At 46.7% G+C, this 144179-nt stretch overlaps 1 protein-coding gene across 1 annotated transcript; it reads right to left on the bottom strand.

Moving 5' to 3' along the window:
* Positions 1 to 208: 208 nt before the first annotated feature.
* On the bottom strand, positions 209 to 92464 carry LOC147709200 (uncharacterized). Its single transcript, XM_086925896.1, has 4 exons — positions 92388 to 92464; positions 29526 to 30001; positions 26487 to 26728; positions 209 to 604 (listed from the first exon to the last, which is right to left on the bottom strand). Exons 1-4 carry the CDS (start codon positions 92462 to 92464, stop codon positions 209 to 211), a joined length of 1191 nt encoding a protein of 396 aa, XP_086782022.1.
* Positions 92465 to 144179: the final 51715 nt, after the last annotated feature.

Consider the following 144179-nt stretch of genomic DNA (forward strand, 5'->3'; position numbering starts at 1 on the left):
TAAACATACATGTTTTAGGAAATTTGTTTATTAAAATACTTCTAACACCTAAAAGAGAAATAGCAAATCAACAAGCTGTACAAAATGCATTCATTATCATTCGAAGGAAAGTGTTTATATCATGTTAACTGGAGCTGATGAATTGATTAGAAAAATGTTATTGGTAAACTCTAACCATCTGTGTAAGGTTGGGCTGACGAATTCGTTTTTAGTTCCAGTGAACTGAGGGATCCAAAGCTGAAATGGATGTTAGGGATAGCATTGAAGGAGGCATACTGGCACCTGAAGAGTTAATTGACCTCAGCGGACTGTACCAATCGTCATGCGGGTGAGAAGGTGGTGGAGCAGTAGACAAGTGTGGATGATTGCTTGAACATGGAAACTGACCAACAGTAGGATGCGGAGAGTAGCTGGTACTAGCTAAAGAGGAGAAGCGTGGCATGTGGTTGAGGGAATGTGGATACTGAAACTGGCGGGATGGAGTGGATCCTGAGCACATTCCCGGCATTAGATTACTGCAGGATGGAATCACAGAGGACGTCAGTGATTTTTGGATCACCCTTTCATGCTTGCGATGCTTCGCTCTTCGATTTTGGAACCACACCTTTAGAAGATATGAAACATAACTTTTATCACTAAAGTATAGCTAGCAGTGACCACAATTCGTTGATTGTAATAACTCAATATATGTAAAAGAATGACAAGAGATAGTTAAAATGTTCTGAATATTATTATACTTCTTTAAATAAACTTAACTCTTAACAAGTCATGTCTTGCACATGCACAAGACAGTATATACATTACATAAACAACTATTTGTGTGTCTCAGCTAAAATTGCAATATTCATCTTTACTAGACATTATGTCAATTATCTGTAGCATCAACATTTTGTATACAACTAATTCCAATACAGTTCCAGTATTGTTTCAGACTTCTAATTTGCCTCCTTTTTGTTTTCAGAACTTGACCGGCGGGAGCAGAGCACCAAAACTATAGACCAAACAGCTGCCATAATATTGTTTTGTTAGTTTCATCGCTTTGGAAGCTCATGGGTGATAGCTCAGTGTGGTTCTACTGGGGGTATGAGGACTGGGGACATAGAATTGGATTAAGGGGTTACTGGGAGGGCAGGTTCAGGGCATTGTAATTTACTGAAGGCTGAAGGGCAATCCAAATAGCTCGCTTAACTGCTCAGGGAAATGTTGGTCTTTGCTCCATACAATTCAGTCTTGGCCAAAATCTCTGTAATTTCTTGTTGGAAATTGGGTTACTGATTGAGGGGTTGAACCCCTACTCAAGGAGCTACCATTATCTCTATCAGGGTGAACAAGAGAACCCCAGATTAGCGTGTGCTTGACCCTCTGGTTGCTTGGTACAAAGCAGTCAGCTTAACTTAGAGGCAATGTGTAAAGTATGTATGCAGCACCTCAAACAGTATTAACATAAAAACACTGCACAAGAAAAATCCCACAACAATTTAGAAAAACAAAGTAAAATTTACGAAATTATTTGAGATTAAAACAACAAAAATCCAATCCGTAGAAACAGCTATGCAATTTTAAAGTTTTAGGTGGAAACAGCGCAAAGAAGCACAAAGCGCCAACTGTGGTTACCTGGTCAAGCCGGACTCAGACAAAGTCACAAATTCAGGCTGACTGCGAAGGAGTGCGGACCGGATACAGGCACCAAGTTTGGCCTGCTTAACAAACTACCTTAAATCCTAGTTTGCGGAGCATTGTGAGATCCCGCATCAAGAATACATTGCTCAGCAGTGGTTCAGAGGAAGTTGCGGGCTGCATTGTGGAGTCCTGCGTCTTCGTCGACGAGGGGCTTGCAATGTGAAGTCCAGCAGTAAGGATGTGTAGCACAGCAGCAGATCAGAAGAAGCTGTGGGAATGCGATGACAAGACCTGCATTGTCGTCGAAGATGCCGTCCACAATGGGCTTGCGATGCAAAGGCCTACATCGAAAATGCGTTGCACAGCAGCAGTTCTGAAGAGACTGTGGGCTATGATGCGAGGTCCAGTGTCGGGAATGTGTCACGAAGCTGAGACCCATCATGCTGTACCAGCTCTACCCACAGGACAACAGTTGGCCTGGCAGATCACCTTCAGGCCCACTTCGAAGGGTCCTGGCCTGGGGTGGCACCGCTTGAGGGTAGGGCTCGCAGCGAATAGAGTTCAGGTGCTGGATGCAAAGTGGTTGGAACCTTTGCTGTCTCTGAGTCTCAAACCAAGAGGCCAGTCAATTAGCCCTTGGAGTCACACTGGTGGTCCTGGGTACAAGATGCAGGTCCAGGCCTCTTCACTCAAGCTGCAGGGCATCAGAATAGCAATCCAACTTGTGGGGTAGCACAGATTTCCTTCTGAGTCTTCCACAGGTCCAGAGTTGTATTTAAAAGTTGGGCCTGAAGGTCCAATATTTATTTCTGGTGCCTACTTTAAAATAGGAGACGTTTCTAGAGGTTTGCCCCCCAGAGGTGTCTCGAATTTCCCGCTTCCCTGCCCCAACCCCAGCTTGACAGAGGTCATAAAAGACTAGTGTCAACCCCTTGGTGAGTGTGCTCAGTCAGAGCCTTTGTGATGTGCAAGTGTGGTAGATGACAGCTCCTCCCCCTCATCAAGTCAGAGATGGCCCATCCTGCCAACATCGATTCCCCCTTTGTCTTTCTGTCTCGGAGCAATACACAAAGACCTACTGCCAGCTACACCTAATCATGTGAACTAGGATGAAGGATACAGAAACCAAATTTTTAGGACAAGAAAATTACATCTTTCTAAAAGTGGTAGTATCAGAATTTTGACTTCAAATCTGACTTTACTATTAAAGAGGAATTTGAATTTCAATTCCTTAGTCACCAAACTCGACATTCATACCTGCTCCCAATTGAAAGTTGTCACTTATTAAATGTAATAAGTTAACCCAATGTTATCCTACGGGGGAAGCAGACCTTTCAGAAGTGAAAAACAAATGTAGGGTTTTTTCACTACCAGTACATGTACAAATTAACAGTACATTACCAACCTTTAAATACATTGCACCCTGCACTCTGGGCTGTGTGGGGCCTAGCCTAGGGGAGATCTATGTATTAAAAAGGAAGATTTAGCCTTGGCAAAAGGTTTATTCTGACAGGTCGAAATGGCAGTATAAACTGCGCACACAGGCTATAATGGCAGGCCTGAGACATGTTTACCGGGCTACTTAATTGGATGGCACAATCAGTGCTGCAGGACCACTAGTACCATTTAATTCACAGGCCCTGGATATATGTAGTACCACTTTACTAGAGATTACAAGTAAATTAAATGTGCCAGTTGGATGTAAGCCAACTTTACCATGTTTAGAGGAGAGAGCATAAGCACTTTAGCACTAGTTAGCAGCAGGACCCTGCAGAGAGGAGTATGTCCAACAATTCTGTACTGCCTTTTATTATGTATCATAGCCTTTGTATTCCTTTTAAAGAAAGCTCATTCTGTACAGGTTAATTTTTTTTCTCTGTACCAGCAAATATGCTTAGATTTTCTTTTCTTGCCTTCGTTTTTGTTCGGTCATTTTTTTTACGCAGGGTTTTAAGACCGTCCATTAGAATGTTGTGTATTCTTATCCCTTTGTGGTTCCTCTGTGTATACTTTTCTAAGATGGCATCCGCGTTAAATGTATATGTGTATGACTTTACCGAGCCTAATATTTCTCGTTTTTAACTTTATTCCATATTTAACGTTTTATTAGGTATGATAAAAAAGGTGGGCATTCCTGGTTGTGCTCCCCCCACCCCCCCCAACTTTCCCTTCTAGGTTTTCGTAACTACGACTGAGCAAGTGATTATAGAATTGCCAAAGTGGCGAAGTATGACACACTTGAGTTTTTTATACCGTGATAGGGCAATTCGAAAAGGGTAGCTAGCCCATTGGGCGCCTTTATTTACTTCAGATGTAGACTACTAAGTAACAGGACCCTTCCTTTCCAGATGAACCCCTTGATCTCATACTCTGCACCAGCGTATTACAATTGAAAGACACTAGTGGTTAGGTAGCTATTTAATACCACTGGACAGTACAGAAATTCTGGCTACAGACACTGGGAGTCAGTTATGGGGGAGCAGTGTTGGGCTGAACAATGGGACATATTAGTGCTTCCAAACTCCCACCACTTCTAAAAGTTACAGACACACATTTTTGCCCTTTAAATTCTTAAATAGATTTTATTTTACATTGGCTTTGCACCATAAAATTGATCTCGGGCTGATCATGCCTTTCCCAAATGCGAAGTTCAACGTGCCTTAGCTCTGGCCAGATGTTCAGTTCTTTGGGAGAGAATCTATTTGAATGATATTGAAAATCATAAACTTTGAAGTTCAAAAATCCACATTAGTGACCCTGCCGGGATATGTAGCAGTTATCTTCACACCAGTGAAGAGTAGTGATGAGATGGATCAACGGCCCTGTCCCACTCTCTAAAGGTTGGCTGCATAGCGGTTGACAGGGTAAGATAAAAACTTCAAAACATATGCCCCTCTATAGTGCATGAAGCAGCCAGGTCCCTGTTATATATGAGCCATAGTTGAAGCATATCTGCATTACAAGGAGGAATTGATAATATATCAACATATTTACTAAATTGGAGTGCTTGTTCACAGAAGCTGGTGTAGCTATTTCGAGGGAGACATGAAGTAGATCGAATTACAATGGCTTTTCTGTGTATCCAGTAGCAGTCTAGTCGTTGAACTGGAGACTACAAAACAGGACGCTGCATGAGCGTGCAATGGACTGGGGCAGCAGGCGCCCCGACGGCTTGCCTAAGGCAAGCCCGTATGCGCCCGTCAGCGTCCCGGAGGTGACCGTCGCTGGGAACCCTACTGGTTGCACATCAGGTGATCAGTACGCACACGATTACCGATTGAGTTATAGCAGAGAAAGTCTACTAGCGTTTGAAAAGTGTGTGAGCTGCCGCTCCCACTTTACTCACAGTAGACACAAACCACCTCACCTGCAAACACTGTAATTGGTCTGCCTACCCCCCCTGGTGCAGGTGTGTAGCAAGAGGGGGTAACTGTCATGCGCGCTTCCCCTCCTCTGAATCCTGGGATCGGGAACAATCTGAAAGCAGTCCCTATGAACACCAGATCTATAAAAAACAAAGTGAGTTTCAGCTTTGTGACCTCCTCACTGATCTTATGCCTGACATTATGTTTATAACTGAAACCTGACTTCATGCTGGCTCCAACCCTACCATCGCTAATGCGATCCCCATGGCTATCTGATAATATGAAAGGATAGGCCAGGTGGCAGAGGTGGGGGCGTGGCCATTCATAAAAACACTTTCCCCTGCTCATCACTACGTATTGCAGAGTTATAAGGAGCCGAGGGCCTCGGTTTCCTTTTGACTGTGTCAGCTCACCAGTCCATCGCTGGCATAGTAATCTATAGACCACCGGGATGGCAGGTCTGTTCTTGGAGTCCCTTGGTCATGCCATCTCTCCTATTGTGGCCAAACACAGGCACTGCTTGGTACTTGGGGATTTTAATATCCAAAAGGACCAATCAACTGAACCGGAGTCCTTGAAGCTGTGTGAATCCCTAAGTATCCTCAACCTGACCCCATATCCTGCTCCCTACTCACGAAAAGGGCCACATCCTGGACCAGATCTTCTCTATAATCAGGATTGAAATAGACGAAACACTCCCTATTATCTGGTCCGATAATTTCTTACTTACCTTTAGAGTTTGTAAGGAATCAGGAAGGTCTCCATCATACTGCAAACCGCGGGCCTGCAGCTTTAGGCCTTTTGATCAGCTTACTTCAGAGGCCTTAGCTAGTTTACTTAGGTTACATCCTATTCCTTTCAGCGGAAACTTAGAGAGTGATGCGCTCTCTTTAGAAAGCTGACTCCAGGATCGTGCTATGGAACTACCCCCCCCCCTAAACTCGAGTAGCAAAATCCTGTGGAGCTTCTGCCCCGTGGTTTATGGGGGCCTAAGAAAGAGCAAAAGCGCTTGCAAGTGCCTTGAGAGAATATGGAGGAAGGACCTTGTTGGTCTTGGCCCTTTTCCCAATTTTTTTTCGCTTTTCACACCCTTATTTTAGGACGTCTCCCCCATGGTGAAGAAAGGTGTAGGCCATGTGTGGAGTGGGATGTCCAGTGTAATGTAATGCAATGGTGTGTGCACTTATTAACCCCCATAGTAGAAATGTACCCTGGTAGCGTGCTGCATTTAAAATGGACGCCATGGCTGTGTTTTGTGCCACCTGACTGCAGTAGGTTAGCGGTCTAGTTGTTTGGTACCCAGCCATCCCAGCATTTGGAGGTAAAGCCTGGCACCCAGGGTGCTCTACTCCTCCCCCTCAGCCAGTAAGAATCAGTTCCCCAGAGGATTCCAGAAGCTTCTGGCACTGACTGGTAGGTGGGGTGAGGAGCATATAAATAAGGGGGCTGTGCCACCATGTGCTCAGTCAGAGCAGGGACAGGAACGTGAGGGGACCTACTGCCAGGAGGAACCGCCACTTGGGCCTGTGTGCTGGACCCTGCACTCAACTAAAACCCCTCTGCTGTCCACGGGGCTAGTGGAAGCCCCACTGCAGGAGTACAGGCTGCTGTACAGGAGGAATACCACGCTACAGTGGAGAATGGTGAAAGCCTACCGCCCTGTCCTGATGAGTACCCACTGACTGCTGACCTTGCCCAGTAGTGCTTGCTGCTATGCCCCCTGGCCCTGGAAGAAGAAGAACTCTATATTGGGCTGGACTGGATCCCCCCCAGGAGGTGAGGAGCATTACCCTGGGGCCCCTGAGGCTGCTGGTGGGACCAAGCGCCTCATGGGCGCTGCATCAGAAGTGCCCGGGGAAGAGGAGTGTCTGCCCTCCACAGCGCTGGGCTAAGAAAGCGCTGTAGTTCTGTGGACCGAGCCTAAATAATAGGCGCAGGACCCCCGTCAAGCGCTATACAGAAGGACCCTGCTACCAGCCCTGTCCCTTCCAGGTGCTGTTGCCTCGTGAAGCGCTGTGCCCCCTGGGTGCTGTGGAGTCCCGAGTGTTCACCTGTTTTTGCCCCTCTCGGACTGTGGCTTCGAAGAGCTACTGGCTCACCTCACCGCCGCGGCCTTGCTGCCAAATCCCGACGTCGAGGGAACCAAGTTGGTGGGAAATGACCGGAGCGGGAGCCCACCCCGCTGGTCCTTGCCCCTGCAGACAAGAACAGGCCGGGTGAGGTCGGCCGTAGTGCTGCTGCAGCGGGGGCTCTCGTGTAGGGCAGAGAGCCCCGCATATTGCCGTACCTGCAGCCCGGGAAGCAGGACGAAGCAGTCTGGAGCCCAGGCAGCCCCCGCAAGAGCTTGGTGAGTGCAGCGGAAGTGGGAGACTGCCGGAGGCCCCCAGAGGCACGGGGAGAGGCCTTTTGAGGAGCTGGGGGTGGGAAGTGTCGGGGCACGTGTCGGCGCCCACCCTCCTGGATCAATACTTCGGGAAGGCACTCGGCGGCACCACAGTTGCGGGCGCTGTACTGTTGGGGCCATAATTATTTTGATGCCCCCGTAGGGCTCCCACGTAAACTGTGACGCCAGAGACCAATCTGCAGCCGTGGGCAGGCTTATGTTGAATGCCAGGTTGTGCCTCTGCCCCATGGGGAGGGCATTGTTCAGGGGGGCCCGGCTAAGGTTGATGCCAATCGAATGCTGATGCTCTGCCCCCTGTTTTTTTGCGCCCTAGGAGGTGCTGTGGTCCTGCCTGATGTCAGAGTATAGGCCTACGGTAGACCAATGCCTAATGTATTCATGCCAGGGAAGGTTTTTAGGCCCAGTGACTGTGGGAGGACATCTACCCATGCCCTAGGACTTTCTGCTAAGAGGGTGATGTGTAGCCTAATGCCATGCATGATGCCTGTTGTGTTTAACAGTGTTGACCATGCTTTTGGTCTCAGGAAGCTACCCTAGGTTCACCTGTTATGCCCCTGAGTTAGGTCTAATGTCTGCATGCCTTCCTGTTCATCTGCCTTGCACGCCTATTGTCCTTTTTGCAGGAGATGCTAATGCAAGCCAAACTGTGCTTTAACTCCTAATGTTTTATTTTATGCTGGAAGCCTGCTGTTATTCGCCTACTGCTAAAGTTAGGCCTCTATGTTCTCATGCTTGTGCTGGTGAGGTATAGTGAGATGATATGCCTACGGGATTGCTCATTCTTGGATTGATGCTGTTGATATAAGTACCTGCATAAGGTTATGCTAAAGGTTAATGCTAATGTTTTAATTGCACTATTGACCCTAATGGACTTACCTTTTTCTTCTTTTTCCTTTGCACCTGTACATAATCCCCCCTGTATATATTGCCCTGGCGCCAGTTGGCGCAGTATTGTGACTACTGTGATTTCTGTTGCAGATTTGAGACAATATAAAAGTTATTCTTTTTCAACAAAACTGGTGTTGTGTATCTTTTTGTGGTGTGTTGTCTGTGTGTACTGCGTGGATGCTTCACACATGTCCTCAGGAGTTTGGCCTGCCCGCTCTGCACCATGCTACCCCCGTAGAATTGGCTACCCCATTTCTAACAGACCTCAACCCCGTGAATAAAATTGCTTCAAATTGGCCCTGAAAGCCCAGTACGTCAAAGTTTGTGAGAAAAAAAGAGTTTCCTGTCTATGAAAATGGAACAAGCTGGGAATAGCAGTAAAAAACTCTTTAAAATTGTACAAGATTTCTCCTCCCCTAACGCAATCAGTAGCCCATTCGCCCCCACTAATGAATGGACAAATCACATTGCACAATACTTGTACAATAAAATTAAAACCATCCAAGATTCATTTAGAGAGCCACCTCAAGCAAAGGATGGCAACACAGGTTTGTCCCCCCCCCTGTTATTGTCAACTCAAGTGGGGCCCTTTTGCACTTCTCCCCAATTTCACCACCCAAAACACTTACAATAATGAGAGCGTTGAAATCTGTCTCACCCTCAGACCTGTGCCATGTGAAAGTATTGGCATCTATAGCTGAGGTGATCAATCCTGCTGGTAATTCGGTTTAGAACCTCTCCCTGTCCGAGGGGTTGATGCCGGATAGCTGGAAACTCTGAAAAAGCGTATCAGCTTTTAAAGAAACCGTTAGCGGATCCCTCTGTAGCCAGTAGCCACAGGCCAATATCGCTGTTACCTTTTCTCTCTCAAACTCAGGAGAAATATGTAAATGCTGTTATTACAGGTTTTGTAGAGGCCAATCATGTATTACACCTGAGCCAGTCAGGTTTTAGACCCAATTTTAGTACAGAGACGGCCTTACTGGAAGTTTCAGAAACTATCAAAATGACTCTTGACAGAGGAGGCAAAGCAGTTTTGATTCTATGGGGCCTCTCCACGGCTTTTGATACCGTGCCCCATGATTTACTCCTGCAGACTTCAGGACTGCAGCATTGGTGGCATGGTCCTTAGGTGGTTCCCTTTCCTTTTGGAAAGCCGGCAGCAAACAGTATTGTCCCCAGGACCGGACTGGCTATAGCGGGCACCGGGCAATCCCCCAGTGCGCCGCACGGGTGGGGGGACGGTTTGGGGCCCCTGAGGGCCGTTTTTGTTACAGGGCCGTTTTTGCAGTAACACAATCGGCCAAAAACCGGCCCTGGCAAAGAGCTCGGCAGTACCCACAACCCCCTGGGGGAGGGGGGCCAGCCGAGCACTTTGCCAGGGCCGGTTTTGGTTCCCAGTCCGGCCCTGATTGTCCCCTCTTTCTCGCCCCCCATCCCCCTTTGAAAGTTGGAGTCCCACATGTCTCCGTTTTGAACCCAACTCTGTTTAATGTATACATGTCTCCCCTGGCGCGTCTGTCAGAGGCATACGATGCTAAAGTTATATTTTACACCGATGACACGCAGCTGTTTTTCACCTGCGAGAAGGTTGATGTACTGAGGGGTAGCAAGATAAATGCTTGCCTGGCGAAGGTGTTCGCCGGGTTCAGACAAAATCAACTGCTATGCAATACCAAAAAGTAAGAATTCTTTTTTTTGGGCCATAACCCAGGCGAGAAATGGCACCAATGGTGGCCTCAGAACATTTTCCCCCCAGCTAGTCCATTAACCACCGGGAAACACCTTGGGGTGAAACTGGACTCTGACATGTCTATGAAGTCCCAGGTTCAAACAGTGGCCGGCATGTGCTTTGGGTTACTGGAAATGTTGAGAAACTTCCTCCGGACACTTCCAGTTTCACATAGGAAAACAGTGGTCCATGCCCTGATTACATCTAGGCTGGATTATGTCTATGTTCTGTACTTGAGCCTCCCAGACTACCTTTTGGGCCACCTGCAGGTGGTACAAAATGTAGCGGCTATAGCAATACTTATGGTAGGCCCCAGGACACACATAAGCCCCCACCTGAGGTCCCTGCACTGGCTCCCGGTGCAAGAGAGGATAAACTTCAAAGCCCTAGTACAGGCCATTAAGGCCTTCCATAACATAGGGGATCCTTATATTAGGAATAGAATTCAGCACTATGCCCCACTCAGAACTTTGAGGTCCTCGACCCAGTGGCTGATGACTGTTCCAAAATTCTCTCGCACTTGCATGGGGGGCTGCTCCTTTCAGGTGATGGCCTCTCAGCTATGGAACAGCCTGCTGCCCTACCTAAGAGAGGAGCAGGTTCTCCTTAGTTTCAGGAGAAATCTAAAAACCTGGCTTTTCCAAAATTAGAATGAGGTCTACCAGCTGTTGTGCTCACTGGTCTGTTACGGGGTGTTTCTAGCGCCAAGACACTCTTGGGAGTAGCCGTGCGCTTTATAAATACCCAGTAACATAACATAACATAACAATTCAATGTGCAAGTCTTGCTTAAATGAACTCTGGTGGAACAGTGGGGCTACGGTAGGGCTTCTGCATATATGGCGAAGCTGCCCTGGGTCTAGTCTTATAATGGCAGGTGAATGGGGAGGCCTTGGGCTCCTCTTGAAGATGGATCCAATTTAATTCAGCTCGTGGGCATGCGGGAAGAATCACAAGACATTGGCAATGGAGCATGTACTGGATAGCATAAGATTTACTGCGAGTAAGATCGATACCTGAGATATGTCAGCAGGCAATTGTGATATTTTGTGGCCACTCTATACAAGGAAAATTGGGAGTTTGGTCCCATCTTGGAATACAAGTGCTGGGCCTCCCTATGATTTACAACGAACTGGACAATTTGTTCATGCTTTTGACTAGATCTTTCACTGATACTGTTGCTGTCGCAATGGTTGCGGGGGAAGTCCAATTGATGATTAAATGTATAATGCTGGCCTTATTACTAAAGAGTGCTGTTTCTGAAATGATATAAAAGGATGCACAGTAAATGATTTAAAAAAGAATATAGCTAATAATAAGGATCTGTGTGTTCAATATATTTTGTATAATGTTCAGATATTTGATAAGGAAGGCACTTGGATATAGTGTGCTCGCACAAAGTCTAAAGATACTTTGAATTTTGGGCTTTCTGGCAGACGCAGAATTACATTACTGAATTATTAGCAACCTGTCCACAAATGCATGGGCAGGAATAGAATCAAGCTGTTCCATGCGAATATCAGTCAATTTCCCTCGGGCATAACAATGCGTTGACCATTAGAATGTGTTGTGATACCATGGAGGGCCTTACCACGCATTATATATTTATTGTATTCGTTTGGGATAATCCCTCAAACCCCACTTTGAAAAAAAGATATATAAAGTTCCCCAAAACTCTTTAAAAAAATATAGATAAACATATATTTCAAACATATAGATTGTTTTTTCTCTCTCCGATAAACTTTTGAATTGACCCCTTCCCACCCTGTGCCTTACCCATCCCTAAAAGAAACTTATGACCATTACTACCTCGTACCATAAAAAACCTTTAGGGACAGATCTACAAGACCCGTACGGCACATTTGCACCGCCGTTGTGTCACTTTTGCTACACAGCGGCGGTGGAAAAAAGCTAGCGCCATGCTGCGGGGTATCTACAACGTGATGCATCTGGGAGTTGCATCACGTTGTAAAGCCCTGCACCACATGTGGGCGTTCTGGCACAGAGGGGTGGTGTTCCAGCCCAGGAAGCCTCTGAAAAGTGGCTGAGTGAAATCTAAAAGATTTCACTCAGTCACTTTTATGGCCATGCTGCGTCAAAACCCTGTGCCTGCTTGAAGCAGGTGTAAGGATTGACCCAGCATGTTAGGCATAGGGGCACCCGAGCCTTGCTGGAGCCGCGTTGCGCTTGCGACACAACTCCAGCAATGCGTCGCCTTTCCGCCGGGGGATGCGACAAGCATCTGCCCATCCGTGCACCACAGTGCGCCGCATTTTAGATGCGGCGCATCAGTAGTGACGCACGGGTGGTTTGGTGTGTCGCAACTGTTCCGGCGCATCCCTGCTGATTAGCAGAGATGCGGCAGCAGTTGTAAATCGGCCCCTGAGTATCCTGTACCCTTACCAATCCCTGACACTAAAAACCCCAGTAAATCCCATACTACTTCATGCCTTTACCCACTCCTAAACCCATATAAAACCGTTACCCATCCCATAACTCTTAAATCTATATATTTTTTTAGATGGCATAATAATTATGTCATTTAGAAAAATACCTGCATGGTGAAATGAAATAGTTGTGTGATAACGTCTTGTAGTGTAATCGCCGCAGGGCAAAAGCAGTATACCGTTCCAGACAAGAATCATGTCTCATTTTCACGAAACATGCAGAGCTTTTTCACAACTATTCCTGTTGAAAATCCCAAGATGTGGCCATGATACACTAGTATTGTGCAAAGTCTCTATTATGCAATTGGAATTCCCAACCATTGGCCTGATGAAGTTTGCTGTTTTCCTGCTTTCCGTAAATCTATGCTCCAGTGTGTATTTCCCCTTTATCTAAACGTATAGTATGTAAACTCACAACCGTTTTGTAAGTAAAATGCATAACTGGCCGAGCTTTTCCTCTGCAATTCGGGACTAATGAAAAAAAGATAAGCCTAATTACATTTCGTTACAAAATGGTTTAAAGATGGAGTATATAATATTAAAAGCATTGTGAAAGTCCTATTTTATAAGTTAAAACTCATTAAACTTTGTGGCCTCTTATTTTTGGTGGATTTGTAAGAAATATGTGAAGGTGTTGGAAAATTTCTTTTCAGACACTAAAATACACCCAGGGGCCGTATTACAGATGGTGCCTTGGGGGCGCAATGGGAGTTTGGGCCCGCTTTGCGCGCCCCCGGGGAACTTTGGTATTAGAAGGGGGCGCAGATGCTTGTGTGTCCCCTTCTATAATACCAATAGCGCTGGCACACTTAAAGTGCCACCAATATCAACAGAGGGTGTTCCCTCATTTCCATAGGGGCGTGCCCTATGAAAATGAGGGTATTCATTTGACTCTGCGCCCACGCTATATTATAGACGCAGGCGCAGAGTCAAAGAAGCCCTCAGGAGGTGCACTGACAGTGCGCCACTTAAGAGCAGCCTTCTGCAGGGAGTAAAGGGGTCCCATGGACCGCCCAACATCCCCTTGCAGCGGGTGCAGTCATTGACTGCACCCGCCTGCAAGGGGATCTCTAATCCACTTTGAAAGTACAGGCGGGTGCCGCCTGCACTATGAAAACACAGAGCAGCTGCTCTGCGTTTTCACATGAATGCACTGCCCCCAGGGCAAGTTTGCAGCTGCCCTGGGGACAGTGCATACACCATAATGGGGCACATTATCACTGTTTGCAGCCGACGCATCTTTTGAAAGGTGCGTCGGGCAAAAACAGTGATAATGTGTAATACGGCCCCAGGTAGATTAGTATTTATTGCAGTGCTTCCCAATCAGTGTTCTGCTGAATCCTTAGGTTTAGCGGATCGTCATCGGAGATTCCTAAATAATCAGGACATGATAAACAAACCAGGAAAAAAATATTGAACCATGAACTATTCCAAGCATCCATCAAAAAAAGTTTGCAGGAAATTTCGTCCAGCAATTGGCTGTACTGGAGTAAACCTCGAGCAATACCAACCGCCCATAAGGGCTGATTTATGGGATTTTGGTATAGGGCAGAGCAGCAAGGCACTTTGCTGCGTTGCCCTATGCCAAAGTGAAAGAGCGGGAATGCTCTGTATTTAAGCAGTACGGTGCATTCCTGTCCTCTCTCCCTGCCTGGCACTGTTTCGGCAGCCCTGCTCCAGCAAAGGCACAAGTGCACCATGGTGCAAGGGTGCATCCGTTGCATGCAGGATTGTTTTTGTGCAGTAAGGGGCACTTTGCTGCACAAAAACTATCCTAAGAGGCTTATTGCAACACACAAGGCAAAAGGTAAAAATAAGGAGTGATAAGCATATTTCTCCTCGTTTTGCTTCCCCTCAGAAGGCGCACAGATTCAGCGCTTCCCAAGTTTACATCACTTAGTAAATCTGGAGCAGCGTCAAATTCCGTGGGTGTTTTGCTTGGGAAAACACACTGCAGCGCCCCAGGCGCAGAGTAAGGCGACGCAGTGATTTGCGCTGTGTCTCCTTACTTATAATTTATGAGGCCACACAAAGCCACGCAGGGTGGCTGTGCATGGCTTCACGCATGTACCACTTTGCGTGGTGCAAAAGTGGCGCAGGGCTCTCATAAATAAGCCCCTTAGTTTAATATCAATTTGCAAATGGCTATATTTAATTTGTTATTGTTATATAGCGGCTTCACCAGTTATAATGAAATGGTAAGCCCTCTGCTGCCGAGAGGAATAAGAGCAGTAGTGCCTGGAAGCGGTGTCTGTATCTGTAAGTCAAGTTCCAAGAACCCCTATTATCTGCAGAGTGCTTCCTAAAACTGAGATTCTTGTCTTGTTTTCGATTTCTAACTCCCAGGTTGTTTGAATATTTCATTACTTAAGACTCATGATCCAGCAACCAAATCAGTCTTGAGTAGACAGTGGGGGCCTCATTTAGGAGGAACTGGTGTAGGGCAGCACCGTAAGACTTCTTGCTGCGCTGCCCTACGCCAATGTGAAAGGGCATGAATGCACCATATAAAATAAGGTGCATTCTGCCCCTCCTGCACTGGCGCCCAATTTGTTGCCTTGTGCCAATGTAGGCACCCTTGCAACAAGCTGCAAATGTGCCTCCATTGCAGGCCGGGTTGTTTTTGTGCAGGAAGGTGCTCCTTCCTGCACAAAAACAATCCTGAGAGGCGTTTTCCTCTTTACAGAATGCAGCACACATGGAAAGAGGAAAAACCGAGGAGAAATAAAAGTATTTCTCCTTATTACGCCTGCTCTGGGGAGGCGTAAGGTTTCGGCGCTGCCCCAGGTTTAGATGATTAACTTAATCTGGGGCAGCGTCAAAATGGGGGCTGCGTGGGAAAACTCACTGCAACGACCATGGAATGCCTCTGACGCAGAGTAAGGCAAGGCAGCAGCTTACGCTGCTTTGCCTTACTCCTTATCTATAAGGCCAAGCAAAGCTATGCAGAGTGGCCTTGTGTTGCCCCATAGATATGATGAGAGGCCATACTGCGGAGCATCAGAAGAAGTGACGCGCCGGTAGCGCTGGCCTCTCATAAATAAGTCCCTAGGTTCCTTGGTTCTCAATGACAGTGATACTCAGACTGAGCTATTTTCAGCGATGGGTTCCTGAGTGGTGATTGGCACGTGTTCCGGTTTGTTGCTCTTTTGTAGATTTTTAGGTTCACATAATTTTGTAACTTGCTTTTTTACTGAAATCGGGATTATTTTTGCCAGTCTAAAATCTGTCTAATTTCTCTCCCACAGCTGTGGAAGATTGAAAATGTTACGGTAAAGGTTAGGACGGGACAATGAATCAAAGTTATGGGACTCACATACTAGTCTATCAGAAAAAAAAGTAACAGTTATTTGCCGACATGTATTTTTGACAATACATTTTCAACCATTGTAAATTCTGCCCCACTTTAGCAACCTTTCCTTTTCTGTAAGCATTTTCCAACAAAGGGGTTGCATGGGGTATGATAATGTATTTTAGAGGTTCTCCATGGGAAACATGTTGGTGTGACTACTGTGAGACCAGGCACTAGAAAGAATATATCTCATGATAATTACACATGGGTTGGCAGATTTACTAGGAAGTGCCGCAGCGTGGTAACGCAAGCCCTTTAGCTGCGCCATGCTGCAGCACTTCCAAAGCACAGGAATGCAACATATTTACAATAATATGTTGCATTCCTGTGCTCTCCTCTGCGCTGGCGCACAAACAGCTGCCATGCACAGGCACCCTTCCACCATGGTGCAACGATTCCTGCGTCATGGGGAGATTGTTTTTGTGCAGTAAGGGGCACCTTCCGGCACTAAAACAATCTGTACAGGCATTCTCCTCTTCAATGTGTGCTGTAGAATGCAGCACACATTGAAAGAGGAAAAAAGAGGAGAAATGAAAACATTTCTCCTTCTTGCGCCTCGCTACGCCACCCCTGGGGAGGCGTAGCACTCAGACACATTTAGGAAAGGCGGGGCCGAGTATGGCGGGGCGCACCGGCCCCCACACACAACCCGCTATAGCTGTTGGGGCGCGCCCCCCCATCGCGTCACCATGATGCGGCGGTCGCGCCTCAAACGTAGATTGGATCCTAGGTCCTGGAGTGACCCGGAAGTGATTGAATCACTTCCGGGTCACTATGGGACAAAGGCCAGGCCGGTTAGATCCGGCCTGGCCAAAGAGGGGTTAAAAGGCCGTGGAGCTCGGGAGTCTGCCTCTTTGACACCGCGTGCCACGGCCTGCCCCTCCAGCCTCTAGGAGGCTGTAATTCTTTTTCTGCAGCCCGCTAGATTGAATAATACTTATATAGCGCATTCTGTCACCCTGCGGGTATCCTGGCGCTTGGGGGCTGTAATTTTTAATTGCCTCTCTTATTTCCTTCCAGGTCAATCGGTGGAACTGGGTGGAAGGATCGGCGCGGTGAACACGGCGGCAGGGCCCGGGGCAAAGCAGCAGTCGGAGCATGTTTGGGAGAGCGGTGGCAGTGGGACTCGGGCAGCCTTGCTTTGATGTGGGGCAACTCCTCTTGTTTGTATCTTTCAGGTTGCTCCGTGGGACTGGATCGGCAAGGAGCTGCAGAGCAACATGGGCAGTTCACATTAGTCACAATGCTCCGGGCAGCAACAGTTTATTGGCCGAGGTCGTGCGAGCCTAGAATCCTGCTGTCTTTATTCAGACCGACCGGGGGGGTATTTGGATCTGGACAAATGCCGAATGCTGCAGTCTCTCGTGCTCGGCACCGGAATGGTGAGTGTACTGAATGCCCCTAAAAGCATTGTGGAAAGCAAATACATGGTTCGGCGGCGCGCGCAGATTACTCAGTGTGTGGTGGCTTAGTGCACTACTGCCATCCTCCGTGGGGGACTGTGTATAAACTCATGGTTGTGGGTTCGAACCTTGAGGGTCAACTCGGCCTTTGAAGCCAGCGTTTTTTTAGCTCAGTGGTAGAGCGCATGATGTGCATGGTGTGCATGTATGAGTCCCCGGGTTCAATCCCCGGCATCTCTGGTGCACTGTTTGTTTTATGACTCAAAAAATGAGGACGATACATGTAGCTTGGGGCAATGTGTACGGTGGATATACAAGATATAAGCCCAAAATTTTGAACGGAGGGTGCCATTTCTCCGTGACCGAGTATGTCTCATTGCTAACAACGCAGTGCTAACTAGACATGACTGGTGCAGCCTACTGCCCTGTCTAGGGGTAGACGGTCTGCCCTATTTTGATGGCGCTTTATAACAAATCGGGGTGTAAAGTGATGCATGTATCAAGTTACTTGGAGCATTATCATTTGGGACGCAAGTTCTTATCTCGGTGCTATTTACAACACTTGTGTCAATATATGTCTTAGAAGGGCCTACAACTAAACATAGTTTGAGTGTCAACATTCGTTCAGTTAGCATCCAGGGATATCATCATTTACCATGGGTTTCAATGGGGGGCTCTTCTAACCAGGGGAGAGACCGGGCCACCATACTTACCGTCCAGTTATCGCAGGCTGCCTTTCCTGCCGTTTTGTATAGCGCAAGCTTGGCCCAAAGGTAGTTGGGACGAGTTACTTGAGGCCCGTGTACATTTCCAAACGGAAAAGCTAATACTACTACATACGAGACGGGGATGGTGTACGGGGGAAGATTATCTCTGGACAGTATTTCCTTTGGTAGTATTCCTACGGGCAGTTCCCACCATGACAAGACAACTAGTTGATTAGGTAATTGCAGAGGTACCTATATTGGTAGAATCTAAGTTAACATGTGGATTGGAATAAACTGCAAGGCCTTGGTGCCCATATCACACCCACCTCCCCCCACCCCCGGCTCAGCTCGCTGGTCCTTAGCCGCAATTGTTAGCTCTGCAGCTCTTGTCTTACTAGCAGTCCTGTTTGGAAACGACTGGCTAATGTAGTAAGGGTGTGACCGTGTAGGGTGTTACCGCACAGGTGTTTACTGTTTGTTATGTTTGCCGCATTGGTGTTTTAGTGTGGGGGGGTTAGTAAGGGGGTGTTACCACGTGTACGTTACAGCATGACTGTCACCTGGCATTACTACGTAGGTGTTAACAAGTGGTGGTTACCATGTACAGTCTAACCCTAAGGTCTTAACAAGTGGTTGTTACCGTGTAGGGTTTACCACTTAGGTATTAACAAATGGTTGTTACCAGGTAAGGGTTACCACTTACCCTTAGCAAGTGGTTGTTACCGTTTAGGGTTTGCCACCTAGGTCTGAACAAATGGTTGTTACAATGTAAGGTTTACCACTTAGGTCTTAACTAACGGCTATTACCATGTAGGGCTTACCACTTAGGTCTTATGTTACCTTGAGAGGTTTACCACTTAGGTCTTAACAAGTGGTTGGTAACGTGGGGGGTTTAACACTTAAGTACTTAAGTTTTACCAAGTGGTGGTTATTGTGGGGGTATTACAGTGTGTTATCACTGGGACTGCGTTATGTCACCTAAGTTCGAAAGATACCCAATTTAAGTAACGACAGGTGACGCTAACGGAAAAAATCATGTGATTCCCTGCCGAACTTTATATGAATAAAATATGCAGTCATGGGAACAGGGTATTATGAGTCAGTTTTGCTCCATGGTTTTCAGCAACAGCATTCACAGCGGAGCAACATGGCCTAAATGACCCTAGGTTGGGGAAATTTAAGGCCTAGCATAACATGAAAGTAAAAAAAACAAATTTAAAAAAATGACCGGAAATCTGAGCAGTGTAACCTTGGCTAGACCGATTGTTCCATTCGCTCGTGACCTACATTTAACCTCTGTTCCCATTCTGAAATGGGACACACTTAGGTATATTGAATATAAGTTGTGATGTGCGTTATAGGGCACATCAGTGAAAATGTTTCAGCTGTGTTAGGCTATGGATACCTGACCACAAATCCTGGTGTGCTGTGAATTGTAACCAACAGATAGGATGCAGCCATTTTCATTGCTGGCTTGGTTGCATGTCAAAGGTGCTATGCACGTTGCTCATACCTTTTGGCCTTTGTGCTGTGAATTGTAATCAACAGATAGGATGCAGCAATTGTCAGGGTTGGCTTGGTTTGCAGGTTAATGGTGCTATGCACCGAGTGCGGTGCGACTGCTATACTGCATGGAGGTGGCTGTAGTGATCATACCACATGGCCTTTAGGGGGTAATACCAGGTAGGTGTAACGCATGGGTGTTAGTTAACACGTGGTACAGCATGTGTGTTGCCACGGGGGGGGTTTAACACAATTGATCAGGTCCGTCTTGGCATGACTACATCGCATGATACGCGGGAGTAAGGCAGGAGACCTCTTAATCTCCCCGTGCTTAAACACAATGTGTCCTCATGTTATGCAATTGGGCTATGTTATGGGCTCTCAACGTATTTCAACCATGCTGGATTTACAATGCTCCGAGTTCCTTAGCTTCAGGTCAGCCAGCCCTGAAAAGACCCAACGCATTATTACACTAATTGCAAGCGCTCTCATTTGAAAGTAAGACGTCAATGTTACTCATGTAAGGAAAATGGTACTGGGCTTAGAGTGGGGAATCTTTAATAAGGGCACTGAAAGAGCTCCCGTTTATACTCCATACCTTCCTTAAGTACCATGTAGGGCTCCTCCTTAAGCCCCCTTCTCTTTAATGTTTATTTTTCCCCGCTCGCAGAGATGATCGCTCAGTCCGGAATTAAAGCCACCTCATACGTGGACGATTTCCAACTCCTGTTCTCCTATGACAAACTCTCCCAATCCCCCTTTGATCCTTTAAAAAAATGTTTACGTAAAATTGGATCCTGGATGGACTATAACTGCCTCCAACTTAACGCCGGAAAAACCGAGGTCCTTTTTTTCCATCAGCCTTCGCCCTTGGACCCCAACCTTTGGTGCCCACTCGATCTGAGCCCTCCTCCTTCACCTAAGGATTCCGTAAAGAACCTTGGAGTCAGATGGGACTCCAACCTTTCCTTTCATAACCAAGTACAGACAGTATCAGCGGCTTGCTTCTCCAAAATTAGGGTGGTAAAAAAATGTATCAACTTCCTCCCTAATAACACCAGGAGAGCTATAGTCCAAGCGTTGATTACCTCTCACTGGGACTACGCCAATGGTCTGTACATTGGTTTGGCCGCAGGGCTCTGCCAGCGTCTACAGACAGTTCAAAACGCAGCGGTCCGATTAGTATGTGGCATTTCCCTCAGAGAGCGCATTTCCCCCCATCGGCGCTCGCTCCACTGGTTGCCAATCCAGAAGAGAGCTGAATTCAAAGCCCTTACACTGGCTCACAGGGCAATTAAAGGACAATGCTCTGCTTACCTGTCCTTCTGTCTACACCCCTACCAGAATGTGAGATCTCTTCACTCCAACTCCAAAAATCTTCTCACCACCCCTATATTTAATAAAACTCGTTCTGGAGGGAAAACCTTCCAGGTTTGCGCCGCCTCCCACTGGAACAAACTCCCTCTTTTCATCCGGATGATTCCGGACGAGCTCCCCTTTCGTAAGGCACTAAAAACTTTTCTCTTCTGCTGATTCCCTCAGGAGCAAGACTCATTTACACTTTCAGGAGCGCCGGGACACCCCGTTGGGGTAGCCGCGCACTATACAAAACACACTAAATAAAGAAAATAAATAAATAAGGCGCTATTGACTCGTTAGAGATACAGGCATATGCCCTCGGTGGAAATTGTAACAGTAACTAGGTTTACGTTTTTTTAGGGTGCTATAAGGGTGGGTGCCATGGCCTGTAAGCCAAATGCTGCTAGTGGGCTTGCACCACCGGTGGTGCCACCCGCAGGGGTATCCTGTAAAAATGTGTCTTCAGACCTATCACTATAGGGTCAGCTCGCGAAATTAGTGAATTGCCAAAAAATGGGCCAAATCTCCTATACTTTACATATAGATTACCTCTGGGGTGGGCTCAAGGTTTGTAGGAGGGGGTCGTTACTTACTGTAGGAGATATGCTTAGCATATTACAGCGATTTCTTTACATGGTGGGGAGGTCAGGCCTACTTGGCAACGGTCTCTGGGAGGGTCACTCAGGTACACTCTCAGCACTGATGACGTCTAAACAGTACACCCCAGGCCCTGTTGTCAGACCTTCAAGGGTATCCCTGCACGCAGTCGCAGCGGTACATAGGAATTTGGGGCCTGGGTCTAAAGCCCTAGGCACCATGTGCTGGTACACGTAAGCTTTTGGGGGGGTGTCATGTCACGCAGACACGCTCATACACATATGATTTGACGGACTTCGGGAATACCAATAGTATCGGCCTGGCAAGAAATGTGCTATGCTGCAGCATACCTTTTAGTAACCATGAACACGCTATTTCACTGCACTTCACACTTTGTACTATCCTTAAGTAATCATGAAGGTGCTATTGCATTCACTGTAGACTCCAGGTCTATTATTTAATGAAGGTCATACTACCAGGCCCCCTTACTGTAACCCTAATTTAAAGGCTCCGCAGGTGACACAAACTGATGCTATGCTTAACACTCGCAGTTGCAAGTTTGATGGGAATGCATCTGGTGCTAATCGTAGCTAAGGCTTAGCATGTGACAGCAATGTAATACTATCACAAAAGACAAGGGAAACCCTACTCACAAGGAACCAGGGCAGAAAGTTATATCAAGAACAATGGTTCCAGTGGTGAAATCAAAACTAATAACACTTAATTTATATGGCTCAATGGCGATAAAAATTACTACTGAGGATTGAGGATGGCTGAAAGAAGAGGCATACACACAATTCTCTATAATCCTCTCTCGTTTTTACTTTGTAGTCATATTCAATTATGTCATACAGAGTAGTTCATACAAAAAAGACATCAACAATACATAGAATAAAAAAGTTCAAACACTTACAAGTGACCCAGCCGGGCACACTTGCAGTGGTCGGGGAAGGCGCAATATGTAGCACAAGGTAATTGTATAATTTTATTCTTTATACCACGCATGGGTGATCATAGAAGCAGAAATAAGATGTCCTTCATTTTCCTGTCCTGACGAGACCCTCACCCTTAAGGGTCGAAACGCCGTCGACGCTACGTGGAATAGAACCCCTAAACAGAGTGCCTTCGATTGTGTAGACTCACTCAGAAAAATTAAATTATATATCTAATTTGGGTCATTTTCCAGTATATGTATTCATTTAAGAAACCACTGTGCCTTTAGAGTACTTATGTGTTTTGTATTGTTTAGTTTGGTTGTTTTTGACACACTTGGGACACATTGCACTTCTATGTATTGTTGATGTCTTTTTTGTATGAACTACTCTGTATGACATAATCCTCAGTAGTAATTTTTATCGCCATTGAGCCATATAAATTAAGTGTTATTAGTTTTGATTTCACCACTGGAACCATTGTTCTTGATATAGCAATGTAATACTGGCATGTGTACTGCATCTTTCGTCAGGAAGCCAGAAACATTAATGATTTGTGTTTCTTTTTCATTTATGTATGACCGGATCCATGGCGGATACCTGGCAAGTGCTCCAGACCGCAACAACTGCAAGAGGTGGACAGCCAAGGGGGGACCAGTTCATCCGGAACGGGAGTGGCAAGCAACGGCATCAAGTGTGATGGGCAATCGATCAAGGGCTCAAGAGGTGCCAACATTGGGTTGATTGTTTAGCAGTGTGTTAACCGTAGGTTGTGCTAGCCGCAGTAATGTAGCAGTATGTTGCTTCACATAATATGGCAGTATGTTCCTTATCGGGAAACAGTATTTCTACCGTAATGGCGCCTGTGCTTGCAGGTGCCACCGTGGTCATGGGAGTATATCGGTAGATTACCAAATGGTGGTGCCAACCGTAGTAATGTGGCAGTACACAGGGGTGTGCCTTGCCAGCTTGGCCAAACCCAGGAGTAATAGGCGTATGCAACACCTCATCACCCCTTGTCGGGAAGCAGTATTCTGCCTTAACGGCGCCCAAGCTCCCAGTTGCCATTGTAGCAGATACAGCGTGGTGGGGATATCCCATAGTAAGGAGGTAGGCAGACACAGAACATTACCCAGAGTATAGTGGTCAGGTGTAGGTGGTTCACGGACTTCACGATATGCCAGTGGGAGATTTTCGGGGCCTGTGGTTCCCCGGGTAGCCTTTCAATTGCACCAACAGTGGGTGTCAGCGTCGGGAGTGCTGTGTCTTATCGGGCGCAGCGTGATGCCATCAATTAGGCCCATCTGGTGGCCCCATGGCGGCAGGTCTAATTTCCCTGGATCAGTCAGCCCTAGCATATTTATCACGCACTTGGGAGGGGGCATGAATGGACCAGTTACACCGGGACGCCTGGGTAGAAGTGGGGGTCGACATGTCTGTGCCCGAGGTACATCCTGGCGCAGACATTCCAGATCGCTTCTGATAGAGGAAGCAAGTCTGTGCGGCCATTGTGCCACTGGAAGCAAATACTAAGTAACAAAAATAGTGAGGCTGGCCAGGACTTGCTACTTACAGACCATAGTCCAGGTGTTCATCTGGGAGGAGTCGTGCTTCTTAAAAGACGGCGTCCATTTGTCCACAACGGGGGATGAAACCATTGCAGAGAATCTTCTTGCCTAGTTAGTGGCCTATAGGGACAGGGCATGACCTTGCAGTGAGTGGGTAGGGCCTTTTAGTCAGACTACAAAATATAACGGCTAGGTTTGTGAATTTAAGGTTAGGGCATGACCTTTCAGTGTAGGAGGGTAGGGGGGGCCAGATAGTCGGTCAACTACCCTGGCCTGTGGCGGTAAGGTCATGATTGGTGAGCAGTTAATTTAGGGTCCTTAGGGGGCGGCGCCATTCTTGAATGGGGTCACCCAAACGGAGGGACAAGTGGTCTCTCCTAGAAATCCAGGGGCAGTTACAGCCTGTTGGCTACAGGGGTGCGGGGAGGGGAGAGTCACGTTTTCTCTAGGCTGGTTGGCCACCCCGCACGTGCACAATGATGCCAGTAAAAAGGCATCAAAATGCAAGGGCACCCTTTAATGGAGTTAATAGGGCGTACGGGGGTAACAGGGGGGTGGAAGTTCCCTCACTGTAAGAGGGTCCTCTTCGCATGCGCACTTCGACAGAAGGGTGTGGTTAATAGGCGTACAGGGGTAACCGGGGGGAGAAGTACCCTCACGGTAAACGGGCACTCTGCGCATGCGCACTCCGACAGGAAGGCGTGGTTTAGTTATAAGGATCTGACACCAGTGACCTTGCCGTAGGCCCAAATGGGATACGCAGAAAAATTATTGTATAATGTGATTGATATGTTAGTTTCGGATAGGAAATACCTTGTACTAGAAGTATGTTAAGGTTAGCCATCTGATATCTGTATATATCAATTGTAACGTTTTCTGCGTAATTGTGTAAATATTGTTTATTTCAAGTTTTTGATTTATTTGTATGTTTTAATAAATAGGGCCAGGGGGTTGTAAGACCCCCCCGCCTCCAAAGAAATCCCTCTCATGTCCTGGTTAATAATGTTTGTTAACGGAAGGGGGGGTCCTCCGGCAGTCCCTGGCCATAAGGAAAGGCGGGCCGACATCGGCCCTGCCGCAGGTATTGCGTGGCGCACCGGCCCCCACTCGCTACCCGCTATAGCTGTTGGGGCGCGCCCCCCATCGCGTCACCATGACGCGGCAGGCGCGCCTCAAACGTAGATTGGACCCCAGGTCCCGGAGAGACACTGAAGTGATTGAATCACTTCTGGATCACTATGGGACAAAGGCAAGGCCGGTTAGATCTGGCCTGGCTGAAGAGGGGTTTAAAGGCCGTTGAGAGCGTGAGTCTGCCTCTTTGACTCCGCGCGCCATGGCCTGCCCCTCCAGCCTCTAGGAGGCTGTAATTCTTTTTCCCCACCCACCATCCCCTGAAGCAGATGATTGGTATTGTGTGTTATGAAGGTTTTTACAGTTTTGTTACATGGGGTTATAAATGACAAGAGTGTCTGACTAATACGTTTTTGTTCCTTAGAACTTAATCCCGTTTACAGGTCATCAATTGTCGTATTTATTGCTATTCCTTGGTCAGGCAGTAAGGTCATGCTTGGTGAGCAGTTAATTTAAGGTCCTTAGGGGGCGGCGCCATTCTTGAATGGGGTCGCCCAAACGGAGGGACAAGTGATCACTCCTAGAACTCCAGGGGCAGTTACTGCCTGTTGGCTACATGGGTGCAGGGGAAGGGTGAGTCACGCTTTCTCTAGGCTGGTTGGCCACCCCTCACGTGCACAATGACGCCAGTAAACGGCGCAGAAATGCAAGGGCCCTCTTTAATGGAGTTAATAGGGCTTACGGGGGTAACCGGGGGCGGAAGTACCCTCATGGTAAGCAGGCCCTCTGCGCATGCGCACTTTGACAGAAGGAAGTGGTTAATCGGGCGAACGGGGGTAACCGGGGGGAGAAGTACTCTCACGGTAAACGGGCCCTCTGCGCATGCGCACTCCGACAGGAAGGCATGGTTTAGTGATAAGGATCTGACACCAGTGACCTTGCCGTAGGCCCAAATAGGATGTGCAGAAAAATTATTGTATAATGTGATTGATATGTTAGTTTTAGATAGTAAATACCTTGTACTAGAAGTATGTTACGGTTAGCCATCTGATATCTGTATATATAAATTGTAACGTTTTCTGCGTAATTGTGTAAATATCGTTTATTTCAATTTTTTTATTTATTTCTATGTTTTAATAAATACGGCCGGGGGGTTGTAAGACCCCCGCCTCCAAAGAAATCCCTCTCATGTCCTGGGTAATAATGTTTGTTAATGGAAGGGGGGGATGGTCCTCCCGCAGTCCCTGGCCAAACCAGATTTACAATCCCTCGTAAATCTGGAAATGTGTCGTGTTCTATGGATGCTGTGTGGGAACACCCACAGTAACACCCATGGAACACCCCTTTAACGCAAAGTGCTGCGTGTGAAGGGGCCATATTTACAGGGACAGGAAAACCTGTCCTTGTAAATATGGAGCAGTAAATTAGCCACCAGTACCTCACAAAACGTGACGTACTGGTGGCGCAGCAGGCTTGTAAATCTGCCCCGGGAGTTGTAAGGGTTTGTTCATATAATTCCCCCTAAGCATGCTGGGATACCTGTATCCGTGCTTCGTTCAGTTTGGTGATCCTGGCGAGGTCTTCTCTGCAGTAGATGTCAGGGTAGTGGTTCTTCCCAAACGCTGCTTCCAGGTGCTCCAGTTGTTCTTGGCTGAAGGTAGTTCGATGGCGTCTGCGTGTAGGTGTGGCGTAATGCGGCGAAACATGACCACTGCTGGAAATTAAGGAGTTGTCTCCTAGGCCAGAAGTGTCTTCAAACTTCTTATACACGTTATCAATTCCTAAAAGGAGAAATATTGTTTTCTGTTATATAGCGGCATAACTAAAATCATGAAAATTAAGGCCATGGCGATATTGCTTTTGTTGGCGATTTCAGTAAACATGTCAGTATAAACATGCAGATTTGGCTGCAAGAAAATCAAGACTGAAGCATCAACCAGTGACGGTATGTCATTGTTTATGCAGACAGGATTACTATGTTTTTTCAGACATCAACAGCCGTGAAGAAAAGTGCAAAAAAATACAGATATTCTTTCACTCAAAAAATGACTTTAAAAAAATGTCCATTCTCTCATGATTCTAGAAATAATGTTTTCACTAGCATGTGCTAATATTACTTGTAGGACTCCCAGTTTTATGGTATTTATTTTTTGCCCATTTCCGTCCGTATTTATCCATATTTATTTTTTGGCCATTTTATCTGTATTTACCCATATTTATTTTGTGTTTGTGTTTAAATGAAGCTGTAAAACTGTACATTTCCATAGTTATGTAACTGACAGACACGCACTCATACTTTGATGTCTGTCGTGTTTTAGCTATTTAAACTGCCAAATATTACACAATACATACACAGGTAGAGATATTAGCACTATACCATAAATATATGTTAACATATTCCGTTATTTAAAGACATTTCATCCTGTTTTTTAATTTCCCATGCTGTCCATCTGCTCAGATTCTGGCCTATAATTCATGAAAGAAAGCACAGAGGGTCACTTAATAGAAGCACACTTTTGTGTATTTATCCACTTTTAAAGATAAATGCAGACAGAAAACACATCGTTTTCTGTCTGTATTTATGTTATGTTATGTTATTTGCATTTTAATGCGCACAGCTGCTCCAGCGAAGGAGCGTCCTGGCGCAGGGAAAGGTAAACACAACACAACACTAAGTCCAGTAACAAAAAAGCAGAACATTAAAAGCAAGGAACATTTAAAACAGGAAGGTTTTCAGAGCCCTACGAAAAGATATTAAGTCATTCGAGAGGCGGATTTCCAAGGGGAGCGCATTCCAGAGGGTTGCAGCTTTCACGCGGAAGGAGCGACCCCCCATCCGACTAAGTCTAAAACGGGGGACGACCACCAAGGACTGTCCAAGGGATCGTAGTGAGCGGGTAGGAACGTAGGGAGAGATCAGTGTATTGAGTATCCCGGGTGCCAACTCTCTCAGAATTTTAAAAACCAGGCAAAGAGCCTTGAATTGGATACGCTTGCTTATCGGGAGCCAGTGCAGGGACCGCAGAGTGTTAGAGGTAGGGCAGGTTCGAGGCAGACCAACCACCGCCCTAGCCGCCGCGTTCTGGACTCGCTGTAAACGAAGAATCTCGGCTTGGTTCGCTCCTAAAAGGAGTGAGCTGGCGTAGTCCAGCCGCGAGATGATCATTGCTTGAATGACCAGCTGTCTTGTAGGAGCATCAAAGAATCGCAGCAGGGGTCTTAGCCCGCGTAATACTCCAAAACAGCAGGCCGCCACTCTCTTCGTGTGAGTCACAAAGCTTAGCGTGTGGTCAAGCCATACTCCCAGATTCCTGAGTTCCAGGACAGGGGCCGGCGCTGATCCCAGCTCCGGAGGCCACCATTCGTCCCCCCAGTGGTCCGCTTCCCTTCCAACGATCATCACCTCAGTTTTTGTCGCGTTCAGCTGGAGACAGTTGTTATTCATCCAGCTGGCTACCTCTCTCAGTCCACTTCGGAACCTGAGGGCATCCTGCTTGGCATCCCCGCTGATCGTAACCGCCAACTGAGTGTCATCAGCATAGGAGACCATGGTTAGGCCCCATTGCCTGACGACCTCAGCCAGCGGCTGCACGTACAGATTAAAAAGCGTGGGACTCAGCGAGGAGCCCTGAGGGACTCCCAGGTCCAAAGGATGGTACTTGGACTGAAATGGAGGGGTGGCAACGCAGAAGGAGCGATCACTGAGGAAGGAGCGGAACCACTGCAGAGCTGAACCACAAATGCCAATGTCCTGCAGACGGTGTAGCAAGATGCGGTGGGAAACCGTGTCAAAGGCAGCGCTCAGGTCTAGTAAAATAAGCGCTGCCGTTTGACCTGCATCGAGCACACTCCGCAAATGCTCAACCATTGCCAGAAGGGCCGTCTCAGTGCTGTGGCCAGCACGAAACCCATTCTGCGTGGGATCCAGGACATTCACTAGGGTCATATGCTCCGTGAGGGCCAGATTTACATGGGCCTCCATAACCTTGGCCGGCCAAGGGAGCAAAGATATTGGGCGGTAGTTTTCTGGTCTCGACGGATCCAAAGATGGTTTTTTTAGGATCGGGGAAACCACCGCTTGCTTCCATTTGGCAGGGACCAGGCCAGAGGTCAGGGAGAGGTTAATCAGAGAGCACACTGCTGTGCGTCCCTGAAAAGCAACGTCCCTGAAAAGAGCAGATCTTACCGGGTCTGCCGGCGATCCAGACTTGACTCGCAGGGCCCACTTAGCAAACTCCTCATTAGAGATGGTAGGAAGGGAGTGCAGCGATGGACAGCTGCTAGAGCCGCTCCAGGGAATCACTGGTGACAGTGTGCTCGGAAACGCCTGGTAGATTTTCCTGACTTTGTCCAGAAAGAAGGTGGCTAGGGCTTCACAGTGGGCGGTGGAACTGTCCGACTGTGGGGGAACTCTCTTTGCCATCAGATCTTTTATGGTTTTGAAGATGGTTTTGGTCGGGTTGGGGCTATTTCTGAATTCGGCTGTGTAAAACGCCGCCCGGGCCCTACATATAGCTCGATGGTAAAGCTTAACTAAGGCCAGGTAGATGGATTTCTTGTCGGCATCGTACGACTTACGGCACTCCCTTTCTGCCCGTCTGCAAGAGGACTTCATTGCACGCAGCGCGCTGTCATACCAAGGGCTAGCCTGCCGGGGACTGGACTTGCTGGAGATGATAGGTACCAGGACGTCCAGCGCCCTGGTAATCCAGTTACAGAACCGGTCATAGCCCGAGGTGGCATTCAGCAGGGGACCTAGAGGCTCAGCACTCATAATGCGGTGAAGATCCTCTAACCTGAGTTTGTTCCAGTGGCGTCGGGGTATCCGCAAAGGAGGTGGTATAGTGGGATTGGCAGGGAGGGGAAGCCAAGCAGACACCAGATAGTGGTCAGACCATATCACAGGATCAACCACCACAATCCGGACATCCGAGAGAGTCGTAAAAAACGGATCAAGAGTGTGGCCGGCCACGTGTGTAGGCTGAGAAACAAGCTGGGTCAACTGCAAGGCCTCTAAGTCGGCCAAAAAACCACTGATGGCCAGAGACTCTAACCTATCAAAGTGGAGATTTAGGTCGCCCAAGATAGAAAAATTTGCACAACCACTAGCCAATAGGCTCACAGCCTCCGGAAAGGCACCTCTAAAAGCTACGTCGCTGCCTGGGGGGCGATAAACAACCATACCTGACAGCGAGAACTGAGGGCTGATAGAAACCTTAAACAGCGCACTCTCACATCCAGCAATCTGCAAGACCGTCCAGGTGCATGTGAAGGCGGATTTGATAAATAGGGCGATCCCTCCACCTCTAGAATGGCGGTTAGATCTGAAGCATAGATAGCCCGGAGGACAGGCAAGATTGACTATAGCGTCATCAGTGTCTTGTAGCCAGGTTTCAGTTACAGCCAGCAGATCTGGTGTCTTATCCAAAATAAGATCAGCCACAGACAGATGGTGTTTCACTAGAGATCTGGTGTTCAGATTTAAAAATCGTAGACCAGATCCCAGGCTACCAGGCAACGGAGGGAGACCGGGAGGAGCTCGTGGGGCGGGGGAAGTGGCGAGCTCGCGAATACCCACAGGCTGGTCCAATGACCATCTGTTGCAAGCACACTGACACGGGCCACACAGCGGATGGTAGGGTGTGGCAGAGCAGCGTGGGAGAGTATCTCTGATGGCAAGAAGCGAGGCACCGGAATAAGCAAACATCCTGACAAGCCGACAGATAAGGACACACGGAAATACACAAAGTAGAGATAAAAGATAAAATCCCCCGGTGTACCGCGCGTACTTAGCGCGGACGGGCGCAGACGGGCAGACTCTGGCTCGACTCCGGCGCGAGTCAGGCGCTACCGCTGCGCGTCACCGCTGCGCGAGCAGAGTGAGCTTTAAGTAGCAGCTCACCTGGGCTACAGAAAGCGCTAGAGCGCTCGAGCAAATGGCACAGGAGGCAGAGACCACCCCAAGATGGCGGCCAAGCGCCACGAGGAAGCTACCAAAAACGGTGAAATTCCGCGAAAAAACGCGGTGGGGGCACAATTTAAAATGCAAGTATGTGGCCAAATAAAATAAACTAATAAAACGAGTCACATATGCAAAATTAATACAAAAGTCAAAACGAGCTTTTTAAAACAAGTAAATAAGCGGAGCACGCTTAAATGCTAGCCAGTACAGCGCGCATGCAGGCACCTTTCCCAAGAGTGAATAGAGGGAGAGCTCGCCTTAAGTAGCAGCTCACCTGGGCTACAGAAAGCGCTAGAGCGCTCGAGCAAATGGCACAGGAGGCAGAGACCACCCCAAGATGGCGGCCAAGCGCCACGAGGAAGCTACCAAAAACGGTGAAATTCCGCGAAAAAACGCGGTGGGGGCACAATTTAAAATGCAAGTATTTGGCCAAATAAAATAAACTAATAAAACGAGTCACATATGCAAAATTAATACAAAAGTCAAAACGAGCTTTTTAAAACAAGTAAATAAGCGGAGCACGCTTAAATGCTAGCCAGTACAGCGCGCATGCAGGCACCTTTCCCAAGAGTGAATAGAGGGAGAGCTCGCCTTAAGTAGCAGCTCACCTGGGCTACAGAAAGCGCTAGAGCGCTCGAGCAAATGGCACAGGAGGCAGAGACCACCCCAAGATGGCGGCCAAGCGCCACGAGGAAGCTACCAAAAACGGTGAAATTCCGCGAAAAAACGCTGTGGGGGCACAAAACACATCGTTTTCTGTCTGTATTTATCTGTAAAAATCCATAAAAACGGAAAACTGGGAGCCTTAATTACTTGTAACTTGAGTCCACGTAGAATTGAAAGATGGTATTTGGGCCAAAAAAACACTGATTATTGCTTTAACTAACCTAAAAACGTCATGTCTAATTTGTGAAGCAAATTTATTTTTGTTATGCAGTGTTTTTGTAAAACACTACTAACTACCCTCCAGTAGTCTTATCGCGCTTTGTGGTGTGGGTACTTAAAAGGAGCGAGTTATTAGGGTAGTGCTATGCCGAACCTGGTGATGGGTGAGGGTTGTTGTGTGTAGCACAGAAGCTCGCCATCAAATGAGTCCCAAAAGAGGAGACAGTCTTCAAAATCATTGTCCTAATGCTACAGTCTGAGGAGGAATAACTTGAAGAAGATGGTCTCATCTATATGCCAAGGAGAAATGTTTTAAAACATTTGTTCACTTTTCTGCTGTATGGCAAGATGGTGAACAGGGGCCAGGCCAGCAAGCAGTGCCCTGCTTGAAGCTCTTGTGAGACCCACTACTGCCGCACCTCCTGCTCTCTGTCGTCTGGAATCCTCTTCTGTCCAGCTCATCTTCTTCAGCCTCTTATCCCCTGTGCCTTCTGATCTGGTACTCGTTTTGTTCTCTTCCATTCGTTGTTGTGCTCCCTCACTAATTTTTGTACTCTTTCACTTGTTTTGTGCTCTCTCTCCTTTTTTGTACTCTGTAATTAGTTGTGTGCTCTCTCACTCCCTTTTAGTGCTCTTCCACCATTGTTTGTGCTTTCCGACTCCTCTTACTGCTCTTTCAATATTGTTGTGCTTTCCAACTCCTCCTAGTGCTCTTTAATCGTTTGTGTGCTTTCTCACCCCTGCTTGGACTCTTTCTTTAGCCTTCTACATACTCTGTTGCATTCCCCGCAGCCCCCACTCAGCTCCCGTGCATTCTTCTTGCCTCCCCCTTAACTGTTCTTCCTGCCTTGTCTCCTACCCCTTCTTTCCTTCTCCGTTCAGCCTTACCCACCGCCCCCGCCCTGCCCCCCTTCCAAGGACCTACTTAATGAAAGTTGCTGCACAGTTGTGCAGCTGGCATGCCGCCGGCATGCCAAAGGCTAGCCTGTCTGCACCCATTTGTGCCTGTATTGCGCCCAATGGTTAAACAAAGAGTGGCTCTATCGGGTGACAAAAACAAATGATTTACGAATGCTATTCAATGCAATCTACAAAAAGGAAAGAAAGTAACCACCCTCTGACAAAAGCAAAGTAAAATCAGGTTCTTACAATGAATGAAAAGAGGACCTGTACTTAACTTGTAGTATTTTTTATATTTATCTGAATTAAATTCATTCAAATTGATTTTCTATACAATCAATACAGTGACTGTCAATATATTAATTGAAGTGCAAACAAGTGACAATAGTGAATAGTGATCACTTTATTTATTTATTTATTTATTTGTTTATTTATTTATTCCATTTGTATGGCGCAACAGCTACCCTGAGGGTTTCCCGGCGTCTTGGATCATAACTGTTCCATAGGGTCATAGGTTCAGGTGTCATTCTTGGTTAAAAAGCCATGCTTTAACTCCTTTCCTAAATTTCATGTAGTTTGTTTCCAGGCGAAGAGTGAGCGGGATTGAGTTCCATAGTACTGGTGCCATATATCCAAAGGAGCGTCCTCCTAGTCTTGCCCGCCTGAATAAAGGGACCTCAAATCTCTCCTGATGGACAGACCGGAGGTTCCGGGTCGGGATGTACTTATGGACCAGTTTATACCGATAAGTTGGTGCTTCTCCTGTATTTATTTTGTACATGAAGCATAGCGCTTTAAATTTTACTCTGTTGCCTATCTTGAGCCAATGTAGTTTTTGTAGATGTTCCGATACATGTGCTCGCCTAGGTATATAGAGAAGTATCCTCGCTGCCGCATTTTGTACGACCTGAAGTCGACGTATAATTTCCTTGTTGGCCCCTAGGAACAAGATGTTCCCGTAGTCCAGCCTTGACCCAATCAATGCTTGCACTACAGTTCTCTGTGCCCCTTCCGGGAGTTGCGACAAAATTTTCCTCAACCATTTGAGAATGGCAAAGCAGACTGATGCCGTTTTCGTGACCTGGGTATGCATTGTCAGTTTGTCATCTATTATTACTCCTAAATTACGAGCTGACGCAACGGCTTTCGGGAGAGGCCCCATTTCCGCCGGCCAATGCGCTGGACCCCACAGATCTTTCTGGTTGCCGAATAAGAGTAATTCGGTTTTATCTCCATTTAGTTTTAATTTCTTGGATTACATCTATTGCGCCATACTTTGTAATCCGGAGTGAAGGGAGGAGGGATTCTTTTTATCAGTTGATGACAAGGAGAATACCAGTTGGGTATCGCCTGCGTACGAAAAGATTGTCAGACCAAATCTGTCCGCAATACACGCAAGAGGGGCAATATAAATATTAAATAACAGCAGACTCAGGATTGACCCTTGAGGAACTCCATGTGGGGAAGTTAAAATCTCTGAGGTGTTGTTTTTAGAAAATACCTGGTAAGACCTGTCAGTTAAAAAAAATTCAAGCCATCTCAGTGCTGTACCCTTTATACCTATTCCCTCCAGGGTTTCTAATAGTGTTTCATGGGATATCGTGTCAAATGCGGCACTCAAATCAAGAAGAATGAGTGCCGCCATGCCCCCCTGATCTAATGTTTGACGGATAGCCTCTGTAACTCCTAGCAGGGTAGATTCTGTCGAATGCCCTGCTCGGAATCCTGACTGTGAAGGGTGTAATATCTTGTTGGTGGTTGTGAATTCCCCTAATTGCTTGTTTACATGTTTCTCTAAGATTTTAGAAAACAAAGGAAGCAGTGATACCGGTCTAAAATTTGATAATGTCTCGGGGTCACTTTTGCTTTTTTCAACAATGGTACTACCATCGCATGTTCCCATGTTGCCGGTAGTATCGCTTCCTCTAGGGATGCATTGAGCAGTACTCTAGTAATGTTAAGTATGTCGGGGTCAAGTTGTTTAAAAATTTCAGCTGGAATGGGATCATTTGGGGAAACAGATTTAATGCTGTTAAGTGTTTCTGCAAATGACTGTAGGTCTAGGGGTTTCCAGTTTGACAAATGGTTCCCGGGAGGGTCTATCCTCACCATGGAACTCAGGGTTCTCTTTGGGGAAAGAAGTTGGGCCTCCTCATTTCCAAGGGATAGATGAATATTAGCAATTTTGTCACTAAAAAAGTTCGCAAGGCCATTACATTGTAATGTAGATAGTGTTGGCGGTTCTGGTTGATGTCTGGTTGTTCTGCTTGATAAAAACAATATGTACAATAATGATGTATTCCAATACGGCACCCGTGTTTAAGGTCGCGGTGGGTCAACCTGACTGTTTGCAGCCGTCGTATGAGCAGCCGTACCGTATAGCCATAGCACGTTTTTTACACAGCTCCTGATTAAAGGACTCTGTGCCATTCCGGTCCAGGCGATTCACACTTACTTGGATCTTAGGACTGTCGTGCCTTGTACATTTGTCTTGAGAAAGACCCGCCGCGACCTAAAACATGGGCGTCGAAGGGTCGAAACGTCGACATTTCTTCACAGGCCCAACAATTCTAGAATTCTAGCGAACTGAAAGAAATAAATAGGATTCTGGAAAATCGCATTAGCAGATGGCCATCAGGAAATAAAAACTAGTATATATTTGTATATATTGATTGTATTGGAATACATCATTATTGTACATATCGTTTTTATCACGTGATCACTCTTCACTATTGTCACTTGTTTGCACTTCAATTATTATATTGACAGTCACTGTATTGATTGTATAGAAAATCAATTTGAATGAATTTAATTCAGATAAATATAAAAAATATAACAAGTCAAGTACAGGTCCTCTTTTCATTCATTTGTATGAACCTGATTTTACTTTGCTTTTGTCAGAGGGTGGTTACTTTCTTTCCTTTTTGTAGATTGCATTGAATAGCATTCGTAAATCATTTGTGTTGTCACCCGACAGAACCACTCTTTATTTAACCATTGATTACCCAGGTTCTGAGGGACACATGGTCACCCCCGTTTTTCTTAATAATTGTATTGCGTCCAATGGCAGGAACCCTGGTCCAAACACCCCCAAGGAATACTCTACAGCACTCCTCCGGTTGCTCAACCTGGGATGCCACTTTCCCACTGCTGCCACACTGGGCCCCTCAGCACTACAGGAGCCTTTATCTGCACCCACTGCTAGTTCATCTGCAGCAGCAATACCAACACAACCCACCCAAGCACAAATCACACCAACAGCAACACCTCCACCCAACACCACCCGCTTCAGCAAACTCACACCCCAAAGTTTGATTACATGAATGCTGCTCAACACAGGATCTCTCAGAAAACACACAATAAAAATCTGGGACGTGCTGAGCAGTGAAGTACCCGACCGCCTCTTTCTTACGGAAACCTGGCTCAACTCTATCTCGGCAGCAGACATAGCCATGGCAATCCCAGAGGGCTACAAAATGGCATGACAGGATGCCCTTCACAAGCCAGGAGGGGGACTCGCAGCCATCTACAAAGACTCCATTAAGTGCTCAATGTCTATCTAAAGCACCACCTCGTTCATGGAATACTTGCACTTCAAGAGGCAAATCTACGAAAACATCACCCTAAATGGAACCCTTGCCTACCAACCACCCGGACCATGAGCCACCAACCATAAACCTCATCACTGACTTCATCACCCCTCTTAGACTTGGCATCTTTTGGTGTGTTTCCCCTGAGTTTTTGCTTTCTGCCCTCCCGGGTTTGACTCTGTTTTTGCTGGTGTATTGTATTGTATTGTATTGTAATTGCATTTATATAGCGCTTACTACCCCTGACGAGGCGTCGAAGCGCTTTTTCGGCGGGTAGCACGCTACTCCGGGACCCACAGAGGATTAGTTTTGAATTAGTATAGTGAAACATGCAAGTACATTTTAAGTGGTGGATATGTTAGTCAGTTATTTGGATTTGGAATGATAGCAGAAGGATAGAGTAGGACAAAGGTTAGTATTTATTTATCGCTCGCTTGTTGACGCATTCTATTCAGGGAGCCTATAAAGGCTTAGTGGTGAATTAATATGGTGAAGTATGAGGTAATTTCAGTGGTGGATATTAGTGTGTTACTTGGTGTGAGAAGGATAGAGGATGGATAAAAAGGAAGAAAGATTTGCATTCATATAGCACTTGTTACCCCTGATGGGTGTTGAAGCGCTTTTTTGGCGAGTAGCACGCCACTCCGGAACCCATAAAGGATTAGTGTTGAAAATTAGTATAGTATGAATATGAAGTAATTTGAGTAGTAGATATGTTATTCAGTTATTTGCGCAGTATATTAGTATAGTTGAATATGGAACATGGAATTTGAGAAGTGAACATGTTAGTCTGTTAATTTTGATAGAAAAAGGATAGTGGAGGGATAAAAGAGTGAAGGATTTTTTTTTTTAAGAGAAAAAGGGCAGCATTTTAGGCCCTAGTCCCGACCAGTCTCGAACAGGCCCAAACAGGCAACTACCCTTGTCCTCTCCACCCTTAGCCTTGACGCCCGGGCTGAGACGCCCTAAGCCTGGCCCTTTTTGTAGCCCTAATAATCAGGTGACCCCTTCAGCCAATGGGAACCCTAGCCCTAACACTATCCAATCACAACACTAGCCCTAACAGCCAATGGTACAAGTAGCCCTAGTCCCTACTTCCAATAGAAAGCCTAACCCTACTCTTAGTCCCACAACTGGTCCAAAAACCAATCACATCAGAAGCACTAAATCGCTACTTCCAATTAAAGGTCTAACCGTAGCCCTAGTCCCACCCTACTCCCAACAACCAATAACATAGGAAGCCCTAGTCCCTACTTCCTATAGAAATCCGAACCCTAGTCCTAGTCCCAACCCTGCAATGATTGAATCACAGACCGAGAAACCAATCAGAACCCTCAAATACCCAGCCAATGAGGACATTAACCCTAACCCAATAGAAACACCAGATACAACCACCAATCAGTGTACACATGTGCAAACCATCAGCACACTATATAAGGTCCCAGCAACCTCAGACAAGGTTTGCTGGTCAGGGAGTTGGAAGCTGCTTGCTCCTGTTCAGAATCTCCTAGGAGACAGACAGGCTCAATCCACAACTTTGGACTTCAGCAGGTAAAGGCTTCACTAACTCGAAATCTAACAATACTGTTTGAATAAAGCTTTACTCCCCCTGCTGGCCAAAGAACGAAGTGCACAGGCCCCAGTAAATACAGTTTCAACAGCTCACAGAAGCACCCTCTGATGTAGAAAATCCCTGTTGCTGGGGGTGGGGGGGGGGCAGGGGGGCTGGCCTCACTGGCTTGTGAACACAAAATGGTGGCTGGGGCTGCACTGTTTCAGCACACAGGCCTAAGCACAGAGCAAAGGAGAAATTTGGAGGGAAAACAGATTTGTCACCAAGGAATGAGAGGGACAAACTACAGAAATTTGGACTGCAAATCCCACAATTCAACACACTAAATGAAGGCAATCATGGGCAGGGAAAACCACACATTTAAAACACAACACAGGTGATAAAATATGCTATTACAGGCAGGCTAAAACTACAATTTTTAACTGTAACAACCACAGGCATAGACAGTAAACACAGAAAGTGAAAATCGTTTTTTAAATAACTTTTTGTCTTGGGAAGAGACAGCACTAGTCTGTCTCCTTACCACTTCCTGGACTCTGCTCAAAGCAATCTGGGGCACATGTGGGCTGCAACTCACAAGATGGAGGAGACTGATTTGGGGTTCACCCAGCAAGGCCTTCAGGGGCCTAGGCAGGTGTGAGAGGAGGGCTCAGGCTTGCCTGGTAGCTGAATAGCCAATGGTCTGCTGGCCTGGGGGCGGAGTCTGGGCAGCTGCTTGCTCCTGTTCAGAATCTCCTAGGAGACAGACAGGCTCAATCCACAACTTTGGACTTCAGCAGGTAAAGGCTTCACTAACTCGAAATCTAACAATACTGTTTGAATAAAGCTTTACTCCCCCTGCTGGCCAAAGAACGAAGTGCACAGGCCCCAGTAAATACAGTTTCAACAGCTCACAGAAGCACCCTCTGATGTAGAAAATCCCTGTTGCTGGGGGCGGGGGGGGGGGGGCAGGGGGGCTGGCCTCACTGGCTTGTGAACACAAAATGGTGGCTGGGGCTGCACTGTTTCAGCACACAGGCCTAAGCACAGAGCAAAGGAGAAATTTGGAGGGAAAACAGATTTGTCACCAAGGAATGAGAGGGACAAACTACAGAAATTTGGACTGCAAATCCCACAATTCAACACACTGTTTCTGCGCACTTTTCTCACTGCTGATCAGTGGTAAACTGCAAGTGCTCCTGTGGTAAATTGTGTTATGGATTGGTGTGTCCAGGATTGGGTATTTGGTTTACTTGTTAGTCCCTAGTAAAGTGCACTGAGTGTGCCAGAGCCTGTAAATCAAATGCTACTAGTGGGCCTGCAGCACTGATTGTGCCACCCATGTGAGTATCCCTAAAAAGGTAACTCAGACGTGCCATTGCAGAGTCTGCTCGCAGTTTGTAACTGCTATGTCAACTTGGCGAGTGCACCCATTTGCCATGCCCTAAACCTTTCCTTGTCTACATGTCAGTTACCCCTAAGGTAGGCCCACGGTACGCCTCTGGGCAGGGTGCAGTGTATGTGAAAGGTAGGACATGCTCTGTTGTGTGTGGCATGTCCTGATAGTGAATTACAGCCCGTTTTGTTTTTCACTATTGCAAGGCTAGGACAGAATGGGAAGTTTGTTTATAATGTCTTATAAACATAACTAGCCCTGGGAACTAGGTGGAAAAATAATGTTTAGTATGCCTGAACTCAGAATCTAAAGATGCATTTTTTAGTGAAGGTGATTTCTACATTCTGTGTTTGAAAATACCACTTTTAGAAAGTAGTTTTTTTTTGCTCAGTTATCCCATGCGCCTCTGCTGGAATGTGGATTGCCTGTCTGGGTTTTGAATGACAGAAGGCTGGGGAGCATGAGTGGCTCTACATACTCTAGGTAGGGTCAGGAAAAGGATGAATATACCTGGGCTGCAATGGGGAAGGATATTTCCTTGCACCTCAAGGGGCCTGGTCTGCCTCTGAAAATGCTGTCTCCACCTTCTGCCAAGAAATCACACCAGAGAAGGCAGAACTGGTTCTGGCTGGGCACAGACACTCTCTGCCTAGGAGATCAAAAAATTTGGGGATATAAATATTCGGGCCCAGACCCCTGAACTTTAGAACTCTTTTGGATCAAGAAGACTGCCAAGAAGAAGAGCTGGAGAAACTGTGAGGAGGGACTACCACTTTGCTGTGTGCTTTGCTGTGTTGACCTGCAGTGGCTGCTTCTGTCTTGGACAGTGAAAGGGCTGGACTGAACTTTCTGCAATCTACTTCTGTGAGTTTCTCCAAGGGCTTGAGGTAGAGCTTCCCCCCTGTTAAAGAAGTCTCAGGAACAGCAAAGACGTCAAGCTCTTCTGCCCTCAGCACTGGGGACTGTGTGTTTTGTGCTGCAACAGAACAAAAGCAACTCGACAACGTCTACGACGCCGCTGCCAACTCCGTGTCCTGAAGGCACCACAGAGGGCACAGCCGCAACGGTAGGCCAAGGCTGCGGTGCTGGATGAGGGCGATACGTTGTGTAACTTTACGAGCAGTGCCCTTGTACCACAGTGCAAGCAGCGGCATCATTGTTGGCGTGGAGCGGCGTTATCGGGGATACCATGGCGTCGTCGTGAAGCGAGGCAGTGCAGAGAGTGGGGCCCACAGGTCGCGGTGAGAGCAACGGCTCAGTGGCATCATCAACAGGCATCATCAGTGAGACCAAAGTCGCGGTGCGGCATTGCGGCGGTGCCCTCTGCGGTCTCTCCGACAACCCCTGACTGCTGCTCACTGAGAGGTCGCTCCCCTAGTCTCTCCTGAGAGACCTTGTATCGTTTGCTGCCTGCATTTAATATTGCTTTCTTCGTGTGTTGCCTGCACTTATTGTTTATATTGTAGCGCTTCGCCTCGCTTCCACGTGTTGCCTGCTTCTGTTGCTGCTAGCGCTTTGCACCGCCTCCACTGCCTTGACTTTTAATTTACTTTCAGAGCGAGTTTACCCCCGGCGCTGTGCTCTGCCCTCCCCTCCGCTGCCATTTTGTTGATGTTGTTGTCCTCGTCAGCCCGCCCCGCCTCCCAGCTGAGACGCCCTCGCCCCTCCCCCTCCTCCATCCATATATGACAGGTGTTTTAGCGCGCAGCTTTTACGCGCAGCGTTCGCGCCCAATCCGCGCCGAAGGTGCGCCAAAGGTAAGCCCGTCTACGCCCGTCCGCGCCTGGACCACGCCCAGCGCCATACCCCCTGGCCCCCGTCCCTCCCAGCCCTCCCGCATTACCTACGATGCCGCCACCCTCCTAGCCCTTAACCCCGGTCGCGCCCCCAACTGCGTCCAAGCCGCCCCTGGACACACCCATGGACCTTTCTCTTGCTACTCCTGCAAATTCATCGGCACCAACAACATCTCCGCTACGACCACAACACAGATTCCCGACCCCAACCACCTACAGTGCATCCTTCTCAACACTCGATCGGTCCACAGACACGCCATTGAACTATGGAATCTACTAGACACCATCTCTCCGGACGTCGCCTTCCTAACAGAAACTTGGATGAACGCTTCCTCCGCCCCAGACATCACCATTGCCATCCCTGAAGACTATAAGATCACACGCAAGGACCGCACCGACCACACAGGAGGAGGAATCGCTATCGTCCATAAGAAATCAATCCGCATCTCAACCAGTTCTGACGCCAACCTCGCTAACTCCGAACACCTTCACTTCCAGATCCACATCGACCCCAAGACCACACTCAGAGGCACCCTCCTCTACAGACCACCAGGACCCCGCGCAAAATTCAGTGAAGACATCACGGACTTCATCACTCCTCACGCGCTCCCCTCCAAAGACTACATCCTTCTGGGAGACCTCAACTTTCACCTTGAAAAGATCAACGACCGCAACACCACCACCCTCTTGGACAACCTCGCCAACCTCGGACTTAAACAACTGGTCACTTCCCCCACCCACATCGCAGGTCACACACTCGACCCCATCTTCACCTCCAGCAATCATGTCTCCTTCAGCCACACTACGGATCTCCTCTGGACTGACCACAGCTGCGTTCACTTCACCTACAACAAACCAAAACCCACCAACCACCTCCAGCCAACTCTGCAAAGAAACTGGAACAAAATCACCACGGACCAGATCTCCGCATCGCTCCTTCTAAATACCCCAGCCCACTCTTCTAACGCAAACGAAGCCGCCGCCAACCTGACCCTATGGTTATCCAACTCCGCCGACACCTTAGCACCACTGAAGAAACGTCAAAGCAAACCTGGCAGCAAAAAGGCCTCATGGTTCAACGATGATCTCAAGAAGTCCAAGAAACTCTGCCGCTCCCTTGAAAAGGCCTGGAAAAAAGACCCAACCACTAGCACCAAGGACGCCTTCAAAAACGCCACCCGCACTCACCACCAACTAATCCGAAAGGCCAAGAAAACAGCATTCAAGGATCGACTTGACAACAACGCCCACAACAGCAAGGAACTTTTCAACATCGTCAAGGAATTTTCCAATCCCTCGGCCAACTCCAACGACATCACCCCCTCTCAAGCCCTCTGCGACTCCCTGGCCCTATTCTTCCACAACAAGATTGCAGAAATCCACAACAGCTTCGACAACCAACCCGGAAACCAACCCACCCTACCATTTGCTGAACATTCTCCCCCCGTGAACACCCTTAACGACTGGAACCCAATCTCCACTGAGGACACAATCCGCCTGATGAATTCCATCCACTCAGGATCCCCCACAGACCCATGTCCTCACCACATCTTCAACAAAGCAGACTCCGTCATAGCACCGCACCTCCGAGACGTCATCACCTGCTCCTTCAACTCCGCCACCTTCCCGGAAGACTGGAAACACGCTGAACTCACCGCCCTTCTGAAAAAACCCACAGCGGACCCCACCGAACTCAAAAATTACCGCCCCATCTCGCTCCTTCCATTCCCGGCCAAAGTCATCGAGAAAGCTGTCAACAACCAGCTCGCCGCCTTCCTCGAAGCCAACAAATCCCTCGACTCCTCACAATCTGGCTTCCGAGCAAAACACAGCACTGAGACCGCCCTCATCGCAGCAACAGACGACATTCGAACTCTACTGGACAATGGAGACACAGTCGCCCTCATCCTCCTCGACCTCTCTGCAGCATTCGACACAGTCTGCCACAGCACCCTTTTACAACGCCTCAACAACATCGGAATCCAAGGAAAAGCACTTGAATGGATCACCTCGTTCCTCACCGGAAGAACCCAGAGAGTCCGCCTCCCACCATTCAAGTCCGAGGCCACTGAAGTCATCTGTGGCGTACCACAAGGATCCTCACTCAGCCCCACCCTCTTCAACGTATACATGAGCCCCCTCGCGGCCATCGCCCGCCAACACAACCTCAACATCATCTCTTACGCGGATGACACTCAACTGATCCTTTCTCTCACCAATGACCCCAGCACCGCCAAAACTAACCTACACGAAGGAATGAAAGAAGTTGCCGAATGGATGAAACAAAGCCGTCTGAAACTGAACTCAGACAAAACAGAAGTCCTCATCTTAGGTACATCCCCCTCTGCATGGGACGACTCCTGGTGGCCGGAAGCCCTCGGAAAAGCACCCATCCCGACAGACCACGCACGGAACCTAGGCGTCATCCTTGATTCTTCACTCTCAATGAACAGACAAGTCAGCGCCGTATCCTCTTCCTGCTTCAACATTCTTCGCATGCTCAGAAAAACATTTCGCTGGATCCCCACCGAAACAAGGAAAACAGTCACCCATGCTCTGGTCACGAGCCGACTGGACTACGGAAACACCCTCTACGCAGGCACTACCGCTAAACTCCAGAAGAAACTCCAACGAATCCAAAACGCCTCAGCCAGGATCATATTAGACATCCCACGCAACGAACACATCTCTGGTCACCTTAAAGACCTCCACTGGCTACCCGTCAATAAGAGGATCACTTTCCGACTGCTAACCCACGCACACAAATCACTCTACGACATCGGACCAGAATGCCTCAACTCACGACTGTCCTTCTACACCCCCTCCCGCCAACTACGTTCTTCCAGCCAAGCCCTCGCCACTGTACCTCGCATCAACAAGACCACCATGGGAGGCAGATCCTTCTCATACCTGGCTGCTAAAACATGGAACTCACTCCCCGCTTACCTTCGCCTTACCCAGAACCACCTAGCATTCAGAAAGCAACTTAAAACGTGGATATTTGACAAATAATCCTCCTCCCCTTTCTAAGTGCCTTGAGACCCTCTGGGTATGTAGTGCGCTATATAAATTCTCTGACTTGACTTGACTTGACCTGCTGATGCCGCCGCCGAGCCGCTGCTCGCACCGCGACCTGTGAGCACTGCACTCCGCACCGGTTCGCTTCACAATGATGCCTTGGCACTGCAGAGGGCCCCACCGCAATGCAGCACAGCGACTTTGGTCTCACTGTTGATGCCTGTTGAGGCTGCCACTGAGCCATTGCTCTCACCGCGACCTGTGGGCACCGCTCTCCGCACTGCCTTGCTTCACGACAACGCCCTTGTATCCCCGATAATGCCACTACACGCCAAAATTGACGCCGCTGATTGCACTGTGGTACAAGGGCACCGCTCGTAAAGTTACACAATGTATCGTCCTCATCCCGCACCGCAGCCTTGGCCTACCGACGCCGGCGCCATCGACTCTAGTTCATCAACCGACGATAACGCTTCAGCAACGACGACGCCACTGCTTGCACCGTGACCTGCCAGTACCGTGATGAGCACCGCCTTCATCTTGCACCCCAACCCTGATCTCACCGATGACGGCATCTGACACCGCCACCGAGCTGCTGTCTGCACCGCGACCTGAAGGCACTGCACGCCGGACCGCTGCACTTCGCACTGCAGCACATGAGGCCTGCCGATGCCTGAGCTCCTGACTCCTTTAGAGAGGAGATCGAACTGCAATGCCTTCGAAGGCCCGACGACTCCTGCTCCGACCTCCGGAACCAACGCCTGTGGACGCCGTGTTTTCGGAAGCTCAACAAGAGGTCATGGACGCCCTGCATTTCTGAAAGGTACTGTTTGCGGGACTTCCCGACACCGTAGTTGGCCCACGACGCCTCGGTCAGCCAGAACTGTTTGGATTTGTTTTCTCACGACGCCATGATAGCCCCGGACGGAGCTATTGACATCAAGGAACCATTTTTAAAGCATATTTTGATGAGTGGAGATTTTGAAGTACTGTATTGTGGATTTTTATCGTTTTTGGTCTTGTCTTAAGTATATAAAAATATTGGATATTTTTCTGAACTGGTGTGGTGTCTTTTTGTAGTGCTTACACTGTATTACTGTTGGTTATGTGCTAATGCTTTACACACTGCCTCAAAGATAAGCTTGACTGCTCGTGCCAAGCCACCAAGGGGGTGAGCAGGGGTTATTTTAGGAGTGTAACTCCCTTATCCTGATTAGGAAGAAAGGTCCCTATTTGGACAAAGGTGTACACTAAGCATGGGCGAATTTTGCGAATTCGCGATCCGTGAATTTGTGGATTTGCGAATTCGCGATCCGCAAAATTCGCGAATTTGTGCGAATTTGCGGATTTTTGTTTTTTTGCGTGTTCGCTGGGTTTTTGCATGTTCGCGGGGCTTTTTGCGTCTTCGCGAGCCGCTTGCATAGCAAAGTTACCCATGCAGTCATTTATGGGAGAGAGAGAGAGAGAGAGATAGATAGAAAGATAGATAGATAGATAGAAAGAGAGAGAAAGAGAGAGAACGAGGGAAAGAAAGAGAGGCCGGATCTCTGAAGGGCCAGATTCCTGGGTTGCCCCTACAGAACATACAGCTTTTTATTTTTAGCAAAATGCATATGAAAATTGTGCTGTAAAGGTCTCTTTTAGTTTAACCCCTCCTGACAACTCAAAATGGGTGTATTTGCCATCCTCTCCCTTCTTCCTGTTTTTTATATCTGTAAGTGCTTCCTGATGAGGTTTAATTCCTTGGACAGGTGCCTCGTTGCCTACTTGTAACTATTCTCTGACCCTGCTTCAAGGGTCAGAGCAGGGTCAGAGAATAGTTGCAAGTAGGCAACGAGGCGCCAGGAAGCAATTAGCAGCAGGTGTCCAAGTTGAAGTTAATTTGTTTGTAACCCTTTTGTAAAAGGTTACAAAGAAATTAGGTTCAACTTTTGCACCTGCTGCTGTAACTCTTGTTTGGCTGAAAATTCGTCCCCGCTGATTCGCGGATTTTACCGCGATTTCGCGAGATTCGCGGATCGCGAAATCGCGGAAAATCCGCAAATTCGCCCGCGAAACGGATTTTACGCCCACCCTTAGTGTACACCCTTACCAACTAGAGACCCCCTTTCTAACAACCCCCCCAGCATTGACTCTAGAGCTTTTAAACTCTTCGGCGACCTCAACTTTCACCTAGAAAACAGAACCAACCCCTGCCCCACAGAACTCTTCCAAAGAACAAATGCACATCACAGGACACATAGTGGGCCCCATATTCACCACTAATGGCAACATCAAGTTAAACTCCACGTCACTGCTCACATGAACTGACCACTCCATCATCCACTTCCAAGTCAACACATCGCTTGTCAACACACCCGCCAGTGTACCCGGCTGGAGCTGGCACAAAATCTCAGGTGAAGACTCTTTCAACATTCTCAGCATGAACTTCAACAAAGACCACCAATTTGAACAACTGGATTACGAATTGTGCAGACTCCCTCGCACCCATCAAACACAACAAGCAAAGAAGAGCCAACAGGCAAGCCAGCTGGTACACGGAAGACCTTCAAGACTCCAAACAGCACTGTAAACAGCTAGAAAGAAAATGGAGAGCCAGCCACAAAACTACCAACAGAACCACCTATCAGGCTGCATTCAGGCACTACCATAAGAACTGACAGACATTAAGAAAAGAGGGCTAACCAAACGCATCAAAGGGAGAGCCAATAGCTGCAAGGAGATCTTCACGATCATCAAGGACTTCACCACACCTGATAGGGCTGAGATTTCGATCAATACCTTATCACTATCGATCTAAAACCCCGCTCTGGTCGACTGAATCTTTATTGCCTGTCATTGAGAAATAAAGTGCATCTTTACCAAATTAGTTCCCCCATTAAAGGACTCTGCTTCAAAGGATCACAAACAACTTCTAGCTTTCAAAGGTTTATTATAAGTTGTAAGTACAAGCATCTCAAGATGAGATTCACCAAATACACGGGCCCAACTACATACACGTGTTCTCTGAAAGCCCTCAGACGAACAACGGAAACTATCAATACCAGTTCTAAAAACAATAGTGCCGTTAGCATAGACACGTATTGAAATCTATCGCTCATTACAGGCGGAAAGAAATTACAGGTTAGGCTTTCCCTACCCTGCACTAGATGGTATCCCTACTTAACCAGGTCTCTACCTATCAAAGGTGTCAGCAGTGAATGACTCCCATAGGAAGCCACCCACTCTCGAACTCTTGATGAAAACCTATAGTTCTCCAGTCATGACCCCTCTCTGCCTACCCATCCGCTCTCTTAAGGGTCCTCAGGCATCTGCTCTAACTCCACCCAGGGGTGCTGTCCCTAATACAAAATCACAACAACATTTAGGACGCCCCTCGTGAGACGCCCCTCACGTGGTGTAGCTTCTGGCTGTTTCCATGATGAGGCCTTGCGGTTAGAGTCGACCTTGCTTTCCAGACGCTTCTCCGGCCCGCTGATACCCCTTAAACATTCCGGAACCCTCCTACATGTCTGGTCCATTTCAAGAACAGGCTTCTATTCATATTTAATAATTGAATACCCCCTTTTCTCTTCCAGACAGACATTTGGAGCCAAGTCCCAAATCTTATGGTTTTCCACCTGCGTCACAACATTCCCCTTTCCAGACTAATACGTGTAAATCAACATTTAAAGCTTTCCAGCCCTACAACAGTTTTATAATATTCGATTTCTTCTTTAATTGTTAGCATGTTAATACTCTTATTCTACTGATTCAGTAAACACATCTGTAAATCAAAAACCCACTCATTAATTCTAAACATTAGTGCAATCCACATTGTATATTTCAGTCGCCTTCCCCCTCCCGCCTTGCTCAGGCCCTGAGGCCTACCACGTTCTACGTTTCCGTATGTCATCTTGCATTTGACAACTGCACAACATAGATTCAAGAATATTCACGTTGAATAAAATCACATAGTATCACATTTTGCGAATTAATAAAAGAACTCACATCTATATAATATAGTCCTTCTGAATAATATAATGTAATCATAACATGAGTGCGGTCCAAGAAATGAAAGGTATACCAGTCTGATTCCTTCTGTCATGGCCATGCATGAGGCCTGTCTCTTTCCGTGCTCACAGCACGCCATCTTCCTATTAGCAGCTACATTTAACATGGACCATGATTAATCACATCTAATAAAGTTATACATTGCACTCATGTCTTCATTAGTTCCACTTCTATATGCATTCTCTAAGTTAACCACATAATTTCAGAATATAGATGTAGTTACTATCAGCACTCATGGCATTTCTCTTCATGGTTTGTGCTTACTACGTATAAGTGTGATGCATTTCTACATTTTGGTTAGTTTGCGCTCTCTCAGTTCCCCCCTTTGATGACCTCTCGGGGTCATCATTAACATTTAAACTGCAGTGATTGCTAGCATAACCCGTTTCTGTGTTTGCAAAGCCCTCAGACTTCGGTACTGACTATCTTGTATGGCAGCCAATCTCTGCAGCTGTTTACTTCGAGCTCTCTCTGACCTTCTTGATCTGTACCATTTGAATACCCTCACCAATCCCCACAACACAATCCCACAGATCAATATTATGATGATAGGTTTCAGTATTTTCCACACAAAGCTTTTGCCTAAGGTGGTGAGCCAACCTCCTGCGTCACTTATCCCCTGGCCCACCTTTTCCCAGACATTTTCTCTGCTCAAGTCTTCGATCTCCTTGTGAATATCAGTTATGTTCCTAATAACTTTATCAAGGGGCTTCGAATTGTCTGGAATGTAGGTGCAACATTCTTGGACCTTCAAAGCCTTACAGACTCCGCCCTCTTTTGCTAATAGGACATCTAAGGCAAGACGGTTCTGAAGAACCATAGCCCTTATCGATTGCATCTCTCCTTCTACCAGCATTAAGGACTGAGCAGTACTGGCAGACAACCTGTCTACGACTGTTGCTAGCCGTCTAATTTTAACATCATTAAGAGCTAATCCCAGAAGTGGGAACACAGCTCCAAAGACATCTCCAACCATTTCTGCACTCACATCTCTCCTTCCTCTCGATGATGTCTTGCCCTCAATTATCTCTAAGTCTTGGGCATGATATATTTTAGGGAAGATAATTGCCAAGTAACATGAGCCATACCAATTATCAGGTAGCTTCACGTAGGCATTTCTCCCACATACAAAATATACGTTAGGAATCACTTGCATTCCTTTCAGGAAGTCTTTGGTGTAATACTCCAAATTGAAAGCATGTTCACAGCTAACCTCTCCCACGTATACATTTTCATAATACGTTTTGGCTCTATGGAGACATAACTTTCCTCTCTTTGTTCTATCTAAAGCTATTGGACCACTACTACCCTTTCTCTTGTGTGCCTTTTCTTCTTCGGTCCAATCCGTTTTCCATTGTCCTGATTTCTTCAAAATCTTTTGTCTCCTATTCCGATCATCCACCTGCCCTATGAACTTCTTCTCGACCTCTGACACCTTACATGTCAGGTTATTTCTGCGGGCATGTGAAGTGTCTAATGTAATCCAAGGAATGAAGAACTTGGCCAATCTGTCTTCACTCTTCCAGTAGTCCCATTTGTTCATTTGCTTATAATTTGGGACTTCTGGTAACACTGAGTCATAATTGGAGAAATAGTATTCAAAACTATCTCTCCCATAAAATATACTAAGCAATAAGCTACATGTAATGCCATAAGTCAGCGGGAGGTGATGATAACGAATGCCTTCATCCACAGATGCCGGCAACTGCATGCAGACATAGCAGTCCTTGACCTCCATGGCATCTACATATTCATACAGTAATTTTGCATAAGCATTTGACCTAAAGTCACCTTGGGACTCATCTACATGTAACCTGCGGGCTTCTGCAGCCAATAACGCTTTCTTGTGTGTGTTTTCCCCTTTCTCACCAGCAATGGTGGGTGTAAGCGCTTCTGCAGATGCCACATCAGTTACCTTTGCCTCCTCCTCACGTCCCTTTACATAAGAGACCGTTACCACTAAAGCTATTAGTATTATCACTCCTACTATTAGTGTACCTATTATACATTTCGCTCTGCGGTTCTGAGTACCGGCCTCCATTTCGTCAGATAGTGTGGTTCTCTCTTAACTCAGCACAAAGTTCCCTCCTTTTCTTCGTTCCTTTACTGTCTCTTTTACTCCTTTTGTCCTGAGAACCACGCAACTGGAAGCTGACAACCCTTTCCGCCAAAGTCCTTTTTAGTTCAAATACAGACAACCCTAGCCCTTCTCCATCATCTCAGGGAGAGTCCCTAAGAATCTCTGCTTCCTAGGCGCTAGGTAATCTTCTTTTCTTCACGCTTATTTACAAAGTCTTTTAAGCATCCACTATCAGGCGCTCGCCTGCAGCTTCGACAGCAAAGTTCAATATTTCCAGACGAAGGTTGTGCTCTTCTGCGGCTGATATCTTTGAACCAAAATCAGGGAATTGCAATTCTGTGAGAAACATGTCCTTTATCTTGCTGAGGCGGGGAGGACGGGGGAGCATGAATGTCAGAGACCCTTCTTGTTCGACACCGGGCACTAACAATCTTATCTCCACTGTCACGATGGGCTCAGAACTGGACACCACCACCGCTCTGATCCTCCCCGTCACCGGTTTCGAAGCCATCTGTCACCAGATATGTCCACTCGGGGGTGGAGTATCTTCTGTTAGGCACACGCACTCTTCTTGACCTCCTCAACTCTGGTGCTTCAGCGCCCTGAGCACCGTCTTCTGGGTCTGAGTCTTCTGATATCGGAGGAAGGGTTCTCTCCAGAGTTGACCTTAGGCTAGAGCTCCTTCTCTGCGGCCAATCAGCTTCTCCGCGTACCCTTCTACTCCTTCTTCTCCTCGTTGGTTCACGCTCCCTGTCAGACCTGTCAGTGTCTGACTCGTACTCCCAGCTACTTTCTCCTTCAGTAGCGTTGTCTGTTTCGCTGTTGTACTGACCGTCCTCAGCTTGGTCAGACTCGTTCCCTGCTTCCTCTGGCACCTCTACAGCTTGGCTAGCCCCCTCTATGGCTTCTCGGTCCGCCTCTGGACGTCTATCCGAGAGAGGAGCTGTTTCTATCAGAGGTGCTGGAACTCTCCGCGTATGCGACGCGTGGATCCAATTGGGCAGGCCTCCCACTTTCACGGCTGTGTTTGTGGTCAGGATGATCTGGAAGGGCCCACGCCAACGAACATCCAAGCAGCTGCTTCTTACGTGCTTCTTCACCAGGACCCAATCCCCAGGAAGCAAGTCATGACAAGGGTCCTGGCACGATGGTACCTCGGCAGCCTGCACCTGAAGGGACACAGAATGAATGGCGTCAGACAGTCCCTTACAATAGTCCAGGATCATATCATCTGTGATGCTAATCAATGCAGCAGTTGGGACAGAAGGTAACCTCATTGCTCTTCCCATCAGTACCTCATGAGGAGACAAACCAGTTCTCCTATCCGGGGTACTACGGAGGCTCATAAGGACCAATGGCAACGCATCAGGCCAACTCAAGGATGTTGATGAACACACCTTTGCAATTCTGGCCTTGATGGTGCCATTAATCTGTTCCACAATTCCTGAAGCTTCCGGTCGGTAGCTGCAATGTAGTTTTTGATCAATATTTAAAGCTGCGCAAATCATTTTCACAAGCGAGCTGTTGAAATGCGTTCCCCTATCCGATTCCAAAGAGGCCGGCACCCCGAAGCGCGGGATAAGCTCCCTGAGCAATATCTTAGCTACTGTGAGGGTGTCGCACCTGCGTGTAGGATATGCCTCAACCCATCTAGAGAAAACGCAAACAACCACCAGGATATAACGGAGGCGGCTGCACCTTGGCATTTCGATGAAATCTATCTGTATTCGGTTGAATGGACCTCCTGACCTCCCTATGTGGCTCAGTGCAACTGGTGTCTTCTTCCCTACATTCAACTGCTGGCACGTCACACAACGCTGGCACACTGCTTCAGCTGCTACTCTGAACTTGGGGTTAAACCAGGTCTGTCTAAACACTCTCAGCATAGCATCTCTTCCTAAGTGGACAGGACCATGTATTTGTCGGGCCATTGGGCTCACCATCTCATTGGGCAACACTGCTCTGCCATCTGCTGAAACCCAGAAATGGGCCTCCCCCACCACACATCCTGCTTTTTGCCATGTTTCTTTTTCACAGTCAGGAGCATTTTCTTGCATTTCCTTCAGTTCGTCCCAAGTATCAACAGTTTCCAATATCATCGCTAATTCAGTCCTTACATTTATTCCACCCACTTCCACCTCTGTGAAAGAGTATCCTGTCTCCGCGCAATACCGTGCGACTTCGTCGGCATATCTATTGCCTTGTGACACGAAGTCCATGTTTCTGGTATGCGCGGTACACTTTACAACAGCAATACCTGCTGGACATTGCAATGCTTCTAACAACAGGCGCACAAACTCTCCATTGCGAATGGGAGAGCCTGAAGAAGTCATGAAACCTCTTTGAGACCACAACTGCCCGTAATCATGAACTACCCCGTAACCATATTGACTGTCAGTGTATATGGTGACTCGGATTTGATTGCTTGCCAGGCAAGCACGCGTCAGGGCAATAATCTCGGCCACCTGAGCGGAGTGTACTCCTTCCAGGCATCCAGCTTCCACTACTCCAGTAATTGTGCAAACAGCATAAGCTGCTCTTAACTGCCCAACTTCGTCTCTTACACATGAGCCATCGACAAAGAAAATTTCATCTGGGTCGGTCAGTGGCTCATCTACGATGTCGGGTCTTGGTTTGGTGCATAGTTCAGTCACATCGAGGCAGTCATGGTCTGTACATTCTTCATCATCTTCGATATCATTTGGAAGTGGCATTAAGGTAGCAGGATTTAAAACAGAGCATCTCCTGAGGGTCACATTCTCTGCAGCCAGAATGACTTGTTCATAGCGCGTGAGCCTGCTATTCGTCAGATGCTGAGTTTTAGTCCTGGTCATCAACAATTCCACTGAATGGGGCACATGTACCTCTAACGGGTGCCCCATCACTATATTTTCACATCTCTCAATGCTGACACCTGTTGCAGCAACGGATTTGAGACATCCGGGCAACGCTGCGGCTACTGGGTCTAAAGTAGCCGAGAAGTAAGCGACTGGTCTACGGGCATTCCCATGGATTTGGACTAACACAGACAGCGCGCATCCCTCTCTCTCGCAGCAGTAGAGCAAGAATGGTTTATCGTAATCTGGCATTCCCAGAGCCGGAGCACGACACAAGTCCTCTCTCAGCTGCAGGAACGCCATCAAACAGTCTTTGTCCCATGGTACCGGATCACTCACTTCCTTGTGCGTCAGTTTTTGCAAGGGCTTTGCTTTCAGTGAAAAGTTTGCAATCCACTGTCGGCAATATCCCACCATTCCTAGGAACATTCTGACTTCTCTCTGTGTTTTAGGCGCATTCATCTTCATGATGGCCTCTATCCGGTCTGGTGACACCTTCCGTTTCCCTTTCTCAATTCTGTGTCCCAAGTACTGCACCTCTGTCAGGCAGTACTGCAATTTCCCCGGGGACACCTTATGCCCATTTTCGGCTAGATGGTTTAACAAAGCAATAGAGTCCGCCCTGCAAGCTTCCTCTGTCTCTGACGCCACAAGGAGGTCGTCTATGTACTGGACCAGAACTGACCTCTGGGGCAGTACTAGACTTTCAAAATTTTTCTTCAGGAGCTGGTTGAAGATCGATGGGCTCTCTGTATACCCCTGAGGAATACGACACCATGTTAGGACGCGACCTTCCAGCTTAAATGCGAAAAGAAAATGGCTTTCTTCGTCCAAAGGGATCGAAAAGAAAGCCTGGCAAAGATCAATCACAGTGAACCATTCTGCTTGGAACGGTATCTGAAACAGTATCACTGATGGATTCGGTACCACTGGACAACATGAAACGACTATGTTATTAATCTTTCTAAGGTCCTGCACTATCCGAAATTTCCCATTAGGTTTCTGCAGACCCATAATCGGGGAGTTACATGGACTACCCACGATTTCCTTCAGTATTCCCTGCTTAATCATGGACTCAATCACGGGTTGTATACCTGCGATCGTTTCTGGTGTCAATTTATACTGAGGTGTTCTTGGGAACTCAGCATGAGGTTTCACTACAATTTTCACTGGGTCTACTCCTTTCACCAACCCAATCTCTTCCCCAGTGAAATCCCACACTTCTGGAGCGACTGTCTCCCTCAAGTCCCAGGGGAGCTCGTCTACTGTCAGAGTGGGATACAGCTCCACACATATTCTGGAATTCGCGACTTTAAAGTCTGCATCATCATCATTTGTCAGTACCCCCACTCCTTGCGGAGTACAGTATATAGTGCAGTTCAATTTGCACAAAAGGTCTCTTCCTAGCAGACATACAGGACTAGAATCGCAAACCACAAACTGGTGCTCCTCACTGTACTTCCCTATTTTCACCTGCACGGGCTCAGTCAAGGGACTGGTCATTCTCTTGTTAGCGACCCCCACCACTTGTATGGTCTCCCCCGACATGGGCAGGCCTGGGACTGCGGCTGATCTGATCGTGGATCGAGTGGCTCCTGTGTCCACTAGAAATGTCGTGGGGAACCCTGCCACTTCGGCCTCAACATAGGGTCCCCTTTGGTCTACTTCCAGGGCTGCCCCGAGGATGCAGTCATCTCTTTCCACTCTCTGTCCCGTTAGTGGGTCCACATAATAGCATTCCTCTCCTCCTACAAACAGGGGCATCTGTCTATATGTCTTACCCATAGTCCCTACTCTGGGTGCCTGCGGGAACTGGGCTCGGGGAGGAGGCCCCCCTTTGAGCACCTTTCCCTGGAATTGCGTTATCCCTCTTGTAGGCGCACCCTGAGTCTCTTCCTCTTCCACCTCTTGGTCTCCTATCTCAATATTATAGGGACACTCGCGTTTCCAATGCCCCAGCTCGTTACACTGGTGGCACCTAGTCGTTTTCTTTAAGGTAGCTACATCTATCCTAGGTCTAAAGGTGGAGTTCTCCTCATTGCCCTTGTTCTGGCTGTATTGTTTCCTTCCTCCAGTACCGGTTCCTGGTTGCTGTTGCTGCTGTCCTCCCTTTCCTGCTGCCTGCATCTGTACCACCATCAGTTTCTCCTTTAGTTTCTTAGCCTTAGAATCTATCTCATCACAGCAGTACCTGGCATACCTCAGTATTTCATCTAGGGGTTTGTTTTGCCAACAAATCAAGTGCTGCTGGATCATTAAACTAATATCCGGTCTCAGGCCTAGGACAAACTTGGACACAAACTGCCCTATGTCCCTCGGATCCATGACATCCAGACCGCTATACTGTTTAAACGCCTTCAGCAATCTCTCATAGTATTCGTGTACTGTCTCTTTGGGTTCCTGTCTCGTTCGGTCAATTTTTACCCAATCTATGTCTTGCATTGGCACTTTCTCTTTCAGCCACGTCATTACTCTTTCGAATTTTGCCATCACACTCTCAGCCGGCCCATTAGTCCTAGCGTCTCTCTCTGGCTCTATGATGGGCCACTCAGCGCTAACCTTGCATGCGGTCCACAAATCTCCTGGCACCACTATGTCAAACAGTGTGTTCAAATCTATCCATAGGACCTTTGAGATTTTTACGAACCTCTCAACTTGCTTATACCACTCCACAGGGTTTTCCCGCAGTTTGGGGAAAGAGGTGGTAAAAGCAGCTAAATCCCCCCTACTCCAAGGGACGTGGACGTAGGTCCCATTTGCGACTTCCCTCAAAGGGTATGTCTCTACTCCCTGCTGTCCTCCTGGGGTCATCATAAGTGTACTTCTCCTAACGGTCCCTCTCTTGGACCACCTCTCTTCCCACTTATCTAGGGCCCTCCATGTCCTTATTCCAGTGATCAGTTCCTTTATGTGTGTTTTCAATCCGATGGTTCGCCTCTCATCTAGGTCTCGGTCTGTGTAATGTAGCCTGTGGTTGCCTTGTAAGGCTTTGGTTCTTGACAGGTCTACCATATACTTGCCTGCTAGTTCCACTAATTTCTCATGGGTTGCTCTCGCCTTTCGAGTTACGTCCTTTGCTATGAACAGAATTTCATCCTGCTCATACATGTCTATTCTTTCTAGGGGCAGGGTACCATCTACCATGTCATCCAGATCTGACTTTAAGCTGGAGACATCGAGTCTTTTGGCTTTTATTTCTGCTCGCAATAATTCCTTCGAGGGAGGTTGACAGGTGTCTCTCCCATCCCAACTCCGGGCCCTACGTTTGGGTTCTGGAGAGTTGGGGAGTGCTCTCTCTTGTTCCCATCTCTCCAGATCCCAGGCTCGGCCATCCGACCTTGGAAGGTGATGGAACACGGGCCTGTTACCCCCCTTCTCACCTTGCCCATTCTCTCCTCTCTTCTCACAGTAAGTTTCTCTACTACTCTCCTTTCGGTCTCCATTCTCCCTTGGCCTCGTATCACTCAGTATCTGATACGATCCCTCCTGGTTTCCCATATTCCCTGGGCTGCGCTCATGTCCGTCGTCGCAAGGACTATGGTACGGCCTCTCGCAACTCCCACTCTGTTCCCTCCTGCTGGGCTCACAGTGGATACACTTAAAGCTATCCCTGTACTCCCGAGCCCTCCTGTCTTCTTCATTATGTATCGGGGGAGACACCCCCCCGTTCTCTGGGCCCCCATTTTCCAGCTTTGATCTACCTCCACTCCGGGCCCAATGGGTGAATCCCCTACTGTCTTTCTCCCTTCCGTCCCACTCCGGACTGCTCTCTTCAGCCCCGCAGTGAGTCCGGGCTCTGCTGTCCTGACTTTCCCTTTCAGCTTCTGCCGCTATAATGTTCTTTTGAGCCTCAACTGCCTCATCCCATTTCTTCATGTACTCGTTGAACTCCTGAAAAGATTTCCGTCCTGGTCCCCTCATATCCTCTGGCCATCTAATATCCCCCAGATCGCCTGTTGTGTGTGCTGGGGTGCTCCAATCTCTTGGTATCGGCAACTGACTTGGGGAATTGATCGTATCCTTCCTTCTTGCCATCTCTGCTCTTTCTCTGTCCCTTCGTACCCGCTCTTCCCCTCTAGCCCTGTCTGGGTCATATACCGACACTATAGGACCTATGGTAACAGGTACCTGTAGTGCATCAGGTAATGCGTAGGATGTGGCACACGCCGTTTCTGGCGCTCTTTGCACCACAAACCTCCCGACCACCTGTTGCACTTGGCTAGGCTGGGACAGTTCTTTCTTTGCAGCGGGATCCCAATCGGAACTGGGAAGCGGCCCATGCTCTCCTGCATTGCCCCCCCCTTTCTCGGCATCTCCTTCTGCTCTGTTATACGGAGGCGGCCTGTCTGTCAATAATCTGTTTATCAGGCTGTCCTCCGTCTCGCTCTCGTCATCCTCCTCTAGGGGGCTTTTATTTCCGGGCATCTCTAACACTGGATACAATTTGTTTACTTCCATGTTATGCGCCCTCCATCTTTTAGCATCCTCATCCCACTTAGCATCCTGTACTGCTCTTACCGAGCGTTTCACTCTTTCCTGTCGTCTGTTCATGTTCTTTTCATGCGCTGCCCTAATCCATGCATTAAGGGCTTCAAACTGTGTTGGTCTAGGCAAGGGTCTCGTAGCGGTCATAACTGCTTTTAGTCTGTGTAGCACCTCTAATCTATACGTCCCGTACTTCGGGAACGTGAGTTCCTCATTTCCATCTGTCATCTTACTCCACTCTGAAATCCACAGAATCGTGTGCAGCCCAACATTTACCCCCATGTAATGAGCTGGCGTACCCTCCGGCGGGGCTTCTTCCCCCTCGTACGATCCCCTGCGCTCTCTTTTAAACAGCGCTCTTAACCATTTAAAACACTTCATAATTATGCGCAAGATTTCCAGCTTGAATACTTTGTTTACTTCCTGATGACAATCCACCAATCCTAGCGCGACTTCGCTAGCTGGCCTATCGCAGCGCGGTCTTTCACCGGCCGACCAATCCCAGCGCGGCACCTTCTGACGTCACTAGTCTCCGCTTCGCAGCAGCACCCCTCCTTTCTCAACTCTCCTCGCGGTCATGCATGCGTCCCATTCACACACCGAAAAATGACTACTTCCGACCAAGCGGTCACTTCTCTCGACTGTACGTCCACAGTCTATCTGTAATTATTAACACAACTGACGAGATGTCTGTCGTCTCTCTGATAGGTTCTTTACGCACACAGTAACTTCCGACCAGCGTCTGTTACTCGCGCACTCACTCCCCCTATCTGGTCCTTCGAGTGGTCACTGGTACCTCATGACCCCCTTCACCCTGGTTAATAATTACTTCTGGGTGTCCGATACACCCGAACCACTTAAGCTCTCCTTGAGCCTAAGATTTCCACCGGTTGCGCGCGCTCACAACCTGTTCCACAGTCTCTCTACAGTCATTCAACTCCGCCAGACATTACAACATAGATACAATACAAGACACCGCAATCTTAACACGCATGACCCTTTATACTCACTCTCGACCGATACTGCTGCTTTTCTGTCTCACGTCATCCGGTCCTTCTTCCGCGGGCGGTTCTTCCGATCATCAATCTCTAGGGGCCTGGGGGTAATCTAACCTGGCCTAGATCACCTTCCTCAAGAAGGCAACCATTCTCTATAGCTACCAACTGATAGGGCTGAGATTTCGATCAATACCTTATCACTATCGATCTAAAACCCCGCTCTGGTCGACTGAATCTTTATTGCCTGTCATTGAGAAATAAAGTGCATCTTTACCAAATTAGTTCCCCCATTAAAGGACTCTGCTTCAAAGGATCACAAACAACTTCTAGCTTTCAAAGGTTTATTATAAGTTGTAAGTACAAGCATCTCAAGATGAGATTCACCAAATACACGGGCCCAACTACATACACGTGTTCTCTGAAAGCCCTCAGACGAACAACGGAAACTATCAATACCAGTTCTAAAAACAATAGTGCCGTTAGCATAGACACGTATTGAAATCTATCGCTCATTACAGGCGGAAAGAAATTACAGGTTAGGCTTTCCCTACCCTGCACTAGATGGTATCCCTACTTAACCAGGTCTCTACCTATCAAAGGTGTCAGCAGTGAATGACTCCCATAGGAAGCCACCCACTCTCGAACTCTTGATGAAAACCTATAGTTCTCCAGTCATGACCCCTCTCTGCCTACCCATCCGCTCTCTTAAGGGTCCTCAGGCATCTGCTCTAACTCCACCCAGGGGTGCTGTCCCTAATACAAAATCACAACAACATTTAGGACGCCCCTCGTGAGACGCCCCTCACGTGGTGTAGCTTCTGGCTGTTTCCATGATGAGGCCTTGCGGTTAGAGTCGACCTTGCTTTCCAGACGCTTCTCCGGCCCGCTGATACCCCTTAAACATTCCGGAACCCTCCTACATGTCTGGTCCATTTCAAGAACAGGCTTCTATTCATATTTAATAATTGAATACCCCCTTTTCTCTTCCAGACAGACATTTGGAGCCAAGTCCCAAATCTTATGGTTTTCCACCTGCGTCACAACATTCCCCTTTCCAGACTAATACGTGTAAATCAACATTTAAAGCTTTCCAGCCCTACAACAGTTTTATAATATTCGATTTCTTCTTTAATTGTTAGCATGTTAATACTCTTATTCTACTGATTCAGTAAACACATCTGTAAATCAAAAACCCACTCATTAATTCTAAACATTAGTGCAATCCACATTGTATATTTCAGTCGCCTTCCCCCTCCCGCCTTGCTCAGGCCCTGAGGCCTACCACGTTCTACGTTTCCGTATGTCATCTTGCATTTGACAACTGCACAACATAGATTCAAGAATATTCACGTTGAATAAAATCACATAGTATCACATTTTGCGAATTAATAAAAGAACTCACATCTATATAATATAGTCCTTCTGAATAATATAATGTAATCATAACATGAGTGCGGTCCAAGAAATGAAAGGTATACCAGTCTGATTCCTTCTGTCATGGCCATGCATGAGGCCTGTCTCTTTCCGTGCTCACAGCACGCCATCTTCCTATTAGCAGCTACATTTAACATGGACCATGATTAATCACATCTAATAAAGTTATACATTGCACTCATGTCTTCATTAGTTCCACTTCTATATGCATTCTCTAAGTTAACCACATAATTTCAGAATATAGATGTAGTTACTATCAGCACTCATGGCATTTCTCTTCATGGTTTGTGCTTACTACGTATAAGTGTGATGCATTTCTACATTTTGGTTAGTTTGCGCTCTCTCACACCCGACCTCCATCAACTGCATCACCCCCTCCCAAGAACTCTGTACTGATCTATCCAAATTCTTCGACAACAAAATCGCAAGCATCTATAGCAAATTCACACACCAACCAGGCCCTACGAATCTCATCACCAGCCTGCCCATCCTCAACCAAGATAGTCCCCTCTCAGGCAACCTTTCGGCCTACCCCTGCTCCTTACCTGCTCTTCCTGCTGCTTCTCTTGCCTCTTCTTTACAGCACCTCTGGAGCCACGATCACCACCCAGGCGCTTCTCCCTGTACCTACTTATTAATTACCACTGTACAACTGCACACTCCCACCAGAATAGACACAGCAGCGATCAAGAAGTCCATCCACTCGGGGCCCCTACAGATCCTTGACCCCTCCACATCTACAACCTGGGAGTAGCAGCAATCAGCACCAGCCTTACCCACATCATCAACACCTTCATAACATCCACCATATTTCCTGAAGACTGGAAGCATGCAGCCATCAACGCCCTCCTCAGGAAACCTTTGGCTAGCCCGAATTAGATAAGTTGCTTCCGTCCGATCTCCCTGCGCCACTACCCAGCCAAAGTGATAGAAAAAGCCATTCACAACCAACTCACAAACCCCCCTTTGAATTACAACACCTACTGGACACAATCAGGATTCAGGAAAAACCACAACACTGAAATAGCCCTCATCACAGCCACTAATGACATCTGTACCATCCTGGACCACGGAGAGACAGAGGCCCCTATCTTGCTCAAACTCTCCGCAGCATTCGATTCAGTCTCCCTGAATATCAGAAGAGTCCACGAGATCGGCATCCAAGGACTTGCACTCAAATCGATTTGGTCCTTCCTCACGGGACGAACCTAAATAGTCATACAGCCACCCTTCACATCGGAGTCAAGGAACTTGATCTGCAGAATCCTCCAACGATCATCCCGTAGACCTACCCTTCAACTCCTACATGACACCACTCGCCAACACCACACGGTCCCAAGGCATCAACATCAACTCCTACGCCGACAACACCCAGCTCATCCTCATGTTGATGGACAACAATAACACCACCAGAACCAACTTCACCAATTGCATTACCATGGCAGCAGAATGGATGAGAAACAACTGCCTAAAGCTTAGCCCTGACAAGCTGAAAGTACTGGTCTTCAGAAATAAGATCTCCCCATGGGGCACCAATGGTGGCCTACTGAGCTAGGACCAACACCTATACACACCAACCACACCAGAAACCTGGGGATCACTCTGGACGGCAAGCTCAAAATTACTGGCAATTCAGTGCAGTGAGCACTGCCTGCTTCTGGATCCTATGCATGCTCTGAAAGATCATCAAATGGCTGCCACAGAATACCAGACAAACCTTCATGTTAGCACTCATCACAAGAAAACTCGACTATGGCAATGCACTTTACATTGGAATCTCCAAGCAGCTCAGGCACAGACTTCAGACCATCCAGAATGTTGCTGCAATACTCATCCTCAACCTCCCACGCCGCACCCACATGTCACCTCACCTCAGCTAGAACCACTGGCTCCCCATTCTCAAACGCCGCCAATTCAAACTCTACACGCACACATGCAAAGCCTTGCGCAACACTAGACCAGCATACCTTAACAGCTTAAAACACTTCCACCAGCCAGTCATATACCTACTCTTACTCTAACTTGTACACATCCCCTGAATTCACAAAAGGAGAGCATGAGGGTACTGGTTCTCCGACATTGCGTCGCAAACCTGGAATGAACTCCCAAAGCACACCAGAACATCCTCTTCACTTCTTCAGTACTGCAAGGAGCGGAAGACCTGGTTATTTGACTAGCTTTGCGGAGACTACAAACAACATGCCTGCTCAAGCGCCTGGATACCCTCACAATTGATTAGTGTGCTCTACAAATCAACATACCATAACATAAGGTAACACTCGCAATATCGGACTGGCATAGGGCAATCTGACAGTCCACGGTGGGCTGGTTTGACTAGTCAGTCTGTTGGCCTGGTTTATGGGTGGTAGGCCGGTTTAGTGTCTGTGGCTGGACTGGTGTTGGGAACATCTTTATATAATGACTAGGAGACAGTAGCATGCAGCATTGTACTGGTGATGGTAGGTTCCACTGCGCACACGGAAGAAAGCGGTGTGTGTGTGTGTATGTGTATGTGTGTGTGTGTATGTGTGTGTGTGTCTCAGATGGTACGCAAGGATCTGGTGTGCCTCAGCAGGTGGTGCAGTTCTAATTAGCAAATAAATCATCTGCCACTTGATCCACCATGAATGCTACATACATATCCTTCCCAAGTTCCCCACTCTCCATTCTAAAAAATTAAGGCTGTGGCGATATAGGTTTGTTGGGAATTTCTGTAAACAATTCACTATAAGCATGCACAGTTGGCTGAAAGAAAATCATATATGGGGAAACAATGGTTCCAGTGGAGCAATAAATGTACAGTCAATAGTAAGTACACAGCTTAATAGCAATAACACATTTGAGGGGTTTCTGAGGGATGTCTGATAAAAAAACAAGGCTCAAAACATCAGAGTTTGTTGAATAAATAGTAGCGTTGTATTTTTTTCAATAAGGATAATAATCACTTTTCAACATTATATACAAAGTGCTAGTGACAAGGTGCAAAGGTGTCCCAAGTGTATAGCTTCTAGTCAGGGTGAAGGAATACACACAGTAGATAACCCCTGCTCACCCCCTAGGTAGCTTGGCACGAGCAGACAGGCTTATCCCCATGGCAATGTGTGTAATATATGCACTAAGGGTGGGTGTAAAATCCATTTCGCGGGCGAATTTGCAGATTTTCCGCAATTTGGTCGATTCGCGAATCTCGCGGAATCGCGGTAAATTCCGCGAATCAGCGGGGACGAATTTTCAGCCAAGCAAGGGTTACAGCAGCAGGTGCAAAAGTTGAACCTAATTTCTTTGTAACCTTTTACAAAAGGGTTACAAACAAATTAACTTCAACTTGGACACCTGCTGCTAATTGCTTCCTGGCGCCTCGTTGCCTACTTGCAACTATTCTCTGACGCTGCTCTGACCCTTGAAGCAGGGTCAGAGAATAGTTACAAGTCGGCAACGAGGCACCTGTCCAAGGAATTAAACCTCATCAGGAAGCACTTACAGATATAAAAAACAGGAAGAAGGGAGAGGATGGCAAATACACCCATTTTGAGTTGTCAGAAGGGGTTAAACTAAAAGAGACCTTTACAGCACAATTTTCATATGCATTTTGCTAAACATAAAAAGCTGTATGTTCTGTAGGGTCAACTCAGGAATCTGGCCCTTCAGAGATCCGGCCTCTCTTTCTTTCTCTCGTTCTCTCTCTCCCTCTCTCTTTCCCTCTCTTTCTATCTCTTTCTATCTATCTATCTATCTATCTATCTATCTCTCCCTCTCCCATAAACGACTGCAGGGGTAACTTCGCTATGCAAGCGGCTCGCGAAGACGCAAAAAGCCCCGCGAACACGCAAAAAACCCCGCGAACACGCAAAAAACCCAGCGAACACGCAAAAAACCAAAAATCCGCAAATTCGCACAAATTCGCGAATTTTGCGGATCGCGAATTCGCAAATCCGCAAATTCGCGAATCGCAAATTCGCAAAATTCGCCCATGCTTAATATGCACTTAACACAAACAATGACCCCAAATCCACCACAAACTGAGACCACACAGGTAAGTATATATGAAAATATAGCTTTATCTCGTTTGCAGCACTAACAATAAACAGTTACAAGGTGATTGCTCTTTCACCATAGGTTGCACTTATTTATCAGGAAGTTCTTAAAGTAAAATAGTCTCAAGTTTCTTTAAATTAGCACCAAAAACAATGCCACTGTATTACAGGCCCAAATGAGCTCTTCACTGACTCTAGCACGTTGCCACCCCGTTCCCCTCACCGTTACACTTACTCTTGCAGCCTCGGCATGGGCGGAGCCTCCAGGAACAGCCCCGGCCAGTACCGACTACTCTCCCGCCCGCTCTCGACAATCCAAAGAGCGGCGGGGAGATCGAGTAGCACTCTTCTTCGGGGACGACAGGCCAGGGGCGGTGGACACACCCGCTGCTCCCTCGGCGAGATCGGGTCCCGTAGGTGACTCGGCTTCGAATTCCTCCCTGGTTGTGGCACTCAGTAGCTCTCAGCGATGCTCCGATGACGCGGGCCAATCCGGTCGCGGCCCTCGTGGCGAGCCTCCACACTCACCCGGGAATCAGCCAATGGCAGTGCGGCTCCCGGGACAGGCCCCTGAAGACGTGAAAGCCGGCAGCCAGTCAATGCGTGGCTTTGGTGATGATGCAACGGTGCTGAGGCCAATCCCAGCGCGGCGTTAGTGTGGGGGCTCGACTCTCTCAACCAATGAGAGAGCAGCTGGCTCGATCTTCGCTTCAGTGGTACCGGCAATGTGCGGCGAACTTCTTGGGGGGTTTATGGCCCCAGGCAGCGGCGGTGAAAAGGCGGCAAATGAATTTAAGGGCACAGGTCGCGGCTGGACCGCTTACAAAGCCACCAGATCGTCTGGGTGATTTTCTACGCAGGGAGGCACCATGAGCCTCCTGTCACCCCTGAATATGTGCCGATGAGAACAGCGATCTTCTCCCTCGGCCAGCAGTCAGAAACACGCGCTGGGGGCAAGGCACCACAAGATCTTTTACAGCAGTTTTGGCAATGTTGGAAACATTTTAACCCTGGGTTCCAGGACAGGAGGCCAGCTCTTCTCAGGCCCTTGGAGATTCAGTTAGAAGACACAGCACACAGCAAAGTCTTAGTAGGTCAAGCATGCAGGGTCACAGCACACAGCAAAGTCCCTCCTCTCCTTAGCTTCAGTTGAACAGCAGAACAGGTCAGCCCTTAGAGCACACAGCAAGGCAATCTTCCTTCAGTTCTTCAGCGGTCTTTCTTCCATCAGAGGTTCCTCTTGATTGTAGAATCTAATTTTCTGCTGTCAGGGGTCCTTCTCTTATACCCCTAAAAGTCTTTGAAATCTTTGTGCAAGTGGGCCCTGAGCCCGGTCTAAACCAGTTCTGGGTGTTGCTGGAGCCCTTGGGCTTCCTGGCTTCCTTCTTCCTTTCAGTGTGAGGGGCAGAGGAGACAGTCGCCCAGCGGGAGGTGGAGCCAGCATTGTGGCAGGCAGGCACAGCCCTATTCACTCCCAGGTGCTATCTCCTCCCACTTCCCTAGTTGCAGATGCAGTCATTCAACCAAGGGCTGACTCAGACAACCTTCTGGGGGCTCCCCAGCCCCTGTCACCCTCAAACCAGACAGTCAATCCACAAGCAGGTCCAGGCACACAGAAAGGTTAGACAAGAGAACAGCCACTTTCTAAAAGTACTGTTCTCAAACACAGAATTTAAAAACAACCTTTCCTAAAAGATGTGTTATTAAATTCTGAGTTCAGGGATATTAATCACTTATGTCCCATCTTGTTCCTATGAGAAGATAGGCTGGTATCCATTGGGACCAGCCTCCCCCATGTTAGTCTATGGAGCAAGATAACCTTGCAGCAGTGAGCACACAAAATGGCTGCTGCTCACTACCAGAGCATGTTACCTGCACTAGTACATGCTCTACCATTCCTATACACTGCACCCTGCCCAGGGGGGTACCTTGAGCCTTCCATAGGGGTGACCAATGTGTACATAAAGGGAAGGGTTAGGCCCAGCCAGTGGGGACACTGGCCAAGAGGACATGGCAGTTCACTGACTGCACACAGGCACTGCTGTGGCAGGCCTGAGACACCATTTTAGGGCTACTTATGTGGGTGGCGCAATCAGCGCTGCAGGCCCACTAGTAGCATCTGTCATCACCAGCCCTGGCACCCACAGTGCACTTTACTAGGGACTTCATGGTGATACAAATATGTCAATCAGGTATACCCAATCAATATGACAATTTACATAGGGAGCACACACACAACCTGCCACTGATCAGCAGTGGCAGAGTGTCCAAAGCATCTAAACCAGCAAAAACGAAATCCAGCACAGCATCAAAAAAATACAGGAGGCAGAGGCAAAAAGTTGGGGGGAAACCACGCCAAGGGTGCAGGTCTAACAATTGTCAAACATATACATAAGGTCTGAAAAACAATGGGGTGGTGCTGTGTGAGGTGAGTGATCAATGATCAATGGTGCAAGTGAAACAAACAACAAACAAAATATATCCCAGAATTGTCATACCAACTGAAACAGCAGTAGGCATCAAAACGGCCCAAACTAATAAATGATTACAAGGAGCATCTATAGAATAGAGAATTTTGCCAAATATAATGCTTCATGTGGGCCGACAGAATTCTCAACAGTCTTTACACCATAGAATGTTGATGACGTTTTGACCCCAAAAAAAGTTCTGTGGTCATCATCAGGACATGAAGAGTGTTCGGAGCACCAAGTTTCTTACAATTCATTGCATAACTGGCTTAGTAAATGGTTATTTGTACTACAACAACAAAAAACGTGTATTTCTGTCCTACATCAGTCAAGTATGTCTGTTGCCTCATGGCCTCAAAAACACCAACTGCCCTCATTGGAAACAAGGTAAACTGACAAAAAAATCACACATCTATGTAGATGATATTTATTGAATAAAACATGTCCCTCGGCTACATCCCAGTGTCTAGATTAATGTGCCTACAAGTATGTCTGAGTTGCCTGATGTGAAATATTGTTCTACGCCACCTAATTCATATGTAGTTATCTTTTTCTTTCCCATTACTGTTCCTAACTAACAGACATGTCACCAACTTTGTGCTCAGACCATTGGAGAACAATTGACATCATAAGGTCCTTCTATGCACACCGCATCCATAGCACCGGCAGGTAAGATATTACTGATATCATGTGGATGTATTTGTGTATTTGTCATACCTTTATTTTAGTAAGTCAGATGGCAAGACGGGTATCGTAATTCAGAATAACAGGTTTCAATTACAGATTTGCATAAGGTTTCTTTTATTACTACACACCTTTCTTCTGTACAGACACACTTCCCTATGGTTCCTCTGTGCACCAAAAGTGACACATGAGCCAGGCATAAGCTGTAACACTACAGTTTGCACAGGTGAGAAACACAAAAGCATTTGCACAAATTGAGCAGCATAGAAAAAATATTGTATCAAGTGGTTGGTGCAACTATCATCCTACGACTGGTGCAAAATTACCAAACACTACTACAGAGTTCCCCAACACCAGTTGAAAATTGCTTTGTTCTGGTTCAAGTGCTGTGATTTTGCACTTTGTGCATATGATGCTGGTTGTATTTCTTATTATTTGAGAACAGTGCGTGTTTACTGATGGTTGACTGATGACGGGCGCAGCAGCAGCATTGAACCAACTGGTCCAAAAACAGAGGCCAATTGTTCTTTATCATGGGAACTGCAGTGCAGATTTACAAGCCCCTTGTGCCTTTTTTACGCCGCCGTTGTGCCACTGTTGTGAAGCAGCGGTGGCGCAAAGCCAGCGCCATGCTGCGGGGTATTTACAACGTGACGCATCTGGGAGATGCATCACGTTGTAAAGCCCTGCGCCACATGTAGGTGTTCTGGTGCGGGAGGGGAGGTGTTCCGGTGCAGGAATGCCTCCTAAAAGCGGCTGAGTGAAATCTATAAGATTTCACTCAGTCACTTTTTGGCCATGCTGCGTCAAAGCCCTGCCCAGCTTGAAGCAGGCGTAAGGATTGACGCAGCATGTTAGAGATAGGGCACCCCAGAGCCTTGCTGGAGCTGCGTCGCTCTTGCGACGCAACTCCAGCAATGCGCCGCATTTCTGCTGGGGATGCATCACGCATCTACCCATCCGAACGCCACGGTGCACTTCATGTAAATGCAGCGCACCAGTGGTGGTGCACGGGTGGCCAGATGCGTCGCAACTCCTCTGGCGCATCTCTGCTGATTAGCAGAGATGCGCCAGAAGTCATAAATCTGCCCCTGAACGTCCTAATCATAAAAATCACAATCACTCACTTATCGTCAAGGCCACTGAAATTATGCGATTCTGCATCTCTTGTGTTTTTTGCATTCTCATGGATTTGGTGCATTTGCTACATATTCCATCATTGGCTGCATAATCTGCTGATTTTAACATAAAAAACATTCTAGTTGAAACGGATCAAAAGTTACTCAATACTTGTGTTCCTACACCCTGAAAGGCCCTTCGCAAATATTGACTGGGCATCTTTCAGTTTCTAATTGCTGTGTTAGGGTGTTAGATCGGTATTACTACAGTGAAATCTTTTACCCGACAGTGTTACCTTGTGAACAAAATGACAAAATAACGAAGTAATACTACCATTAAATGTGCCATAATATGCGGCATAATTTGTCTTTCCTTGCCGCACAATTTTGTCTATCGTGTTGCAAGCTGTAATCCTCCTAGTCCACATGATTCAGAGTCCCTGCTCTCAGCTCTCTTTCAAATGTGGCCACTGGAGTCATTTCATCGGCATATACACTTATTTCTGAACATCTCCTGTGCTGGCCTCTTCTACCCCACCTACACGGAAGAGGTATCCTAAAATATACATACAGCCTTGGGTTGACTAAGAAGACCACACTGGGGTGGGGGTCCTGTACCATAGGGTCGGCAGAGTCTTACCCCATCTATAAACAAATGTATTCTGTGCCCTAGCATGCACTTTTAAACTGAGAGGTAGCAGGCCAGACTGAGAGCCAAAAGAAGCCCTAGCAAATATGTTCCATCCATCCATTTTCTGGCTCTCTCCTTCTCCCTCTTCCCTCTTCTCTCTCTGCGTATGCCCACGTTGTGCTTGCTATAATAATGTTGAGGTGCCAACATCGACCCTAGACCTTAAATACTATGGGGTAGATTTACAAGCCCCATGCCACACTTTTACGCCGGCTTTGCGTCTCTTTTGTATCGCAGCGGCGCTGTAATCAATACACCACATTGCAACACATTTACAACGTGACGCATCTATGGAGATGCTTCACATTGTAAAGCCCTCCGTCACATTATACCTGCATCAGGTATAATGTATGCAGGGTGGGCGCAAGAAAGCCTAAAAACCTCCAAGATTTCACTGAGTCACTTTTACGACACCACTGTGTCAAAACCTTATGCCTGCTTGAAGGTGGCATAAGGAGTGACGCAGCTTAATGGAAATAGTAGAGTTTATCAAAATTGGATAGGACACTTGTAACCACTTATACCGAGAGAAGTATTGTGAAACCCTCATAAACGATGTGTATAACGAGAAGCGGTATATCTTGTTCTCCGCCCCACACAAACGTTATGGCAGCAATCATCGGGTTTGACAAAATTGTGTATTGCCTAGCCTCACCCGAGGCTTTCTCTGGTGTTTTCGTGGCAGTCTCCAGAGAAAAAAATTCGAATAACCCCAACAAAAAAAAGGCACAAAAGGGTAAAATAGTTTCCAGCCGATAAGGATACTCTTTTTATTAGTATCGTTGGACAACTAGTTTAAAAAGGTAGGTATGCTCACTGGAAAATTAGGAATCCATAGCATATATTAGTAGTATTGACAAAACGTCGACATGTTTCTGCTCTATTGGCCCGTGGGTCTAAGAGCATTCGTCAGGACACAAACAACAATAAACAGAGATCTACCTATCACTATTTGTGATGTAGGGGGTAGAGGTGTAATTTTTTACAATCTTACCCTTATCAGGTTCTATGTAGTCACCTGTAGATTTGAAGAGAAAGGAGGTGGGGTCACTAGTGGCATTTTACCAAAGTGCTGTTAAAATTGAAAAGGAAAAACATTGTACCATTTTCATGCAGACTCTATTGTGGCATACTATTCAGGAAATTGAGAACGCATCTATCCATCCTTGCGCCATGGTGCTTCGCATTGGAAATGTGATGCATCCATGGTGGTGCAAGGGTTTTTTTACGTGACGCAAATTAACTGACACATCTCTGCAAATATTCAGAGATGCGTCAGTTCTTGTAAATCTGCCCCGCAGCCTCCAGAGGTCCCAGCCCCCCAGGGAAATGCCCTGAGAGTTAAAAGGCCAGTCTGGCGCCGCTGAGAGGTAGCAGGCATGATGAAACCTTTTTGTAGAAACCACACGGACCATATATTTGACTCTGAGCAGAGCAGCATACCGGAGATCTTGCCTTGGCAGCTTTGACTGCTCGTGTTTTGTTTTCAGAGGCCCGCATATAGTTGCTGTGCACTTTTATCTGTAATGCTCGACAGCAAGTGGCTGCTCCTTACTGCAAGACCTTAACCTGACTTGGGTACCGCCAGCGGTAATGCGGACCTCATGAGATACACACAGCCCCATAGCGACAAAAGCATAGTTTTTTTATAGAACAAATTTGTTGTAAATAAGGAGCCTTCGCGGTGCATCATTAGGGAATTGCAAGTGTAACAGACATTAATCTCAGGATAAATGCTACAAAAATAATTATTGAAATTGGATTTGCACAGACTGAGCTGAGCCTCTGCTATGGCTGTTTCATCAACACCTCAAGAAAAAGGAATAGCGAAATTTTTTTGCGAAAATATACAGACCCCATGTAATGTTTTAGAGATTGGGAAAAAATTGCTAAATTAAGACCATTTTTATTAGGAGAAAAAGATTGAAAATCTTACAAAACCGAGCAGCGCTGAAAGTCCCTAAAGTGCAGCAAACACACACAGTGATACCTACCCAACCATGCCCAACCCCTGTTTTCGATTAACTCCTTGCAAAATAAAATCAACAAATTGGATGCGAAATGGGTAATTACGGAATCAGCTAATAAGCAAAATGTCACTCAGAATCTTATAAAAAGGTGCATTTTACGTTTACATTGCACTGGTCTCCAATCCCATTCGTGGGTGTCAGACCATCACAAAAAAACCCCACAAAAAACAAAAATAAACCCAGCACATCTTTACAAATTCACCCTTCGGGTCACTATATTGAAACTTATCAATGCCAAGTTTGAAAATGGAAGCCAGGAGTCTCTATGTATTTGTTTTTCATCAAATTGATCAGTTTGCATGATTTTCGTATAATAGGGCCTACATTTACTAAGGGTTGGACAGATGCTCACACGGTGGTGCACAATTTTGTGGTGTGCGCAGACTTTTTTTAATGGTAAGCATATCGATGTAATGGTTTGCCCAACTTTGTGCCAGGCTAGTACCCAAACAAAACATTGCTACGTAACCTTCTACATTTTTAGAGTATATGAGACCGTCAGACATTTTGCGGAAAATGAAGACAGTCATACAATAAAACAGTATCTATTTGTCCCTCGTGGCTGCTTTATCTTGAGGAAATAATGCGTAAAGACATGCAACAGAAAGCAACTATTTTAATTGAAGCATTTGTGCTGACCTGGACTTGAAGTGACAACAGCCATCTCTGAATAAACCTCGTCAAATTCACTGCATTTCTTCTTGCTTGTCCTGGTTCCAGACCCTTCCATATTATCCGTAGTGTTTTCTCAACTACCAGTGGTTCAACATTGCCCTACACCAGCCCCTTTCCACGTGATAGGTTCCTTACTGTGTCTTTAAGTTCGCAGATCCATGATGTCACACAGACATTGACCAAACCTCAACCAATTACCACAAAGGAAAGAAATAGTTTGGGTTTAAGGCCAATCAGAGAGGAAACAGGAGACAACAATAGAGAGAGGGGGCCAGCCAAAGAATGGCAGGTGCAAGCAACAAGAGAGAGTGTGAGTGGTATAGAGAAGTAAGGAACAAAATCAATGGATGTTTCGCAAAGATCAGTTTCGAAAATCAGAAATCTACTGCTTTATGTGTCCTCCAATGATTGAAATGGACTTCTGACTTTTATGGAGGGCAACTGGAATTATGTGATTGTGTGGCTGCGGCGATTTACGCATAATTATAGATTTGCCGCATTTGCCACATAATCCATCAATTGCTGTATAATCTGCAGATTTTAACAAAAAAAATGTTTCTAGCTCAAGCGGTTCAAAAGTTACTAAAAATGCGATGACATGTTGCCGCGCAGTGGAAGGCTCCTAGCAAAGCTGGACTGGTCACCTTTCTGCTGCTTATTACTATATTTGGGTGTTAAACTGCTACTAAATGAGGTGCAACTAATGCCCAGAGAGTGTTACCAAGTTAAAAAATGACAAAATAATGAAGTAATACTATTACAAAATGTGGCACATTATGCCACATAATTAGTATTCAACAATCATGATTAAAAATGCGTATTAATAGCATGCTACTTTTCCCCGCAGTTAAAATATTTTCATGTGCACACTCATGAATGTTAGATGTTGTAGAATCGTACGTGAATTTTACAATCAGAAATTCCTCAAATCCATGATGATGCGAATGAGGGTGTGGTGTGGATTTTATTGTCTCAAAATTCAATTTGGTGTACCTGGGTATCATTTAAGTGTGCAAAAACATTTGTGGTTCGAAGTGTCAGATAAGCAACCTGGGAGGATGAGTGAGGGAAAGAGAAAAACAGAGAGGTAGAAAGAAAGAAAATAGAGAGTTTGGAACGAGTTACAAAAGAGAGAGCGAGTTGAAAGCGTAATAGAAAGAAGGGATCGACAGAAAATTGGAGAGGAGTGGGGGAAAGTGAGAGAGAAGGCAAGAAAGATGAGAATGAGCAAAACAGTGAGAGGACTACCATAAAGCGTTGGAGACAAAGAAGGAAAGATAACAGAGAAAGCGAGAGAGAAGAAAAGGTTAACAGAGGAGAAAGACCAGAGAGAGAGAGAATGTAGAAGAAGTGTGAGAGAGTGAAAGTGAGTGAGAGAACAAAAAACACAGAAACCAAGGGTCACGAGAGTGAAACCTCGATTCCAAACGGGTTATCAAAGCAAGGTAAGAACTACACTCTGGGAGACAATGTACTCACAATGTTGAAGTTGAATGATAGGATATTGTCGATGACAAAGTAAAGGGCCAGCGATGAGTGACAGCAGACATGGAAAGACTAAAGCCCCTAAGGATGTCCCCTCGGCCCCATAGACGCGCCTCACAGCCTCGCGCGCTGCCCGGTACCAGGCCCCAGGTAGCCAGGGGGCATGAGGCAGACACACCTCTTCAGGTCAGGTTTCCCATTCCCACAGCCAGGAGCACACAGGCCCTGGAGGGAGATAAGCCAGGCGCTCTGGGTGGTCAATTAGGCAGAGAGCGGAGGAATAGCATTCTCTTGTGTTCCTAAGCCCACCTCATTACCAGAGGAACTATTTAATCACCGAGGTACAAATGGGACTGTCGTTAGAAAAATAAAACGGCCAATATAAACTTTACTTTATGTACAAACAACATGCCAATCACACACCTTGGTGCACTCTCGAAATAAGTGACACAATACGCAGCCCTACTGTAAATCATATTCGTGTATTAGGGCCATGCGCATATTGACACAGCCAGCAATCGACTCGGAGAGGATTCAGTGGATGCCAAGTGCAGGTTTCTTCTGGCAGATACTGCATCGGATTTTAATGTTCTTTAGAACTACTGAACAGAGTGCTGTCCCGCTACAGTCAGTCCCTAGTGAAGGAATGAATGAATGATTGAATGAATGAATGGATTTGTATAGCGCACAGCGCCTCCAGGGACTGTCCCGGCGCTAGGAGTCCATACTAAGGTACCCAAATGCTAGAACTAGCAGGATGCAAATAAACGAGTCTTGAGGACTTTGCTGAATGAAAGTTCATCCTTGACGGAACGCATCGCAATGTCGGTGTTTCCTGCATGGCCCATTGTGGTTTTCCTTGGTTAGCCTAACTGTGCACGTTGCAGGCCTCATTTTTTTCATTGCACACGTTCCTATATAAAAGCACTTGCTTTTATGCTACATTTTACTTTCACACAGAACCTGCATATGTTTTTGCTTTCTGTTCTTTTCGTGGGCTTTAGTCTGCACACTACATACAAGAGCAAACAACAATCAGGCACATGCATCAGGAAAAGCTTTTACGAGTCCTTAATTGCGATTAATAAGGAATCGCAATTAAGGACTCTTAAAAGTCTATGCATGTAGGATTCGCTATTAAAATAGCGATTCCTAAACATTCCTTAATTGCGACTCGCAAATTGCGAGTCATAATTAAGGAATTCCTTCCCATTCATTCCTATGGGCCTGCAGGCCCATGGGAATGAATGGGAGATTGCATGCACAATTTGCGAGTATCAATAGGTACTTGCAAATTGCGCATGCAATTTCAAGGGTGCAAAGGTGTCCTAAGGACACCCTGTTTCACTCCTGAAATTGCTCTGTGCACACATGTTGCACACACACATGCCCTAAGGACATGTGTGTGTGTAACCTACAAAGTTTTTGTAAATTACCATCAAGTTCAATTTCATGGTAATTTGCGCCCCCTAATAGCGAAATCGCTATTTTAAAGTAGTTCTTGCATTGCATTTAAGGAATCGCAAATTGTGATTCCCTCAATGCAATTGCAGTTTGAGAAATCGCAATTATTTGCGAATTCTCAAATTGCGAGTGCCTTGAACTTTGATGCATCGCAAATGCCCTTTTTGTGGGCGCAAACGGACGATTTTTGCGAATCGCACTGTTTGTACTCGCAAAAATGGTTGATGCATGTGCCTGAAAGTTCCTTTTTATTCTTTTTGTCCAGGCACCCGCACCTAGACATAAGAAATCCCAGAGATCTTTCATATATAATAATTTAGCTTTAGTAGCAGGGGAGGTGGGCTAGGTGACTCTGTCCTATAAAATGACAGATCTTTACATGGCATATGGATTATTAACCATGCTAACAGTATTGTTATTATGCATTTGTTTTCTAATTGTGGCACACATACTGCATTGCCAATGGTCGGTTTAGGAGTTCCCTATTCCGTATAGATAAGTGCACTTACCTTTGGAACCTACTGTTCTTTTCTTCTTGCGATTGTATAGGTTCAAATATATTTCAATAAAATGTCATCAAACCAAAAATTCTTGTTCATTGAATCATTTTATTGTTTCTTCCTTATTTCAATGTTGTAATCACATTCTTTTCATCTTATTTTTACCTCTGCAAAACCCAATGCATTTCGGGTCACAATAGTGGACCCTTCTTCAGGGGTCTGGGGAATAAAGCAAGTAAAAAAAAACATTCAGTCCTATTATGTTTGCATGGTTAAATTCCAACATATTATATTTGCTTCATGTGTACATTTCTATATCAATAAAGTTAATGCAGATAAAAAAAGATAAAGAAAGAAATAAAAAATGTTTATAAACCATTTCAGCTGTGAACTGAAGATACCTATACTCCGAAATACCAATGTTGCTCTTAGGCTCTATGCGTAGCGCTGAGTTTAAACGATTATTAAGATATTTCGTTTCAATAGTGATAGCGTACAATATTGCGTGCTGTTACAAATAAACTATGCCCAATATATGCACTTTAATCAGATGTTAAGGACAGACCTATCTCTATGGTAAATGTAAGCTGTGCTCAATTGCTAAGTTTGTTCAACCTTCCAGAGTTTTAGATCTAAGGGCTAATGTGGTAAACATTTTAACAAAAGCCGGTGTTGCCTTTAACCGCTAAATCACCTCTCGTTTCTTAATAAAAGGACCTGAGTTTGCAAGAAGCGAAAATGTTTAAGACATTTCCGTCCCTTGAGGTTCCGTGATTCTGAACCCGTTCCATAAAGGTCCTCGTATCGTGACGATTTTGGTAACAGCGAACCGCAAATGACGAGTGCGGTATGTACGAGTGTTTTCGTCATGTTCGATTGATGGATACACTGTGTATTCAGGGATTTCGTTCTGAACCTTCGGGTTCCATTTTGTGTACGGCAGCCATTTTGTGGTTGCCCTCACATAGGCAGATTACTACGGCCGAGCGAGTCTCTGGGACACGTACACCTTTAGTTGACTTTTAGATGACCTGAGCGAACTGACTCCATTGCCCAAAGCTAACCTTGTTGAGCCAGGTCCTTGTTCGGCAGCTGGTCAAGATAGAGATCAAAGAGCAGGACATTGCTGAGTTTATGGTATATGCACACACCCTTCTATCTTACTTCTTATCTGTTTCTCTTCCTTCTTTTATGACCTATTTATGGTTTGGTTTGTGATCCTTTTATTATGGGTTTGTCCGACCTGTCCGAGCGAGAATATTGGGTTTTCCCTTATATTTGATGGTGGGCTGGACAACTGAAAAGTGGGCTTGTCGTTATGCGATACCTTTTGCAATGTCACTTTGTGATTGGACAGTTCGTGAATAATTGATGCTAGTCAGGAATGTGATTTTTGGCATAAAAGACGATGTCTCGCAATACGAAAATTGTGCAGTCTCTAGCGAACCACCAGTTTTGTGCTTCGTAGACTTCTGTTCCTGGTTGCAGCCAATAAATTTGATCTTTTACGTCACCGAGAAGTATCCGTGTCTCTGTATTCTGAGACAGGTGAACCCGAAGACATTGGGCATGCCCCTGGCGCCGCTGGGTTCTAAAACCCGGTTCTTCAGTTGGCGCCCAACGTGCGTCGACTTCAGCGGTACCGGTCCAAGCCTGAAGATTGTGAGGAGCTTCGAGAGAAAATTCTGGAGGAAGGCCTACCACTTCATCGACCCCTGTATGTCGTCGTGGTCTGAAAGTCTTTGCTGCGAGGTTCCCCACTTTCCGACGGCTACGAAGGACTGCTGCCCTGACTGTCGCCCTGTCTTGGACCCTTTGACGATTTGTAGAGCGAGACGATAGACAGGTCTTCTGGTGACGTGATCGATACTTCAGTTAAGTATGAGTGGAGCATCTCCCAGTCCTTCGTTTTTGGGTATCCCTTGGGATCTTTGATTTGGAACTTGCAAGCTCCAAAGCCAAGGGACTTGTGTATTCGCGAGACTATCGTATTCGATATTCCCTTGAAGTTTGAAGCTAGACTAGTGAGCGAAGATGCCTGGTCTTAGCAGACTTGGAAAGATATTTTGTTGTGGTTGTAATAGGGATTCCCGATTGGAGGATTTGTGTCCGGTACCTCCGATTGGAACTCCGACCTATGAGCTCTATTTGAAACATGGCGTGGGCCCCATCACTTATAATGAAGTATGGATTCTCTATACTAGGAAGGATGGTGTCCTAAAGTGGCCCCAAAATGGTAGTTATGACACGGAGATTTGAGATAATCTAGAAGTTAAACTCTTTAAGAAGAAAGCCCGGCCGGCGATGTTTGACTCTTTCCGCCTTTGGCGAAAGGAAGCTAAACAGAAAGAAATTAAATTAGCGAAGAGAAATAAAAGAGAAAAGGGTATCTCGATAATGCAGGCTGCTATACAGTTTAAAGATAACGAAGAAGAACAAGCGAGTGAGCAGTTGCACAGGCAACGTAAATTGGCGATTGATAAATGTTATCCAGCTTTGCCACCTCATTAGCAAGGTGCAACAAAGGACCTTGAGAAAGATCCTTTGATGTCACATTTGTTGAGTTCGCCACCCCCTTATGTGCAGAGTGCTACAGCACCTCCGCAACCTCCGGTTGCTTTGCCTCCTGTTATTGTACAGCCGCCAGCTCCTCTTCAGTTGGCTCCTATTCCTCTGGTGCAGCCTTCTCAAGGGCCGCCAACTTTGCTACCTGCTCCGTCTCCAATTCCTACAACTTTGTCTCCTGTACTTGCTACTTCTTCTGCTACTGCTACTGCTCCTACGTTGGTTTCCTCTCAGTCTGCTTTGTCTCCTGTCCTTTTGTCAACTTCTCCTTCGGTTCGACAAAGAATGACTGATACTGTTACTGGTCTTTTGTCTCCTTTCTTTGGGTCATTGAGTATGACCCCTGTTTCAGCGCGTAAACAATTGCGTAGCCAAATGCCTGGTCCCGAAGAGTGGGAGGTATTGGATAATTTAGCTCGTAAATGGGTTACTAATTCTTTAAGATATACTTTAGAGTCTGTTATGGATGTCTTCCGTCAATGGGAAGCACCGAAGCAGAGGTATGTTTTTGATAAGATGTGTACTTTCCTTCGTGAAGAATGGGAAGATGGTGATTTGGGACAGACTCCGTCTGAGTTGTTCCGTGTACAGTCTGAGTTTGCGAAGGGAACTATAGTGGGTCTCGACGTTGAGAGAGGATTTGCGACATTGTTGTCGTTTAGGAGCGAGTCTCCTTCTCAGCCGTTGTTTGAGCCTGATCCTTCAGTTAGGAGAAAAGCGCGACAATATCCAATGAGAGAGGTTCCTCCGGTATGGAAAGAAGCAGTTCAGGCCAATGCTCAGGCTGATATTGTAGCTGCACCGGCTCATTTTCAGCGTGTTTGGGTACATGTTCCATGAAAGCGAGCTGAAGTTTTGGCCCTTAAGCAGACTTTGCCTGATCCTCGTAAAAATCCTGCAGGGTACTATAAGGAATTATCACAGACTGCAGACTCATGTGTTATGAATTTAGCCGACATAGACATGTTGTTTGGAAATGTAGTTCCACAGCCTTTATGGGGATTGATACGTCATACGGATCATGCACAAGAGTTAGGTGATACATGGATTAATATTGGTGCCGCGGATGGCCGACAAGTTGGTGGTGCTAAACCTGAGCCTTTAGTTGCAGAACTCCCTGGTAGGATCATTACTTACAGGAAGACTTTGATGCCTGCTATGCGAGTAAACTGGGATAAATTGTCTGCATGTAAGCAGAAGCAAGACGAAAGTGTGTCTGATTTCTTCACTAGGTTTGAAGAGACGTTTATCGACCACAGTGGTCAGGACATGAGTACAGAAGGTGGTCAACGGTTGTTTGTCGATAAGTTTGTGCATAATTTGCTTCCTGAGTTGTGTACTAAGTTGAAGGATTCAGAGAGTTCTTGGGCTGTTTCTTCGTCGGCACAGATATTGGCTACTGCACAGTACTATGAGAATAGGGATAAGGATGAGAAAGATAGAGCCGACAAGAAGACTAAAGAGTTAAAGACGAAAGTTCTTTTGCAGCAAGCATATCCGCCTCGTAGTAATCAGCGAGATTATCAGCAACCTCAGCAGTATCAGAGAAACTCGCAAAGGTTCGAGTCTTCTCAACGGCGTTTTCCTGTAGGCCCTAATCAGTGTGCGTATTGTAAAGAAGAGGGTCATTTCAAAAATAGTTGTCCGGTTCTGTTGCAGCGCACGAATGGTGCTTCTGGTGTGAGAGGTCGAGGTGTTCAGCAAGCTCCTAGAGGTAGGGGACGTGGTGTGTTCCCCCAGAACGCGCGTTCCTTGCCTCCACAGAATTCGATGAATAGTTTTGATCAGCAGAATGCTGCGTCTAGTAGGACTACTCAGTACTATGCTGACGACTACCATGTCAAAGGTGAGAATATGGACGGTAATGATTGCTAGGACAGCCATAGACAAAGAGAGGGAGTTGTTTCAGTTCCAGTAGATCAGAGTGGACCTTATGTTGAAGTGAATACATCAGGTGTGTCAGAGCCTTTTCTGTTGGATACTGGTGCTGCAAAGAGTTCTATTATGCACTCTAAACTCCCTGGCGCACCTTTGTCTGGCTTGACGAATATTTCAGTAGGGTTTTCTGGCGCCCCAGTTAGTAATCCGATTTCTAGTCCTTTGTCTCTTTCTGTTGGACCTTGTGAATTTGAAGCACCCCTTATTCTGACAACAGGTTGTGGTGAGAATTTGTTGGGATTGGATTTGTTGAAAAGATTGTATGCGACGCTACATTGTTCTCCTACAGGAGTACAGCTTACATTAGGTAAGAGAGTGATCTTTCCGATGTATTTATCTAAAGATCGACTTCCGGCAAAATTGTCTTCTCTTCCTGATTCTCTTTGGGCTACTGGTCCTAATGATGTGGGTCTTTTGGAGATTCCACCGTATGTTGTGATGCTGAAAGCGAATGCTAGGTTGCCACATATTCCCCAATATCGGATTTCTAGTGATGGTGAAAGAGCGCTTTTAGCGATCATCTATGATCTGATTGAGAAAGGTGTGATTGAAGAGACGAGAGGTAATGTGTGCAATAGTTTTGCTTGTTATGAAACGTACTGATTCTTCACAACCGCCTGTATATATGTTTGCGATCGATCTTCGCGAGGTGAATAAGATTGTAGTTCCGCAATTTCCAGTTGTGCCAGATATCACTGCTTTACTGACTATGATTTCAGCTTCTGCTACCTGGTTTTCGGTGATTAATTTGAAGAATGCTTTCTTCAGCATCCCAATTGCCGAGGAGAGTAGAGATATTTTTGGCTTCTCTTTAGGAGGACAAAGTTTTCGGTTCAAGCGCGCTCCTCAAGGCTATTGTGAGAGTCCATCCATCTATAGTCAAGCTTTGAAAACACAGCTTGATACCATTGTCTTACCTGATGGTGCTGCTCTTATTCAGTATGTCGAAGATTTGTTAGTTGCTGCTGATAATGAAGAGATTTGTAAGGAGGCTACGTTGTTGTTGTTGCGTCATTTGTCTGACTTCCATCATAAAGTGTCTCTTTCAAAGTTGCAGTATTGTCGACAAGAAGTGACCTACTTAGGTCATCTCTTATCGAAGGAGGGAAGAAGATTGACCCTAGAACGAATTCAAGTGATTGCGAAAATGAGTGTGCCAAGTACACAGAGAGAAGTGCGTGCTTTCTTGGGTATTACGTCTTATTGTAGACAGTGGATTCCGAATTTTTCGCTTCTTGCAAAACCTTTGTTAGCTCTTACTGTTGAGGATACTCCGAATCCTATTCCTTGGACTGACGAATGCCAGAAGAGTTTTTCAGAATTACGTGATGCTTTGTGTTTGGTTCCTGTGTTGGGTACACCCGACTACAGTAAGCCTTTTACACTCTATGTCCACGAGAGAGAGGGATGTGCATTGTCAGGTTTGACACAGCAGTTTGGCGATAAGTAACATCCATGTGCGTATTTCTTGTCGACTTTGGATCCGGTAGCTAGAGCGTTGCCGAGTTGTTTGAGAGCTACAGCGGCTGTCTCTATTCAACAGTCTACTGGTTTGGTAATGGAACGTTGATTGTAATGGTTCCACATGCAGTGGATAGCTTGTTGAATAGGACCAAGACACAGCACTTAACTAGTGCTCGATTGTCAGGTTACGAGTTGACACTCTTAGCAAGTCATGTGCATATAAAGAGATGCAATACGTTGAATCCAGCTACGTTGTTGCCGATTTCAGTAGAGACAGATGTTTCTGAACAGCATGATTGCTTTCTTAGGACAGAGGAGGAAACGAAAGGTAAAATAGACCTTAGGGACACTCCTCTTGCAAAGTGTGATGGTACCTTATGGGTAGATGGTTCGTGCTTCAAGCTTCCGAATGGTGATACGACTGCGGCATATGCTGTTACGACTTTGCATACGATTGTTGAAGCTGCACGTATCCCACATAATTCAGCTCAAGCAGCAGAGTTGATTGAATTGACAAAAGCGTGTGTGTTGTCGAAAGGGAAATGAGTGACTGTGTATACCGATAGCCAGTATGCGTTTGGTGTGGCTCATAGTTTTGGTCGTTTGTGGAAGGAACGTGGGTTCCTCACGTCTCATGGAACGAAGATTCAGCATGGTCAGTTGGTGAATGAACTTCTTGAGTCACTTACTTTGCCGTTGCAAGTTGCGATCGTGAAATGCAGTGCACATAAGAAGGTTACCGTTGATGTTGGTCGTGGTAATGCGTTTGCGGATGAAGTTGCGAAATAAACGGCGAGAGATGTGATGAGTCAAATGTATGTTGCGGGTCCGGCGAGATGGGTTCTAGATAGAAGTATGTGTGAAGATACGATAGAGAGTGTGAAGTCAATTCAGGCTGAAGCTACAGAGATAGAGTTAAGCGTATGGAGAGAAAGTAAGGGTAAATTGGACTCGAATGGTTGTTGGGTTGAGTTGTCAGAGCATCAGCGATGGTTGTTACCCGATGCGTACGTGCTTGCAGTAGTTACGATGGCACATGGAATGGCTCATATCAGTGCGAAAGGGATTTGTAAGTTGTTGGCTCCAGTATGGCAAAATGCTGGAATTCCTAAGTGTGCAGAGAATCTGGTTAAGAATTGTATGGTTTGTCTGATGTACAATCCTGGTAAGGGAACTCCAACTCCAGCTGGTCATTTCGCACCTCCGACGTATCTGTTTGAGGCTTTGCAACTAGATTTCATCCACATGGAGAGGTGCAACAACTTGAAATACGTACTCGTGGTTGTTTGTGCCTTTTCGAGATGGGTAGAAGCATATCCCCTGAAAGATAATACTGCTTTGTCCACAGCTAAAGCCCTTGTTAAGGAATTTTTCCCTAGGTTTGGTTTGCCAAGAATGGTCTGGAGTGACAATGGGAGTGAATTTGTGAGTCAAGTGATGAAGAGAGTATGTGATGGTTTGGGAATCCGACAGAAGTTCCATGCTGCAAATCACCCCCAATCTGCAGGTCTGGTAGAATGCTATCATGGCACCCTTAAATTGAAGTTGGCCAAGATTCAGGCGAGCTCTAGTCTGCAATGGCCCAATGCTTTGCCATTAACGCTTTTGTCAACTAGGATGACTGTACATTCTCGAGTGAGACTTAGTCCATATGAGATAGTCTTTGGTCGCCCGGCAAACATATGGGAAGTGCAATGGCCGACCAAATTCAGTGAGATTGAACACCCTGTATTGCTTGACTATCTGTATGAATTGACGGCTAAATTGCGTGTCTTACACCAACAGGTTCATGATACATTGCCTCAGGCTTCTGAAGATCCGGGACACGCCATCGATCCTGGTTCCTGAGTCCTGGTCAATAATTTTCAGCGGACAAAGAACGATCAGCCCGGCTGGACCGGACCCTACTTGGTGCCATTATCCACGCGATCTGCAGTACGAGTGCACGGGAAAAAGAACTGGATCCACGGCGTACATTGTAAGAGAGCTCTTTTGCCTCTGCCGTACGACCGGCTGGTCCAGGAGGATATTCCTGATTCAGAAACTGATACCGTGCCTTGTTTTCTGCCTTTTAGCGATGCACGTTTAATTGGGACGAATTCTGAGTGTGAAAGCGACGATCTTCTGCAAGAAGCTGTGCCACCATCAGTTCGATTGGACACCACTGAACCTGAACTTTTATTTCGTGATCAGACATTGCCTGGTAAAGGCCGTTATAATTTGCGACCAAGAGTCGTGGGACTAATAAAGTGAAATTCTTTTCTTTGCTATTTTTGAAATTAAGTTCTCCCATCTGAGAAACTGTTTTGACCGATTTTTGTTTTTCCAACTGCCATCCGGGTTCAGCTGTAGGGTCGCGGTATAAAGACTTAGAGCGTACTGCCGTGTAGACACAAGGTCTACGGTTCTGGTTTGTTCTAGGGCGTTCCCTAGGACATTCAGAGGTATACTGAGTAAATCCAACCAACTGCCGCGAACAGCACGGTTAGAGGATGAGTTTTTCGAGATGGAGAGACCTGTTGAAAGAATGAGCTTTAAGAGAAAAATGTGCAAAATTATGAGTAGAAAATGTTTCTTGATATTATGTCTTTTTATGCTACTTAGTCTGATGGGATATATTATATTCTCTTTCCAAGTGAAGTTTGCCACCACTACACAACCTATGCCTTCTCCTACTGTTTCTTCGCATTCTTTTCACCCTCTGCCCGAACATGAGTCCATTAGAAGATTGGAATTCGTTAATAACTCTTTTGTTCAGCTTCTGCACCAACACCAACTAGTAGTGAACACGACTAATTGCTGGGTGTGTGGTCTTATGCCTCATACTACTGATACAGCGCCAGGACACCGACTGGTATTTGTGCGCTCTATAAGTGTTATAAATAAATAAATAAATAAATAGTAAATAAATAAAGGTATTTCTTACCTGGTCTGCCATTCAGCTACAATGGTTCTGTGTGGGCATACAGAACGATGTTCATCTATGCTCGTGAAGTCTACCCCCTACGTTCTGTGAAAGACAATCCAAAGAATAGTGCTCTAGTTAAGGGTATAGTAGACATGATTAGAGGAGTGAGCTCCTATGAGACTATCCCGAGAGATGAGACACTAGCGTATATTGGATGGAACGTGACTGGATATGGAGTTAGTCTGAATGGAAACCAGTGAGCGAAAGATCCTCTCCGATTTGGATTGTACCCCATCAGGGTCATTACTGTCTGCAAGGTAATGGCAAGAATCCGAGAGCTCAGTTCGAGAAGAGTGCTTGCACTGAGACGTATGTTTTTGCGTCCCAGACTTCCCCATCGTTTTTAGCAGCTAAGGGTACCTATTTTGTCTGTTACAATAGAGCGTACACATGGTTGCCCCCTGATTTCTCGGGCACATGTTTTGTCTCGTTCCTGTTGCTTCCTACTTATACAGCTGCGGCAGATTACCACAAGACGAGAGTTGTTAGAGGTATCTTCAGTAAGGAAGATACTGCAGGACAAGAATTAGGAGATTTCTTGAAGGGTTTTCTGCGGTTTTGAGGACCTATGGCTAACAGCAGGAACATCCGACAACTGACGAGAGTGGTTGAGTCCACCATAGATGAAACTGCCTGTGCCCTTAGTAACTTGACTGCTGAGCTCCAGTCGGATCGTCTTATGACTCTTCAGAACAGAGGTGCATTAGATGTCATACTTGCAGATAGAGGAGGGGTATGTAAATTGATTCAATCGAGCTGCTGCGTTTTCATTCCAGACAACGCTCCGACAGTGTACCAAGCCATTTCCAAGCTACATAAGATCTCCGAGTCTGTACATGTGGACAAAGGAGATTGGTCGTTAATGGGATGGTTTTGGGGATTGTTATCCACCTGGGGATAGAAGATTCTGATGATCATTGGGATGGTTTTAGCTATCCTTTTCCTGTTCTGTCTTTGCGTACAGTGTACTCCTGGTATATGTGGCCTTTGTGCTACTTCGTGTGCGAGGAGACCTGTCCAGAGAAAGCTACTAAGTACTAGGATGATGATGATCTGATGAATATAGACCTGGATTCCGACTGACATGAGTTTGGGTTTATTGCCTATGTAAGACCAAAAGGAGGGTCTGAGGTTCCGTGATTCTGAACCCGTTCCATAAAGGTCCTCGTATCGTGACGATTTTGGTAACAGCGAACCGCAAATAACGAGTGCAGTATGTACGAGTGCTTTCGTCATGTTCAATTGATGGATACACTGTGTATTGATGGATTTCGTTCTGAACCTTCGGGTTCCATTTTGTGTACGGCAGCCATTTTGTGGTTGCCCTCACATAGGCCGATGACTACGGCCGAGCGAGTCTCTGGGACACGTACACCTTTAGTTGACTTTTAGATGACCTGAGCGAACTGACTCCATTGCCCAAAGCTAACCTTGTTGAGCCAGTTCCTTGTTCGGCAGCTGGTCAAGATAGAGATCAAAGAGCAGGACATTGCTGAGTTTATGGTATATGCACACACCCTTCTATCTTACTTCTCATCTGTTTCTCTTCCTTCTTTTATGGCCTATTTATGGTTTGGGTTGTGGTCCTTTTATTATTATTATTATTATTATTATTGAATTTTGTACCGCGCACGGTTACCCTGGGGCATCCCAGTGCTTAAAGAAACCAAGAGCAGGCTACTAATAGAGAACAGAGGAGCTATAATTATTCTGGAAAAAGATACGTTTTCAGATGTTTCCGGAATCTGAGAAGGTTTGATTCGGAGCGCAGTGAGAGTGGGAGGGAGTTCCAGGCGCGAGCTGTATGGAAAGAAAAGCTCCTGCCACCTGAACGGGCTCTCCTGATTCTCTTTGTCTGAAGGATATGTTTGTATCAGAGCGTAAGGCTCTTGTGGGCTTATAGGGCCGAATCATGTCCTTTCCCCTGCAAGCTCTTGTGGGCGATGCACAGGGCCTTAAAGGTAACTCTCTCTCTGACAGGGAGCCAATGGAGGGCTTTTAAAGCAGGCCTGGCTGACTGCCTAGCCGGAACGTTCCGCAGCAGCCTTGCTGCTGCGTTCTGCACTTGTTGCAGGATCTTAAACGTTGACTCTGGCGCTCCGAGAAAGAGCGCATTGCTGTAGTCCAGGCGTGAGATGATTAAGCCTTGGACTAACAGCTTCCGGGAGAGTTCTGGCAGCAGGGGGAGAACCTTACGGGCCGACCGGAGCATTCCATAGCACACGCCCGCGGTCTTCTTGGCGTGTGTCCTAAAGGACAAATCGGCTCCAGCCAGACCCCCAGGCTCTTAATCTCCTTTTTTGGGTCGGGCGGGGTGCCCATGCAGTTGGGCCAGCTGCTTGGCGAGAGGGTAAAACTTGACTGGCCCAAGATCATCAGCTCAGTTTTTGATCCGTTCAATTTGAGCGATGACCTGGACATCCAATCAAACACCTCTCCCAAGCATGTATGGAGCGTCTCAGGCTGTTTCTCCAGCTGTGTAAGACTCACCACTAGCTGGATGTCATCCGCATAGCTTATGGTCTTAAAGCCATGGGTTTGTCCGGCCTGTCCGAGCGAGAATGTTGGGTTTTCTCTTATAATTGATGGTGGGCTGGACAACTGAAAAGTGGGCTTGTCGTTATGCGATACCTTTTGCAATGTCACTTTGTGATTGGTCAGTTCGTAAATAATTGATGCTAGTCAGGAATGTGATTTTTGGCATAAAAGACGATGTCTCACAATACGAAAATTGTGCAGTCTCTTGCGAACCACCCGTGTTGTGCTTCGTAGACTTCTGTTCCTGGTTGCAGCCAATAAATTTGATCTTTGACGTCACCGAGAAGTATCCCGTGTCTCTGTATTCTAAGACAGGTGAACCCGAAGACATTGGGCGTGCCCCTGGCGCCGCTGGGTTCTAAAACCCGGTTCTTCACCCTCTACTCACATACTGCATTTCAAAGCACAATAATTAAAATAAATATTCTAAACTTCATTTGTGTCTCATGATTATCTTATTGTTAACAAGTACGAGTGAGAGAGCAAAAGGTTGTTTCCAGTTACCGCGATCTGTGACAGGGCAGAGAGATATGTGCTATGGGGTGCCAATTCACTTGTTTCTCTGGTAAGGCTAGGAGGGCAAATGAGACACTATAGCTAGTCGGACTCAGATTCATAGATACTGAGGTGGTATGGTGACTCAGTCCCTACCTACTGATGTTCTATTGTTCCAAGCATAGTTCTGTTCCAAAGCAGAGTCCCTGCAACATGGCGCCGTCAACGTTTGATCTGGTATGTACTTGCGGGTAACCTGAGTAGTGCTTGTCCACAATACCATAGCACCTATTCCTGGAGACGTCCGTGGTGCTAGGGATTTCACCTCCACAGTTATTAGGCAGCACCTAGTTCTGATGGTTTTTCAAGCTTGAATATTAAAAGGTTTATGCACTTTGATAGTACTACGCTTTGAATACCTTTTCGGTGCGCTATGGCTCAACCCGTAGCTTTTGCCATTAATTGCCGCCTAGCGGTAACTCAGCATTTAAGGCAACACAGATTTCCTAATGCAGGGGCTGCTGTAATTTTTGTAATTGCTGTTAACGCAGCGTTCCGCTTTGAAGTCTTTTATAATTGAGTCACTTTCCCGGCTGTTCACGTTAATGATAATACTTTCCATGAATACACAATACCACAAGTTCTTGCTGCATATCACCCATATACTCTTACTGACATTCCTACTACCTTCTGGGAACACTAGACTTCATTTAATGGTGCCCTTACCCTCATGCTTGGCACTGTCTGAATGGGTCCTACAAGTATTAAAATGGGCCACTTGGTTGGCACTACCGGTCTATACCCTGTATTCAAATTTAGGTAATATCAATTTACTACAGACTCAAGCTTTATATAATGTTCTTATTTTCTTATATAGACGCATGACCCAATTTACTGCACGTGCCTTGCTGGCTAGACCAGCTAGGGTTGCCTTGCAAGGACAACCTCAAGTGCCCGCCGGTCATGTTATCAGTTCCGTAATTGCTAATTTAGTAATAGGCAAACGGCCCATAAAATGTAAAGAAATACCCTTCTGGACTGCCCAAAAAAATAGATCAACTTAAAGCTATGTTTCCCCTTACGGGACCAAAGACAAGCACTGAATTTAGACTATGTGCTTACCCAATGACCTGGTTCTCCCTTTTGCCGACAGAAATACCTGGGGACCGTTTTTTGGCACAGTCTACACTCTTTGTCATGGCACTCCCTCGATGGCCATTCCTCTGAATGTCCTCAAACAGATACAGAATGAGCATGGGGCAGGTCCTGCCCTCGATCTGGAGATAAAATCTGTAGAAAATGTTCCCTTTGTCTCCAAAATTAATCTTTCTAATGTTAAAAGTGAAGCAGCATCTTTGGGAATATGCCAGCAATTGTTGTGGTGGCAGTAGCCGACCACAACAACGAGTTGCAGGTCATTCTTGCTAATGTATATGAATCTTTAGGACTTAATAGTTTGGGAAGCAGACCATCAGTACCACTGCTTGGCAATCCTAGCTCTGACAAGGAAGCCAGGCCTACCTGTGAGTTTCCTAAGAAACCACACAACAAATCTAAACAACAGCCAAAACCTAGACAACACAGAGGCACTCTGCCACCAGAATCCTCTGAGAGGCAGTACGATTTTCGTGTTCGCACAAAAATTAAAACTCCTGACAGGTATCAGATTCCTGATCCCCATTCTCCTGATTCCTTTCAGGACTCATCTGACCAACAGTATGAAAGACCAGAGTGATATGATCACAGACAAGGAGAGTACATGCAACTGAAATGGGAAACACAATGCTCGTCTGAAGTGAAGATAAAGAATGAGGATATACTTCCTCCTTATAAAGTCTCTTTTAAAAACAAGAAAGTTGCAGCATTAACAGCTAATGCCACAGACAGTGAGAACCCTACTTCTCAACAGGTTTTGGGTGCTGACTCTCTTTGACAGTGCGGCAGAGGTCACCATAGTACGCTGGAGTCTCCATCAATTACTGGTAGCAAAGGCCACTGAAACATTTATTACAGTTGAAACTGCAGACACCTCCGTAGCTCCCCCGGACAGACTATATCTTTTGGATATTCAAATTGAAGTTGATTTTAAATGCACCATTAAAGCAATCTTCTAAGAAAATTTAAGTACATTGTATGATATTCTCTTGGCAGAGATCAACTGCCCCCACCTTTTGTTCCTGCATGCCCCTGGGGAGAGGATGTCATTTTCGCTTCTTTTTCACACCTTGTGCTGCATAAGGTCAAACAAGCTTAAGCTTCCGAATGGAACCCTGCTTTGGCCCCTGTACTTTATCGTAACCATACAGGTTGGGATAAGGATTCTCCTTACCACATTATTCCTATAGGTCTCATCAAATGAGAGGCTAAGGCACCCATTAAGGAAATTCTTTCGCAACTAGAGTACCAGGGGGTACTTGAACCCTGTGTATCTCAAATGAATAATACTCTTTTTCCTGTTTTGAAAACGTATCATTCAAATCGCATTGTTTCGGATTACCGACATTTAAATATTGATACACAGGCTTTTGCAGTACAAAATACACATGGTACGGCACTCATTAATAATGTGGTCCGCAAAAAAATAGAAAACTACCTTGGACATTTCCAATGTTTTTTTCAGTCACAATTTAGCCCTAGAGAGCCACAAATCGGCTAGATTTGGCACCCGTGGTTTTCAGAGGCGATACACCTGACTTCCTAAGGGCTACAAGAACAGCCCAGGAGTCTTACCGACACAAGTTCTGTCTTTATGACATCCACCCTGATGCTCTGTCCTATAGGGATGATATCTACTTAACGGATGACAAATTAAACTAACATTTGGCTAGAGTAGAACGCCCAATACCTCTAAGCATGGGCGAATTTTGCGAATTCGCGATCCGCGAATTTGCGGATTTGTGAATTTGCGATCCGCAAAATTCGCAAACTTGTGCGAATTTGTGGATTTTTTTATTTTTGCGTGTTCGCGGGGCGCTTGGCGTGTTCGCGGAGCGCTTTGCGTGTTCGTGGGGTTTTTTTTTGTGCGAGACCGCGATGCGCCCTCTGGTTCATCACTGCCACCCTCTCGTTTTTGTGCCATTCTGCCCCCTGCCCCACTCGTTGTTGTGCCCTTCTGCCCTCTGCCCCACTCATTGTTGTGTCCTTCTGCCCTCTACCCCACTTGTTGCTGTGCCCTTCTGCCCTCTGCCCCACTCTGTGACCTTCTGCCCTCTGCCCCACTCCTGTTTTATTTTAGAATGGCGCCAGCAAGCTGCCAGCGCCATTCTAAAATAGTTACTAAGTTATCTTCATCAGGAAGCACTAATAGATAAAATAAAGCAGGTGGTCGAAGCTAACTTAGTAACTATTTTAGAATGGTGCTGGCAGCTTGCTGGAGCCGTTCTAAAATAGTTACAAGCATGAAGCTTGAACTTTTGCCCCCCGGATCTGTTCCGCTCGCGGATTCGCGGATTTTTGGCAAATTCGCGGGAGTTCGCGGATCGCGAATTTGCTGAAAATCCGCAAAATCCACGAGCGGAACGGATTTTGCACCCATGCTTAAATACCTTGATTTGCAGACCTTGGTTCAAGTTTAACTTCAATACATTTTACATTGGCTTTGTCATTGTCCTTTTCCTGGGCTATGAACTCACCAATGAGGGAAAAAGTGTTGCCCCTCATTTTCTAGAAAAGCATGCTCAATTGCAGCCTAGGAGTACACTTAAAAAATTGCAGTATCTGCTGGGATTTTTGAATTTTGGCAGGACGTACATACATGATAATGCACAACGTGTTAAACTTAATACACCCTGATTTTTCTGCTTCATGCTTGATGTCTGAACATACTGAAACACTCAGTTCTGTAGTAGGGGATCTCTGTGTATAGTCATAATCTAGTGAATAGTCCCACCCATGTGCGTGGACCCCGGAGCAATCAAAAATAATCTCTTAAACTGTCTTCTGTGCAATCCTGCTTAGACACTTAAGAGAAAATCAAAGACAATAATGCAGCCTATACCTGCAAGGCTACACTGTCCAGTACTTCAACTAGAAATGCAAAGGACATTCCACCAATATCACATTTAACACAGTCTGCTAAGTTTCACCCATAGAGAAACTTCCCCTTCACAAAATCCTTGGAATGATAGAGAGGAAGGGATCGACAGACAAGTCCCCATAGGCTGCCATTATATGTCTGGAAAACGGATACCGTGCCTTTAAGGAACTCTCCAGAAACCCTTGGTATCCCATGTTGCACAGCAAACTCCTTTTACTTTCAGTTCTTTATTCCGGCTTCTGCTAGGAGAACCCTGGAGCATTGAGCTCTCCCTTTTGGGGTGTTTTTCTCAATTTGTTGGCACTTTTAAAGTCTTTGGAGTGTTTCACTCGACGTCCTACAGCTTCTTCTTCCTTTTGCTGAAGGTTTTTGGCCAGTTTTGCCACTCTTTTGTCGAATATGCCTGCCTTGTTCGACAAGTGTCCTGAGTATGCCAGGAAGAAGGCAAAATCAGACCCTCACAGGGTGTGTATCCTCTGTCTCCCTTCTTCTCATGTCCCTGAAGACTGTGAGGCCTGCAGGTCCTTCTCCAAGAGGACCCTTAGGGACAGAGAGAAGATTAGGCTCCAGGGCATGGAGCTACGAAGACATCAGGAACAAGGTGGGTCTGGGCATGGAGGGACTTCTTCCTCTGCCCGTGCTTCAGCCTGTTGGGGGCTCCCCAGTGAAGACAAGGCCAGAAAATGGCACAGATCTCCGTCGACAGCCTCGACGTCGGCGTCGAGAGGGATGACCACCATCTGCTCCCCGTCTCCCCAGGGCTCTGGGTCAAAGCGACGTCACCTTTTGACGTCGAGGGGGCTGACGTTAAGACCTCGGACGAGGTTGACGTTGAAGACTTCATCGACGTCGAGACACCATCGACGTCAAGATGGGTCCAGGAGGCACCGGCGCTCGCCGTCGAGGCGACACCGACGTTCGCCATCGAGGTCGACTCGACATTCGACATCGAGGAGAAGAGAGTCGACGTCAAGGGACATTTCGACTTCGAGACGTTCGTCGTTGAAGAAGAGGTCAACGTCGAGGAGGGAGAAGTCAACGTCAAGGAGGCGATCTAGGACCAGGACTGTGTCCCATGGCTCAGTAGTCAGCCAATCTTCTACTTCCACGAGCCAACGTTCGTGGCGGGACCCGTATGAAAGGAGAACGGCCTCAAGAACATCCTCATCAAGGCCTGCGAAGAAGAAGAGGTGAGTGGTTCGGTCTTCAGACTCTGCATATTTCCAGACCTATTCGCCTTCTGGGCCCAGGTCTCCTACGCCTCCTCCGTTGCCGAAGGATACTCCTCCTTGCAAACCTACTCCACCTCCACCTCATCGTCCTCCGCTACCTCCGCCACGTCCTCCTCCAAGGTCTGTGTCTTTGCCACATCTTCCATCACCGCCTACTGGGCCTTCACAGCCTAGGCCTCCGTTTTGGCCTCCCCAACTTCCAATGGGGGAGCTGCCTCCCGTGCGGCCAGTGGATTGCCCTAGGCCTCGGAGGTCGAGGTCACGGTCCAGATGGAGGGACCGGTCAAGAAGTGACCACCGCTCTTCCACAAGATCCCGTCGCCGTCGGGACAGGTCAAGGTCACGTCATACCTGTCATATGGATTCTTCCAGTGCCCGGGAATACTCCCCCACCTTATCAGATTCACCACGTACGAGAGTGTCCCCAGTGGATGATATTGTCTCATTTCAAAAGGTGTTGATGAGAGGGGCGGCGAAGCTGGGGATTTTGCTAACGGTGCCCACACCTTCGACATCAGTGATTTTCGAGACCCTGCACAAGCGACAGTTGTCTCGCCCCATGGTGCCAGGGCTCAAGGAACCGGCGATGGAGCTCTTATTGACTCCTGCATCAACAAAGTCTGCCCCTTCCCGGCTACAGAAAAAATACAGGGCCCCAGACTCAAATCCGGCGTTCTTGAGATCAGACCCGGTGCCGGATTCAGTGATATTCACTGCGGCTAGAAAACAGCACGCTACTGCCCCGTCGTCTATGGCGCCTCCGGATAAGGAGAACCGTTTGATGGATTCGGCGGGTAGGAAAGTCTGCGGTACGGCCGCTACGTTCATGAAGGCCACCAGCGCCGCGGCTCTGCTGGGTCGTTATGACCGGTCGTTATGGGAGTTCCTGCAGCAGTTTCTGGAACATCTTCCTAGGGACAGGAGGGGGACTTCCAGGAAATCATCAACGAGGGCATGATGGGTTCCAACCAGGTGATCAGCTCGGCTGCAGATTCCTCTCACCTGACAGCTCATGGATACTGCCACAGAATTAATTAATGCCTGGTTGCGCCTGACTTCACTAAAACCGGAGGCGCAGCAGAGAGTCGCCAACATGCCGTTCTCTGGTGCTACGCTCTTTGGAAAGCATGTGGACGAGGAGATGGCCCGCATGAAGGCTGAGGCTGAAACCCTGATGACCGTCGGGTTGGAAAAGCCGAAAGATCAGAAGAAGGCCTTCCGTCCCTTCCAGAGATGTTTCGGTGCCCAGGGAAGAGGGCAAGGTCGCCAAGCTGGGCAGCAGCAACAACAGCAGCTGCAGTACCAGCAGCGACCATTCCAGAAGTGCCAGAGGGGTAGAGGCGGCCAGCAGTCCTTCTCAATGCCTAAAGGCCCGGCCGGGTCTAGGCCCTGAGGTGCTACTTCCCCCTCTTCCGTTACCCGCTCCGATGGGGAGAAGCATACAAATTCACTTGGCAGTTTGGAGAAAAATTACTCAGGACAAGTGGGTGCTGAATATTGTTTGCAATGGATACAATCTTTGTTTCGTCAGCCCCCCTCCAGTGATTCCACTCGCAGTTCCAACTGCACGAGCTATAAGTGGAGGCAGATACAGAAGACGTCCCTCTGTCTCAAAGGGGAAAGGGTCTTTACTCACGGTTCTTTCTGGTATGCAAGAAAGACAAGAACGAGTTCAGGCCCATTCTGGAATTGCGACAAGCAACCAAATGGATTTGCAGAGAAAAGTTCTGCATGCTGTCTTTGCACCAGATTTATCCTCAGCTGCAGAGGGGAGACTGGCTTTGCGCAATAGATCTGCAAGATGCGTACTTCCATGTGCCCATTGCACAGAAACACCGGAAGTTCCTACTGTTCCTGGTCGGCACCAATCACTATCAATACTCCGTACTACCGTTTGGACTGAAGTCTGTTCCCAGGACTTTCTCGAAGTGCATGGCGGTGGTGGCAGCGCACCTGAGAACAAGGTGTTTGTCTATCCGTACCTGGACGACTGGCCGATCAAAGCCTCCACCTTCCAGGAAGCGCAATTGCACTTCAACAGGACGGCCGTTCTGCTGAACCAACTGGGTTTGCGCATAAACATGTCCAAATCTGTTCCGACTCCTGTCCAGTGCCTACAGTACTTGGGAGCCTCCATCGATACTCTTTCAGCAAGTGTGTCTCCTTCGAAGGAGAGACGCTTATCGATCCTTCGGAAGGCTCAGGCTCTCATGGCTGTTCCATCTACGACAGTGAGGATGGTGTCTTCTCTACTGGGGACGATGGCCTCTTGCATCTTCCTCACGCCACATGCACGGCTACACATGAGGCCGCTGCAGGAATGTCTGGAGGACCAGTGAGACCAGAAGCGGGGTAGCTGGGACGACAGGATCAGGCTGTCCCTTCACGCCATACAGTCCCTGAAATGGTGGTGTTCAGCGGAAAATCTCCTCAAGGGGGTTCAATTCCACAAGGACATTCTGAGTCAGACTATCATCACGGATGCTTCTCTCCTCGGCTGGGGAGCGCATTCAGACCAGCTACAGATTCAGGGAACGTGGTCCCCAGCGGAATCCACGTACCACATCAATTTCCTGGAACTCAGAGTGGTTCACTTGGCACTGAAGGCCTTTCATCCATCCTTCCAGACCAACTCCTTGCTTGTGAAGAGGGACAATACGACAACGATGTATTACCTCAACAAGTAGGGGGGCTCGAGATCGCGCACCCTGTCATTGGAAGCGCAGGTGATCTAGCATTGGCTGCTAGCCAGAGGACTGACGATAACGGCCACCCATCTGCCAGGTGTGCAGAATGCTCAGGCGGATGCTCTCAGCAGGCTCGTGCAAGAAAACCACGAGTGGGTTCTGAACAACGAGGTTCTAGAAAGCATCTTCCAGAGGTGGGGCACTCCAGACTCGCCACTGCCGAAAACAGAAAATGCCGAGACTTCACCTCCAGGTATTACCAACCGGGGACTCTGGGGAATTCACTATGGATCAGCTGGTCGAACAGCTTTCTGTACGCTTTTCCACCCATTCCCCTAATTCCGGCGGTGCTCATCAAGCTGTCCCAGTCCAGAGCACAGATGATCCTCATTGCTCTGGAGTGGCCCCGACAGTGGTGGTTCACGGATCTGCTCCACCGGTCTCTTCAGCCTCACCTACGACTTCCATGCCGACCGGACCTTCTCACGAAGTTCGGGGGGCAGATGGTGCACCCCAACCTCTCATTGTTGGGTTTGGCGGCATGGCTCCTGAGATAGTGCATCTGCCTGAGGATTGCATGAACATTCTCAAGGAGGCTAAGCGACCTTCAGATAGGACGTCTTATGCCTACAAGTGGAAGAGGTTCTGCATCTGGTGTACTTCCAAGAACTATGATCCTACGACATGCAAGGAAGATGTGGTCCTTCCATATCTCCTGCATCTGGCTCATTCTGGCCTTAATTTTCAATCTATTAAGGTTCACCTCGCAGCGTTAACTGCATACAGGAAATGCCCGTCACAGACTTCCTTCTTCCAGGTCCCTGTGATTAAGGATTTTTTGGAAGGGTTGAAGAAAGTGTTTCCTCCTGTTCGGAGTCCATCGCCTTCCTGGTAGTTGAATGTGGTGCTGTCCAGATTGATGAAGGAACCTTTTGAACCCATTCATAAGGCTTCACTGCAGCACTTATCGTGGAAGGCGGCTTTCCTTGTGGCCATTACATCGGCCCGAAGGGTGAGTGAGATTAAGGCATTATGTTGTCAAGAACCTTATACTGTTTTTCATGCTGCTAAGGTTGTGATGCATACTCACCCTAAGTTCCTTCCTAAGGTGATCTCTGATTTTCATGTTAATCAGACTATAACTTTACCTACGTTTTTCCAGAATCCTTCCACTCTAGCGGAAAGGTCTCTTCATTCCCTGGATGTGAGGAGGGTATTGAAATTCTATCTGGATAAGACCAAGGATATTCGTAGGTCAGACCAACTGTTTGCCAACTATGGGTCGGTCAGGAATGGTCTTTCTACCTCTAAGCAGTCCATCTCTAGGTGGATTGTGTCCTGTATCCAGTTATGTTACCAGAAGGCTAATAAGACCTTAGGGGGTAAGCCTAGAGCTCATTCCACCAGGGGCAAAGCGGCTACATCGGCTTTGCTACGTATCTGCAGGGCTGCCACGTGGAAGTCAGTCAGTACCTTTGCTAAGCATTACTGTCTGGACTCTGATGCCAGAGCAGATGCTCAGGTTGGGCAGGCTTCGTTAAGAAATCTGTTTTCACAGTAGTGGTGTTATTTTTTTTCTCCACCGCCGGTTAGTTTGTTGGGATGGGCTTGCCATTCTATTCACTAGATTATGACTATACACAGAGATCCCCTACTACAGAAGGAGTATTTTCTTACCTGTAACTCCAGTTCTTTAGTAGGGGTATCTCTGTTATAGCCATAAGCGCCCGCCCTCCTCCCCGGTGGAGAAAATGGTACTGTAATGTATGCTATAGGCCTTTCTTTATACACCTTCAAAGAGAACTGAATGTAAAAGGAGTTTGCTGTGCATCACGGGATACCGAGGATCTCTAGAGAGTTCCTTATAGGCACGGTATCCCTTTTCCAGACATATAATAGCAGCCTATGGGGGCTTGTCTGTCCATCCCTTCCTCTCTATCATTCCAAGGATTTTGTGAAGGGGAAGTTTCTCTATGGGTGAAACTTAGCAGACTGAGTTAAATGTGATATTGGTGGAATGTCCTTTGCATTTCTAGTTGAAGTACTGGACAGTGTAGCCTTGCAGGTATAGGCTGCATTATTGTCTTTAATTTTCTCTTAAGTGTCTATGCAGGATTGCACAGAAGATAGTTTAAGAGATTATTTTTGATTGCTCCGGGGTCCACGCACATGGACGGGACTATTCACTAGATTATGACTATAACAGAGATACCACTACTACAGAACTGGAGTTAGAGGGAAGAAACTACTCTGTCTTTACTGTCTGACTTACTTGAAACACGCCATTTACATACACGTGTCAATACTACGAACTTGGCCATCCGTGTCTTGCTGGGTGCAATTGGATTTTACCACCTTTGTTGATGGTGAAACAGTACCCATTGCATATAAATTGCAATTGCATTTTTCTGCAGAAAAGTGAATTGCTTCTATTGACAAAAGTCTCACTGCTGTACAAATGGCCATCCTGGCCACTTGCTCAAGGTAAACACATTATTGCTATTTCTCGAGTGCCTGCCCTGGAGCCTGTCATGAAAGCCAGCGTTCTGAATGCAAAAGCCCTACACCCTCGTTGGATACAATGAACTATGTCCTTATCAGCGGTGGATGTTGACTTTGCCTTTGACCCTTTGCATACACAAGAATGTATGCAATGACCAATATAAGTCTGTCATTTATACAGATGGATCTGCACAACCAGCTATAGGATCTAAGCAGCAATATTCTGCTGCATGTGGCATAGTTCTAGGCCCTATTTTCAATGGCGCCTTTCACCCTCAGACTACTCACACGCAGGGGCAGATTTACAAACCCTGTGCGCCACTTTTGCGCCACTGTTGCGTCACTTCTGTGACGCTGCGGCAGCGTAAAGCTAGCGCCATGCTGTGGTTGATTTACAACATGACTCATCTAGGGAGATGCGTCACGTTGTAAAGCCCTGCACCACATGAAGCCTGCGTCAAGTTTCATGTGGGCATTCCGGCGTGGGGGGGGGGGAAGCGTTCTGGTGCAGGAATGCCTCGGAAAAGTGCTGGAGTGAAATCTACAAGATTTCACTCAGTCACTTTTCCGATCCCGCTGTGTCAAAACCTTGCGCCTGCTTGAAGCAGGCGTAAGGTGTGACGCACCATGTGCAAGATAGGCCGGGTTGGCCTAGCGGTAACTCAGCATTTAAGGCAACACAGATTTCCTAATGCAGGGGCTGCTGTAATTTTTGTAATTGCTGTTAACGCAGCGTTCCGCTTTGAAGTCTTTTATAATTGAGTCACTTTCCCGGCTGTTCACGTTAATGATAATACTTTCCATGAATACACAATACCACAAGTTCTTGCTGCATATCACCCATATACTCTTACTGACATTCCTACTACCTTCTGGGAACACTAGACTTCATTTAATGGTGCCCTTACCCTCATGCTTGGCACTGTCTGAATGGGTCCTACAAGTATTAAAATGGGCCACTTGGTTGGCACTACCGGTCTATACCCCGTATTCAAATTTAGGTAATATCAATTTACTACAGACTCAAGCTTTATATAATGTTCTTATTTTCTTATATAGACGCATGACCCAATTTACTGCACGTGCCTTGCTGGCTAGACCAGCTAGGGTTGCCTTGCAAGGACAACCTCAAGTGCCCGCCGGTCATGTTATCAGTTCCGTAATTGCTAATTTAGTAATAGGCAAACGGCCCATAAAATGTAAAGAAATACCCTTCTGGACTGCCCAAAAAAATAGATCAACTTAAAGCTATGTTTCCCCTTACGGGACCAAAGACAAGCACTGAATTTAGACTATGTGCTTACCCAATGACCTGGTTCTCCCTTTTGCCGACAGAAATACCTGGGGACCGTTTTTTGGCACAGTCTACACTCTTTGTCATGGCACTCCCTCGATGGCCATTCCTCTGAATGTCCTCAAACAGATACAGAATGAGCATGGGGCAGGTCCTGCCCTCGATCTGGAGATAAAATCTGTAGAAAATGTTCCCTTTGTCTCCAAAATTAATCTTTCTAATGTTAAAAGTGAAGCAGCATCTTTGGGAATATGCCAGCAATTGTTGTGGTGGCAGTAGCCGACCACAACAACGAGTTGCAGGTCATTCTTGCTAATGTATATGAATCTTTAGGACTTAATAGTTTGGGAAGCAGACCATCAGTACCACTGCTTGGCAATCCTAGCTCTGACAAGGAAGCCAGGCCTACCTGTGAGTTTCCTAAGAAACCACACAACAAATCTAAACAACAGCCAAAACCTAGACAACACAGAGGCACTCTGCCACCAGAATCCTCTGAGAGGCAGTACGATTTTCGTGTTCGCACAAAAATTAAAACTCCTGACAGGTATCAGATTCCTGATCCCCATTCTCCTGATTCCTTTCAGGACTCATCTGACCAACAGTATGAAAGACCAGAGTGATATGATCACAGACAAGGAGAGTACATGCAACTGAAATGGGAAACACAATGCTCGTCTGAAGTGAAGATAAAGAATGAGGATATACTTCCTCCTTATAAAGTCTCTTTTAAAAACAAGAAAGTTGCAGCATTAACAGCTAATGCCACAGACAGTGAGAACCCTACTTCTCAACAGGTTTTGGGTGCTGACTCTCTTTGACAGTGCGGCAGAGGTCACCATAGTACGCTGGAGTCTCCATCAATTACTGGTAGCAAAGGCCACTGAAACATTTATTACAGTTGAAACTGCAGACACCTCCGTAGCTCCCCCGGACAGACTATATCTTTTGGATATTCAAATTGAAGTTGATTTTAAATGCACCATTAAAGCAATCTTCTAAGAAAATTTAAGTACATTGTATGATATTCTCTTGGCAGAGATCAACTGCCCCCACCTTTTGTTCCTGCATGCCCCTGGGGAGAGGATGTCATTTTCGCTTCTTTTTCACACCTTGTGCTGCATAAGGTCAAACAAGCTTAAGCTTCCGAATGGAACCCTGCTTTGGCCCCTGTACTTTATGGTAACCATACAGGTTGGGATAAGGATTCTCCTTACCACATTATTCCTATAGGTCTCATCAAATGAGAGGCTAAGGCACCCATTAAGGAAATTCTTTCGCAACTAGAGTACCAGGGGGTACTTGAACCCTGTGTATCTCAAATGAATAATACTCTTTTTCCTGTTTTGAAAACGTATCATTCAAATCGCATTGTTTCGGATTACCGACATTTAAATATTGATACACAGGCTTTTGCAGTACAAAATACACATGGTACGGCACTCATTAATAATGTGGTCCGCAAAAAAATAGAAAACTACCTTGGACATTTCCAATGTTTTTTTCAGTCACAATTTAGCCCTAGAGAGCCACAAATCGGCTAGATTTGGCACCCGTGGTTTTCAGAGGCGATACACCTGACTTCCTAAGGGCTACAAGAACAGCCCAGGAGTCTTACCGACACAAGTTCTGTCTTTATGACATCCACCCTGATGCTCTGTCCTATAGGGATGATATCTACTTAACGGATGACAAATTAAACTAACATTTGGCTAGAGTAGAACGCCCAATACCTCTAAGCATGGGCGAATTTTGCGAATTCGCGATCCGCGAATTTGCGGATTTGTGAATTTGCGATCCGCAAAATTTGCAAACTTGTGCGAATTTGTGGATTTTTTTATTTTTGCGTGTTCGCGGGGCGCTTGGCGTGTTCGCGGAGCGCTTTGCGTGTTCGTGGGGTTTTTTTTTGTGCGAGACCGCGATGCGCCCTCTGGTTCATCACTGCCACCCTCTCGTTTTTGTGCCATTCTGCCCCCTGCCCCACTCGTTGTTGTGCCCTTCTGCCCTCTGCCCCACTCATTGTTGTGTCCTTCTGCCCTCTACCCCACTTGTTGCTGTGCCCTTCTGCCCTCTGCCCCACTCTGTGACCTTCTGCCCTCTGCCCCACTCCTGTTTTATTTTAGAATGGCGCCAGCAAGCTGCCAGCGCCATTCTAAAATAGTTACTAAGTTATCTTCATCAGGAAGCACTAATAGATAAAATAAAGCAGGTGGTCGAAGCTAACTTAGTAACTATTTTAGAATGGTGCTGGCAGCTTGCTGGAGCCGTTCTAAAATAGTTACAAGCATGAAGCTTGAACTTTTGCCCCCCGGATCTGTTCCGCTCGCGGATTCGCGGATTTTTGGCAAATTCGCGGGAGTTCGCGGATCGCGAATTTGCTGAAAATCCGCAAAATCCACGAGCGGAACGGATTTTGCACCCATGCTTAAATACCTTGATTTGCAGACCTTGGTTCAAGTTTAACTTCAATACATTTTACATTGGCTTTGTCATTGTCCTTTTCCTGGGCTATGAACTCACCAATGAGGGAAAAAGTGTTGCCCCTCATTTTCTAGAAAAGCATGCTCAATTGCAGCCTAGGAGTACACTTAAAAAATTGCAGTATCTGCTGGGATTTTTGAATTTTGGCAGGACGTACATACATGATAATGCACAACGTGTTAAACTTAATACACCCTGATTTTTCTGCTTCATGCTTGATGTCTGAACATACTGAAACACTCAGTTCTGTAGTTGGGGATCTCTGTGTATAGTCATAATCTAGTGAATAGTCCCACCCATGTGCGTGGACCCCGGAGCAATCAAAAATAATCTCTTAAACTGTCTTCTGTGCAATCCTGCTTAGACACTTAAGAGAAAATCAAAGACAATAATGCAGCCTATACCTGCAAGGCTACACTGTCCAGTACTTCAACTAGAAATGCAAAGGACATTCCACCAATATCACATTTAACACAGTCTGCTAAGTTTCACCCATAGAGAAACTTCCCCTTCACAAAATCCTTGGAATGATAGAGAGGAAGGGATCGACAGACAAGTCCCCATAGGCTGCCATTATATGTCTGGAAAACGGATACCGTGCCTTTAAGGAACTCTCCAGAAACCCTTGGTATCCCATGTTGCACAGCAAACTCCTTTTACTTTCAGTTCTTTATTCCGGCTTCTGCTAGGAGAACCCTGGAGCATTGAGCTCTCCCTTTTGGGGTGTTTTTCTCAATTTGTTGGCACTTTTAAAGTCTTTGGAGTGTTTCACTCGACGTCCTACAGCTTCTTCTTCCTTTTGCTGAAGGTTTTTGGCCAGTTTTGCCACTCTTTTGTCGAATATGCCTGCCTTGTTCGACAAGTGTCCTGAGTATGCCAGGAAGAAGGCAAAATCAGACCCTCACAGGGTGTGTATCCTCTGTCTCCCTTCTTCTCATGTCCCTGAAGACTGTGAGGCCTGCAGGTCCTTCTCCAAGAGGACCCTTAGGGACAGAGAGAAGATTAGGCTCCAGGGCATGGAGCTACGAAGACATCAGGAACAAGGTGGGTCTGGGCATGGAGGGACTTCTTCCTCTGCCCGTGCTTCAGCCTGTTGGGGGCTCCCCAGTGAAGACAAGGCCAGAAAATGGCACAGATCTCCGTCGACAGCCTCGACGTCGGCGTCGAGAGGGATGACCACCATCTGCTCCCCGTCTCCCCAGGGCTCTGGGTCAAAGCGACGTCACCTTTTGAATACTCCCCCACCTTATCAGATTCACCACGTACGAGAGTGTCCCCAGTGGATGATATTGTCTCATTTCAAAAGGTGTTGATGAGAGGGGCGGCGAAGCTGGGGATTTTGCTAACGGTGCCCACACCTTCGACATCAGTGATTTTCGAGACCCTGCACAAGCGACAGTTGTCTCGCCCCATGGTGCCAGGGCTCAAGGAACCGGCGATGGAGCTCTTATTGACTCCTGCATCAACAAAGTCTGCCCCTTCCCGGCTACAGAAAAAATACAGGGCCCCAGACTCAAATCCGGCGTTCTTGAGATCAGACCCGGTGCCGGATTCAGTGATATTCACTGCGGCTAGAAAACAGCACGCTACTGCCCCGTCGTCTATGGCGCCTCCGGATAAGGAGAACCGTTTGATGGATTCGGCGGGTAGGAAAGTCTGCGGTACGGCCGCTACGTTCATGAAGGCCACCAGCGCCGCGGCTCTGCTGGGTCGTTATGACCGGTCGTTATGGGAGTTCCTGCAGCAGTTTCTGGAACATCTTCCTAGGGACAGGAGGGGGACTTCCAGGAAATCATCAACGAGGGCATGATGGGTTCCAACCAGGTGATCAGCTCGGCTGCAGATTCCTCTCACCTGACAGCTCATGGATACTGCCACAGAATTAATTAATGCCTGGTTGCGCCTGACTTCACTAAAACCGGAGGCGCAGCAGAGAGTCGCCAACATGCCGTTCTCTGGTGCTACGCTCTTTGGAAAGCATGTGGACGAGGAGATGGCCCGCATGAAGGCTGAGGCTGAAACCCTGATGACCGTCGGGTTGGAAAAGCCGAAAGATCAGAAGAAGGCCTTCCGTCCCTTCCAGAGATGTTTCGGTGCCCAGGGAAGAGGGCAAGGTCGCCAAGCTGGGCAGCAGCAACAACAGCAGCTGCAGTACCAGCAGCGACCATTCCAGAAGTGCCAGAGGGGTAGAGGCGGCCAGCAGTCCTTCTCAATGCCTAAAGGCCCGGCCGGGTCTAGGCCCTGAGGTGCTACTTCCCCCTCTTCCGTTACCCGCTCCGATGGGGAGAAGCATACAAATTCACTTGGCAGTTTGGAGAAAAATTACTCAGGACAAGTGGGTGCTGAATATTGTTTGCAATGGATACAATCTTTGTTTCGTCAGCCCCCCTCCAGTGATTCCACTCGCAGTTCCAACTGCACGAGCTATAAGTGGAGGCAGATACAGAAGACGTCCCTCTGTCTCAAAGGGGAAAGGGTCTTTACTCACGGTTCTTTCTGGTATGCAAGAAAGACAAGAACGAGTTCAGGCCCATTCTGGAATTGCGACAAGCAACCAAATGGATTTGCAGAGAAAAGTTCTGCATGCTGTCTTTGCACCAGATTTATCCTCAGCTGCAGAGGGGAGACTGGCTTTGCGCAATAGATCTGCAAGATGCGTACTTCCATGTGCCCATTGCACAGAAACACCGGAAGTTCCTACTGTTCCTGGTCGGCACCAATCACTATCAATACTCCGTACTACCGTTTGGACTGAAGTCTGTTCCCAGGACTTTCTCGAAGTGCATGGCGGTGGTGGCAGCGCACCTGAGAACAAGGTGTTTGTCTATCCGTACCTGGACGACTGGCCGATCAAAGCCTCCACCTTCCAGGAAGCGCAATTGCACTTCAACAGGACGGCCGTTCTGCTGAACCAACTGGGTTTGCGCATAAACATGTCCAAATCTGTTCCGACTCCTGTCCAGTGCCTACAGTACTTGGGAGCCTCCATCGATACTCTTTCAGCAAGTGTGTCTCCTTCGAAGGAGAGACGCTTATCGATCCTTCGGAAGGCTCAGGCTCTCATGGCTGTTCCATCTACGACAGTGAGGATGGTGTCTTCTCTACTGGGGACGATGGCCTCTTGCATCTTCCTCACGCCACATGCACGGCTACACATGAGGCCGCTGCAGGAATGTCTGGAGGACCAGTGAGACCAGAAGCGGGGTAGCTGGGACGACAGGATCAGGCTGTCCCTTCACGCCATACAGTCCCTGAAATGGTGGTGTTCAGCGGAAAATCTCCTCAAGGGGGTTCAATTCCACAAGGACATTCTGAGTCAGACTATCATCACGGATGCTTCTCTCCTCGGCTGGGGAGCGCATTCAGACCAGCTACAGATTCAGGGAACGTGGTCCCCAGCGGAATCCACGTACCACATCAATTTCCTGGAACTCAGAGTGGTTCACTTGGCACTGAAGGCCTTTCATCCATCCTTCCAGACCAACTCCTTGCTTGTGAAGAGGGACAATACGACAACGATGTATTACCTCAACAAGTAGGGGGGCTCGAGATCGCGCACCCTGTCATTGGAAGCGCAGGTGATCTAGCATTGGCTGCTAGCCAGAGGACTGACGATAACGGCCACCCATCTGCCAGGTGTGCAGAATGCTCAGGCGGATGCTCTCAGCAGGCTCGTGCAAGAAAACCACGAGTGGGTTCTGAACAACGAGGTTCTAGAAAGCATCTTCCAGAGGTGGGGCACTCCAGACTCGCCACTGCCGAAAACAGAAAATGCCGAGACTTCACCTCCAGGTATTACCAACCGGGGACTCTGGGGAATTCACTATGGATCAGCTGGTCGAACAGCTTTCTGTACGCTTTTCCACCCATTCCCCTAATTCCGGCGGTGCTCATCAAGCTGTCCCAGTCCAGAGCACAGATGATCCTCATTGCTCTGGAGTGGCCCCGACAGTGGTGGTTCACGGATCTGCTCCACCGGTCTCTTCAGCCTCACCTACGACTTCCATGCCGACCGGACCTTCTCACGAAGTTCGGGGGGCAGATGGTGCACCCCAACCTCTCATTGTTGGGTTTGGCGGCATGGCTCCTGAGATAGTGCATCTGCCTGAGGATTGCATGAACATTCTCAAGGAGGCTAAGCGACCTTCAGATAGGACGTCTTATGCCTACAAGTGGAAGAGGTTCTGCATCTGGTGTACTTCCAAGAACTATGATCCTACGACATGCAAGGAAGATGTGGTCCTTCCATATCTCCTGCATCTGGCTCATTCTGGCCTTAATTTTCAATCTATTAAGGTTCACCTCGCAGCGTTAACTGCATACAGGAAATGCCCGTCACAGACTTCCTTCTTCCAGGTCCCTGTGATTAAGGATTTTTTGGAAGGGTTGAAGAAAGTGTTTCCTCCTGTTCGGAGTCCATCGCCTTCCTGGTAGTTGAATGTGGTGCTGTCCAGATTGATGAAGGAACCTTTTGAACCCATTCATAAGGCTTCACTGCAGCACTTATCGTGGAAGGCGGCTTTCCTTGTGGCCATTACATCGGCCCGAAGGGTGAGTGAGATTAAGGCATTATGTTGTCAAGAACCTTATACTGTTTTTCATGCTGCTAAGGTTGTGATGCATACTCACCCTAAGTTCCTTCCTAAGGTGATCTCTGATTTTCATGTTAATCAGACTATAACTTTACCTACGTTTTTCCAGAATCCTTCCACTCTAGCGGAAAGGTCTCTTCATTCCCTGGATGTGAGGAGGGTATTGAAATTCTATCTGGATAAGACCAAGGATATTCGTAGGTCAGACCAACTGTTTGCCAACTATGGGTCGGTCAGGAATGGTCTTTCTACCTCTAAGCAGTCCATCTCTAGGTGGATTGTGTCCTGTATCCAGTTATGTTACCAGAAGGCTAATAAGACCTTAGGGGGTAAGCCTAGAGCTCATTCCACCAGGGGCAAAGCGGCTACATCGGCTTTGCTACGTATCTGCAGGGCTGCCACGTGGAAGTCAGTCAGTACCTTTGCTAAGCATTACTGTCTGGACTCTGATGCCAGAGCAGATGCTCAGGTTGGGCAGGCTTCGTTAAGAAATCTGTTTTCACAGTAGTGGTGTTATTTTTTTTCTCCACCGCCGGTTAGTTTGTTGGGATGGGCTTGCCATTCTATTCACTAGATTATGACTATACACAGAGATCCCCTACTACAGAAGGAGTATTTTCTTACCTGTAACTCCAGTTCTTTAGTAGGGGTATCTCTGTTATAGCCATAAGCGCCCGCCCTCCTCCCCGGTGGAGAAAATGGTACTGTAATGTATGCTATAGGCCTTTCTTTATACACCTTCAAAGAGAACTGAATGTAAAAGGAGTTTGCTGTGCATCACGGGATACCGAGGATCTCTAGAGAGTTCCTTATAGGCACGGTATCCCTTTTCCAGACATATAATAGCAGCCTATGGGGGCTTGTCTGTCCATCCCTTCCTCTCTATCATTCCAAGGATTTTGTGAAGGGGAAGTTTCTCTATGGGTGAAACTTAGCAGACTGAGTTAAATGTGATATTGGTGGAATGTCCTTTGCATTTCTAGTTGAAGTACTGGACAGTGTAGCCTTGCAGGTATAGGCTGCATTATTGTCTTTAATTTTCTCTTAAGTGTCTATGCAGGATTGCACAGAAGATAGTTTAAGAGATTATTTTTGATTGCTCCGGGGTCCACGCACATGGACGGGACTATTCACTAGATTATGACTATAACAGAGATACCACTACTACAGAACTGGAGTTAGAGGTAAGAAACTACTCTGTCTTTACTGTCTGACTTACTTGAAACACGCCATTTACATACACGTGTCAATACTACGAACTTGGCCATCCGTGTCTTGCTGGGTGCAATTGGATTTTACCACCTTTGTTGATGGTGAAACAGTACCCATTGCATATAAATTGCAATTGCATTTTTCTGCAGAAAAGTGAATTGCTTCTATTGACAAAAGTCTCACTGCTGTACAAATGGCCATCCTGGCCACTTGCTCAAGGTAAACACATTATTGCTATTTCTCGAGTGCCTGCCCTGGAGCCTGTCATGAAAGCCAGCGTTCTGAATGCAAAAGCCCTACACCCTCGTTGGATACAATGAACTATGTCCTTATCAGCGGTGGATGTTGACTTTGCCTTTGACCCTTTGCATACACAAGAATGTATGCAATGACCAATATAAGTCTGTCATTTATACAGATGGATCTGCACAACCAGCTATAGGATCTAAGCAGCAATATTCTGCTGCATGTGGCATAGTTCTAGGCCCTATTTTCAATGGCGCCTTTCACCCTCAGACTACTCACACGCAGGGGCAGATTTACAAACCCTGTGCGCCACTTTTGCGCCACTGTTGCGTCACTTCTGTGACGCTGCGGCAGCGTAAAGCTAGCGCCATGCTGTGGTTGATTTACAACATGACTCATCTAGGGAGATGCGTCACGTTGTAAAGCCCTGCACCACATGAAGCCTGCGTCAAGTTTCATGTGGGCATTCCGGCGTGGGGGGGGGGGAAGCGTTCTGGTGCAGGAATGCCTCGGAAAAGTGCTGGAGTGAAATCTACAAGATTTCACTCAGTCACTTTTCCGATCCCGCTGTGTCAAAACCTTGCGCCTGCTTGAAGCAGGCGTAAGGTGTGACGCACCATGTGCAAGATAGGCCGGGTTGGCTCAGTGCTGGAGTTGCGTCGTGCCCGCTACACTACTCCAGCACTGCGCCAATGTTAAGACAGCAGATGCAACACGCATCTGCATTTCCTTGCGCCATGATGCGCCGCATTGTAAATGCAGTACAAAAGGGGGTGGTGATGGACGGAGCATCTGAACCAATCAAACAATCACACCCAGTCAACAGATCTTGGTTTAATCCATCACCGTTCTTTAGCCCACTCTGCCACCCCAGTTCAGACATGGCCATATGCAAATCAGTCTGACCCTGTGCCTCATGGGAACAGTCCAGCCCGTACTGCCAAGCCATGCCTTCCCTGGACCGGAAACACGCTTCCTAGAACCGGTTTCTGGCATTCCAGCCGTCTTCAGCCAGGCTTGCTTTAATCCAGTGGCAAAGTGAGCAAGGGACTCATGTCTGAGCATACCCTGCCAACTTATGGCAAACAAAGCGGTACAAAGGGGGTGGTGATGGACGGAGCATCTGAACAAATCAAACACTCACACCCAGTCAACAGATCTGGGTTTAATCCATCACCTTTCTTTAGCCCACTCTGCCACCCCAGTTCAGACATGGCCATATGCAAAAAAGTCTGACGCTGTGCCTCATAGGAAAAGTCCAGCCCGAACTGCCAAGCTATGCCTTCCCTGGACCAGAAACAAGCTTCCTAGGACCGGTTTCTGGCATTCCAGCGGTCTTCAGGCAGGCTTGCTTTAATCCAGTGGCAAAGTGAGCAAGGGACTCATGTCTGAGCAAACCCTGCCAACTTATGGCAAACAAACAGTACAAAGGGGGTGGTGATGGACGGAGCATCTGAACCAATCGAACACTCACACCCAGTCAACAGATCTGGGTTTAATCCATCACCTTTCTTTAGCCCACTCTGCCACCCCAGTTCAGACATGGCCCTATGCAAATCAGTCTGACCCTGTGCCTCATGGGAACAGTCCAGCCCGAACTGCCAAGCCATGCCTTCCCTGGACTGGAAACAAGCTTCCTAGGACCGGTTTCTGGCATTCCAGCCGTCTTCAGCCAGGCTTGCTTGAATCCAGTGGCAAAGTGAGCAAGGGACTCATGTCTGAGCATACCCTGCCAACTTATGGCAAACAAAGCGGTATACAAAGGGTGTGGTGATGGACGGAGCATCTGAACCAATAAAACACTCACACCCAGTCGACAGATCTGGGTTTAATCCATCACCTTTCTTTAGCCCACTCTGCCACCCCAGTTCAGACATGGCCATATGCAAATCAGTCTGACCCTGTGCCTCATGGGAACAGTCCAGCCCAAACTGCCAAGCCATGCCTTCCCTGGACTGGAAACAAGCTTCCTAGGACCGGTTTCTGGCATTACAGCCGTCTTCAGCCAGGCTTGCTTGAATCCAGCGGCAAAGTGAGCAAGGGACTCACGTCTGAGCATAGCCTGCCAACTTATGGCGAACAAAGCGGTACAAAAGGGGGTGGAGATGGACGGAGCATCTGAACCAATCAAACACTCACACCCAGTCAACAGATCTGGGTTTAATCCATCACCGTTCTTTAGCCCACTCTGCCACCCCAGTTCAGACATGGCCATATGCAAAAATGTCTGACGCTGTGCCCTCATAGGAAAAGTCCAGCCCGAACTGCCAAGCTATGCCTTTCCTGGACCGGAAACAAGCTTTCTAGGACCGGTTTCTGGCATTACAGCCGTCTTCAGCCAGGCTTGCTTGAACCCAGTGGCAAAGTGAGCAAGGGACTCACGTCTGGGCATACCCTGCCAACTTATAGTGAACAAAGCGGTACAAAAGGGGATGGTGATGGACTGAGCATATGAACCAATCAAACACTCACACCCAGTCAACAGATCTGGGTTTAATCCATCACCGTTCTTTAGCCCACTCTGCCACCCCAGTTCAGACATGGCCATATGCAAATCAGTCTGACCCTGTGCCTCATGGGAACATTCCAGCCCGAACTGCCAAGCCGTGTCTTCCCTGGACCGGAATCAAGCATCCTAGGACCGGTTTCTGGCTCTCAGCTGTCATCAGCCAGGATAGCTTGACTCCAGTGGTGTGGAGAGCACGGGACTCACGTCTGAGCATACCCGTCCCACTCGGGGTGACAAATTCAAAAATAAGGTTGATTTGCTGATTTGTCTGAACTGAGGTGGTGTGGAGTACAAAAAAACGATGGATATAGGCCCAGATCTCTGTACTGGGGTGATATTTGACATTGTTCTGCATTCTGTCCATCAACTGTTGTTTTTGCATTTGTCACCCCGAGTGGCAGGGTATGCTCAGACGTGAGTCCCAGCCGGGCTGAAGATGGCTGGAATGCCAGAAACCGGTCCTCGGAAGTTTGTTTCCGGTCCAGGGAAGACATGGCTTGGCAGTTCGGGCTGGACTGTTCCCATGAGGCACAGGGTCAGACTGATTTGCATATAGCCATGTCTGAACTGGGGTGACAGAGTGGGCTAAAGAACGGTGATGGATTAAACCCAGATCTTTTGACTGGGTGTGAGGGTTTGATTGATTCAGATGCTCCGTCCATCACCACCCCCTTTTGTACCGCTTTTGGCCGCCATAAGTGTGGCAGGGTATGCTCGGACGTGAGTCCCTTGCTCACTTTGCCACTGGATTCAAGCAAGCCAGGCTGAAGACGACTGGAATGCCAGAAACCGGTCCTCGGAAGCTTGTTTCCGGTCCAGGGAAGACATGGCTTGGCAGTTCGGGCTGGACTGTTCCCATGAGGCACAGGGTCAGACTGATATGCATATAGCCATGTCTGAACTGGGGTGGCAGAGTGAACGGTGATGGATTAAACCCAGATCTTTTGACTGGGTGTGAGGGTTTGATTTATTCAGATGCTCCGCCCATCACCACCCCCTTTTGTACCGGACTGTTCCCATGAGGCACAGGATCAAGGTTGATTTGCATATGGCCATTTCTGAACTGAAGTGGTGTGTAATGCAAAAAAACGATGGATTTAGGCCCAGATCTCTGTACTCGGGTGAATGTATGACATTGTTCTGCATTCTGTCCATCAACTGTTGTTTTTGCATTGTAAATGCGGCGCATCCGTGGTGGCGCAAGGATTGTGATGCGTGGCGCAAGTTTCCTGGCGCATCCCTGCTGATTTGCAGGGATGCGCCAGTAATTGTAAATCTGCCACATAGTGTCTTGGAGTCTGCACTTCACAGTAGCTGAATTGAAGGCTTTACTTCTTGTACTTGAAAATACGGATCTTAGATTACCGGTGTGGCTGCCATCATTTACCTCTTACAGCAAAGATATTGGTGGCAGAGCTTATACCAACAAACTAGAAAATATGTTTTAACTTGAGACATTTGTAAACAGATCAAAAGTTCCACTGTGTCTCGCCACCACAGACACATCTGTTTATTTCCAACCATCTTTTTGGCTGCAGTTATTCAGATCACTACGGCCCTCTGATTTCCCGAGGGTAATTCCGTTGTGGAGAGAATGAACCGTGACTTAAAGCAGTTCTTAACAGCTGGAGTTTAGCTATAGGGTGTGGTTGGTTGAACCATCTATATGAGGTTCAACAACCTTTAAATAACCTCCCTAAAAGATCTCAAGGTGGGCAGACCCGTACAAAATACTTTTTGGCATCAAGATGTATGTTCTAGACCTTGATGGTCCATACGTTGTGGCGGTTGCCAAATCCTTTATCGTAGATAACCATTGTGGTGTCATACAGGACCTACAAGAGTTGCATGACGGTAACTCACACAAACATTTGCCTGCATCTCATCCTTCTGCAGTTGCTCTTCCAGTTTCTGAATGGATTCCAAAAATAAAGGTTCTGATTCAAGAGAAGGTGGCCATCAAAAAGGAATTTGGGCCACTGACCGTGCTCCTGTTCCGATCCCTGGCCTTCTAGGTACCCATACAGTTATGTTGCCGCCTCTCCTTGTATATAAAGACAATCGTTTTGTCACCATTGAACATGTCAAACTACACTATCTGGCTGATACTTCATAGTATGCCATGGAATAGCAGTTCTTTCCCACAAGACATTTCTTTGCAGCATGTAAGCACCACCAATGCTGATACACCCCGGCGGAGACACTCTAGCTAGTCGGTCTCACACTCTTAGATGCTTAGGTGGTATGGTGACTCAGTCCCTCCTACTGATGTTCTATTGCTCGAGAGCAGAATCCCTGCAACAGCAATGGGGAGGCAGTTCCATTCAACATCAAGAATCATGAAGGAACTTCCACCCTGTCTAACACGCTGGAACCTCAGAGTTAGCGTTAACAGAGACAATGCAGACATAAGGTTCCTAATTGGGAAATTATCAACCACTCTGTCAGAGAGGTATCTTGTACTGCATTTGTAAACAAAACCTGATAGGTCATCAGGAGGGTGTTAAACAAGATCCCTTTCTTGATTGGTAACCAATAAAGTTCTTTCAGATTCTGCAATACAGAAACACACTTAGGAATGTCTAGTAAAATCCCTTTGGCCATATTTTAGACAATTTAAAGTCTTCTAAACAATTTATTGGGGAGACCCAGTTAAAGGATGTTACTGTAGTCTAACCTGGAAGAGATCAACCCATGGACTACTGTTTTGCATGTGGTTAAACAAAGGAAATCGTGATTTATTTTTTAAGGACCGAGGCAAAGAAACACATGTTTCAACTACTGATGGGATTTGAGTTTGAAAATATGACGTGTCACCAAATTTGACACTTAGGTTCATTGCCACTGCCTAAGGTCCAGGGGGAGGCGCAACAACCATGTGAATTTATTCCCCTCCGGGATCACCTGCTTTTTACAACCATTTCTGCTAGGTTCCTTTCTCATTTTTCCAGAGAGGGAAGCCTGTTCTGATGAGTTGTGAATATTAATACTGGTTTAACTTCTCAGGTCAAAATTGTTTGAGCTAATTTTCCTAAGAGGCCCTGGAAAGGAGAGTCTTTGATTTTTCTGAATTACATTTCAGATGGCACTCCTGCATCTAGTCAAGAACTTCAGATAGACATGTTGTAAATGAAGTTGCTGTGTTTACTGTTACCGGATCGGTGGTAAGAATCATCTGAGTGCCATAGCATAAGAGATAACCTTAAAATCATGAGATTCTATGAGCATAGGTAAGCGCAATATTAATGGTAAATTAAGTGCGGCTGAAAAAAGAGCGATTCAGCACCCTAAAATGTAACTGATTATTGGCTGAGGAGAAAAAGGTAGGCAAAACCCCTTGTTCAGTCCCTTCAAAAAATGATTTATTCTTGCCCCAGACAGAACTGCTGACCCGATTATTTCCAGCTGCTGCAAAAGAATGAAATGAGAGACTGTGTTGAATGCTGCAGACAGATCCAACGGGATCAGGACATTGTTCTTACCATCATCCAGTGCGATCTTAATAGCCTCTAAGAATTCCAGTAGAGCTGTTCCTTTACTGTGACGTGGGTGAAAGACAGACTGGTCAAGATGTAACAATTTATTACCTTCAAGTTGAGCTGACAACTGGATGTTAGTTAGTCTCTCTAAGATTTTAGACAGTGCCGGCAATAGAGAATTTGGTCTAAAATTAGACAGAATTGAGGCATCTGCTATAGGTTTTTTCAATAGAGGAACCACCTTTGCCTTCTTCCAGAGTTGGGGCACCATGGCTGACTCTAGGGAATTATTAGAAAGTTGATGAAAAAAAGGAACAATAACCTCCAGTAAGCTACCTAAAATTGCAGAAGCACTTGGGCCAATGAGTCGTTTTGGGAATCCAATTTACATTCTTGAAGGTCTTGTCTAGTTTTCTCAATTGAAATGGGAACAACATTTAGTAGAGAACAAGGGTGCATGATTCCTGCCTAACTGTAGGGAGCATGAAATCTGGCTGGATTTTGTTCTCTTCTCAAAGAATGAGGAGAGCTTATCAAAAAGCTCTAGTGAGGCTGGGGTTTCTGGAGTGCAGGCTTTCGAATATACAAAACATTTAGCAATTTTATATATTTTTCAAGGGGAATTTTTGGCCAATTCTATCCTTTCTTCATAATGATACAATATGATTCTTTGATTACTTTATGGTTATTCTTGAGCACCAGTTTGAAAGCAAGTTTATCTTCTGACAGATAAAACAGGCCCCATTTCTGTTCGAGCTGTTAACAACCCTTTTTTATGTTTGGGAAGTTTGGCAAAACTATGGGGCAGAAGAGACTCTGGGCCTTGGTTTTGTAGACTTTGGGCCCGATTACGATGCGGTTAGGAAAGCATTCCCACCTAGTGCCCGATTACGAGGCAGTTAGGAAGGCCTCCTAATGTCATTTACACCTTCCGAATTGGATCAGGAACGTGTCTTACCGACCGAGGGCCAGGAACATAGTCTCCCATAGAAGTCAATGGGAGTCCAGCCTAATCGTATCTGGAAGCACCCGGATGCATCATTCTCGGTCGGTCGGACTCTCTGGCCCGAGTCAGTCGGAAACCATTTGATTCGATCGGCAAGATTTCCTAACCGCAATGTAATTGGGCCCTAAGTGGGAATAAGGTCTACTTCAGAGCGTATCCAAGAGTTCACTAAACCTAGGTCAATATCCATGTCATCTAAGAACTGTGGTTCCATTTGAGATATTAACCTTGTGAATTCAACATAATCAACTTTGTTCAAAGCATGAGCCACTATGGTAGAATTTCCTGATATGTCTCTATTTGACTCTCCAAAATCCCAACTGAATGGGATCAAATAATAGTCAGACCAAGTTAGCTCTACTGGAGGGGGAGGGCGGTCGGTGGAATGCAGCAGGTTAGAAAAAAATCACATCAAGTTTATGTCCTTCCTGATGAGTAAGAGCATACACGTTTTATTGGAGGTTGAAAGCTGTACAAGTTTCCAAATAGGTGGCATGTAATCTTTGATTTTAGTTATGAAGGGATTAACACTATTCCAATATTATACTTATACCAATCAGTCTTTCAGCATCAATACCTCTGCTATGGAGAGCCAAACAAATGGATCCATCCATTCAGCAACTACCACGCCAACATTGGGCCTCATTACAAGTGCCCAAAATGTTGTTCAAACACTTGCCCTCCTCCCCCTAGAGTTCCTAAAACTAGGGGTATTGGAAACTCTGAGTGGGAGTAGGATGGGGAGTACCAGGGTATTATAGGTACCCTGTATCAACCCTTGCCTATTCTGTACCAACCCACATCTCCTTAGCATAATGTTAAATTACAAGCAGAGTCATGAGTAAGAGAAAAGGTTTATTAAAAAATGGAAAATCCACTAGCAATAACCATAGAAGAGGGGAGCCCGCTGCAAGTGCCAACTGCAGGAGCCCCAAGAGTCTACATGCCATTAGCACACCATTACATGCTCCTTCTAAACTCTAGATCCAGCACCATATATTTTTCAACACCCTTCATTCACCTTCTTGAAATGCAACCATGCAACCATCTGTAAACTCATTCACGTGTGCCACCCCACAGTCATCATCTGGGTCATGACAGTCCATCAGTTTCAAAGGAACCTACGACAAGCAAGCTGCCAGTGTGTTCCTCGCTATATCAGCGTTCTCATCCACCATTTAGTAATCAATGGTGTTGCTTTATCCACACCCTTTATGTTAAATCAATCCACTAATGACCTATGGTCCATTTAAACAATTCACTCTTTACCCCACAAATATGGTTAGAAACATGGCACACCTACCATCAAGCTAAAGCTTCCATGTCAGTAGTAGAATAGTATGGTTCTGCACCATGTACAGTCACAGAGTTGTAGGCAACCACCATCTCTCTTACACCTTTTTGTTGAAGGCCATAATTACTCTTATTGGTCACAACAGCAGCATTAGTACTTAGGGGTATATCTACGAGCCCCTTGCGCCCCTGGAGCGTGACTTATGAGGACCATCCAGTGGTGCTAATCACAAAATCATATCCATGAGGCTACGTAAAGCCACTATGCATGGCTCTGTATGGCCTCATAGATATGGACTAAGGCAATGCAGAGCAAACCGCTGTGTTGCTTTACTCTGCGCTCTGGAGGCGTTCCATTGGCGTTGGGGTGGGGTTTCCCATGCAACACCCATGGATTTTGACACTTCCTCAAATTTACAAGAGCAAGGACAGGTCTGGTGGTTCAGTGGACTAATGCGTCCACTAAAGGGACCTGTGTTCAACCTCATAGTCACAGGTTGAAATCCTGGTGGATCCACTCAACCTTTCATCCATCTGAGGTCGATAAAATGAGTACCATTGAGTTGGGAACTAAGTAAAAAAAGTTATTCAGTGATAAGATACCTACGAGTGAACATGCGCTTTCCAAATACATATGTAATGTAAACCAGGGTAGTGCCAAAACCTTACGCCTCCCGAAGTGTGCGTAACAAGGAGAAATATCTTTATTTTTCGTAGTTTTTTCCTATTTCTATGTGTGCTGCATACATGCACACACACATAGAAAGAGGAAAACGCCTCTTAGGATTGTTTCTGTGCAGGAAGGTGCCCCTTCCTGCACAAAAACAATCCTGCCTACAACACAGGCACCCTTGAACCATGATACAAAAGATTCCTGAGTTGGAGCTAGGCTGCCGAAACGGTGCCAGCGCGGTGGGAAAGGACAGGAATGCATCATATTACATAAATACATGCATTCCTGCCCTACACCAAATCCCCATAATTGAGGGCCTTAGTATCAAAGGATTTCAAAGCAAGTGCCAGTGACATTTTGTCTTTTAACTAAACCAAATCTTCTTACCAACCCAAACAAACTTTCTGATTTCATCATTAGTCTTCTTGAACATTTTGCTTTATCTGCAAAACCTGCAATAAGTTTCGAATACTATTCTACTAGAAGAAGGAGTGCGTTATGTTGTGGTTGAGGATCAATGGTACTTGTACATATATGACTAATGCCAGAATAGTGGCATTTTAATACAAATCGTCACCAAATTAGTATTTCATAGTGCAAAGCAGGTGTTGAGGTTGCTGTTTCGAGTCCAAGAAAAGCTTTATGTTAGAAATGGGGCTATCCAGTTGGCTGAGGTAGGCACCTTAGACCAAATAGGGACAGATCTTCAATACTGAACTCCAATTCAGCTCACTCACTTACTGCTTTCTCTGGATTCGACATGGCGTGTATGTTTCAAGGATCAAAAATAGAACCAAAAACAATATGTGGCTGCGTATTGGTCTGCACTAATCACATTGTGATGTACACCAATCACTGTGGGTCAAGTACAAATACAGGTTCGGATCCCACCATTGACCACCAATGTTAGAAATGGGGATCTCCAGTTGGCTGAGGTAGGCACCTTAGACCAAATAGGAACCCTTGCTTCTAGTCAGAGTAAGGGGGATACACACTTGTTGATAAACCCTGCTCACCCGCTCGGTAGCTTGGCTCGAACAGACTGGCCTATCTCCGATGGCAATGCGTAAAGTATTTGTACCAACACTCACAGTAAGACACACCACAAATGGATTCCACACCGGTTTAGAAAAATAAATTATCTTTACTATATGTAAACTAGACTAAAATGGCAATGTCTTTAGATAGATCATTGCAAATGTGAAAAATAGTTTGTAGAAATCAGGTGGCCCCCACGGGCCACCTCGGCGTCAGGACAAAGCAAAGTCCAAAGTACAACATTGCCTGCGAGGCTCGCAGCGGGAGGTGCGGAGTCACCCAAGCTCCCGAACAACAGTACCTCGGACAGGGAAGTCGATGACGGTGCACGGCATTGGTAAAGGACAATGTCGTCTCTGGCAAAGTTGCGACATCGGCGATTCTTGTGGATCAGAAACTGATTTTTATCCTCTTGTGCTTACACAGCTCCCGGTAGCATAAAGGTCTCACACTCAGTTTCACGTCCTCCTAGCGAAGGGAACTCCCAGCAAGGAATTTCAGAAAGGTTAGCAGGGAAGTCCTTTTGTGCCTGGAACTTTGGGAACAGGAGGCCAGCTCTGCTCAGGCCCTTGGAGACTTTTTCCTTCCGAGGGACACAGCACTCAGCACAGTCCGTCTTCAAGCAGGGGGACACAGCACACAACTTCGTCCTCTCTTTGGGGGAAACAGAAAACTGCAGGCCAATCCCAGACACACAGCAAGGGCAATCTTCTCCTGAGTCTATTCAGCTGATTTTCTTTGGCAGGGATTCCTTCTCAATCACAAAGGTGTCTATTCAGGCGAGTCTCATGTTCAGGGGTTTCAGCTGTAATATTTATACCCCAAAAAGTCTTTGTTCTCAATGTGTGAGGGGTCCTGGACCCAGTTCGAACCAGTTTGGGGTGCCTTCAGCCAGGGCACGTCTTCTTCTTTTGTGAAGGTGTGCCAGGATCTTCGGACGCACCAAGGGAGGTGGAGCCAGCTCTGGAGGTGGCAGGCACAGCCCTATTCAGGTCGGGCGCTACTCCTCCCACCACTCTAAGTGTCGATCGGCTTATTCAGCCTCGCGCTGACTCATCCTGCCCTCCCAGGGATCACGCACACCTCTCCAGACCCTGTCACTCACCAACCAAAAGGCCAATTCACAAACAGGCAGAAGCACACTGAAAGGTTGAACATGAGAGTAGCCACTTTCTAAAAAGTGCCATTCTCGAGCATAGAATCCAAAAAACATCTGTCCTACAAGATGCGTTATCAAATTCTGAGTTCAGGGGTACTAGACTCCAAATCCAGATCTCGCTCCTATGGTCAGATAGGCAGGTAACTAGGATACGATGCCTTCCCCATTCTGTCGCCCCTCTATAGTGAAAGATTAATTTGGCGGTCTTTCACTATCAGGACATGCCACCAACACTAGTGCATGTCCTGCCTTGTTCATACACCGCACCCTGCCCAGGGGGGGTACCTCGGGCCTACTATAGGGTTGACTAACGTGTACGAGAAGGGAAGGTTAAGACCTGGCAGGCGGGGACACCGGCCAGGTTGACGGTGCAGTTGAGGCACTGCGCACAGGCACTGCGATGGCTGGACTGAGACATCGTTTCAGCGCTACTTGTGTGGGTGGCACAATCCGTGCTGCAAGCCCACTAGTAGCATTTGAGTTACCAGCCCTGGCACCTGTAGTGCCCTTTACTAGGGACCTACGGGTAACACAAATTTGTCAATCATGGATAACCAAATACAACATAATTTCTCCAGGCAGCACTACACTTTGGCACTGAACAGCAGTGGCAAAGGGCCCAAAGCATGTAAACCAGTACAGTGTCAAAAATACAGGAGGAAGAGGCAAAAAGTTAGGGGTAACCACACCAAAGATGCCAGGTCTAAGACTTTATTTTTTAGCAGATCTACATTAGTATAAAAGTAGTATTTTTTTATGTTTGTAAGAAACAGCTGACCTGTTTTGCCCCTGTTGAGCTTGGGCTATTTCAATCTGGGTGTTCATTGATGTTGTGCCACGTGGCATTGCATACCCATGATATACCACAGCCACAGCAGTCTGACAATCTCTACGGACCCCACTTACTGACACACTGCCAGCCTCTGCGCAGCAATGCACAGACAACCTCAATGGAATACACTCTACCAACTTAGAATTGTGAAATATGAATTCTGAGACACTTTGTATTAAAAAAGTCATTTGACTGGACCAAATACCACCTTAGATTCTTGCATTATAAAGGTGGAATCTAGAAGACCTAACAAACACCTACAGCGATTAAATATACACTAAGAAGGAGTGCTGTTGATTTTTATCAAATAGACTTTAAGCTCTCACAACTGCCTTCACCAAATATTCTTTTGGAGCAATGCCATCCTTGCTAATGCGATGGGCCATGTAGTCCACTCCCATTGCACCACTTTTACATTTGTCCTTTTTTAATCATTCATGCTCTACCCAAATGCACACATTGAGGTCTATTGAAGTCTATTTGATCTGTAAACATCCTTAGGCTCCTATTGGCATGCTCACTATAACAACAGAGGCAATCTACTCCAAGGCCTACTATCTCTTCATTTATTTCTTCCTCTTGGAGCCTTGCCAATTCTTGCAACAAATTATCCTTTGCCATAACAAGAATGTTCTGCATTTGATGGATGTGCAGAAGAACTCCCTCCTTCAGAATTATCTTATGGGCAAACATTGACATCTCACAAATACTTCTGGGCACACATTTCAACTCAAACTCAGACCTCTCATCATGGCTAGCTTCAATGGTCAAAACTTGTTTACAATAATTGAGATCAAGGTTTACATTTAGATGAGGGGTGGAACTTGCCGCGCTGCGAAATGTCCGCTTATCAGAGAGGCTCCGCTGGCTGAGCGAACAATCCAACATTATCCTGAGTCTGCTGGCCTTTAATAATACTAAGAGGTGGATGCCCACATTCATGATGAGATCGTGCACCCGCCAATGCCCAGCGGAGTGCATATATATCAATATCGCAGGTACTGTGGTGAGTGGCGCACCAGACCTCAGGAGCCGGGAGGTGCCACCATGCGCTATAGTGTGCAGCAGCAACGAACGCCGATGACTGTACAACACGCTGCGAAGGAGATCCCTAGACCCAGCCCTGCTGGCACAACGAACCTGTGATCACGATCTGAGCTGCTCCGTGAAAATGCCACACCCACAACTCTGAAAGACAAATCGGACTCCTGGGCCTGGCGGCTTACTGAGGAGCTTCTATGCCGGGCCTCGACGTGAGGGATCAGGCACGGTAACTGCTCCCATGGGCCTCTGGATGAAGAGCCGAGACCTCGTCGGCCCTTCCTTGCGGGGGCTGAGGAGGACGCAACGATCCGGCGATGCAGGCAGGGCTGTGTCTGGCCTGGCCTGTGGATGCAGGGGGACCACGGGGATCCACCAAGAGGCCTGAATTAGATGCCTCAAGAGGATCGAGAGACTGATATGACAATTTGAATCGCATTACAGGAAAGGAGCAGCAAACACAGGCGGTGAGTGGCATGGCAGCATAGCAAGGGGGTCCTGTCAACTCCACCGCTCTCCCCAAATCATTATGAAATACCACCCCTGAGCCTTCCACACAACAATAAAGAGAATTCATATCTCACCTCCATTTCTGCTCTCAACTCTGCTGGCTCTCAAGCCTGTGAGACAGGTGAAATATAAGCAGACCCCCCGAAGTGCAAACAAACCCAACAACATACCAAAGGCGAACATCAGGGTCTAGGCACAGGCAATACAGAGCTAACCCCAAACTGCGACCCGACAAGCCCCAGGCCGAGGCCTGCTGGTCGGGTATCACCATACCCTATCAAATACCAACAAAAGCAGATCTGACATGGATACTAAGGCCATGCTGCAGACTACTATAAATCAGAATTGAGCTGCCAGCCATTGTATTTTCAACGACACCTGGAATAATAAGGAGCACCCCATTGACAATCGCACAGCACTGGGAGACAATTCTTGAATACAAAGACAAGTTAGAGATCTTCTCCCCTTTAGGAAGAGATTTAAAAACGTTGCTGTTCCCCAAAGTTTGATTTTGTTGTCAGCTCTAAGGCAAACTCATAAACAGTGCACTCTGAATGTCAGCGCCAGGATGCATGTTAGGTGATAGAGCGCTATACAAGTGAGATAAATAAATAAACAATGGGCAAGCATGACACATGCCAATTAAAAATCTCCTTCAAAAGCAAATCTACCCGACAAACAGAAACAGCGACAGACCAACCAGAGGGACAATCCACGAACCCCCTCATGGAAGAACAGAACCAAGATCAAGATCTCAAATCTATCCTTGTGGACGTCAAATTGAGCCTGAAAACGATTTACACTTAGTTAGAACTAATGGCACACCACTTGAATAAAATCAACAAGAGGGTCAACAAGCACGGAGATTGTATAGCCCACCTAGAAACTCGAGTTTCAGATATTGACAAAACCCAGACAACAACCAAAGAGCAACTGCTGAAAATGGACTGAGTCCTAGCCATCATCAAGGCCAAGAATGAAGACCTTGAAGCCCGCTCGAGGTGAAACAATCTTTGTATCATAGGAGTGCCAGAATCCACCACCATCAACAATATGGAGAACTACATAACTAACGCGCTAAAAGATCTTTTCAATTATTTCCTGTCCCCTGTGTTCATAATTGAAAGGGCGCACAGATCCCTGGCACCAAGACCGCCCCCGGGCACACCGGCTCGACCAATAATTGCACAACTACTAAATTATAGGGACAAAGACATGGTGCTGCGCCAAGCGAGAGAAAGAGGAGAAGTGCAATATGGGGACAATATTGTCTCCTTTTATCTGGGCTTTACCATTATCTTCTTTGCATGGAAACTCACACATGTGAAATTAGATCCAGAGGGTCACTTTGTTCTTACAGCTGGCATACTGCACCATCACCCCATAATATTTGTGTGTATATACAGACCTAACACCGACTGTCCTGAATTCTTTAGTGAAGTATGGCGACATATCACTACTCTCGGATTGGGAACGGTCATATATGGGGCGACTTCAATGTTATATTGGACCCAGATAAGGACAGATCAAGAACCACTCGCTGCCCATGCTCTTGAGCACCTGCTTATGCACACCTCATACCGCAAACTTGTTACTAGGTTATACGCAGTGACGCAGGACAAGTCTCCAATATGTACCCCTAAGGTGCTAGCCCAGTGGCAGCTGGATACAGACCACCCATCACCACGGACCAGGGGTCCTATTGCTGCACGTAGTCAGAGGCATTATCCCCTAACTACATATTGTGCCTCATAAATCTCAAATTTTAACATAGACTATACAGCACTTCCCTGCAGCTGAAACGAATGGGCCTTAATGAGGAGGCACGATGTGAAGATGCTCGACACCACTAGCATCATTCCTGCACTTGGCCTGGGAATATCCCAAGATGCAAGGCTACTGGCGGGAGATACACTCCACAATTCAACAAATAATTAGACATGCAATCCCCTTCACTCCACTAGTTAGCCTCCATGGCTATGTTAAGGATATACCTGTGCCCTCACGTTGCCTAACGGCCATGCTGCTACAACTAGCTAAACTCTAACTCGCTAAACACTGGGGGAGGAAGGGTGACCTCAAGGCTGCCTTATGGCCCCAGGACAACTCAAACTGCCAGGAGCAGTTGGCCCAGCATTGGGAACTAATGCCCCTGCAAAGTTGTCTGAAAGATATTTGGGAACCACTCCTAACATATTTGCGCTCATGAGCTACTATGCCCCCTTAGAAAACCAAACGCAGCAAATACAACCCTACATTCCCACACATAGTTAAGGGGAAAATATTAACACAGGTCAGCTGTGAGATGAAGTGGCCTTACTCTATGCTCCGCAGGAAAATCCAAATTGATCAAGATTTCTGTGTAATTCATCCTATATACTAGAATGGCCTCTGAGATAATTACTTGTAAATGTCAGTCGACTACGTAACTTCTAATCGATCCTTGAGATGCTCTATGTGACATACTTGATGTAAATGCCATATTGTACCCCCTTCTCTTTTCCTTCTTCTCCTCCCCCCACCACTGTTCCCTACTCTTACTCTATTGTGATTTATCATTTGTACTGTAAGATGTCACTTTTTCAAATGCCAATAAAAACAATTCAAAAAAAGGTTTACCTTGAGATGCATTTGTCAGACCAACCCAACAAACACAAATTATCATTTGTAACATTAACCATGGCACTAGCTCTGCCTTTCAATTGAAAGGAAAATAAATAATCAAATTATATTACCACATCAAAGGGTGTATTGCCCTAAGCCTTCAGTCATATACTTGGTTCCTTCAAATCAAGACGTTTAAAAATTGAAATTAATGTGCCTCCTATTATGCCATATTTAGAATCTATAGGGCAGATTTACAAGCCCCTTGCGCCACTTTTGCGTCACATTTCCCATGTTAAAAGTGACGCAAAAGTGGCGCAAGGGGCTTGTAAATAAGCCCCTGTATCTATAAGAACCTTCTCTTCTGTCCCAGCAATAGTAATCTTACATTACTGCCCATGGGGCAAACTCACAAGATAACACACCTACAATAGGAAATCCTCTGGAACATTTACATAATCATATTCCATCTGAATGATATTTTGTATTGCCAGCCTCGGCTTGTTTACTCCAAGAAGAGCTAAAATGTTTTCCTACTCACTCAAGCAAGATTACTCATTCGATTGCAAATTTCTACAAGTGTGAACAAGGGAGTAACCAGAAAATTAAAATACCTCCCAGTTTGAACTAAACCTGATGGCACCAAGCAAGTGAAGCAAGCGAGCCCAACCCTCTCTAGAAGAGTTCCTTTGTCTCCTTCATCCACCCATCTATCCATTCATCCTTCCATCCATCCTCTGATATTCACTAATTCGCCTTTACGTTCTGTCAACAATTCATTCTTTCATCCATCATTTTAAATGTTCTTATTCCATCCATCCATACACTCTCCCTTCCATCACTCCATCCATCTATTTATCCATCCATTTATCCATTCATCCATCCATCCACCAAATCTGCTATACACACTTCCAGTTATCCACTCTATGGTCCATCCATTCACCATATCCACCCATCCAATCACGTACCACATCCTGCAATCCAGCCCACATCTATCATCCATCCTCTCTACAACCATCCACCCATCTACTTTGTCATCCATCCATCATCATCCCACCACACACCACTTCCATCCCTCCAAGCACATACCACATCAAATCACCCATCCATCCATCTGTCTGTCCCCTATCAATCCATCTTCCATCCCTCCACCCATCCCCCTGCCATCCATCCATCTTGCCATTTATCCACCCATCCATCCACCCATCCATCCACTCTGCTATCTATCCATCCATCCACCCTGCCATCCATGCATCTACTCTCCATCCACTCTGCCATCTATTAATCCATTCTGCCTTCATCCATGCATCCATCTCATCTTGCCAGCCATCCTTCAATCAAAACTTCATCCCCTCTGTCATCCACCCATTAGTTTGTACATCCACTCAGGCATCCATTTACTCATCTTTTAACCCACTTGTCCATGCATCCATCCCTTTACTCCTCTATCTGTTCACCTGTTCATCCACCTTTCCATTAAGTTACTCGTCCATCCACCCATCCCTCTGCCATACTTTCACCTGTCTATCCACCTATCCATTCACTCACTCATCCATCTATCCCTTTACTCTGCCATCTTTTCACCTGTCTATACACCTATCTATCCACCCACTCCTTCACCCATCCCTTTACTCTGCCATCCTTTCACCTGTCTATCTACCTATCCGTTCACTTACTCATCTACCCATCTTTTTACTCTGGCATTCTTTCTCCTATCCATCCACCTATCCATTCACTCATCCGTTCATCCTTTCACACTTCCTTCCATTCAAGATTCCATCTATCTTTTCCTCATCTATTTACCTAGCTTTCTCTCTTCCTTGCTCTTGTGTTGACGCTGTATTGCTTTATAGCAGTATTTATCAGCTGTTGTCAGCCCGATTGCAGACAGAAGAGGCCATAAAGCCTCTCTCCCTTCCCCCGTAGCTGTAAAATCTTATTGGGGGGTGGGATTCACAACGCGCATATTTGTGTGCAAAAGCTAACCGTCCCATTGAACCACAATAAAGAAACACCCTTTGAATTTAGCAAACCTGCCTTATATACGTTGCAAAAGACGGGGAAAACCTGGACACCTGGGTAGCCTACTTAAACAACATGACAGTGTTCCCAGAGGAATCGTTTATATGTTTAGGTCGGTTAGTTACTGTCATAGAACATCGGCGAGCATTTCATTGCATTACATCGAAGGAGGCTTGAACAAGTATATATAGGAAGGCTAACTGGCTGACTACATTTGTTCTTACCTGTCCTCTGAAACATATGATGTTTGAGAAAAATAAGGAAGTTAGTAGTTCCTGTAAATAAAGCATAAACAGTGCGAAACAACATTCAGGAACCAGGGCAGGAAAAGGATGATGTAAGAATGATATAGGATACAATAAAATATCCTATGTTTTGTTCTAGAATCAGTTATATTGGCACAAACATTCAATGGTGTCATACAGGGCTTTAAGTGGGATGAAAAAACTGGAGGGCTCTCTCATAGGGGTGTGGCAGATGTAATTAAGGGCGTGGCTGAAAACACTGAAGCTAAAAATCTGTACCTGGGATAGTGTGCCACCCCACTGGTATTTTGCTGTTTCTGTCCATTTGTCCAGCTATTTAACAAAACAAGTAATATTACACCTACAACAAGCCAGGACAATTGTCTTTGTCAATGGTTGTAAATTGCAGGAGATAAATGAGCAGCAACTATTTGTTGAATATAATACTGAAAATGCTGCGTGCTTGCCGGGGAGGTTGTGGCGTAAGGATGGAGCTGCCGACTTTGGAACAGAAAACGCAGGTTTGCGTCTCATGTAGGGTCAACATCCTATGATTCGAAACATAAATATCTGCTTGTGCTATGTAACTGGTGCTCATGTTTGCTCCAAGTTTATGCTATACTAGTAGCCCGTCCCGACCTTGTCCGGGAGCAATCAGGTTTCCCCTACCCCCGCCTGCCCCGACATTGCCCAGCAGCCCGTGCCCCCGCCCGCCCCGTCCCCCACCTGCCTCGACCCCCGGCTGCCCCAGTGTAAGGTGCGTTCACCTGTCTTCGTGGTGGGGTCTACTACCAAGTAGATTCTGACAGTGAATGGGAAGACAGATGAGGTGGTGATTGTTATGCCCCCGAGACTCTGACTTTCGTCTCTGTGCTCCATAAAGTCACACATGCATCTATTCATTATTAAAGCGTGTTGCAGTAACCCCAAATGGTAGCAGGAGTATCTGGGCATCCCAACATCTCGTCCCCCGCCTGGCCCGACATACTACAGCGTGCTGCACTAACCCCAAATGGTAGCAGGAGTATCTGTGTATCTTGTGAACTTTACTCAGCCGATCCCCGTCCCCCGCCTGGCCCGACAACCGCCTGCCCGACATTGTCCCCGGAGGCTTACCTGATCCACCGCTCCTTAGTTTACTGCTCCTCGCCTCTCTGCTCCTTACCGCGGCCTAACACCGGCCTGCCCCGACATTATCCCCGGAGGCTTACCTGATCCGCCGCTCCTCAGTTTACCGCTACTCGCCTCTCTGCTCCTCTCTGCTCCTCACCACCTGTCCTCCTCCGCTTCTCCCCCGCGCCATATCCGCCTCTCCGCTGCTCCCACCGCCACTGGCCTCACATCACCGCTCCTCCCCCGCGCCATGTCCGCCGCTCCTCGGACGCCTCTCCTCCCCGTGGTGACGTGAGCACGCACGTCACGGCCGGCGCTACTTTGGGGGGGACTACTTTTTTTTTCAATATAAATATTGTAAATAACGTTTTATTTTGACATTTATATACCCTATAACCATCTACACACCCTGACGATTTCAACGGTGTATCGGGTGTGTCGATTGGCACAGTGGTTCCCGAGTTTACCCGCCTCAAAGCCTGAAAGTTCTTACTTTATTATAGTAGTATAGATAATACTGAGAAATGAGTCTCTTTGAAGCTACATCAAAAGCAGTGACGGATGGAGCTATGGCAAAGTTACGCTTTTTTTCCATCCTGAAGGTAAAAATGGAGAGCGCGATAGGAATCAGTTTCGGCACCTGCTTTTAAGGACTGCTGCTGCTGAGCACTGGCAGGGCACGGCCCACTTAAAGCTCTGGTGTCATATTATCTTTATAGCAAAAAGAACCATTGATGTTTTGACCACTAAGGTCTGAATAATGACAGGGTCCCCATCGAGACAGTTAGACAAAGTTACTTCCGATCTTCAGCATTCAAACATAACTATATATTATACACAAAAGCAGGACCAGAATCTATTCACCAAAAAGACAACAACACATCCCATTGGGCTCAGTAAGGGGTTCTTGTAGTGTCTCCTAAGAATTGTGCTGAAATGTTCCCATCATGCATGGTCTGTAGAATTGTCTCTATTAGGCGTTGTCTCGATCGGAAGGGGGCTCTTTTTGTTTGTGTTTTTGTTCCTTTATGCTCATGTGTCCTCATGGAACATTTTCCTCACTGCCGAGGATGGCCACTACAATACTGGATCCTGTTGCAAGGACTTTACTTACTGTGATGCTCCAGTGATATAAGGGGCATATTCTCAAGACTTTATTGCTGAGTTAACGGCACTTTATCGCAGCCAAAGTGGCGATAAATGTATCGCCCTATTCACAAGCTGGTGCTACTAGCCCATATCACCAGTTTACCTGCGATAGCAGCCTGGTGATTGCAGCCGCAAAAAACATCGCCACAGATGACCCCAGCAACTATCGCTAATGATATGCAGAGTAGGCGTTCCTGTGGAAAAAGCAGTAACAACACCACTTTGCAACATTCTCAACGACGACCAGCCGGATCGGTGATAAGATCACAAAACAGGCGATAAGGTGCGTTAGCAGTAGGAAACTAGCACCTGCTCTGACCTGGTGTAAAGTTGGATGACAGACTGCACCACAGAAGGGAGCCCAGGTCAGAGCCACACCAGAAGAACAACAAATGACAAATGCCATTGAGCCACTGATCACACAGGCCGGACACCCAAGAGGGCCACAACATGGACCGCCACCACCCCCAGGCAACCCCCCCCCCCCGGGCAACCCCTTCCCCCCCAGGCAAAGACATGTCGCATCAACTTCATGAAATCATGTACCAAAGAATCCGCATGATGTCGCACAATTAAAAAAGGTAACATGCATGTAACGTCCCAAAAATGAGCATCACACATTCACCTTCGAATTACCAAACGAAAATGTATTAAAAAAAACACAGAAGAAAATCAATGAAGACACATGGCGGCTCTCCTCGGTACAATCTGTAGGTCACAGCCTGCAAGACAAAAATCCAGATAAGATGGTGTGTCATGCGCACATCAAAGGACAGAGAGAGAGAGAGAGAAACAGAGAGCGAGAAAGAGAGAGAGGAATACAGAAAGAGAGGGAGGCAGAGAGAAAGACTGAAGGAGAAGGAGAGAGAAAGACGGAAAGAGAGGGAGGGAGGGAGGGAGGGAGAGAGAAAGACGGAAAGAGAGGGAGGGAGAGAGAAAGATGGAAATAGAGGGAGGGAGAGGAAGACGGAAAGAGAGGGAGAGAGAGAGAAAGACGGAAAGAGAGGGAGGGAGTGGAAGACGGAAAGAGAGGGGGAGAGAGACACAGAGAAAAATAGAGAGGGACAGGGAGAGAGAGTGCTGACACAGCGCACCCAGGTGTCACTGCTCACCTGCTGCCACGGGTGTGTCTCCAACCACATGCACATGGGAGGGACCAGGTGAACTGCACATGTAGTGCAGTTCACAGGTCCCTCATCTGAAACAGAGTCCAGATACATGAATGCCAAAGTACATACAAGTGCCCACGCCACCATTGCTTGTCTGCCCCTGTGCACCCAGGCAGCTGCACCCCAGCCCGTCCCGCCGCCCAGCGGTGCATGCCCGCCCCTGCGCACCCAGGCAGCTGCACCCCAGCCCTCCAGCCGCCCAGGGGTGCATGCCCACCCCTGCGCATCCAGGCCTCACTGCTCATCTTCCACCACTGGCATGTCGCAAAGAGGGCCTACGTGCCAGTGCGAGCCCCAAGCCCAGGGCCCATGAACATGGCACCCTCATGCAGCCCCGCTCCGCGGGTCACCAGGTCATACACTTGATTCTGGGTCTTGATTTTGCTATGGCAGAGGACATAGTGCGCAGGGCATCATTGCAGGCTGCACACCCGCTCAGCCCTTTAGGTGCCACCAACTCTGTGATCCGCGAGGCAACGCCACATGGTGGTGGGCCCGCACTGCCAGCTGCTCTGACCTACACTGCGGTCCAGCAGGGCACACAAATCCTGAACAGTCCGGACCCCAGGACAGGGCATCATTGCACTCTGCACACCCGCTCAGCACTTAAGGTGCCCCTACCTTAGTACACCGAAAGTCACCATCCCTTGGCGGTGTGCCTGTGCCGGCCGCAGTGTATCCGGTGCCACCAAGTCTGTGCCCCGCAAGTCATGGACCCTCTATGACTGGGTATCGTGGTGCGGACGCCATCATGTCACCTCCGGCCCTTTGAAATGTGATGTTGCAGGGCCCTAGGCCCTCATGCATAACTCATAACCACACGGATACACCCAGAGAGACAGTGAAAATGGCGTTGAGCATGTGCGACCGGCCCTTTTTATTGGCAGCGTCACATGTCCTGTGACACGTGTGCTGGATGGGTGGGGTGTGGGTGTAAACCAGCTGTGAGGGAGTGGCTGTGGCATGCTGACATTTAGACCTGTGATCCGCAGATCATGACAGGGAAGACCTGAGCCATAAAGCATTGTCGTCCCCCCCTGTGAGTGTAAGTGGAATGGGCTGGCCTGGTGTATGCCAGTCCAGTATAAGGGTATGAACAATGACCCCGGGGCTCTGTGCGTGGTTCCGTTCAGGGCCGGACAAGGAAGTAACTAATGCGTGTGTCCCTGTTGTAGTGCCGGCGCCACCCGGACCGCATTCAGCAATGTGTCACCCTGTTACTCAAGCCTGACAACATGAGCAACATGGACGTAAGGGGGAATCACTGACCCTACAGTCATCCATACTTCCACACTTGAAAGATCATAGACATGACACATCTGCGTGATTATGAATGTTTAAGGCACATTCAGTGGAGTGTTGCAGGTGGAGCAGTACAGGGTCATGCAAACCCCACATAACAATGTTGGCCCGTGGAGGGCCAGCCAGAGTCCTTCAAGGAATACCATGTCCAAAGGAAGAGGAATAGTTCAGTTCGCAATCTGAATGCTGTGTCATTGGCGATCAAACAGCCTATGGCAGTTCATAATGCGGTCCAAGGTGAGTGTCGCAGAGTGTATTGGGGGACAGTGGAAGGTGATGATGCAGAGGGCAGAACCAAGCAGAAACCTGCCATATGGCGGAGATGACTGCTACTGCGTCCTTCTTACCATGAAGGCAGGTTCATCCGCATCTTCGTCCACTGCTGTTTCATGTGCCTCACGTGTGGGTGGTGGTGGACGTTCTCCAGCACTGTGTGGCAGTGACACCTCAGGGGCCGATGGTGGAATGTCTGCCGCACTGTGTGGCACGGACACTTCAGGGGGCGGAAATGTGGATGGAGTGGTAGCAGCAGCATTCATCAGTGCCAGCCTTGTTGCAGCAATGCCATGAGGATGATCTTGAGGGAATTGAGGAACCCAGCCACGTCTCGCTGGTGTGCAGCCGTTGTAGCCGCTCTTTCAGCCTGCGTTCGCTCCATGTTCTCCATTTACCTCCGCATGTGTTCTAACTCCCGTGTGATATCGCCGGAGCAACTCTGACTAGACAGTTGTTCTAGTCTTTGAGTCAGGGCTCCAGCAATGTCAGCCATGGTCCATTGGAGAGCATTTAGCGGACTGTGGGTGTCCGTTTGGGACCGTGAGTTGTCCCTGATGGGACTTAGACACCCACGTATGGCATCTAGTTTGGCTGCCATGCGGTCAAAGCCCACCCACACCTGTTCAGCCAGATTCTCTTGGCACCCCAACACATGGCATTGGAAGCCCATGTGTTCTTTGTGGGGGTCCTGGGAGGCAGCTGTGGTGGTGGATGCTGCCTGCTGTGTGGTCTGTGCAGGGGGTGGGGTCTCATTGATGCAGCTAGGCTGCCCTGCTCCTGGAGGTGTGGTGCGGAGGCTGTCAATGAACTCTTGGAGGGCGTCGGAGTGGAAACTGTGGTGGTCCTCTTCGTCATCTGAGAAGAGAGGTTTGGGCTGCTCTGCAGGAGGTGTTGATTATCCCTCTGCAATGTGAAGGGGAGATGCAGTTTAACAATGTGTTCACATGTATGTTGTCACATTGTACATGTTTTCATACAGACTGCACAACAGTGTACATTGTGGCTGTTTGGGTGGGGCTGCCTATTTGATGGGGGACAGTATACATTTCAACAACATAACAAATGTGTATTTGTACTGACACATTTTCAACTCACATTTACCTGCAATGCCAAATGTGATTGGCCAGTTTCTACACACATGCAGCCCTAGCTGTGTCCTGTGTTCTGTTGTGGACATGTTGCGGTTTGTACAACATTGTTGTCAATGTTGATATGCTTTGCTTGTTATGTGTGTGTGCTGCATTTCAGGGGAGTTGCCCCTGCAGCTCTGATTTTGCTGCCCCTTATCTCTTTCATGCGGTGTGCCTTTGACTTCTGTGCTCATGCAGTGCTGAGATGTTGCTTACTTGAGTACATTGGTCTCTTCGTGGGAGTTGGTGGCTGGGGCCTGGTTTGTCGGCAGATGTGCTCCACTCAATTGTACCTGTGGGCCATTGTGCCCATCTCCCCCCGTCACCCCTTGTCCCTGGTCGTTACTCAGCCTGTTGCTGTTGTATCCGGTCATGTTGAGCAGTGTCCGGTTCCCCAAATCCTGCCACCGCATCCCCACTGATGACTGTGGACACCATTTTCTCCATCTCATCCAGCTCTTCATGTGGCGCAGGACTCCCACCTCCAGTCTGCATTGCTGCCTTACGGTTGTTGGCGAGTTTCAGCTTGGTTTTGCGCTTGACATCATTCCAGAGCCTCTTGACCTCTTCCATTGTCCTCTTCAGCTCTCTGACTGCATTCACCTTGTCGGTGATGGACTGCCATAGTCCATTTTTGGTTGCCAATGACACAGTGGAGGTGACGAACAGTTGCTGATGGTGTTCTACCACCTCTGTTATCAGGATCCTGTTTTTCTGCGGACTAAACCGCTTCTTCCTACTCTTCTTCTCCTTGCCCTTCCCTGATTCCAAGGTCCCAGGCTGGTCCTCCGTGAAGCTAGTGGGGTTCTGGTTGTCCTCCGTAGTTGCTCCGGCAGCATCCACTGTGCTTTGTTGTTGGTTGGCATTTGTTTGTTGTTTTTCTTCCTACTTTTATGCTGATTTTTCCCACCTGACGTGTCTGAATTGCTTGCCTGTCGCTGGTTTTTGCTGATTTTTGTATCAAGATTGGCCTCGTCGCAACTTTTTTTGCATTCGTGTTTCGCATTTTTGGGGCATCGCGTTGACTTTATCGCGGACATTTGACGCATTATTGTGGGCCTATCGCATTGTATTGACGTGTTCAGAATACCACGTTAACTCGCCATTATTTTCCCGCGATAGACTGCGATGTTTAAAGTTGCATTAAGCTCATTTTGCGATAGTTAGCACTCGTTCTTGAGAATATCCCTCTAAGTGACTTAAACAAGACTTGCGCAGCTCCAATGTATGTGCGACCACAGCACATGTTCTACAGTCTGCTGCCTTGGTCCACATCCTATGAGTTTTGGGCATAGATTCGCAATGCAGTAATTGACTGCAAGCAGTAAACCATTTCACCTGTGAAGTGGAAAATGTGTAGTTCTTCCCTCTCCCTCCTAACGTGTTTAGACCTCTGCTGCCTGCATTATTTCCCTCCTGTAAAGCGCTTGCAGTGATGTGATCATGGGAATGTCATTTCCATGTGATTATTTTAGCACGTGCTCTACCACTCCAGGGAACCGAAGCCTCTTTTTGCAAAGTTTTGGTAAATTATGTAATTTTGATGTATAGCGTTGTGAAATTCACAATTCGAAGCAACTTGAGAGGCTTAGGTTACTTCTTGAATTTATTTGCTCTGCAGTGGAAAAGTTAAAAAATAAACGTAAATCATGCATTAATATCTTGAAAGCCTTTGCACATATTCCTCTAACTGTAGTGTATAATATTACAGAAGGCACAACGATGGGCAAACTAGATTACTTGATCTTTTTTATGCACTTGAAGTACATAAAAGTGCAAGCCAACTGCAGGCTGCTCATCACATAATCCAAAGCAAGGCACTTTAAAACACAATCAATGTAGACGCAAACAGAAGCAGAAGGATTTTCAAGACAGTGAATCAATGTATCAACTCCCTGCAGGGTCCACCTGTTCCTGACTCCACAGAAAAGTGCAATGTCATCAACCTTTTCTTTTGCGGAAAAATACCGAATCTATGACAGCAAATTGGAAACACCAAGCCTGCCTCATCTCATATGCCCATCCCTTTCTATAGAATCCCACAATGGTCATTCTTAAAATCACTATCTCTTGCAGTTTCCACTGTCATACTCCACTCCCACTTTTAATGAAGATGATGTCTTACCCTCATCCTGCATAAAAGTACTCTCAGCGGATGCTCTATCACCCCTACTCTCCATTGACAATGCCTCTCTCCCAAGGCATCTTCTCAAGACAGACTTAAGTATCCTACTCGTAAAGAAATGTACATTAGACCCTGATGGCCTTGCTATCGACCACCCCATATCTCGCCTATCATTTATCAGCAAGATCATTGAAAATCCAGTCTATGTTCAATTCCCTAACCAAATTAATGCTAACCGTCTACTGCACGTCTACCACTCTGGCTTCAGATCAAGCTGCAGCACCGAGATTGCTACCTTGGACATCGCAGAAATTGCCCTTACACTTCATAGACAATGAGGCTTACCTCATAACTTCTTATACTGCTGGACCTCTCATCTCCCTTCAACAGTCCACCATCCTGCCCTCATTCACACCCTGGAGTATTGAATGTGATGCACCAGCAATGTCCTTCTTAAATTCTCCTCCCACTATTCTAAACAACACTAGTTTGTTTACAAAGGTGCAACCAGGTCCCAAAAGATCCCTGTCACACTTTAACAGTCTCCTACATGCCACATCACGTTATCCTGATAGAACTCCAATGGCGACTCTTGCCGGACCACAACATCTCCAAAGCCAGTTACAACATTTACAAAGCCATCACGCCTAAACCCCGTGCTTATCTTGCAGACAAGCTCACCATCTCTGGTGGCTCTCAGCACACTCCCATCCAGGACACCATCAGACTGCAGACCAAGAAATAACATACAAGGCAGCAGGCTGGTTCCATTAATGCATCAGGATCTAAAACAAAACCCTCTATCCACCAAGGCAGCCCCAATGCTGCTCCAATTTAGGAAAGAGTTGATGACACACTTCTTCAAAAACACTACATCACAATGTACCAATAGGACGCAAACCAGCTACCCCTTCTTTCACTTGTTGACTTCATGCTTATCTTTGATGCTGTTCAGTACTCCACTGCCTTTTGGATAGATTCACACTATAGAAATACAAAATATGTACCACCTACGTACACTATGCAGCTTATTATAATTCCTGTCATTTTTGGAATAGGAACACCATGTCGTAAATACCAATACGCAGGATTCAGTGTGCACTGGGTGCAGTTTTTCTTTCTCCATTTCAGGTTCCACACTTTAGCTTGCAGGTAATGTGGTAATTCTACGCTTTAGTGTGCAAAATAGAGACTTTTCCATTTGATTAGGCTAAGGCACATTGCAATAAAGTTATTTGTGTCGCCTCAGGAAAATGTTGCTCGCCCAAGGGATAGCAGACCACAGGTATGGACTAATCCACGCCACTGAACCTGTCCTGTAATCCCCTGTGCTTTATCTATTCCCTCGCCCATATTCTATCTCACTGGGATAGCGCGGAGCAGTTCTTTTTTGCGTTAAGAGATTCCTGGCCACTTAGTAATGATTGGGTCCTGGCCACTCATTTTTCTGTTCCAGTCATGCCTTTGGCTGCTAGACCTCTCTAATGCCTTATTTTCCATGATTCATTACCATCAATTAATGCATTGTGCCTGAGGTGTGATGACCCCGCCCCCAGTGACTCTTCCAATTAAGTTCACACATGCACAATGCTTATTTCATGACTAGCTGCCTCATATTAATTGACACCTACACACTGAGTGGCATTGTTCCCAGTAGTGTGAACGCACACAGTGGTTCTTTGTTAAAAAAGAGTTATCAAAGAAGATTCTTTGAGGCACTGCCATTAGACAGCAGGGTGTTCTTGTAACTCCAGCAGCCCTAAAACCTGTGTAGGCTTCTGTCTAGGCTGCTGCCATGACATGTGGTGACGAGGACTTGTAGGGTGGTGCCCTGATTTCTCTTGAGTGAGTTTCACAATGCCTACTATACTTGACTTCTTTGTGACATGCCACGTTCAGCTGTTTCTGCACAACTGTTTCTTATTACACATGTTGGTTTAATGAGTATCATGGTCTCGTTTTAATGGGGTTGCTCTTTTAATGGCATAATGTCCAGGCAATACAATGCATAACTTCCCTCTTTGCCATCTGCACGCGCACCGATTTTCCTACCTTTCCACCATCTTGTTTAACACAATTATATATACCCAACACATGCAGAAGTAACTGAGTGGCCCATATATACTAACACATGCACCAGGTTTGCATTACTTTTGTAATGCAAACCAAGTCCACATTGTTGTGGTGGTATTTACTTTAGGATTTGCGTTGGGAAGTTGGCCAAAGTAACGCAAAGCAGCATTGCACTATTTTGCGTAAAGGGGTGTTCCATACATCTCATTGTGGCGTGCAGGTTACAGACAGATCCCTATAACAGTCCCAACAACAATAAAATAAATGGACAGCCAATTACTGCCTCAAAGGTGAAATAAGTGTGCCAATGCCACTGGAGAGCTGTCACTCTATTCTTTTAAGTTCAAAAAGTTTTTATTAATGAGAAATACAAGGTGTCATAACACAGTACATCATATAAAATGCATGTCATGAGAACGAGAAAGGTGAAATGAAGTTAATGAACCAGGCTAAAAGATAGAATTAAAAGTAATAAAACATCAGAACAATCGCATAAAATGTGTAGAAAAACAATATTATAGGAACAGTTAGGGGTTAACAAGGGGGTTTTGAAACTTCTTGCTGAATGGGGAGTAATTGAAAAGAACGGCTGGCACATGTATCTAAATAAAGTGTAATGGGTGACCATAAATCCAACCGTTTCGATGCCATGTGAATGGGGTAGACAAAGAAAGTGTCTAACCTATGATTATGGCAAACGGCATACCACCATGCCTTGTAAGAAATTTTAAAAGAATATTTCCAATTTGCCGTAATTTGCTGAAATGCAACTGCTAGCAATAAATCAACAATATTGACAGTAAGCATAACATTTTCCCAACAATATGATAAACTTCCAAGAAAAACATGAATGTAGGAAAAAGAAAATGTAGTGCTAAAAATAAGATTAATTTGCGACCATACTTGTTGCCAAACATTATGTACAGTAGGACAGTAGGACAGGAAAACAACATATGTAACAAATCAGCTTTTGGGGAAGAACAAGTCCAACAGACATCAGGCATAGTAGTATAGTTTTTGCTTAATGCCATCGGTGATAAAAAAAAGTCGGTTGTAAACAAAAAATAACGTTTGTGTTGTATTCGCAGCTCTGGAGGATTTACGAATCTTGGCCCACAATTTATTCCATAGAGACACTGGCCATGATATTGTAAAGTCTCGTTCCCAAGCTACTTCAACTTTAGATTTCTGTCGAACTTTGTCAGTGCTATGTAAGAAATTAGATATCGTGGAAGCTTTGGGTGTTGTGTTTAACAAGGTTTTCAATTGTGAGGATGAATCTTGAGTAATGGAAACATTAAGAGCCACCGTGAGTTGGGTATGCGTATCCATCACAGCTTTCTTGAGGAGAAGGTATTTGTGGATGAATAAAGCAGGTAGATTAAATGAGTGGCTAAGTGAGGAGAAGGATAAAAAGTCTGAGTGTGCAAACAGCTGATGAATCCAAATTAGCCCTCTCTGATGCCAAGTTTTCCAGTAAAACGGTTTATTCTGTACAAGTAAATTCTTATTGTGCCAAATTGTGGCATGAAAAAATGAATCTTTAGTGTGGGGAAGAGAAGGGAATAGAGGTGATAAAAGCTTAGAGGTCAATTTAATGATAGGGGTAGATAAGGCTTGTGGTTTTCATGAGAAGGAAAGGTATTCACCAAATGAAAATGGGTATAAGTAGAGACTTTCTATTGTGGTCCATAAGGGACAGTCCTCGTTAGAATCACGTAACCATAAAGAGGCTTGGCCTAAAAGGAATGCTTTTTGGTATGACGGGAAATCAGGAAAGTTGACACCGTCCTCTGTTTTGGGACGAATTTATCTATAGACATACGGGGTTTCTTACTATTCCAAAGGAAGCAATATAGAATAGAGTTAATTTTCCTAACAAATTTAGATGGAATGGGAACTGGGATATTTGAGATAGTTTATATGATTATGGGGGACAGCATCATCTTTATAGTGTCTAAACGGCCCCACCATGATAAGTAGAGGGGGTGCCATTTGGTATGTAGATCTGAGACCTTTTGTATACAATTATTCTTGCTTAATGATACTGTGTCCGAAATTGAAGATGTGACATGTAAGCCTAAGTATTTAATATGGTTGGGACTCCATGTGAAATTAGAGGCAATAAAATCAGGTTTAAAAGTGTATTTAGTTAAAGGTATACATCTTATTACCTCTTTCATGTTTACGTAACTCATCTAACACTCTTTTCTATTTCAATTTCTTTCCTATCTCTATTCTTCATATCCAGTGCACCAACTACTATTTTTCCTATTTATTACTCTATTCTACCTATCATACTCTATCACACTTTATCTATATTGTTTTATACTTATTTTGCACTCCTTTTTATATCATGTTATCATTTTAGATTGTGACGCTTCGTAATTCTTCTCATTGCTAATTGGACTGTTCATTGTGTTTTATCCTCTTTGCTATTTCTTTTATCATTATGTGTACTATGTTATTCCTTTGTTCAAGCGACCCTCGCCTCCGATCATTATAATCGTGTCCCATGAAACTGTTCAGACTGCTCTCTATGTTTAAATCCTCCTATCACCTTTGCTTCTGTTCCCTAATCTGTATTACTTTGCTCAGGACATTGTTCTACATCATACCCTATTTTACAAATTGTGCGTAGACTTATCTAATTGTGCGTAGGTTTACATCTTACTATGTTGATTTCTTCCCTCTTATCTCTCTTCGTGATTCTTAACTCCTCCTTCCACTCATCTTTCTATATGAATCAGCTTTGACTTCACTCATTTCACCCCATCCACTAAACCTCACCCCCCATACTACCCTGGAGTACTAGTTCGTTCCCACTCCAATATACCTCTCTCCTCCTCCCCCCTCTTTTCTTCTCCCTCTACCATGCCCCCACTCACTCTTCCATCATCAATCTCATCCCCACATATCTCCAAATTTGGCCCAAACTCCTGCTCTATCATCTACCCACCCCATCTCTCTAAACATGGTAAAAAGAAATTTAAACACAAACTTATCTGCCTCCACCCTGAAACCTTATTCGCTGACCACCACAACAGTCTTAACTCGTCACTTGTCACCAATCTCATTTTCTTCACCAAACGCCCGTCTAAATGGAAAAACATATTCCTCGGCCACTTCCTGATCTCCAACTCACGCAACATCCCCTACGGTTTTAAACTCTCCACCAAACCATCTTCTTCCTTTCCCGGTGAAATTGATATCTCCATCTTCAAATCGGGATCCATACTCATCCAAGCTTCTGAAAAACACCTTGACATCTTTGAACAACACTTCAACGCCTTACCACAGACACCGCCCCCACTTTCACCCCTGCCACCATTATCTTGTCTCTCTGACCAACCCCAAATTTTATTGTCTACATCCGCCCCCATTTCTCTCCACCCCCTATCGCTTCCTCTGGTTTCCCCCACGTCTTCTCCCACTAATAATGATCTACACACTAGCAATCTATCCCTAACCAACACACAATCCCCACACCCTACCCTCTCACCACATCTCACCCTAGATTCTTCACCCCCATCCAACCCATTTCCCTTTCACCTCACCTATCTGACCCAACCCAACCTACAGTATCCACATCTCCCTTAATTTCTTTCTCCACTCCATCACTCCCAACTGATTCTACACCTTCCTCTCCTACCCCCAATGATCAACCCTACCTCCTAGTTCCTCTGACCAATCCCAATTTTATGGCATGCATCTCCCTCCGCATCTCCCCCCACATCTCCCTCTCCCTATCGCTCCCACCCGATTCTCCCTCTCCCTCCCCCCTAGCTCCTCTTCCCAAGTCACCCTGCACAGCTACACACACCTCACCTCCCAACCTCCCCACCAACATCCCCTCTCCTTGCAATACTACACTCATCCAAACAACGCTTCCCCCTGCATCTCCCTCCCCCCTGATCTCCCCTGATTCCAATAACGCATGCCACTCCCCCCCCACCAGGCTTTACATCTTTTCCTCCACACTTTATCCCCCCACATAACAACCCTCACTCGACTAACAGACTAATAAACACTATCCCCCCACACCCATCAACTTACACTCTAGCCTCCCCGAACATTGAACCTGCCCTTTGGTCCCTCATCTTAGAACTCTCCTCTCTTAGAAGCGACATCTCACTCCTCTCAAAAACCATCTCCTCACACACTGACAACCTCCTCAACACTCCTACACAATGTCAGCATAACTGCAAAAACGACCCTCAATCTTACAACCACTTAACCAACACACCACCCACTCAACCCCCACAAATCGTGACACCACACAACTCCACTCAACGACAACCTGGTACTCAACCAATAACCTCTGAAGCTGAAACCCCCTCCATTCTAACCATTTCTCCATCTCCACCCTCTACAGCTAACACTCCATCGTATTCACCTATCTCTCCACCCCACCGTCGTACTTTTCACCCCTCAGTAATAAATCTTCTATCCCAGTTCTCTTAGGAAACAGAAGTCTCCCCCTCCCTCCCTCGTCACCCAGACCCCTCCAACAACTTAGAGCTATCCCCCCTTGCCCCCCCTCCCAAACACCTGAGCCCACTCCCTTGCGGTGCATGAGGACAAACTGCCGATCCTCCTCCTACCTGACTCATCTGTCGTCTATTCCAGTTGTTTTAGGAACAAGCAATCGCACACTCTTCCTCCCTCCTCCCCCAGACCTCCTCAACTACTTAAACGGATCCCCAGTTGTCCCCCATCTCCAACACCAGTCCCCACCCCCCTCTGCTGCATGTTGATTAACTGCAGATCTGCCTCCTGTCACGCTACGGAGATTGCTGAAACTATTCTCAATGAAGACATTGATATCGCTGTCCTAACTGAAACATGGCTCACCCCCCACTCCACCCCCATCCTTGACATGCTCATCCCCCCTGGTTATAATATCATCAGAAAAGACAGAATCAAACAAACAGGCGGTGGGCTTGCCTTAATTTTCAAAGCCGAACTTAACATCTCACTAACCAATCCTTAAGACCCCTCATCCTTTGAATACCTCTGTGCCGATCTCACCATACCTGACTCCCCCACTGCCCGGCTACACCTCATCTACCACCCCCCACGTAACAACATCACCTTTACGGAAGAATTGACTGATCTAATCATACGATCATCACTCTCTCACTCCAATAACCTCTTCCTCGGTGATTACAATATCCATTGGAACAACAATGCTGATCCCGCTGTCATCCTACTTAATAATACCTTGGACATCACCAATATGTTCCAACTCTGCCTTTCTCCCACTCATAACAAAGGTGCCACCCTTGATGCCATTATAACGAACAACAATCTAGCCTCCCTCACAAATATTCTTCCGATTGACTGGTCTGACCACTACCTCATCCTTTTCACTTTGATTAAAACTACCTCTCGCACAGCCCCCACCAATTTACTATCCAAAAAATCCACTCGCAACCTTCACCGTATTCCTCACGGCGAACTCGAAACAACAATTAAAGCTCACTCAGATTTACCACCTCTCTCTGACAGCACAAATGACCTAACCGACCATTATAACAACTCCATTCTTGAAGCCCTAAACAAAATTGCTCCTATCAAACTCAAACAACAACAAAAATACCCCCTAAGACCTGGTTCAATTCCGAACTAAATAATGAAAGACGGTCACTTAGACATACTGAACGGATCTGAAGATCCCACCCTAACGCTGACAACCTGACTATCCTTAGAACCGCTCGAGCCCAGTACAAAAAACACATATTTAACGAAAAAGCCTCCTTTCTACGAGCTCAACTAGATCAAGCAAAAAACCGCCCTAGAGAACTCTTCAATATTGTAAAAAAAAAACATCCACTGGCCCTCCTAAAATATTAGCCTCCACTGACAAATGCGAAGAAATTGCTAGCTTTTTTACGAACAAAATCAACATGATCGAACTATCCTTCTCTTCCCTCCCTCTCTCGCCCCATCCTACCACTACCCTACACACTCTTCCTAACACTCATAATTCTACGCCGATCAGTTCTTCCACTTCGCCCGATACCTCTAATCCCCCACCGGATCTTCCCCTGCACAACACCTTTCATATAACAAACTCCCCCACTAAAAACAATGCCTCCTGGACCAATTTCAGTCCAGTATCTGAATCTTTGATCACTAATATCATGGGCAAACTCAAACCTTCTGCACACTCCAAAGATCCTCTCCCCGCCTCAATAGCGCAAGGTCTTAAATCTACCAATGCCCCTATATGGACTAAAATTATCAACTCCTCTCTTTCCACAGGCTGTGTTCCTGCTTCCCTTCAACTTGGCCAAATCACGCCTATTCCCAAAAACACCACAGCTGACCCCAATGATCTAAACAACCTTCGTCCCATTTCAAACCTTCCCTTCCTCTCCAAAGCCCTCGAAAAATGTGTCCTAATGCAACTAGAGAAACATATTGCCTCATTCAACCTCCTTGATATCTTCCAGTCCGGCTTTAGAAAGGGATGCAGTACAGAAACTGCTATGCTTAATATCATAGACAATATTCACCGTTCCCTTGACAAAGGAGAATCCTCGATACTTATCCTTCTCGACCTCTCAGCTGCATTTGATACCATCCACCACCCCACCCTTCTCAGCACCCTCAATGATAGATTCGGTTTTGAAGGCACGGTACTCAAATGGTTCTCCTCATTCCTACAAAACAGATCTCAACAAATCAAACTTAGCCATTTCCTCTCCAAACCCCAAACTGTTTCACTTGGCGTACCTCAAGGTTCCATCCTCTCCCCTACCCTATTCAATCTGTTCATGGAACCACTCACCCTCATCCTCAAACACTCTAATATCAGTTACCATCTCTATGCTGATGACACCCAATTATACTACAAAATCAAATCTCACAAAGACATCCTTCACCTAAATGAGACACTGACCAAAATTCAAACCTGGTTCCATCTGAACCATCTCAAACTAAACCCCCAAAAAACAGAAATCATAATTTTCTCCCCCAAAAACAATCCCCTTCCCATCCAACTCTGGTTAAATGATATCAAAGCACTTAACTGCCCTCTCTCCCCCTCTAATACTGCTAAGTCCCTTGGCATCAGTATTGACCAAAATCTCAAACTCATACCCCACATTAAAAATGCATCCAAAAGCGCCCTTTTCACCCTTCTCCACCTCAAATAACTTAAACCTTTCATTCCAGCAGAGGATTTCAGACTTGTTGTCCAATCACTGGTACTTTCCAGGATCGACTACGGCAACGCCACTTTGGCTGGCACCCCTAAAATCCATCTTGCCCCAATTAAATCCGTCCTTAACCTTGCTGCTAGACTCATCTCAGATTGCAAAAAATTTGATCACATCTCCCCCATCCTCAAAAATCTCAAGTGGCTACCAATAGAAGGAAGATCCACTTACAAAATTACCTGCATCACTCATAAAGCTCTCCACCAAAACACCCCTTCCTACCTTACAACAAAACTTCAGAAAGCAGGTTGTTCTAGACCGTTGAGAAGCACAAACTCACTTGTTCTGATCCCTCCAAGACTTAAATATCATAAGACCCAATCCTGCGCGTTCTCGGGCAACGCTCCCACAATCTGGAACTCTCTCCCAAAGGATATCCGCTGCAACCTCTCCTACCATTGCTTCAAAAAAGAACTTAAAATACTGCTTCTTAACAAATACGGGGGTATCTAATGTCACTGACACTATTCATGTTCAAAGTATCATGATACCTAGCTCTACGATAACATCCCTCGTCACTCCTCTCTCTCCTATTATGCTCTCCCTTTCCTCCTCCAATATACTCCTTCCTACTATGTCTCACCCTCTCTCCTCTTCCCTCTCTCCCCCTTCCATCTTTATTTATATACATTTTAAATTTCGATTTCCATGCTTCTCCTCTGCATTAGCCATGTCTGAACTCTCTACCACAATGAAACGCTTTCTTGATTGTTTTTATTCTACCTCATTGTTTGTTTCGCACCTTCCTTGTAAAGCGCTCTGATACTCTCGGGTCCAGCAGCGCTATATAAAACCTCTGAAATAAATAAATAAATATTGTGGGAGACAAAAATATAATCGATCCTCGATTGAGAATGTGACATGGGGAATAAA

The sequence above is a fragment of the Lissotriton vulgaris genome, chromosome 6, assembly GCF_964263255.1.
Source record: "Lissotriton vulgaris chromosome 6, aLisVul1.2, whole genome shotgun sequence".
NCBI classification, from domain to species: Eukaryota; Metazoa; Chordata; class Amphibia; order Caudata; family Salamandridae; genus Lissotriton; species Lissotriton vulgaris.

Coding starts and splice junctions, on each gene's coding strand:
- LOC147709200 (XM_086925896.1), bottom strand. CDS start 92,464: ATGGAAGATGTGGCAAAGACACAGACCTTGGAGGAGGACGTGGCGGAG. Junction 26,729..29,525: donor ACGGGCAGAAAGGGAGTGCC/GTAAGTCGTACG, acceptor TTCTCCTTTTAG/GAATTGATAACGTGTATAAG. Junction 605..26,486: donor TGAACGAAGCACGGATACAG/GTATCCCAGCAT, acceptor TATCTTCTAAAG/GTGTGGTTCCAAAATCGAAG.